Genomic DNA, 127773 nt, shown 5'->3' with positions numbered 1-127773 from the left:
CCTCGAGCCTGCCCACACGTCACATTTGTGTATTGACTGCTATCAGATTCTGAGATTGTCTGTATATTTGTTGTGCACATTCACAACATTAAATTGTTACCTTTTGGCTCATCTATTGACCGTTCATTTGCGCCCCCTGTTGTGGGTCCGTGTCACTACACTTTCCCCAACAAATGCTAGAAGTAGGATCAGTCTAAAAATGCCTTAACTCCAAATTTATCCGCCTGCTCATCAGACACTAAAAAACAGGCACAAAGATGCCTCACATTCACACCAACGTCAGGGTGCCGCCATGCAAGGCGCTCAACTGCACGCCGGACGCAGCATTGGGATTAAGGACCTCGCCGAGGGACCTCAGTGATTTATTTTTTTGGTACGACGAGGAATCAAACAAAGGACCCTCTGGTCACAAACCCACTTCCCCACATGTACTCGGATCCACAGGCTGAGTCCACGTCCGATAGTGTCTTGCCGTCGTTCTCAGTTTAAACAATGTCAAAAGTTTTTAACCAGTTTTTAACCAGGTTTTATTCAAATTTTGAATCTGAACAACAGATTGATGGAAGCAGAAGCTGGACATGGATCCTGATCAGATCTTATCCAGAACTCTTATTTTTACCAAACAAAAAGGTTTTTGCCACTTTGGAAGATTCAGTGCTAAGATACTCAATGAATATGGACTACAATCTTTTTTCCTCCTTGACAAATAGGCACTCCTTCTTATCATCTTTACCTGCAACGATTTACCCCCCCGACCCGGCCCAGTTCAGTCTGCTCCGACTGGCCCACACTCATCCTCCTGATCCCATTAACTGTTACTCTGGAGATGTGAGCCACAGTCATGGTGCCCCCCCCCCCGTGACACCCACATGGTGATTTGGGGGGGGGGGGGGTAGAAGCAGGGAGGTGAAGGTCAAACAGAAGAGCAGATAACAGTTTGCTCAGGAGATAAAACCTTTTCCTCCACACAACCCGGACCTCCTCAGCAAGGTCACACCTGTTCTGACCTGAAATTATCTTCACGTTTCCATCATGTAGAACTACCAACTTCAGTCTAGTTGTTCCAGGATTAAAGTATATTACCCTTGTGGAGGAATCTGAATTTTAGGAGCTATTTATTTTTCCAAAGGTATTGCTCAAATTGTACATGACCCTCCATTGGTTTGCCCAATTTGGGCACTTTTCTTAAAACTATTGCAGCTACAGTACTCTGGCCCATTTCCAGTTTCCATTCCAGTGTACATAGTCCCTAATGGTGCAGGAACTACCATATTTTTCATAGTGCAAGTCAGACCTTGAAGTATCATGATGTTACAGATTTCACCAGAAACATGATGGTTTAGTGTGCACTAAAAAATATAGAAAGCAATGCTGAAATATTCTCGGCCGTATGAGCATGTAATCAATGAAAGAGTGTATAGAAAGAATGTGACTTTTTGACCACTTTGAATAGGTCAAGGATATCTTTGAACTTGTCCAAGGTCTGTGTCCCAAGAATGTTCCCTGTGAATTTCAAGAGTCTGCCAGTAAGAGGCTGAGCACAGACAGACACATGGATAGACAGACGGACAGACGCAAAGTCTTCGCAATACGCGATGGCCATATTTTGGCCTCAGGTAATAACAATGTGGATCAGATAATGGATGAGATGCATTTTGGGTCCATCTGGACAGAGAACACAGTCGTATGGAGACAGATGATACTCTCGGCCTAACAAACATGAAGGACTCTGGTGTGTGGAAACATGACAAGAAAATGGTGAGTGCATTGTGGATTTTTCGTCTTTTGGACTGAAGGTCCCACTCATGCTACGGAGGGTCGACTGGGACATTTTGAGCCTGACACAGAAAAAGTTCTGTGTCTTTTACATTCTGAGAAACAACATTTCTCAACATTGCACCCAGTGAGTCCAAACTTCACACATCCTTGAGAAATGCCTTTACTAGGGAAGTAACCTGCGATGGACTGGTGTCCCATCCAGGGGCAGTTGTACAATCTCATTCATTGATGCTACGGAATCTGGAGATAAACATCGGCACCAAACGGCCTCAGCACTTATTTCGGACTTACCTCTTCTAGTGAAGGTCCGAAATGAGTAATGCCATCAAGATTTGTCCCCAGTGCGCCTTGTGTGCTCCACCATTCTGGACATTTTGTTAAAAAACTTCAATGAAACTTACTAAAATTTGGCGGGGCCATTCCTTGGGGGACTGTCTGGTTGTCAAAGTTTGAATTTACGGGTTGAATCTTCCTGGGGCCCCTGGGCCTCCCAGAAGGGCAAAAACGGTTAATCTCCATATTTTAAACTGTTCAATAACTGAGGCAGATGTTTGTCCATCTATATGTGGCCCTGCGATAGACTGGCATCCTTGGCATCCTGTCTAGGGTGAACCTCTCCTCTCACCCTTTGACGACTGGGATAGGGTCCAGCACCCCACCCCCACCGATACTTGATTGGAGTAGAGGTATAGAGAATGAATGAATGTTCAATAACTATTTCTGTAATTTTGCATAAGGAATCTTTGGGAGGCTGCCAACGGCCAGAAAAAAAATCTGTCCTTGAATCATTCTAAGGGCCCCCAGGGCCCCCCAAAAGAGAGAGAGGGAGTGAGAGAGAGAGAGAGAGAGAGAGACAGTGAGAGAGAGCGAGAGAAGAAAAAGCCATTTTCACACTGTTGAATTTATTGCAGAAAATCTGTTGATAGAATTTTTCTGAAATTTGGTGCACAGATTCCAGGCTGACACTCTGGCAATGGTACACTAAATTTTCCAACTGAATTCCTGTGGGACCCCAAAAATGGTTCATAATTTCAAGCGAATGCATTGAAATTACTTAACACTTTCCCCAAAATTGGTCAACGTTCCTCTTTTGTTGTTCAAAGGAGTTTAGGGTATCTTGACCCTATTTTTCGACACATAAGATGAAGGGGACTATAAGTCGCAAGACCTCCTAAACTAGTAACCTCAACCCCAAATCAACACCTCATCCCACCCCACCCTGCTGCAAATTATCCTCTGAACAACACGCTACTGAGGCAGCTTGGCACAAGCTTCCAAGTGTGACTGGAGTTTTGTGGAAAAGATGGCTAGAAGACAACTATGTGTCCATGAAGGACAAGAAGATTGTGTCGAAGTCCAAGACAGAGTACCAGTGTGACAGGGTGCGTATCTATGACAACCAAAAAGATCTGCAATGCCTTCTGGTCATTAATAAACATGATCATGAATGTTTAATCTCCCTCAGTGGAGCAGCAGGAGAACCCTTGTGGGTGATATTGACAAAATTACACACACACACATGCGCGCACACACACACGCACACTCGACAGATTGGAGGGCTGGCGGGGGGACGTTTGAAGACCTGGACACGGGGGGTTAAGTACTCATGAGCAGGACATTTTGTTTCTTCTTCCCCAGAAAATATTTCACATGTTAATAACGTGACCTCTAAAAAAAAACAGCACTGGAATTTTTTTTTTAACCGAGCAGCAGTGCGACTGTTTCAATCCATCAGAGTTGTGCAAATCAAATGCTGTCAATTCCTCTCATCGATGCCGGCGTGTTTTTCTGACAGTTCCATGTTGTGAAAACTCTACGTCTGATGTCACGTCTGATGCCATAATGTCAAACTCTGCACGGAGCAACGAGGAAACAGCTGCAATGATCCTGAAAACCCACGTCAGCCCCCGCTGTTCCAAACAGAAAACTGACCAGGAATGAACAAAGAACCAGACCTATCAGCGGAATTACAACCCCTGGCAATAATTATGGAATCACCGGCCTCGGAGGATGTTCATTCAGTTGTTTAATTTTGTAGAAAAAAAGCAGATCACAGACATGACACAAAACTAAAGTCATTTCAAATGGCAACTTTCTGGCTTTAAGAAACACTATAAGAAATCAGGAAAAAAAAATTGTGGCAGTCAGTAACGGTTACTTTTGTAGACCAAGCAGAGGGAAAAAAAATATGGACTCACTCAATTCTGAGGAATAAATTATGGAATCACCCTGTAAATTTTCATCCCCAAAACTAACACCTGCATCAAATCAGATCTGCTCGTTAGTCTGCATCTAAAAAGGAGTGATCACACCTTGGACAGCTGTTGCACCAAGTGGACTGACATGAATCATGGCTCCAACACGAGAGATGTCAATTGAAACAAAGGAGAGGATTATCAAACTCTTAAAAGAGGGTAAATCATCACGCAATGTTGCAAAAGATGTTGGTTGTTCACAGTCAGCTGTGTCTAAACTCTGGACCAAATACAAACAACATGGGAAGGTTGTTAAAGGAAAACATACTGGTAGACCAAGGAAGACATCAAAGCGTCAAGACAGAAAACTTAAAGCAATATGTCTCAAAAATCGAAAATGCACAACAAAACAAATGAGGAACGAATGGGAGGAAACTGGAGACAACGTCTGTGACCGAACTGTAAGAAACCGCCTAAAGGAAATGGGATTTACATACAGAAAAGCTAAACGAAAGCCATCATTAAAACCTAAACAGAAAAAAACAAGGTTACAATGGGCTAAGGAAAAGCAATCGTGGACTGTGGATGACTGGATGAAAGTCATATTCAGCGATGAATCTCGAATCTGCATTGGGCAAGGTGATGATGCTGGAACTTTTGTTTGGTGGCGTTCCAATGAGATTTATAAAGATGACTGCCTGAAGAGAACATGTAAATTTCCACAGTCATTGATGATATGGGGCTGCATGTCAGGTAAAGGCACTGGGGAGATGGCTGTCATTACATCATCAATAAATGCACAAGTTTACGTTGATATTTTGGACACTTTTCTTATCCCATCAGTTGAAAGGATGTTTGGGGATGATGAAATCATTTTTCAAGATGATAATGCATCTTGCCATAGAGCAAAAACTGAAAACATTCCTTGCAAAAAGACACATAGGGTCAATGTCATGGCCTGCAAATAGTCCGGATCTTAATCCAATTGAAAATCTTTGGTGGAAGTTGAAAAAAATGGTCCATGACAAGGCTCCAACCTGCAAAGCTGATCTGGCAACAGCAATCAGAGAAAGTTGGAGCCAGATTGATGAAGAGTACTGTTTGTCACTCATTAATTCCATGCCTCAGAGACTGCAAGCTGTTATAAAAGCCAGAGGTGGTGCAACAAAATACTAGTGATGTGTTGGAGCGTTCTTTTGTTTTTCATGATTCCATAATTTTTTCCTCAGAATTGAGTGATTCCATATTTTTTCTGCTTGGTCTAAAAACGTAACCGTTACTGACTGCCACAATTTTTTTTCCTGATTTCTTATAGTGTTTCTTAAAGCCAGAAAGTTGCCATTTGAAATGACTTTAGTTTTGTGTCATGTCTGTGATCTGCTTTTTTCTACAAAATTAAACAACTGAATGAACATCCTCCGAGGCCGGTGATTCCATAATTTTTGCCAGGGGTTGTAATAAGGGCATTGGTTGTGCTCCTCTGGACCTTTACAAATAGGCACCCCAATATTTTGGAGATCTGATTTATATCAAATGTAGGACAGGGAACACCCAATTATTAAGTTGGGGATCAAATCATATAAAACTGAAGTTGAATCATTTCCAGATTCCATTTGATGACAACAAGGTCTGATGATCACAGTATCTTTTCTATCCCCAGATTTCTGTATCATCTCACCCCTCTGCTCCTGCAGGATTCCAGAGAGCCAGGGAATTCCCAGTCCGTTTAATTTGGCACTACCTGCTTCTTCTCTTATGCACCTCTGCGAGTGGTGGCTGCATTCTCAGGAGGCGGAATCTGCTGCTACCACCGTAAACAAATAGACAGACTGCCACAAAACCTTCAGGGTTAATTAGCAACTAGCTGCTGCGCTGTGCTAATGAACAGCAGGAGGCGGGGCAAAGAGAGCTCGGGGCAAACAAATGAAGCTGCGTATGTGGGCAGGTAGACAAACAGACATACTGTAGTCCTTCATGGAAACCATGAGGCCGCTTTGGCAGGTGAGGAACCAGGTGTCATCTGCTGAAAGAAGCTGAGTCAGGCCTTAATAACCAGCTTTTACGAGTCCTGCTTTAAAACAATGACAGGCGGTTGAGAGTGTCTGCAGGAGAACAAAATGGCACATTAATGCTAGTCGACAATCACGTCTCAGGAACAGGCCGGGGAAAACCATCACACTGACGTGACTGAAGCTCCGTACTGAAGATATTCGTCTGAGACACATTTTATTCCACTGGCCAAGCAGGTTTTCGGTACCACTTAAAGGGGACTAAACGGCACTTACAATCCAGCCTCAGTGTACTGTGGCCTACAAAAAAAAATGTATGGTGCACAGAAAAATGCACTCTACAGGGACTACATTTGGTCTTACTCCAACAAGTTACATAAACTCTATTATAGTGTGAAATCAGCTCTATCGTCTTGTCAAATGAAGTTTTTCAATACGAGTCATTCACAGCATTATAGAGTTGATTTAACACTGTGATAGAGTTTATTTAACTGTATTTGGAGTGGGACCAAATGTAGTCCCAGCAGAGTTTATTTTGCTCTGCAAAATTTACTGTGTGGTCATCCCAGGGTGGTACAGTGCATCCAGAAAGTACACATTTTGTTATGTCACAACCTTATTCCAAAATGGAGTAAATTCATTTTTCCCCTCAAAATTCTACTCACAACACCCCATAATGACCCCGTAATGTTTTTTTTTTATTTTTGCAAATTTGTTAAAAATATAAAACTAACAAATCACGTGTCCATAAGTATTCACAGCTTTTGTTCAATATTTTGTTGATGCACCTTTGGCAGCAATTCCAGCCTCAAGTCTTCTTAAATATGATATCACAATCTTGGTGCACCTATCTTTGGGCAGTTTTGTCCATTCCTCTTTGCAGCACTTCTCAAGCTCCATCAGGTTGGATGGGGAGCGTCAGTGCACAGCCATTTTCAGATCTTTCCAGAGATGTTCAATCAGATTCAGGTCTGGGCTCTGGCTGGACCACTCGAGGACATTCACAGAGCTGTTCTGTAGTCACTCCTTTGATATCTTGGCTGTGTGTTTAGGGTCATTGTCCTGCTGAAAGATGAACCGTTGCCCCAGTCTGAGGTCAAGAGCGCTCTGGAGCAGGTTTTCATCCAGGATGTCTCTGTATGTTGCTGCATTCATCTTTCCCTCAATCCTGACTAGTCTCCCAGTTCCTGCTGCTGAAAAACATCCCCACAGCATGATGCTGCCACCACCATGCTTCACTGAAGGGATGGTGCCTGGTTTCCTCCAAACATAACGCTTGGCATTCACACCAAAGAGTTCAATCTTTGTCTCATCAGACCAGAGAATTCTGTTTCTCCTGGTCTGAGAATCCTTCAGGTGCCTTTTGGCAAACTCCAGGTGGGCTGCCATGTGCCTTTTACTAAGGAGCGGCTTCTGTCTGGCCATTCGACCATACAGGCCTGATTGGTGGATTGCTGCAGAGATGGTTGTCCTTCTGGAAGGTTCTCCTCTCTCCACAGAAGAATACTGGAGCTCTCACAGAGTGACCATCAGGTTCTTGGTCACCTCCCTGACTAAGGCTCTTCTCCCCCAATCGCTCAGTTTAGACCGGCAGCCAGCTCTAGGAAAAGTCCTGGTGGATCCAACCTTCTTCCATTTACAGATGATGGAGGCCACTGTGCTCATTGGGACCTTCAAAGCAGCAGAAATGTTTCTATCCCCTCCAGACAATCCTGTCTCTGATGTCTACAGACAATTCCTTTGACTTCATGCTTGGTTTGTGCTCTGACTGTCAACTGTGGGACCTTATATGTAGACAGGTGTGTGTCTTTCCAAATCATGTCCAATCAACTGAATTTACCCCAGGTGGACTCCGATTCAGCTGTAGAAACATCTCAAGGACGATCAGTGGAAACAGGAGGCACCTGAGCCCAATTTTGAGCTTGATGGCAAAGACTGTGAATACTTATGGACATGTGATTTCTTAGGGTTTTTTTTTTTAAATTTTATTTCATTTTTAATAAATTTGCAAAAAATATCAAAACATTGTCATTACGGGGTATTGTGTGCATAATTTTGAGAAAAAAGAGTTTTTCTTGACCACTGTTGCCTGTGTGTTTGCTCTAGGGGTTGGTAAAGTTAGATCTTACTCGTGTGAAGCGCTTTGAGGCAGCTTTGTTGTGATTTGGTGCTATATAAATAAAATAATGAATTGGCCTTGTTTGACCTTTACTTTGGAGACTAAACATTCAACATGGTCAAGTCTTTTCCATGTATTAATCCTGTTAGCTCAAACAATTTTCATCACTTTTTTTTTTAAACCAAAATTGTAACAACTTTAAGTTTTCACCACTGTGCAAAATTATCTATGACAGATGGGCTACAGCAGCCACCCTGAGATGGCCCCCACACATTTTTGTGTCAGTCATGGTCCACTGAGGGTGGATTTTGAGTGTTGTTTTGTCCCCTTCAGTGGTACTTTTTAGGGCAAATTTGACTCCTGACTAATGGACCATTTATGGAAATACGACCTGAATGAAAAAAGTCACCAAGCTTCTAGAAAACTCCACCTATTTACCAAGGATCAAAGAACATGTAACTCATCCCGTCGTGATGGATTTCCTGTAGTTGGGAAACCTAGCAGATGATCAAGGCTTTGCATTAATTGCAAATAAAAGCCACACATTCCATTACAACCGAAGCTGTTCACAATCTTCATCTGGCAGCATCTTCATCGGAGTCTAAAAACAGCAAAAAGCATTGAGGGGGTCAAATGCCCGACCGATCAGGTAACTGACTCCAGCTCACCTGCACAACCAGTCTTGGGTATTGCAGATATACTTGCAAAGTTGATTTTCATCCATCAACTTTTTATTAATCATATTTCTTTGCAAAATAATTACAAAAACTGTAGGTATGTGCTTTATGATTCTGCTAGCATCCTCATGTAACCTTTACTGTGAAGACAGACTGCTTCAGTCACCCCAACAAAAGGAGGTAAATGTGATTTTCTGACTTGGTTCAACAGTTGTTCAGGTACTCATATTATGCTACCACTTTCAGTCTGGTTTTTACATCACGCAGATATGGCAGAGTGCACAGGGGCAATTTGGTCACTTTCTCGCTTGGTTGCATCTGTGACGTTTCTCAGACAATGTAAATCCTTGTTGGAGTGACACAAATGTACCCACATCAGTAACTGGTCAAATGAAGATGAGGATGTCTCACTTCCTCCTCCTCCCTCCAGCAGATTGCTGCTTCATTGAGTCTGGTTCTGCTGCAGGTTTCTTCCTGTTAAAAGGGAGCTTGTCCTTGCCACTGTTGCTTTGTGTTTGCTCTTTGGGGAATGTCAGGTTTCTGTAAATTATATAATACAGACTTAAATCTGGACCCACTCTAATATCTTGTGGGACTTGGTACAATACAAAAATAATAAGCAACGCCTCGTTGGAAGGCAATGACAATTTCTTTCCCTCTCTCTCTTATAATAAGGTCCCAAGGTTATGTACAGAGTTTGGTTTTGATACAGAAAAGCGTTGTTGAGATATGAGCTCACATTCTACTCACTCACTGCCAAGTAGAATTCAATTGGCTGTAATGGATGAATGCTTTGAAAAATTAAACAGCCATAAAAGATACAATTTTAAGGTTTAGTCTGAATATCAACTATACTAATTTTCATGAATATCTGACAAACTTGTGGCCTGTGATATATATATATATATATATATATATATATATATAATTTTTCATAAAATCCAGCAAGGTGTAAATTTCCATCATAGGGTACGATGATCTCAGCTTAATCCAAGGAACCCAACAATACCTGATTTTTGGAGATCAGGCATGTTTGAAAAGTTGCATGCATAAATCTCCAAATTGGACTAAATGAAGCAAACTGACCAGAACTATCATCTAAAACCTTCATCACACTATTAGAAATAAATACAGCGAGTCAGCTGCATTTCTTCAAACATTTTGTCCAACTAACAACTTGAGGATTAACACAAGAGCAACGCAAAGCGTGGCATATGCACCCTCTCTCGTTCAGTTGGTGCAGGATTGCTTTTTTATTGGGAAAGACTGCAGCGTCTCCCAAGGCCAAGGCGGAGTCCAAGATCAAGGACAAGACAGAGTTACAACTACTCCAGGCCACAACATCCAAGGCCAAAGATTATACAAAGTCTATCATAGTTGTCATATCTCGGCCTCATATCATCTTTAGTGTACTTTTGTGATGCAAAGTGTTGGGATAAGAGACATTTATGTGACCCAGGCGCAGGAATATAATAATGATTGGGCAGTGAAAAGGATTTGGAAGATTTTTACACATTAGTACTTATACGTAGATGTAGCATAGCATGTGTCTATGAGTATGCGCAGTACAGTGGTGACTAGAAAAAAATTCCAGCATTATGCATATAGACCATCGCATGCGTAAAGTTACTGTGACGGGTGCGTTTTTATTTGGTGTGAAGTACACAATGTGAAAAATACATAAAAGCGATTCACACACACACACACACACATATATATTAATCACACATCTTCAACCGTTTAGTCCAATTAAGGGTTACGGGGGGTGGAGCCTATCCCAGCAGTCATAGAACACCAGGCAGGGTTCACCCTGGACAGGACGCCAGTCTGTCACAGAGCCACATATAGACAACACATTCACACCCACATGCACACCTAGGGACAATTTTAAAGTTTCCAGTCCACCTAACCTGCGTGTCTTTGGATGTGGGAGGAAGCCGGAGCACCCTCTGACACTGTTATTGACCCCCATTTCCAAAAGAAAACATCCTCTATCCTCTCTCAATACACCCTCAAGAAATGTGTTCAGTCAGACGACTTGTTTTTTATTCATTGTACAGAAAAGAACATCAATATGGTGCCATGGCAACCATATTGAATGATGGATGACCCACATTTTGAAAAGAACTCTTCCTCTATCCTCCTCCAACACACCACCACGAAACGGTTTCACTCAGACAAGGTGTTCTTTAGTTATTGTGCGGAAAAAAAAAAATCATTTAGATGGACAAGCTGAAAGTATAAGGCTGCCCGACTTCGCTGAGCGGGTGCATAAAAAAACAGGTATTTGACAATATGGTGGATATAATATTTGCCCTGTCGACTGTTACACATCACTTCCTAAACTTGTTTTGAAAAGAGTTTTCGCACACACAAACCAATCATCAAATGTGAGTAAAGCTTCAGAAGTTCAACGACTAATTCAGAACTCGGGTTGTAAATAAGTGAACGCATCCTTTGAAGGTTTTAGGATGAAAGAAAAAATTTATGATAAAAGATGAGACAGAATTCATTTACTGCCGAAGTGTCTTCTTGGACCCAGCGAGTATTTTAAACACATTAAAGAAGCAGTACATCATAAAAATACTGTAGTTTACATGCACGTACATGCACATCTCATCAGAGTGGATCAGCGGTAAGACTGACAGCTGGAGGCTCCGCCCAGCACAAACCGTCTGTACTCGTTTGCTTCTACGATTCCATGTGTGACTGCTGCTCGTCTCACCTGCTGGCTCAGCATCCCCCCGCCCCCACACACACACACTGCTCCTGCCTCACTCCCTCCCACAAACACACACATTCTGTGTGAATTTAACAAGCTCCCATGTCACCTAGAAAATCCACAAACACTCCGTCTGAACCGTGAATCATAAACGGATCCTGTCCAAAAATCGTGAAAGGCGTCTCAGAGGACGAGACGAGGCAACGGAACACTTGTATATATGTGTGTGTGTGTGGGTGGGTGTGTGTGTGTCTGCTTGTGGAAAACAAATTATGTTGCTTGAATTGACTTCAAAATTCTGTACAAAACAAGTTAACTCAGTTCTCCTCCAAGATGATCCCAATGTAAGTCAGGTCTGGTTTCTAGAACTTTAAAGGACTACGTAATGTTTAGAGACGGGGACATTTTTGACATTTTGCTCTCCCTCTCTGGTGAAGGGACTTCAGAATTTTACATAAAGTGGAATATGACCATAGCTAAATCATCCACCTGGATGAGTCAGATCCTGGTCTCAAGAACCTGTACTTGATCCTGATCTTTAATTAAAAAAATTTATTACAACTGACAAATATAAGCTTTGTTTTTGTTTTTCCTGTTTGTCTATACTCGCCTCATGTATAGGGATCAAGTTCAGTTCCTAAATTCTGGCAATGTAGGACTTCACTGTCGTTCAGTTCTCAGTCAAGATCAGCAGGATCCAGGACTAGACCCAGACTGTTGAACTTTAAAGGGTATTTCACTGTCAAAAAATTTTTGAGTTGACCAGTCTTCAAATTACTTGAATACTTGATACACGGTACAGTTTCACTTTGGCTTCTAACCAGCCTTGCAGATTAGTTAGATTAGTTAGTTGGTTCAGTCCTCCTCAAAGATGGACTGGATCCAGATCCAGATCCAGACACTGATTGTAGAATTCTTAAACGACAGGGCTTTTTCTCTCTAGCTCCAGTTATTTACTTATGATAAACTTTTTAAAAACATAAGATAGGATGCTGCTATTGCGCAGTTCTGAGAAAACCTGCATCCAGACATGGCCGTAGAATCTGGAGTATTTTTTTTAAGGGGATTCCTGACCACTGAGAGAAAGAAGCCATAAATATCAAATCCTGAAAATAAAATAAAGAAATATCCCTTCATTAATTTCCAGTACTGCATGAAATGACCCATTCTCTGCTCCCCGTGTTGCATCTGTAACGCTGTATTGATCTAGAATAACCTTTATCTTCCCCTAGCCCCCCCATGACCCCACAACCACCCTGCAATAAGCACCGACATGTTTGAGACAAAAAGCAGAAGCACTAAGAGCTTGTCTAATAAGACAGTCGGTGTCTGAAAACAAGCTTTTTTTTTGTTTTGTTTCATCAAATGTAAACAAATAACCTGTGTTGACTAACGGGGAGGTTTAGCGCCGAATAACATTAACAGACACATCAGTTGTGTAACGTGTACACACGGCGGAGTCTCTGCCTCTGTAAACACTTGACACAATGGGTTTAATACTGGCTGTGAGCTGTTCTGCTTCTGGCATGGTGTGAGGTTTGAGAGATTAATATGATTAATAGCTCAGCAGAAATGTTACATTATTATTTTTGTCTTCATAATCCCAGGGTTTCAATGAGCACATGAACCTAATTTGGACCAACGCTTAAGGTTTTATCTTGACCGAGTACAAAATGACTGTGTCCTTTATGACATTACATCTGGGATACTACAAGGTTCTGTTCTAGGTCCACTGTTATCCTCCCTTCATGTTGCACCACGTGCTCAGATTATTACTGACTTTCATCAAAGTGCTGATGTACATGTCTGTCCGGTCCGTAACGTCGTTCATTGGCTATAGCAAAAAAGTAATTGTTTAATGCTCTATTTTTGAATTCAGAGAAGATTGTTTTGGTTTTTATTGGTCATGCTAGATAGAGGCACCTTTATAACTGTGTAATATGCAGTGGTGGGCACAGATAACCAAAAAATTAACTTCGATAACAGATAATAAGATAACTGAAAAGTTATCTTTGATAAAGATAAACCGATAAACCACCCAAAAATGTATTGGAAGTTACAGATAATCGATAACCGATAAATTCCAGTGTTGTCTATGGGACATTTGCAGTTACTAAAGAGCTGAAATTGATTTTTAACACGAGGTAAAAGACCTAAAGAATAACCAAGAATGTTTGACCATGCTGCTCCCTGCAGGAAACAGCACAGACAAATCCTTAGAGCACCCACGAAATCAACTCTTTACTAATCATAATTATTTTTCTTTCAACATTCTGCCCCTGCTGGAAGCTCTTGTTTACAACAGCGCTCCCACCACAGAGGCACACCGAGAGCAGCCAAGGCCAGCTCCCTATCAATTTCAACACTCCGGTCAGGCGGAGGTCTTGAAAAATAAAGTCGTGGTTTTTTGAAAATACTGATAGAATAACTCCATTAATGTCAATTCTGTCATTTGTATAAAGTTAAAATATAACACATATCTTTTAATGTTGAATAAGGCACTAATTCTGAGGTTTTGTAACAAACACAGACCGCAAAGCATTCTGGGTAAAAGTGCTAAACAGTGATTGGTTCAGTAATCCATTATGTAAACCAACACGTTAATGTGACGTGTGTCGTGTGTTGGTTTAAAGATAAATGTGCTTTTGTAAAATATTCCATTTTTATTTGTAAAAACAGGCATTTTTACGGAGCCCTGGAAGTGTCATCGCAATTGCATGTTTTAAAACTTTTATGATGTTGTAAAACGTGCACTCAATATTAGTAAGTAAGTAAATTTATTTATATAGTGCCTTTCACAGACATAAGGCCATGTACACACGTTGTCGGGTATTTGTAAAACCGAATATCTTACCCTTTCAGTTTGGGGAAAAAACTTCATCCACACTACGTCGTTTAAAAAAAAAATCCATCCACATTGAACCGTATAAATGTGTTGTAATTAGTCTGCCAAACCTTTGGGTGGCGGTACTGATTAAAATTCTATCCAATCAGGAGCATTATTCTCTTGTCGTCACTTCCACAAAAACTAAAAACATGGCGCCAACCTCGTTCGTGTGGACCGATAAGGAGTCGGAATTACTTCTAACCGTAGTTTTAGAATACAAAGTTAACAAATATATGCACACAAAAAGCGCCTGGACAATGGACAATACCAACACTTTGAGAGCAGCCAGGTACCCAGACGTTTAATATTGCCATGAACACTCCTGGCTAGTAGATGGCAGTAGCGGCCTTGAAAAAATGTCAAACAAAATTCCAGATAATCCGTGTCTGCTACATTTAAGATGCGTGGAATTTAACAAAGGCAAATACACTAACGTCTACAAACCCAGAAAATATATTCACAAGAGTTTTAGGAACTAGAGTTTAATGCTGTTATCTGTGGACCCTGAACAGTGTCTGAAATGCATTTGTCCTGTCGTGAACATCTGAGATTACCTTATGCTACCCATAATGCATTGCTGCCTGGCACAGCATGTACTCACAAAACCTTAAAAATTAGCACATTACTTTAAAACGAAAACATATATCTGATATTTTCACGTTATAAACTTCAGACATGACAATAATTTTAACTAACTTGTCTAAAATGAGTGGTTAAAATTTGAACCATAAGTTAAACATGTATGCCTCTGGATGACTTGGTGACATTGCGATTATACTAGTATGGTGTTAAAGGAAATGACTTTTTTTTTGTGGTCAAGGAAATTACTTTTTTTGTGGTCACCAGTTCTCCTTTGCTTACAGACAATAGAGTGGTTTTTGTTTGCAGAGGGTAGAACAACATGCCTGTTAGGAAACTTTTAACAGGTAGGTCTCAACAGCTTTAACAGTTTTGAAAATGTTTTTCACTGTTCAGCTTAGTTTAGTATGTTATCGGTCTAAAAGTTATCGGACGGTAATTCATCGGAAGATAATTAGTCCGATGATGGTTTTTAAATTTATCTAAAAAGATAAACCGATAATGAAAACATTATCTTCGATAATTATGTTATCGGATTATCGGAAGTGTGCCCACCACTGGTAATATGTTATCATGAAAGAGTTAAAAACCTTACGTGTGATTTTGTTTGACCTGACACTGACCTTTGACCAGTATATTCCAGAGATGTCTGAAGGACTATCCTATCTATGGTGGATCCTGACAGTGATCTACGCATGTGGTTTTAACTACAACTAGGAGAGCTGATCACACGTCATTGGCCTCCCTTCAGTAGCTTCCTGTGAATATCATTTGATTTTTAGGTTCTGTTGTTGACTTATAAAATTCAGAATGGTTTGTGTTGCTTAATTTTATGGAATTTGTGGAGCCTTATGTCCCGCCAAATCCTCTGTGTTCCTCCGTGTTCCCAACATTCTGAGAAATCTGCCAGTCAATATTAGAAAGACACTTACTACTGAATCCTATGAAAATAATCTTAAAACAGGTTTTGAGGCAGACCTGAAAGTCCAGCAGACACATCAACTGCACACACGTGGGAACAGATAAAGGATAAAGTCACCTGGTAAATTCCAGATGTTCCTGTCTAAAAGGTAATGAAAATAACGGCTGTTTTTAGTTGACTGTTGTAAGTCAGCCAATTTGTTGGAGATGAAATCTTGGCCCGGCCTTAAATAGTCTGCTGAACCTGATGTCAGAGAACCAGTGAGGCAAACAAGCCGACACACCCACAGTACTGAGTTATGACTCCGGCTGCCGGGTGGGAAGGCGAGATAGGGGATTCCTCTTCCAATAAGACAAAAGATAGATGGCACTGTCTTTGCTCGAATATGCTCCGTCACTCATGGCGTGGACCCCAGACGCCATCCTGTGCAAAGACAATATGTTTGTGGGTATCCTGCAAGCCATGGCAGAGTGAGACCGATTTCAGCCGGGAGGACTAATCAATAGATTTAATCAATTAAGACAGCTGTGAAGGAGAAGCTGCTGAAAGTGGCCAAATCTCACACTCGAGGGGCCTCGTTTGTCACACGGCTCCCTTATTCATCTTAAACAGGTATGGAAAGAGGCATCAGCGCACCACTGCCAAGGCCACAAAAACACACAAAATCACTGTGCTCTGATCTTCACCCTGAACCACTATTAATTTCCAAAATTGTTATGTCATGTGTTACTCAGCCACGGAATCAGAGCTCGGCAAAGAACGTCAGCGAGAAGTGAAGAGAGGTGAACACTGCAGTTTTTTTTTAAAGAAAACAGTCTGCAAGAGCTCCAAAAAGTATATCAGAAAGAGCAGTACAACAGTGACCCCACTTGGTCAAAGGCAGTACTGCTGCTCCTGCAGCTGAGGAGGTTTTCATTTAGTGTTTCTCTGCAGGAAAAAAAAAACACCAGGATTTGATGATGAGTAGATTAACATGTTTTCTGTCATTCATTGGCCACAAACTCAAAATATCCTCTCAGACCTGCGTGTTGCACCAAAACACGGTCTGATTCAGCTCCAGGAGAGTCAGTCCTACACATTCTGACAAACGTGGCTGCAGCTCATCTAGAAAAGCAGCACCGGACCAAAAGACAAAAACACATGACGAGTACAATGAAACTCTTCAGTGGTGACAAGACGCAGTTTAACCACAGTTATGTAGCCGGTTAACCCATAATGGTGTTTGCAATGTAAATCAATAATGCAGCTGTTAAAATAGATTTTGTCCAAAGTGAAAACGTGAACCTCAAAACATCAAAAATTGTCAAAAAAATGGAGTTCTCGTTTAAGACACAGTTTTTCAATGCAACTAGTTTAAACTTGGTTAAAAAGTGACAGAGAGGAGAAGGAGGAGATGGAGAGAGCCAGATGTGTGGTACGTGGCTCTCGTCTCACGCGTTTTCCCAAACATCAGGCACATGCAGCAGGTGGAACAGCTGCAGGAGCGCGCTGATTAGCATTGGAACAAACTTTTAGCTGACTTAGCATCACTGTCCTTCTTCAGCATACTGCAGCAATGAAACTGAATGCATTGCAGCAGGATTTAATTGTGCGCATGTCAGAGAAGAACGCTGTCACGCTCTATTAAGGATCACCACTAATCAAGACTGATCAATACGTTGAGTTGCGACCTCCATGACATGAGGCGAAATGAGGGTGGTGTGAGACATTCATGGAAGATTTTTTTGACAGCCAAAAACATGTTCCACGAAAATCACGAATATTACGCATCACAACCCCAATTCCAGTGAAGTTGGGACGTTGTGTAAAATCAAATCCACTTCAACCTATATTCAATTTAATACACCACAAAGAAAAGATATTTAATGTTCAAACTAATAAACTTTATTGTTTTTGTGCAAATATTTGCTCATTTTGAAATGGATGCCTGCAACACGTTTCAAAAAAGCTGGGACAGTGGTATGTTTCCCACTGTGTTACATTACCTTTCCTTCTAACAACACTCAATAAGCGTTTGGGAACTGAGGACACTAATTGTTGAAGCTTTGTAGGTGGAATTCTTTCCCATTCTTGCTTGATGTACAGTTGTTCAACAGTCTCCGTTGTCGTATTTTGCACTTCATAATGCGCCACATATTTTCAGCGGGCGACAGGTCTGGACTGCAGGCAGGCCAGTCTAGTACCCGCACTCTTTTACTACGAAGCCACGCTGTTGTAACACGTGCAGAATGCGGCTTGGCATTGTGTTGCTGAAATAAGCAGGGACATCCCTGAAAAAGACGTTGCTTGGATGGCAGCATGTGTTGCTCCAAAACCTAGATGTACCTTTCAGCATTGATGGTGCCATCACAGATGTGTAAGTTGTTCATGCCATGGGCACTAACACACCCCCATACCATCACAGATGCTGGCTTTTGAACTTTGTGCTGGTAACAATCTGGATGGTCTTTTTCCTTTTGTGTCTGGAGGATACAATGTCCATGATTTCCAAAAACAATTTGAAATGTGGACTCAACAGACCACAGCACACTTTTCCACTTTGCGTCTGTCCATTTCAAATGAGCTCGAGCCCAGAGAAGGCAGCAGCGTTTCTGGATGTTGTTGATGTATGGCTTTCTCTTTGCATGGTAGAGTTTTAAGTTGCACTTGTAGATGTAGCAACGAACTGTGTTAACTGACAATGGTTTTTTGAAGGGTTCCTGAGCTCTCGCGGTAAGCTCCTTTACACAATGATGTCGGTTTTTAATGCAGTGCCACCTGAGGAATCGAAGGTCAGGGACATTCAATGTTGGTTTTTAGTCTTGCCGTTTACGTGTAGAAAGTTCTCCAGATTCTCTGAATTTTCTGATTATATTATGGACTGTAGATGATGGAATCCCTAAATTCCTTGCAATTGAACGTTGAGAAACATTGTTCTTAAACTGTTGGACTATTTTTTCATGCAGTTGTTCCTCGGCCCATCTTTGCTTGTGAACAGCTGAGACTTTTTGGGATGCAACTTTTATACCCAATTATGAGTGTCCTCAGTTCCCAAACACTTATTGAGTGTTGTTAGAAGGAAAGGTGATGTAACACAGTGGTAAACATACCACTGTCCCAACTTTTTTGAAAAGTGATCCATTTCAAAATGAGCAAATATTTACACAAAAACAATAAAGTTTATCAGTTTGAACATTAAATATCTTGTCTTTGTGGTGTGTTCAATTGAATATGGGTTGAAGAGGATTTGCAAATCATTGTATTGTTTTATTTACGTTTTACACAAAATCCCAACTTCATCGGAATTGGGGTTGCATTAAGAAACCTATTCAGATGTGTTAAGTCACGTTAAGAATGTCAGGAATGTGCGAAGAATGCCACAAATCTGACATTCATAATGCGTCCTGCCTATGTGTAAACGCAGCATTAAGGGGCATTTTCTGCCTTCGTTGTACGTGATGTATTACTGCAGTGGCATCACAATCCAATGCATTGTTGGAATCAAAATGAGAGAATTTTATCTCAAAAATCATTTTCTTCAGATGAAGATGTGTGGCGTCATCAGTTTGTTTTAGGCTGCCAAAGCCATGGGCAGGCTTATTGCTTTCATCTGTCATTGTATCCTTTAAAAATATCTCAAAAACTAATAGAGGTATTTTATCAAATTTTGTGCATTACTCATATTCCACCCAAGGATGAACCCCTTAATGTTTCAGGTTAATGGATCAAAGGTCAAGGTTACTGTGCAAGGTCAAATCTTTTTGCCCATTGCAAATAGAGATGGGGAAAATTTTCCTTAGGTTTATAACATGAATTAGAGGTGACAGACCCGTGGTTACTAGTGGGCATGGATAAGAACCCGTGTGTCGTCTTTCAAAATACACCTCACATTTCACCTCGAATGTCACAAAGTCCCTCAAGCTTTGATCATAGTGCACCAGATAAACAATCCTTCAAATGGTGATGCAAACACCAAATTTGGCACAAACACTCCTTAGACATTACACCTTTTAAGAAACCAATTGGCCACTTCATGTCTCAATAGGCAGCCAGGTAGTGGTCAATTGAAGAATTATACAGGGGTCAAAATTAAAAGATGCTTCAATCATACTGAAAACTATACCACATTATTTGTTTGATCATACTGATTTCAAAAAGGTATAGTGTGGACTATTTAGGACTGAATGATATGGGGTATAAACATTAATAACAGTGACAAAGGTCAGTTTCAGTTTGTATAGGAGTCAAAGGTAGTCACACATAGTACGAGTTTGGTTGAATTGCACATTAAGTGCGCATAAAGCAGGAATCATATGCAAAACGTGTAAAATCGTAGCTGCCTCTAACATAACCTGTAACGTACACCTGTTGCTATAACTATCTGCGCACACCAGCGGCTGAAAGACAGTGTGCGCTGTGAGAGCCCATCGAACCCTCTCGTGGCAGGTGTCGGCCAAATTTCAGCTGACACACACAAACATCTAACACCGCTCATTTGGCACTTAGAAATGTGTGGCCATAAACACTATCATCACGAAAACAGTCAACAGATGATCACTGTTAAGCTGGATGCGAAATTTGTCTAAGTGCCCCATGACTAAGGAGTTGCAAAAAACCACACACATGGTGCATATGTCTCGCACATGCATGCATGTGTCACATGCATGGGGGGGGGGCACACTTGCATAAAATGCTTTTATGTATGTACAGATCTGATCACATGGGGGCCGGACAGCGAGGTCTGATCACATAGCACGGGGAGGGGCCTGTCAAGTGATCAGAGCACACTGACAGCTGGATGGCAGCTCAGTGCACACATTACAAACACAGAAACCACCACCAGGGCAGTTATATAAATAATTATGACAATACCTACATACGCAATTACAAACAAATAACGAAAATGAACGCACTGATTACAGGCCAGCAATGGTAGCACAGTGGTAATGTTTCCGTCTGGTAATCAGAACTTATGGGTTTGAATCCTGTGAGTGACTTTTTTTTAACCAGGGTTATTTAATGGCAGGGTTCTATATTGCATCCCCTATTCTGTATTATTTATATCAAGTAGTGAGTGACATTCACTAATTATACACTGGTTTTTATTTTTTGTCCTCCATATCAGTGCTCACACTGTGTTCCTGCTCGAAAGACACCATCGCGTGCATGAACCGTCGCACTGGGATCGTACATGCCTGGCCGTCGGCGTGATGTTTTCGTGGTTTGCTCATACGAGCTGTTTCGCCGTGAGTCGCCCTAAGTTGTACTTATTCATACTATGTGTGAAGAGGCCCTTAAAGTTGCTCCAATTTTGGTAAAAAAGTGATGCAAGCTGTCTGCCAAGTAAAGGTCAAACAATGTCGACGACCATTAGATTCAGTGACATCTGACATATGTTACCCCGGAACGTGATAACTAAGCATGACAGATGCTGTGAACTATTCCTTTTTAAAACCCTATTAGCTCAAACATTAATTTGCATCACTTTTTACCAAAATTAGGGCAACGCTGACTTTTGACCCCTGTACAAACTGAAATTGACCTTTGTCACAATTCTTGCTGTTTTTGCCCCATAACTGCAGAAGATTCAGTCATAGATAGTCCAAACTATACCTTTTTGGAATCTTTATGAACAGACAAATAATGTGGTGTCATTTTCAATATGATTGGAACATTTTTACATTTTGACCTCTGTGTAATTCTTCAATTGGCCCCTAGCTGGCCACCTATAGAAAATTCAAGTTGCGAGTCTGTTTTTTATCAACAGAGTTAATGTCTGAGGAGTATTTGTGCGGAATTTGGTGAATGCATCACCATTTGAAGGATTCCTCTATAAATATTATATCTGCTGCACTATCATTCAAAGTATGCAAATAGGCTCATGGCCAGACAGGAAGTCCTATGTGGACTTATTCAACCTTGAGTTCAAGGTCAAACCCAGGTTACTGTCATGAAGATGTTCCATTCTCCTTTAAAAAAAATAAAGTCAGACTACAGACAGTCTTCTATTTTCTGCTCAGCTTTAATCTTGCTCTGGTTCAGGTGCAGTTTCTCTCATTTCCATGTACAAGCCACCTTAGTCGGTTTGGCATCGGCCCCTGAGCCAATCAATCATATACATCTCATGTTTCCTGACTCTAACAGCGCAGAGTCTTTGCTGAGTAAGCACCTCCTCCAGCTGCAGGAGCTGCTCCCTCGCAGGAGGAGGGAAGAGCCATCGTCTTCTACTGCCTCCTCAGCATCAGTTTATTTAATCACTTTGTGTGTTGAGGTTATTGCCACATAGCTGCCATCTATTAGTGACCTCCATCGAGAAGTAAATATGCGTCAGTTAAAATAAATAAATAAATGAATGAATAAATAAAGGAAATTTGTGGAACTATGTAGTGGTTGTTATATTCTGGATGCAGTTAAACACTTTCACACAACGACAAATGGATGAATGTGTTCAGTAATTGAATGAGTCCACGAGTGCAATTTGGTCAAAACTGAGCGAGAGGTCTAGAGGTTTATTGGTCCCACGAGTCCTGCTCAAGTTTTTATTGCTGTCATAAAAAGAGATGGCCTGGCAGCAAAATTACTTCAAGTAATGGACTGATTTTTAGTACTGCATAATGTAGTACAGGACACCAAAACGCTCAGGTTTGGGCCGTGGTGATATTGGTTTGGGAATGTTTTGTCTCAAGTGTTTCACTATTCGTGAGAGGAAACAGTTTCTTTCAGATACATGAACTTACCAAGGCCCACTGAACCAATAAGAAAAATAAAAACATCCCAAATATCTGTTAATAATAAAAATATTACATATATGCTACCATCAGACTTTTTATCATTTCTTAGTCAACAATTTGAGAAACACTTCACTTTGATTATATTAATTTAAAATGCGATATTTTACCAATATACTCACAGACCACTAGGGGTCACTCACAGATGACTTGCAACCTATGAATACATCCATGTTGGTCACTTGGGTCCAGTAATGAGTGGAGGATGATTCTACTTAATTGAATTTTTGGTGTTTGTTAATTGATTTAAAGTGAATTACAGTTAAGTTTAGTTATTTTTAATGTTTTGAATTCAGTGTAGTTATTTATTTTCTTAATTGTAAAAGCTCTTTGGAAATTATAATCTGCACCAGAAAAAGCTAAATAAATTGTATTACTGTCCATGTATGGAGGTGATACAATTTGACATACAGCATGCACTTCTGTGGTACACGGTTACTAGGGATGGGTATTGATAAGATTTATCGATATTGATACCATTGTTGATTCCGCTTATCGATCCGATTCCTTATCGACTCCCTTATCGATACCTGTTGTGAATTTTCTGTGTACTAAAAGTAGGCCTTAAAGGTTTTCTATGTCTACAACATTTTATTGAGTCTTAAAGTAAATACATGTGAAATTGGACACTGGATCCTTAAACTCTGGACATAATAAACTGTACATGGTGGATTCTTGATCTCTGGACATAAATAGAAATAAACAAAATCTGTAGGTTTTGACAAAAGCATTTCCTTTCAGACATTATTGGCATGAATGTCTTTCCATACATCTGAGCTGAGCTCTTGCAGCTGGCTGTGCCGCACGTCAGGATTTAATTCATAAAAAAACGCAGGATGTCTCATTTTGGGAGGAAAAAACGTTTTAGTCGATTGTAGCTTCTTGTCTGTATTACAGCGTTTGGAAAGAGGTGTCATTTTATTTAAAGCAGCAATTCGTTTTGAAGTTATTAATTCCGACCGGACTCTGTCTCGGCAGAGAGCCGCGCAGCGTTTGGAGCTGTGCCAACGGAACGGAGGACGATTCTCATTTCTTGACTACAAGAGTCCCAGTTAGAGACTTTAATCCACACAAAACTGACTCACAATTAACATATTTTAATGGCTTTGAGAGGGGTTAAGAAGTGGACTTGTTGGTTCTGAAGAGCAGCGAATAAAAGAACCAACGAGCCAGCGGATCGAATCATTGCTTCATTGGTTCACACTTCAAAGTGGAGTCGCACTGCAGAAGCGGTTGATTACAGAGCCGCTGCAGGGTCTGCAATCAATGCAAAGAAATGATCATTTTCCCAACAAACACCCTCAAAAACAACGGCTGCCCTGAAGGACCGATAAGGGAATCGTTAAGCAAAAAGACTATTGGTATCGGTGGATCGAATCATTTCTTAACGATACCCGAAAAGAACCGGTTCTCGATACCCAACCCTAACAGTTACCCACCACAGAACTACACCCATTAACATGGTTATCTTGTAAATGACAGTAATTAGAATAATGTGACTTAAGTTGTGCTTTTTAATTCTTTCTACTGTGAATAAAATCAAATTTAAAGATCATTAAATCTCTGGTTCTGTCGTAGAAAAGTATCATGTTCTGGTGATTATACTTATCTGTTGTCAGTGTTATTGTTAGTTATAAAAACATCATGATTTGGTTGATTTGAAATTTTTATTCATTCAAAATAAGACAATTCGGCTAGACATCTGAGAAAATTTGATTTTAAGGTAAATTTTTCTCTATTTAAAAAAAGTTCTATTTCAAACAGGACTAAAATGACGGAACCATCAACAGGAAGCTGGACATCACACTGTGAATATGAAAAGAAAATATTCACACAATATGAGTGAGATGAGTGAGGTTCAAATATGAAAAATTGTCTTGTTACAGGTTCAGGCTGTTTTTTTTTTTGTTTTTAGAGTGTGTCCAGTTGTGTATAGAAGTATTTGTTGATGTGTATTATTTTGTTACCGATTGTTTATTTGTGCAAAGGACAAGTTTTTAAGAATCTCTTCTTCCTGCTCCTTTTCTTCACTAAGACGTGAATGAAATAATTTAAAAAAAGTTTTATACGTTTTTGCTAAAATAAATTCACGCTCAAATCTAGTATTAGTATAAAAAAATATATATAAATTCTTAAATATTAAGATTTTGTCAACAACTCAATTACTTTGACATTTTGATGGAAATAGAAAAATGTTGCACTGAGGGAAAAATTTAACTCAATCTGGATTTAGATCCATTTTATGGTGGATGAGAATATATTTTTAGAATGACTGCATATGAGAGCCAACATCCTCATCTGAGGGGTTTGTTTGTTTTTTGGTCACGACTCTGGCTGAAGAAATTGTTTGTGCTGCAACTGCTGCAGTATTATTATGCTACAAAGGGGATTCTGGGACAAATGTCCAGTATGTTTGGATTCAGCATTTCATTCGAAGAAATTGTAAAATGCAGAGTTTTCACAGTGCGGTTTGTACCTTTATGAAGAATCAAACAGACCTTCCATACAGATTTCAGCTATTATTACTGTTAGTGAGTGTATCTTAATTATTCAGGATTTGGAAACTGGGAGACTTTTTGGTCCGTTTTTAACAGAACCTACAGTTTTATTTATGTTTTACACTGTAATTAGACGACATATTGCAGGTGCTCTCAGTGGTACTTTACTCTCAATCTTATTTTTATTGTTCAGTTGAATCAGAGATGTTAAAATGTTCCAGCAGCCCCAAATCTAAACCATATCTAAACTTTGTGACACTTTTATGTGAACTAAATCTGAAGAATAACATCTCCTTAAGAATTTGCTGAGATAAAAGCTACAACAGTGTAATTATCTCAGTTTTCTCAAAGTCTTTTAAGTTTAAAATAAGGTCAGGGATTTCCCAAAGATTAAACCATGCGCTGAATACATAGTATAGTGAGAGCCAAAGTGCACCAATTAAGGAGGGCAGTGAGTCTTCATTGGTACTCGAAATAGCTGAGACGAGGTTGGCAGTTCCAGCGCCCTCCAGCAGTGTGTCCTGCTGCTTGACTTGCAAATCGCCATACAATCGTAACTGTGCATGGGGGGTAAACAAACAAACAAAACAGAAAAAGAAGAGTTTGCCCTGCATGGAGCTACAGAGGTGTACTGGACCGTCACGAATCATGCATAGGCTAAAACGAGGTAGGAAAAACGACGCAGAATACCCTTGGCAGTGATACTGTACAGCCCAGTCAAGCTAGTGGCGCACAATTTGACACGGAATTTTAACACTGCGCAAAGAAAACATAAATCTGAGATATCAAGAAGAGTTATGCTGCCTGGAGATACACCTGAGCTCCGACTCAGACTTTTGCCAAATGTTGAAGAGAATCTGCAGCTCTGTACATGACCAGGTGGCAGCTGCTTGGGAAAACCAGCTGAGGTACGCTGTTAAAGTAAATTAGTAATAGTGAAGAGCAATTCACCTATTATTATTATTATTATTGATGAGTGAACATTTTAAAGAAAGCAAAATAAAGTACAGACGTGGTGATTTTTCCAATGAAGTACACATTGCCTCACCAAAATTAACAAACATTGAACTCACACTCATGCCTAATTAATGTTTATATAAATTGGAGACATTGTAATGTTGTTGGTGTACAAAGAAAAACATGGCTTGAAAAAACAGTTACACCTCAATAAAATATTTTATTGATAATTGACTAACAGATCCTGTAAAACCTCATCATCCAAGGAGAAATCTTTAAGCCAAATATTTTAATCCCAAACTCAACAATATTTGATTTACAGCAACATGAAAAGAGAAAAACCAGCGCTTCAGAAACCACAATAGAAAATTATATTTCTCTTTGATGCACTACCCAGATAATGAAGGAATGATTCAAATATGTAACTTCTGGTGATTAATGAATTACTCCCATTTAGTTAAAGTGGGAAACTCAAAATCTAGTTTAATTTTTTTCTCTCTACACAGAAGCACTCGATTACAAATAAAATATAAATTGTATATTTTATGACACCAGTCATCTTGCATTATTTATATTTTGACAAAAATCCTGTTACAGGTACAAGAATTCCCCGTGCAGTCACAGATACCAGACTTTGCTTCCAGACTGGTCTCCTGCAGAATTACAGTGAATTTAGACAATGGAACTCTGGAGAATTTTACAATTCTGAACAAGATGCACATTTAGATTTTGGCCAAACAGCAAAACTGTGTGGCTTCATCTAGTCTAGAGCTGAAACAACTAATCAAGTTAATCGATTAAAATTGATTGTTAAAATAGTTGTCAACTAATTTAGTCATTGATTAGTTGCTAAATAACTTTGTTTTACCGCAAATGTTTCATTTCTTCCATATAATCAACTGAGCTTTGCTTTGAATCTTGAACCAATGCTTCAAGCTGCTGCTTCGTTGGTTTCGTTTATTTCACTTTATCTTAATTTTTCCTCACTAAAACCCTAAAGAGCATATGTCTGTGAGGAATATTTACCTTTTTTATGTTAAACTGGTCTTCTGAAACAGTTGATAGATGTATTTTATACTAACGCCGATGCTAACGCGTTAGCATGTCTATGGCATTTTCAATGTTAAAGTTAGCATTAAGCTGCTGGCATTTCAGCATGTTTATGCATTTGTTTTCTGTATAATAATTAATGGCTCAGCGTTTGTTGTCGTAAAGAGTCAAATGTATTATAAATTATAATATTAATATTTTTAATTTATTTTTATTTATAAATTAATAATAGCAACAATAATAATAGTAATAATTAATAATGCTACAATACCATTTTAGAGAAAGAGACATGAGTCACATGTGTCATTGTGAAATGACCACATAGTTTACAAGTTATACAGAGAATGTTGCACATATAATGAGTCAGGCTACAGTTTTTGATTTAGGTTTTATGGTTAACTGGTTATGCTAATTGCTCATTTGCAGCAACAAAAATACCTCTTTTTTCACCATATATTTTATAACATTTATATGTCTCAATGTTGTTTTATGGCAACTCAGCACTTTGATAAATGACATTTGAAATAATTATTTTTGTTCTTTATTATAAACTGTTTTATTCTTTATTATTTTATATTTCAACAGCCAAGGGACAGTTGACGATTTGTTGATTTTCAAGTACTTTAAGTTTTCAAATAATGGTCTGTTAAATAAAGTGATGGAAGGAGAGAAAAATTGTTTCCCTGGCACATTTTTAAAAAATTCCCCGCTAATCAGATTAATCGTGTCGAAATCCCATCAGATTCATCGATGATCCAAATAATCGTTTGTTGCAGCCCTAATCTAGTCAAGTGATTTGATGAAATCTTTAAAAATGGGACTCTTGTCCAGAACTGGAAAATGCAACACGAGTTTCCAGACACCAGCCTCGGCACTAACCCGGGTACAAGTGGATCTGCAGGGAATTCCGTTACCAGGAAAACTTCACGGCGGGCACTGTGCGTTCTTCCACCCCTGCTACTGATGACTCGTTTCTGAACTTGTGGCAAAACTGCAGTGTGTTGATGTGTGCAATTTTTTTTACCTGATCATCCTCAATTTGCAAATGCATGACAACAAAAGTGGGAAAAAAAACTGATGCACCTTCAGCTTTTATTCAATATCACAACTCCTGAAGTGAACATTTGATCCGACAAAACAGCAGACTGCAGTCATCTAGTTGTAATCTCAACAGAAATGCACCATAAGTGTGAAATGAGCAGGAAAGACAAGGAGGTTAAATCACGGCTACAGGCCTGCATGCACAGAACTATGGAGGATATATAGAGGCGTGTTCTCACGGGGAGTGCTGTACCAACCACCCAGCTAGCATTCAAAAGGTAGGCCAGCCAATTCTGTACACGTAGAATTCTGTTCATATTGCCGTCTGGTGTGGATCACACAGTCTGGACATCAAATCCATTCAAAGAAGGCACAATCCCATCCTCAACAGTCACTCAGCAAAATGGAAACACACAGGCTGAGGTCATCAGAAACTAAAAAAAAGCTACAATTCCCACGGTTGCATCCAACAAAGCGCTCTGTGGATGGATGGAATAGCAGCAACTTGAGTCACGAGAACGTCAAAGTGACTGCAGGCACAGCTCAAAATGCGTCTGTGAGTCTGTGTAAAGCAGTCTGTCCACTGGTCCTGGTTCAGAAAACAGTCCTAAAGCATGTGTTTAAACAGACAAAGCATGTTTATTTCAAACTAAAACAATATGCACCCGACATCCAGAACATCCATCTGTTCTTGTTCTTTTTCTTCCTCCTGGTGTGATTCTTTTTCTTTCTTTTTTTTGTATTGAGTGCATAATTAGAAACAAATTACAGACATTTATTTTGGGGATACAACATTCTCAAGTTTAAAATGTTCATATTTGTTTTTCCCTTTCCAATTTTAAGCAGCTGGACTGGTCTCGCTGCGCGCGTGGGTATTAGTTCTGCTTGGAAACAGAAAAGAATTAAGAACTCCACAAAAGCATTGACTCACTCCAAAGTCTTTTCAGCAGCATTATAAAAGAAGAAAAGACAGAAACGGGCCAGAAAACTGCTATTTTCACAAAGTGTGTGTGATTGTTCAATGGATCGCTCAGCCAGGACTTCTAACGCTCTTCCATAGGAAGGTAAAAGATCATTTTCCCCATGTACAACTGAAATTTTTTGGGGTTTTTTTTTTTTTTTTTTGTTTGTTTTTTTGGAAAGCATTTTCATAAAATTCACCAATCTGAGATGAATTAAAATGAATAGAGGGGGGAGGGAGGGGTGAAATTACAACTTAAAAAAGGATAAAGTAAATAAAATACAAAGGTAACTTCCTATTGATCAACAGATGCACTAACTCGCCTCATGATTACGTACATGGGTATTTGTCAGAGTTTAAAATCGGTGAGGTGTTGTAGTGAGACAGTGTTCATCATGTCCCGTGTGGTGACGGTGATTTGCTGACATGAGTACAGAGAAGAAGAAACAAACTTTACAAAATGATCTTTTACCTACTGAGTGATGATTATGTCCCCTCAGTGTCTGTGACAGTGTCTACCACTGGCTGACTCGCAGCGTCCTCCTCAGGCTGTTCATTGTTTGCATCCTCAGGAGAGCCAAACTGCTCTTGCTGCGGCTCCCGCTGGCTTTCGGGGGCCGTGGGAGTGGAGGAGGCGGGGTCTGGAGCAGGCTGTGGGGAGAACTGGGCCGTGACGTTACTGTCCACCTCGGATCTGCTGACCCACGGGGGCTGCGGTGAAGAGGATGTCTTTTGCAGCTCCTCTTGTGATCTTTCCTGTTCCTCTAGAGAGGGAGTGGTCTCTTCAGAGAAACTGGCAGCTTGTGTAAAGGCCACAAGGGAGTCCAGGAATGAGGCAGAGGCCTGAGGTGAAGCTTGACTTGGGTTGTCAGTGTTTGGAGAAGTGGCGATCTTGAAAGGGGTCTGGGATTGGGTGTCTGGAGGGATCTCTGGCTGTGGGGACAGCTGGGCTTTGGTCTGAACTCCGATCAGTGAACTATGACCGTTGTTGTCAGGTGGTGACTGCGAGGTGGGTGACGTCTGAGAATGCGCCGGAGCTGACTGGGACTCAGGCACGGCTCCTTGGCTCTGTGATGGAGGTGGAGCCTTGACTGAAACCTGAGGTAGGGGCTGACTCAAGCCGAAAAGCGGAGGTCTGACCTGAGATTGAGGCAGAAGTGGGGACTGGAACCTTGGGTGCATCTGGGGGTTCAGTTTGAGTGGTGTAAGCAGTCTACCTTGGTTCAGGGTTAGGTTGGGATTGAGAGGTGGAGTTGGAAGTAAAGGAGTAGGCAGAGGGAGAAGAGGTGTCCAGCTCCCACGCTCACGATCCTTGTCACGGTCTCGCTCACGCTCCTGCTCTCTGTTGCGGTCTCGGCCCCGCTCTCTGTCCCTCTCTCGATCGCGTTCTCTGTCACGGCTGTGACGGTTACCATTCATCTGGTTTGTGAAATCAAAGTCTCTTTCATCCCTGTCTCTTTGCCTGTCCCACGTGCGCCTCCGGTCATCAAGGTCTTTGTCAAACGGTGTAGCGCCACTACGGTTCCAGGACTGTGGCCCTCCACCAGCTCCAGAGGATCCAGGTGGTGGTCCTCCTCCTGACCGGTTGTCAAAGCGGTTGGGAAAGTTCTGACCAGAAGGAGGGCGCTCATCCTGGAAACCTTTTGGACCAGCAGGAAGTTGCGGTGTCCCTCGCGCACCATCTCGTTCATCAAAGTCCCCTCGGGTTTGACCCCAGCGATTATCGGGAGTGAAGCCTGCCAGAGCCTGCAAGCGTCCAGCTAGGCTGGTTCTAGCTGGCTGAGTCACTGGAGTCTGAAGCAAAGGAGGTCTTCCTCCTCCAGCACCAACACCGCCTACTGCTCCACCCCCACTTCCTCCAAGGGGCTCCCTATGCTCTGGCGGGGGGGTCCTCAGCAGGCCGGTGCTTTGCTTTTCCATTGGGGGAAAGCGGTAATCCTGGTCTTTGCCCTCGTCTGCTCCAGAAGAAGGTTCACTTTCCACCTTGGGTAAGCTTTCTTTGGGAAGCATGAGGGACCTGTTGAAGGGGTCCATCGGAGGGAAGGGAGCCCTGATGCGGGCTTGGCCCTGGAGTGAATTGTCGAGGAGCCCGGTGGCCTGCTGAGCAGGATTCTGCTGCATTATCAGCTGGAAGCGATTTGCAGGTCCTGGCTGAAGGAGGTTTGGTCTCACATCTAGAGGCAACAAGCCAGGCATTCTCTGAGGAGTCAGACCAGAGTGATGGAGGTGGTGGGCGAGGGAAGCAGTGGGGTGCATGCCAAGCAGGCCCATCCCACTGCGGACTGCATTCTGCATGCCTGGGAACAAAACACAACCAAAGTGTTAAAAGGTTTCTGGAACACAAGGCCAATGACTAACTTTAAGCTCTACTGGTCTCCTTTGCTTGGGGGCATGGACTCACCTTGTAGTGTAAGCTCTGCAGCAGCATTCATGCCCTCAGCAGACTGCTGCACTTTCTCACTGGTGCCTTGTTGAGTTTGGACTCCCGCTGGGTTGAAGACAGCTGCTCCAGGAACGGTGGAGGCCATAAAGTTGCTGGGAATAGAGCTGGTTGGTGGAAGCATTGCACTGAATGGAGAATCCTTAATAGACTCTTGGCTGTGGGCCACTGAAGGTTGAACCAAAGCTGTAGGTGGATTAAATAAAATAAAAAATAAAAAATCGCATGAATGGGACAGGTGAGAAATCCAATTAGCAGAAAAACACAGATTTTCCTGGTAATATGAAATAACATTCCATTAATGTGCATCCACGCCATTAGTGCAGGAATACTCACAAGTAGCTCCAGCAGTCATACCTGCAGTCTGTGCTGCCTGAATGAAACCTGCACAAACAAGTTCTGGTCTTAGTCTGTGAATTTATGTTGCCAGATCTCTTCCTGATATGGTTTTATGGATTTTACCTGGAGGAGGCTGTGAGGTATTGAAGCCAGGCCTTATGAAAGGTGGTGGCGGGCCAAAACCAGGTGGCGGTATGCCCATGGAGACAGAGAAGGAAGGTGGAACCAAACCCACTGCACTAGGAACAGCCTGTGGCACTGGGAGCTGGTAGGTAAGAGATTAAGGCAAAAAAAAAAATACATATATCCTTTCAGCGCACAGAATCGAGAAGATCTGCCATTTTTTGAGGATATTCCAGTGTTAAATACTGTAAAGAGAGTGAAATCCTTGAGGTGTACTGTCGCAATACCTGCACAGGCAGCATGGTGACCTGCTGGTTATAGGTCTGGGAGCTGGGTGCCGCTGCAGGCTCCGTGTTCACCGGCTGGCTCGGAACTTCCTTTGCTATCTCAACAGTCTTGACTGCCTCCCACTCTGCAGATGCATTCAACGTAAAGTTAGAGCCAACACCCTGTGCCACGTGACTATATATTTCAGATGTGTATTTCAAATTGCTTTCAGTAGTTAGGGCTGCAATTTGCAGCAACATGTGCAAGTTCTCACTGAGACCAGTACAAACTTGAGAAATCTGGTCCATTTTACATAATTCTGTTCAGTATTTTATTATCTTACGCTGCAGTTCATGTTGCATGAGTTGCATGAACAGGACTAATTTCAATGTCCAACTTTTCCAGTCCATGGACAACACAAAGTCTAAATATGTACATGTGTCTGTATTTTACAGTTTAAGCTGTATTTTTTTTGTACATCTGGAGTTTCTACAGCAAGGACGTCTGGTGTGAAATGTGTACCAAATCAACAAGCAGACCCACACTGAAACATGACATCATAACTGGCCGACAGTTACTGTGTACAGAAAATGATTTTGTTGCAGTACTCAAAGATTCCAAAAATAACCAGAGAAGCTTCAATAATTAATTTCTCACTTTGATTTAAATGATACGTGATATGTTCAAATATGAATCCACTAAACCTGTATGTTGCCAAATAACTTTAGGATAAGTGTTGATGTTGAGCTTCACCATCGTTGACGGTCTCCTGGTCAATGATCCCTCCCTCAGCAAAGTCACCCAGGTCATCAAGCTTCACCTTCTCCCAGGGGATGTAAGTGACACCCAGGTCTACGTCCCAAAACTGCTTATACTCCTGTTTCACCCCCTTGTTCAGGGCCCACGCAATCTGGATCAAACATACAAAGGAAAACATCACATGAACTCTCCCTTAAACTGGTGGACTAGAGCACACCCTCACAGCTCCAGTATGGTCCTGCCCCCAAGCAGGACCTTCATTATCGTACAAACGCTTCTTGAGCGCCATAACTACAATCAACAAGGAGAACAAGGCAAAGTGCACCTTTATAACCTTGGAACCAATCTTAAAGTTGCCGGTGCTGAGTTTCTGGCGGGCGCGGTACGCATCCTGTCTGTGGACCATGCAGATATAGGCACAGCCACGAGGAGGGATCATCTGAGGGATCATTACAGGAGTTATTTTGCATTGGAGAAACTACAGGAACAGTAAAAGTGGCATTAGCATCAGTAGACATCTGCTTACATTGATGGATTCTATTTGTCCAAACTCTTCAAACAGGTTGGTGAGGTCTTGCTGAGTGGCCTTTTTGTCCACCTGACCCACCCACAGGGTTGTGCTGCAAACTAGGCGTGACAGAAAAAAGATTCTTACCAAACAACAGCCTTACACAAGTATTATGACTAATAATAATAACAAATATTGCGACCAGTAAACTGAAGTTTAACACCCACTTACCACTGAGAGTCTTGGACCGTATAGGGGGCAGCCCTTTCTTCTGCCGTTCTTTCTCTCTTTCTCTGGCTCGTCTTTCGCTCGAGTAAGATCGTGATGCCTTCCTTTTGCGGTCTCTGGAGCGTGACCGCGACCGTTTACGATGCTTACGCTTCCGAGAACCAGAGCGCGACCTTGACCTTCTCCTCTTGGGAGACCTACAAAAAAGAATGAAATTTATTTTGGAAATTCTTCTCAGGCACTGTAGTAATAATGTATTTATTTTACTGCAGTAATTTAAAAAACAAAACATTTACAGTATGTTCTCATTCGCTCCAAAATTTTACATCCATATCTTGAAGAAATGTGACATTTGGAAGATAAAGGCCGAACACCAGGATGTAGCTTTTTTGTTTTTGTTATTGTAAAAGTTCTTATTAAACTACTCAGTGGTGTTTACTTTAAGAAGAAGAAGAAAAAAAAAAAGAGCACCGTGCACATAGAGCCCAAACCTCCGCCAACACTACGAGTAGTTTCCAATTTCACAAATTTTTACCTTGGAAACATTTTCAAGATTAAAGTCCTGTTAGAAGTGACTTTTCTTAAACTAAATTAAATGTGACCAAATGTCAGTATTATATATTTAGTTCATGCACTTGAATCAAAGTTGGGTTTTTTTTTTGTTTTTTTTGTGGTGGTGTCAGGTTTGTTTTTTATTGTTACTATTTCGGTTTTTGAATTCTATTTTGGTTTTTGAATTTTTTTTTTTTTATACTTTTTACAGAACATTGGTTTTCTCTGCTATGCGCAATTTGTCGTTGCTTTTTGCCACTTGGATTCTGACTGAAGATAAACAAGCATAAAATTGGAACCTCCATCCAATTTAGGTGGGGTAGGCAAATTCATAACAGAAAAATGAGAGTGATTGAGGCACTTTTGATTGAGATATAATGCAAAATTTACACCAAAAGGGCTTTTCAATATTAAATTAAAATGTCCACAAAATGTGTAATCCGGATTAAAGTTTGTCAGTCGATAAAAGATACCATCCAAGTCAGGTGATGGTGAGTGCCAGTCTGGACCTCACTTTCAAATATTAGAGTTATTGGGGCACGTTTGATTAATATATAACATAAAATATACATCAAATGGGGTTTTCAGTGTTAAATTTAAATGGCCACAAAATGTGTAATCCGGATTAAAGTTTGTCAGTCAATAAAAGATACCATCCTTCATAATGCTCTCAAATAGAAACAAAATTCGATCTTTTTTGTCAGAGTTCTGAATTTTTAGAAAATCGGTCAATGTTAAAGGACAGGGATTTTTCCAATTTCTCACAATTTTTCCTGACTTTGACCTTGAAAACTGAATCAGCTCTTGCTTATCAGGATATTAATCCTCTGTAAAAAAAATTCATAAAGAAATATAAAAAATTGTGGGTTCCAGACTGTTCCCAAACAGACGGGGGTGAAAACATAACCATAGAAAAACCATCAGACCTCCAGCAACCTGGTTGCATTTATGAAAATAAAACTGAAATATTAAAGAGCCGCACACAGAATCCAAAACTGTGCCTCCTTCAGATTTTACAAATAAGCAGAACTGACCTGGAGCGTGATCTGGAGCGAGTCCTGGAGTGGGCGCTAACCGTCTTCTGCTCCTCTGCCTCAAAGATATCCTCCTCCTCTTCCTCTTCTTCCTCCTCCTCTTCCTGCATACCATCAGGACCATCATCCAGTTCCATGTCCTCAAAAAAAAAAAAAAAAAAAAAAAAAAAAAAAAAGGGGGGGGGGGGGGGGGGTGATTTGACTTTTTTCTAGATAATGGTGGTAACTGCACTAATTGCCAGCAGATCTGGACTTCAGCAGTAGCACAACATGGTCATAAATGAAACAAAAGGTCTTTCTGATGTTCACTAAGCAGCACTACCTGTTGTTGGTTATCGATGGAGTCATCCATCTTGCTCTCAGGTTCAGGGACTTGCGGCTGACTGCCACTCTGAGCAGCTGTGACAGAGTTCTCTGGACCAAATATTGACTCCTGCCCTTCTATGGTCAAAGCCTGGTAGAAGATAAAGACCATTTCATTAAAAAAAGGCTCTACCAAAGAAAAAGAAAAAACCTTGTCAGGATACCAGTCAAGGCTAAAAACTGCCACGATGTTAGCATCTCCTCGGACTCCCGGAGCTAGTGGAATTGGAAAAACCCCAAAGATAACCAATCCTACTGAATCCTGAACTTTCTTGCTGAGAGTGATTAATTTTATTGATATCTAGGCCGTTATGGATTCTGATTGTTGGTTCGAATCTTTACTGATTTCTGATCAATTTTCTGTGTGAAATCTAAACAGGTTTTCAGTGACAATGCAGCTGTTCTCCTTGTTGATAGAAATTCTTGAGTTTTTGCAACACCAAACTGTCATAAAAATATGGTAGCCCTGGCAACATCTGAGACACGTGATTCTAATGGACCGAAAAATTTGGAACCAATTCTCGATTCCCATCCCAAGCACCAACTGCAGGGTGACTGTGTGAGGAAGCTATCACCAACTTACCTTCTGCTGGTGCTGCTGGTGCTCCAACAACTGCTTTTGAAACTGCTCCAGGTTCTGTTGTTGTAGCTGCTCAGCCAGTTGGTGGAACAGAGAGCTGTTGATGGGCTCGGGCACTATGGGCCTGAAGGGTGATTAGCACCATCAGATACACAACCACAGGCTATAAAACGGCATTGTGCATTGTAGGGAGTGGGGGTGGGGTCCACAGATCTCATCTATTTCATGACAATTTCACAAACGATTGTTGCTCAAAATAACAGACATCTTTCAGCACTGGCAACATTCTGAACGTGACTATTTGAGATGCCTTTTATATAATCACTTTCAGAAAATGTAACCGTACACAAAGAAGCGTGCTCTGAGACCACAATATCCCCTGCTGGCAAATGCTGCTTTGGTACAAGTGCTCGTTACATTCCGAATTAGGTGATAGCTGATTTCAGAATGCAGACACCAACTCATGAAACTTGCAATGTCCAGGTTTGTTAATCAAAGGCCATAACTCTGCCAAAATGTGTCAATCTTATACAATATTACAATATGCGTATTACCAACCTATAACAAGGACTTGTACCAGGTTTCACGAAATTCTGACTAAAAGTGCGAGAGGAGTTGATTTCAGAATGCTTATACTCTTGGGACGGACAGGTAGATGGAAATTGCTACAACATAATGCCCCTTCAGGCCTTTGTCCAGTAGGGGATGAAAAAAGGAAAGGCGGAGGGTGCGAACAGCCTACTCATAGCAATGTTCATCATAGGAAAGTTTAAAATGCCATTTCACAGAGGGACCTTGAACATCACAAACTGAATTGACGAAAGTCAAAAAGTAATCAATCAATGTAGCTGAAAAATCTCCAATTGCAATTCAGTCATTTAAACAATTCTCAAAATCCAATTATGTGATTTCAGCCATACTCCTGCTTCCAATACCAATTCTGCACAGCAACAACTTTATACCAGTTTGACAAAATGAAAGGATTCTAGTTTTGGCACCAAAAACTAATCAGTAAGCTGATGATAAAAGACTGAACTCACAGCTGTGATGATGAGGTGTCCTTTTTAGCATCATCATTACGTTCAGAGTCATTCCCAAAATCAAACTGACCCAAAGGTTTCTGCAACAAATGAAAAAAATAATTATGACATTAGAATATCATAAAGCCAAATCAGCAGAACGCACCAATTTAAATTTTACACTGCAGTAAAAATGCTGCTGCAGAGTAGTACCTTGTTAAAAGAGGAGACTCTCTGCTCGAGGGGGTTGAGGCTGTTTGCAGTAGCAGCTGCAGTAAGTTGGGCTGTCAGAGCTTGTAACTGCACCACCAGGCCGGCATCCAGCGCCTGAAGCAGGGAAGGCTGGGGCTTCTGCTGCTGCATCTGCAGGCTCTGCACCAGCTGCTGCAGCTACAGACAATACCAGGTCATTAAACACGATTACTACTTACATATGATGGCACATCTTCAGCCAACGAGCTAACCTGCTGTCCCTGTGGACTCTGTAGGATCTGGGCCACAGCAGCCATAGTGTCTGTGTTGGTAATCTGAGAAGCCCAGTCAGGTAGACCCTGGACAATGTTGGCTGGAGTGGCTGGAGTGGCAGGGGTGCCTGGATACACAGAGAGGGGGTGTGTCAATGTGAGCCACCATGAAATATCAAACTGTTACATTCTCCTTCAACACCAAACAATCCATCAAGTCTGTGAGTATTCCACAACCTGGTGTGGTGTTATTGAGGGGTGCAGCACTGCTGGACATCACGGGCGTGGCACTAGGAGGAGGGATCCCTGCTGCCATGTCCAACAGAGGCTGGATGATGTCACTCTTGAAGACAGCATTCTTTTGCCACAGGTTGAGAACGCGTACAATCTTACTCTGCAAACATAAACATACAGGACCCCTTTTTAAAATTCAAATTCCTTTGTTCCCTATTAATTCAATTCCTTTGTGTACTTTTTCATACAGTAGACTATGATGACAAGGACACCAACATAATAGCAGTAAAACAACACATCTGATGTGCTCCCACTGAAATGAATAAATAACTAAACACACCAACTCAACTTATTCAGACACCTGAAACGTGTCCGAGTCGCCACCATGTCATCGTCCCAATGAAAAAACAATATTAATTAAATGCCATGAAGTCAAAGTGTTTCTTGCACTGCTTGTCCTGCGGAGCAACACTTCCAGGTTGAGACACTTTTATCTGCTGCCAATAAATCACACAGAGGAACACATTAAATTGTTCTGACCTTGTCGTCCGAGGGGCAGCGGTAGAGATGCTGAAAGGTTGTAATAATGTTTTTGCTGAAGCGTGGCGCAAACACGTCCTTCTCTGTGCCAAACTGGTGCCTCGACTGCCTGACAATAGAGTCGATGACATACAGCCCCGGCACCTTGTATTCTGGTTTGCACTATCACAACAAACATACACAAGCCTGGTGTTAGTATCAATTTATTTTCTGAACAACAGTCTTTGATTAAGTGATGCATGCACAAACCTGCAATGTTAACATTTCTGTTCACTCATAACTAATTTTTGGAGGTGAATTTCAGAAAACATTACTGATGTGCACTGACCATATAAAACTACTTCTGTTATTTCTTCCTTTTAAAATCATTTTAAAATCAATAAAGGATAACATATGAAGTGAATCAGCATCATTACTGTACTGGATTTACACAGTGGCTGCTGCGCAAGTTGTAGCATTTGCTGACATGTAAAAATTCAAATCACCTTTTGGATGAACTTCTCCACACTCTGGACAACATGCTTGTAGAACTGAAAGAGAAGCACAGTTTGGGGACAGTTTTAATATATATGGCTTAGTAACATAATACAGTGATACAGCAGCCACCACGGCACACCAGCTTGTAGTTTTTTTTAATTGGAGCAAGACGGAGCGCGCAGCGTGTTGTCAGTCTGAACCAGACAGTGAGGATTCTGATGATGAAGAAGATGATCCCTCTGTTGTTCTGGGCAAGCAACCACAGCAGGTGGATCCACCAACGTGTGCACAGATCTCCACAGTGGGTCGGATCACGCGCTTCTGTTTGCAGCTTCTCCAGGACTCAGGAGCTGCAGAGCTCTGTCTCAGCATCAAGTCCTGGAGCGCAGAGCAGGATGCAGACACACAATGCTCCAGCAGTGGCTCCAGGGGCGTTTCATGATGGGAAAAGTCAAAAGCTCATTCGTCCACCTTTTCTCGATGATTTGTGACTTCTTTTTTTTACTTTTGTCCCTTCATTCAGGAATTGTTGCATGCCATGTGACTGGGCCATAAGGAGGTAATTCAGCCATTTGATTCAGGTGTGTTGGATGAGGGACACATCTAAAAGCTGCAGGACACCAGCCCCCGATGACTGAAGTGGAATACTCCTGACCTAAAAGTTCAACGACAATTTGCCAGATACATCGGACATGCAAGGCTAGACTTGATGTTTTGGTAAAAGAAAATCTCCCTCTATATCACTTCATCATGAAGCTGCATAACTGCTGATACAAAATGCAAAACATGCACTGCGCACAATTTCTCCAATCACAACCACAGAAGCCTATAATTTCTTCTGGGTTGTCTGGGTATCTTTCCTCACTCTTCACCTTCTTGCACAGTCAGTTTCTGAGAACTGTCTACTCCCCACAGATTTACCATAGAGTGCCATACGCTTTGTATTTCTTCGTAATTGATGGAAATAAACTCCAAGACATATTCAGTGACTTGGAAATGTTCATGTAACCATCCCGAGGGGGGGGGGGGGGGGGGGGGGGGGGGGGGAGAACTGGCAGTAAAACTGACTATTTACAGGTATTACACCAAAGCACTATGCAACCCATCATCTTGGCTTTCATATTTTTAATTAATTTATATCGAGTTGTAGAGATTTACTTTGAGTTTGAGGAAAATAATTTTACAAATTTCTGTAATGAGAAGCCAAATTTACTTTTTTATCTGAAATGGCATAAACAAATTAAAATGTGTATGTGTAAAATGTGTACCAATGGGCTCAATACCATTGGAGGGCACTGCATGCACAGTTAAAATGTGTCCTGCAGCTCTACAGTATATGAAAAAAGTGAGGAAATGTGCAGATACAATGAATCACATATAATTTATCCAATAACAATCAAAGGCTTTGATTGGATGTGCACATCACTACCCAAGATATTACAGACCAAGCGAGTGCCAAACACATTCAGTTGTCCCCTTGGATCACCGGTTTGGCTCTACATCTGATATCTACAGTGTATCGGTTTCAGTGCAACATTTTTTTTCCTTTAAAATTATACACACAATACCTGATGACAACATAAAAAAAGGTTTGTTTGGTTTTTTGATTTTTGCAAGTTTATATTTAAAAAAATTAACTAAGAACTCACATGTCCATAACTATTCACAGTCTTTGCCATGAAGCTCAAAATTGAGCTCAGGTGCCTCCTGTTTCCACTGATCATCCTTGAGATGTTTCTACAGCTTAATTAGCGTCCACCTGGGGTAAATTCAGTTGATTGGACACAATTTGGAAAGACACACACCTGCCTACATATAAGGTCCCACAATTACAGCCAGAGCACAAACCAAGCATGAAGTCAAAGGAATTGTCTGTAGACCTCTGAGACAGGATTGTCTGGAGGCACAAATCTGGGGAAGGGAACAGAAACATTTATGCTGCTTTGATGGTCCCAATGAGCACAGTGGCCTCCATCATCTGTAAATGGAAGAAGTTCAGATCCACCAAGACGCTTCCTAGAGCTGGCCGCTCATCTAAACTGAGCGACTGGAGGGGAAGGGCCTTAGTCAGGGAGGTGACCAAGGTCACTCTGACAGAGCTTCAGTATTCCTCTGTGGAGAGAGGAGAACTTTCCAGAAGGACAACCATCTCTGCAGCAATCCACCAATCAGGTCTGTATGGTTGAGTGGCCAGACGGAAGCCACTCCTTCGTAAAAGGCACATGGCAGCCCACCTGGAGTTTGCCAAAAGGCACTTGAAGGACTCTCAGACCAGGAGAAACAAAATTCTCTGGTCTGATGAAACAAAGATTGAACTCTTTGGCATCATGTTTTGAGGAAACCAGGCACCATCCCTACAGTGAAGCATGGTGGTGGTAGCATCATGCTGTGGGGATGTTTTTCAGCAGCAGGAACTGGGAGACTAGTCAGGATTGAGGGAAAGATGAATGCAGCAATTGTCTTTGAGTGGCCCAGCCAGAGCCCAGACCTGAATCCAACTGAACATCTCTGGAGAGATCTGAAAATGTCTTTGTACCGATGCTCCCCATCCAACCTGATGGAGCTTGAGAGATGCTGGAAAGAAGAATGGGCCAAACTGCCCAAAGATAGGCGCACCAAGCTTGTGGCATCATATTCAAGAAGACCTGAGACTGAAATTGCTCCCAAAGATGTTGAGCAAAGGCTGTGAATACTTATGTACATGTGATTTCTTAGTTTTTCCATTGTTAATACATTTGTAAAGGTTTCCAAAAAAACTTTTTCCATGTTGTCATTATGGGGTGTTGTGAGTAGAAGTTTGAGGAAAAAAACGAATTTACTCCATTTTGGAATAAAGCTGTAACATAACAAAATGTGGAAAAAGTAAAGTGCTGTGAATACTTTCTGGAACCATTGTATATAAGGGTTACTACATAAACTACAGTTCTCAGACCTCATAATCTGAGCTTGCAGAGACACGAATGCTACTGAAGAGAAAAAGACAAAGTCAACAATCTCGTCAAAAATGGATAGACTTCTGATTGGTGAGTTCAGGAAATCATCTTAAGCCCCTTTCACACCGGGGGTGCTCCCGGTTGCGGCGTGCGTCATTATGACGACGACGCGTGGAAGCAACTCAGTGCCGAGACGATGCAGCTCGGCGCCACAACAGCGCGAGGGGAGCAAAGGAGGAAGCAAGTCGGGCGCCGAAAAATTAAACCTGTTTAATTAAACCTGTTTTTGGCGTCCTGTGCTCGACGCAGAAAATAAGTGGTTCCAGCGCAAGTCGGGGCAAAGAGGCGTTACCCAGCATGACTCGAAGCCAATTTATGGATTCCTGCTGTGTTCCATTGTTCCCGCAGTATAAATCACGCAGGATTGTTGTTATACCGTGTTCTTAATGCAGTAAAAGAATGCTGAAGAAAAAAATGCAGAATGATTGCCAGAAATATCCAGTAAAAAGTCCGGACATCTCTAGTCCACTCATGGACGTTCGTTCACGCGCGCACGTGAACAATTAAAAGGAAAAAAAAGTCTGGCTGCAGGCATTAGTTCCTTGTTCTCTGCTCAAACTCTCACATCACAGTTAAAAAAGGACAAAAAAGGACATAAGTCCTGAGACAGGACATGTCAACATCAAGTAGAACTCCAGACATCTCCACATTTGCTTGACGGTTCGCTTGCGCGTGTCAAAGGAGGAAAGAAAAGAAAAAAAATTGTCTGCAGCAGTTAGTTACGTTCTCTCCTCAGACTCTCTTATCACAGTTAAAAAAGGACATAAGTCCAGGACATGTCAACATCAAGTAGAACTCCAGACATCTCCACATTTGCTTAGGTTTGTGCGTGCGGGCGTACACGCATCTTGCGGTCAAGGAAGGAAAGATAAACTATAACAGAACTCAGAGCGCAGCCCTGCAGCTCAGCACAGGAACAAGTAGAAGAGAAGTCAGAGTGCACAGTCTGTCTGCAGCCAAACTGTGCGCACTGACTTCTCTGTGCAGAGAACCTGCAGGCTGTGTTCTCACCTCCTCTCTGCCCCCTGCTGCGCGCACCTGACGCAGAAATTCCTGCATCATCATGACACCACAGGGAGCAACTGGGAGCAGCCCCGGTGTGAAAGGGGCTTTAGAGTCGTCTGGGGCCTGGTTTCATAAAGCAACCTAATCTTTCAGTCTACTAAACTTTCTTAGTGGACTACAGTTAGTCACCCAACATTATCTGTCTAATCACCATTTCACATCGATAGCTAAACTTGCAGATTAGCCGTCTTACCATAGTTGACTGTTTTCATGGGCATAATGGCCTTGTGCGTGCCGTTGCCGAAAGATGGCTCCATGCGCAACAGTTTTGTTAGTTTTGTCAGCGGGTTGGTCAATGTCATGAACTATCCAGCCTTTGTTTTGTTAACTGGCTTTATTAACATTTACAGACCCATACGAACTGCAGAATGATGTGTTCAGCACTTAGCCTAGCAGTTTCACGCTTCAATTTCTTCTTCTACACTTCCGTCAACCTTTTTGCGCACACAACGCTGTTCAAGCTAACAACTGGCGCCCGGTGGCTTGTGTGAGAACTGTCACAAACACATCATGAAATCATGGCCAAAAACACCAAAAGAGGAAGCACCTCTTTTGAAGGAATACCAGCGACGTAGGGGTCCTTTTGAGTGTTCCATCAAGTGGTGATACATGGTAGCTGGCATTTTTTGAGGTATGATATTCAAGTTTTATCGACTAAAATAAGATTAGCCTCCTCTGTACCAGGCTAAAAAGTTTAGTCAGGTACCGTGAAACTTCAGCGGACTAAATGCTTTGTGCAACAACTAACGTCAAAAAACTAGTCAACTAGGTGAGTTTAGTTGACTAAACAAGATTAGAATGCTTCATGAAAACAGACCGAGGACAGCTGTAAACCCGGACACTCACTCAGCTTCTCGATTGTTGCAAACAGAACATTTGAGTCAACCAGGTTCACAGTGTCTTCTGCAAATCAAAGCCAGTGACTTTCCTCACTGACAAAGATTCCCAAGTCATTAGACCCCAAGACTGTACAAACAACCAGTCCGTGATGACATCATCACTAAAATGGTAAATGGACTGCATTTATATAGCGCTTTTCCAACTGCATCAGACGCTTAAAGCGCTCTACAATAATGCCTCACATTCACCCATTCACAGACACACTCACACACCGATGTTAGAGTGCTGCCATGTAAGGTGCTCACTACACACCATGAGCAACTAGGGGATTAAGGACCTTGCCCAAGGGCCCTTGGTGATTTTCTGGTCTGGGTAAGGTTTGAACCGAGGATCCTCTGGTCTGAAGCCCAACGCTTAACCACTAAATCACTACCTGCACTCCTGTTTAAACTGGGCATTACACAGGATTACTGTTTCTGTGTGAATTTCAGATGTACACACCATGGTTAACAGTACCTTTCAGCATCATAAAAAGTCAGCACTATGCCACGCCTGTCACAATAATTACGATCTTGATTTATTGTGCCAATAAGGTGGAGTTCAAAGCAGGAGAGGAAAAAAATTGAAGTCAGCCATAAACTAAACAATGATACAATGTGAGAGTGCCACATCATAAAGGCATCAACATGATGAAGAACGACAGAATAAATGTGTGTTGGTGTGCGCTCATATATTGTCTGTGCAGTGGAGGATGGCGGAGGGAGTGCACACTGACAGCAGATTGGTTCAGTCTGTGCCCAATGCAGAGTTAGGGAGGGAGGGAACTCTGCCCCGCTTATATTTTATATACATTTTCCAATAATTGCAAAATTCATGCTGAAGGTCTACACTACAAGCACAACTTGTTTCATTACAGGTTTTCACTGCTGAATTTATTTCTTGCTGGAGGATCTATTATATTCAATGAATTATATCTACTGATCCACTGACTTCTGTGAAATGTTATGAAATGACTGAAGATGATGATGGATCCACAATGGGCATGCAAATGAGTGTCAGCTTTGACAAAAAAGTTAGGATCTCTCAGAGGTATGGGATGAACTCATGCTGATACCAGTGCTCTATATCGCTTCTGAAAACTTTACGTATATTGGACCTCTAATACCCCAATATATTTCATGATATCAGAACCTACATGTTTGATAAGTTGACAAACCCCAAGACCCTTAATTTTCTTATTTATGGCTTCCCTAACTCAAACTAACATGATTTGTTATACCATAGGTTAGACATTGCTTCAAAAGATATTGTTTCACATCCCACTTTAGTTATCCAGCAAAGTTAAATTCCGTAAACATAATTTTATATGGGTCATCAATTGCACTTAGTGAAATATTACTGTAATACTGATTAAACATTTTTGTTATAAAATATATTTTTAGATTGTTATTACTATTATCAGTAGTAGTAGTAATAGTAGGACTAGTAATTGTTGGACATGCAAAAAACATTTTAAAATATCTTCAAAAGTGGACTTTTACTCAAAGAGTGTTGGAGCAGTCATATGGTCCTCATTCCCCTCTGGCTACACCGCTGGCCTGCACAGTAGGTGAGCATGAAGAATGGAGAACTCATGTATTTATGTGGAAAAGCTATCTGACTGAGAGGTAAAAATTTCAATTTCGAATTATTTTCATTAAAAGGTTTTATCTGTGCTTTTATCATGTGTGCCAGCCTCAGAAACAGAATATTTGGGGGTGGAGGGTGGGGGGGGCAGTTAACCTCACCACAGGTGTGCTGCTGTTCCGTTTTTCACAGCTGTGTCGGCTTTGCAAGAACACAGCCAGGGATCACACAGACTTTGTGCATATTTGAAAGAAAGCAAAGCATGAATACTTTTCTAAAACTCATCACAGATGCACTGCTCTTATTTGGTATGTTTATGAAACACAGCTAGTTGATGGCAAGTGTTCTCCAACACTGTGCACTGCTGTACAAAGCAGCAGAATAAATGCTCACCACATCCTGACATATCAAAAATATGGGGATGGGTTTGCCAGTATGCGTACTGAACGTCTTATATCGGTGTTTCGATAATATGGTGACCCACTACATGTCTGAATTGGAATGTACAACCCCTGGCAAAAATTATGGAATCACCGGCCTCGGAGGATGTTCATTCAGTTGTTTAATTTTGTAAAAAAAAAGCAGATCACAGACATGACACAAAACTAAAGTCATTTCAAATGGCAACTTTCTTGCTTTAAGAAACACTATAAGAAATCAAGAAAAAAAGATTGTGGCAGTCAGTAACGGTTACTTTTGTAGACCAAGCAGAGGAAAAAAATATGGAATCACTCAATTCTGAGGAAAAAATTATGGAATCACCCTGTAAATTGTCATCCCCAAAACTAACACCTGCATCATATCAGATCTGCTCGTTAGTCTGCGTCTAAAAAGGAGTGAACACACCTTGGAGAGCTGTTGCACCAAGTGGACTGACATGAATCATGGCTCCAACACGAGAGATGTCAATTGAAACAAAGGAGAGGATTATCAAACTCTTAAAAGAGAGTAAATCATCATGCAATGTTGCAAAAGATGTTGGTTGTTCACAGTCAGCTGTGTCTAAACTCTGGACCAAATACAAACAACATGGGAAGGTTGTTAAAGGTAAACATACTGGTAGACCAAGGAAGACATCAAAGCGTCAAGACAGAAAACTTAAAGCAATATGTCTCAAAAATCGAAAAATGTACAACAAAACAAATGAGGAACGAATGGGAGGAAACTGGAGTCAACGTCTGTGACCGAACTGTAAGAAACCGCCTAAAGGAAATGGGATTTACATACAGAAAAGCTAAACGAAAGGCATCATTAACACCTAAACAGAAAAAAACAAGGTTACAATGGGCTAAGGAAAAGCAATTGTGGACTGTGGATGACTGGATGAAAGTCATATTCAGTGATGAATCTCGAATCTGCATTGGGCAAGGTGATGATATTGGAACTTTTGTTTGGTGCCTTTCCAATGAGATTTATAAAGATGACTGCCTGAAGAGAACATGTAAATTTCCACAGTCATTGATGATATGGGGCTGCATGTCAGGTAAAGGCACTGGGGAGATGGCTGTCATTACATCATCAATAAATGCACAAGTTTATGTTGATATTTTGGACAATTGAAAGGATGTTTGGAGATGATGAAATCATTTTTCAAGATGATAATGCATCTTGCCATAGAGCAAAAACTGCAAAAACATTCCTTGCAAAAAGACACATAGGATCAATGTCATGGCATAGGGTCAATGTCAATGAGCAGATCTGATTTGATGCAGGTGTTAATTTGGGGGATGAAAATTTACAGGGTGATTCCATAATTTTTTCCTCAGAATTGAGTGATTCCATATTTTTTTCCTCTGCTTGGTCTAAAAAAGTAACCGTTACTGACTGCCACAATCTTTTTTTCTTGATTTCTTATAGTGTTTCTTAAAGCCAGAAAGTTGCCATTTGAAATGACTTTAGTTTTGTGTCATGTCTGTGATCTGCTTTTTTTCTACAAAATTAAACAACTGAATGAACATCCTCTGAGGCCGGTGATTCCATAATTTTTGCCAGGGGTTGTACTTGCAACAGTGTGTGCAGTCTATACTGAGTGTTTTGGTTGGCAGTGCACTGGGATCGGTGTGAGCTTTGGGATATGTTCTACTTCAATGACTGGTCGGGTATCAATACAATCACTGACATTAATGCAATCTGTTTCAAAGGGACTAATCTTCACCCCCTTGTCAGCCCTCTACACCACCTTTGAAATCCTCCTGTCTATACACAGGTAACACTGGGAATTTATCCATCCTATTCTGTAACAACTTTCAATTTTTGATGTAAAGGTTAACCATTAGTGTAGTGTCCATATCTACTTTAAAAATGCAAATACATATTCAGTTGATTCTCAACATGTTATATGCCGATTTTTTTAATTGATATTTTGTGATTTATATATTCAGGGGGACTGAAAAGAGTATTCAAACAGTGCCACAATTACAAAAGAACTACATCTGCAAGTCATGATTTTGACTAACATTCCTGAAAAATGATGTTAGAGGGTAAAAAAACAACAACAAAAACATGAGTAAAAGTAAGGTTCTCACCAAGAAATTCTAAAGGCCCTCCATTTTTCTGAATCATTGGGATGCCGGAGGCCAACCTGAGCCTGCAGGGCTTGGTGAGGAGTGTTGCCACGGTTACTTTGAAAGACTAATCTAATTACTGATTACTCCTTGAAAAAGTAAATTGGTTACTTTACTGGTTACTCAGTTTTAAAAATAACTAAGCTAGATTACTAATTACTTTATTAGTTACTTTCAACAGCTGCCAAAAACACTCCCCTGCACCTCAACATGAAAATTATAACCAGTTTTGCCAATACTGACTTTATAGTCACCCTTTCTTGACTTCAATGAACATAAATATTTGTTTTATAAAAAAATAAAATAAAGACATCTTTCTTGACCTCATATTTAACAGCTGATAGCACTGTAACGGTAAAACTTACAATTTCTACCCTACATTTTTTTGTAAATGTAACTATTAAATTCTTTCTAACATTTTTCTAACATTTCAATTCTTTCTAAACATTTCAGTTGTTGAAATTATATTATTAGTATTATCATTATTATTATAAGTAGTAGTAAAAAAATGTCTTCAAAAGTGGACCTTTAATCAAGGGATGTTGTGTGGGGCCATGTCCCTCCCCTGCCCCCTTACCACCTGGATTTCCCCCTGCTTTGGCAGCTGAGCACAAAGAATGGATAACGTTTATTTATGCAGAAAGACTGACAGGTAAGAAAGTTTTAACAGCATTTGTTACGTTGTGTTGTCCTCAGAAAGAGACTTTAGGTGGATTTGGGTGGGGAAAAAAGCGCTAGGATTTGTTGTTAACACATCGCGACGACTATTTTTTCAACTCAGAGCTGCTGCACAAAACAGCACCCACTTTCAGGGAGCTCGCAGCTCACTGAAAGTGAGAGAAGTGGGCAGTTCAACCACATGCCGACCTCCCCCTGCCCACAGGAGTTTCAATGCTGCGACAGACCAGCAATACAAAAATAATACTAATGCATAGTGTCTTGGAGGAGTAAATTTAATCTGATTACTGTAAGATTAACGCATTACATTACTCATTACTGAGAAAGTGGTCAGATTAGAGTAATTATTTACCGGCGTCACTGTTGGTCAGACATAGTCATGTAAAGGTTGGAAGCTCCTGGATTTCCTAGTAACTCTGGTGCATTCTCTTGCATTTTCTGGAGGTTCAACTACCTGTTTTGCCGACCGGTATCAGTATAAATTCATAGTGCAAACATCATACACGGGTGATTCTTAGACTACGGACACTTATTATGTCCTTTGATCATATTGTATGAAAAACAGAAAAAAGGGGAAATTTCACACTTTTATAGTTATCTTTACAATGAAAGTGTGTTAAGGAATTTGTTCTAGTAGTCTATGATGACTTGTTCACCTTTTTTCAGCATCATTATATGCAAATATTGCCATTTTGTGCTTGTCCCACACCCAGCCTTTTGATCTTCAATGATAAAAATGAATGGTAAAGAAACATTTTTTCTAATGTTTTAAAATATCTCTAAATAAAATATCAGTAAAATAATTAAAACATAACTGGGGTATTCAATGTCATACAACTGTTGTGATTTTTTTTAACAAAATGTAGTTGTCCCACACTATTGCCATAATTTCCACCACAACACTGTATTGTCCCTTTAAACAGTTTGTATGAAAGATTTTTTGGGTAGTTTCTATGGAGATAAACAGTGACATCCGAGCACATGTATATAGCGCCAAATCACAACAAACAGTTGCCCCAAGGCGCTTTATATTGTAAGGCAATGTGGTGGAAATTACATTTAGGCCAATAGTGCCCGTAGTTAAAGAATCACCCACACACTGATATCTGTGAAGCCCATTTCCCTAATTTGAATTACCGTATTTTCCGCACTATAAGTCGCACCGGAGTATAAGTCGCACCAGCCACTTTATCCATTATAAAGAAAAATAAACCATAAATAAGTCGCACCGGAGTATAAGTCGCACCAGCCACTTTATCCATTATAAAGAAAAATAAACCATAAATAAGTTGCACTGGACTATAAGTCCCATGGACATACAGGTATGTTAACATGAAAAGTTCAGATAATAATATTGTGACGGCTACCGTTTTCGGATGCATATTTAACCAGTCTTAACTTGTAATCTGCAGAGTATGATTTTCTTTTTGGTGGCATTTTTTCGGGCCTTCTCCGTTGTCTTGTTAAGTTATCAGTAACGTTGAAATTTTTATTTTTCTATGGTAGTCAGAAGTCGCAGGAACAGTCACATAAGCCTCGAGTGCCCTCTCGTGAGCTGCATTTTACCTACAGATATGTTTGTATTTTGCGGACCACATTGCGAGCCAAACCATGCAGCGCCTACCTGCGCAGCTCATGACCGCCCAGCGGTGTCGATACAGCTCCTTCCAAGTGCAGACGCTAATCCTCTGCCGTCGCTCAGTGCTCCCATGCAGATCTCGGCGTCAACTCTGCTCACACTGATATCCAAGGGTTGAAGCTGTTTTGTTAGCTGTCCCGGAATAAACACCATGTTCGTCTGCTTCAAACGCTTTTCACAATCATCAACGCCAGCTCCTTCCAAGTGCACACGCTAATCCTCCACCGTCGCTCACCCAGTGCTCCCACGCAGCTCTCAGCGTCAACTTAAACACTCTGCTCACACTGATATCCAAGGGTTGAAGCTGTTTTGTTCACCATGCTGGAATAACAGCAAGCACCGTGTTCGTCAGCTTCTCACGCTGTGGGTGAGGTGAGGAATACGCGTCCAACGTTCTGTTCTCTGATTGGTTATCGCGACCAGCATAACCTATAGGACGGCCGCCATACTACAGTGCCCATGATGCATTGCATTTCCTTTTCTGGTGGCCATTTTAAAACATAGATTGACTCTGTCACGTAAAATTGTTTTGTTACAGTAAATTAATTGAGATCCTACCGGTATATTTTTCATTTATAAGTCGCACCGGAGTATAGGTCGCACCCCAGGCCAAAACATGTAAAAAAGTGCGACTTATAGTCCGGAAAATACGGTACCTTTGAAAATTAGATTAAATTAGATGGGAAATACTGGTGGGTAAATATGTCTTAACTGAAGAACAAATAGAATCTCTTAAATGTCTTAAATACCATTAATTTTTCATTTAACTCAAAGTGGATATTGTTATCCTTATGTGTCCAAACAACACTGAATATAATTATTTAGATCATAGATTTACTAACAATCTTCACAGTAACGTAATGTGTTGACTACACAATTCTGCTAATAATTTAATACATTAATATAATGTGTTGACTACAACATTGTCCAAAATAAAGTTATCAAATCTGGCATCCACAGCCTCACCCGACACCCAGTCCATGCAAGCACTGAACAGTGTAAGAGAAAGAAAAGATCCCTGAAGAACACCAGCTTTTACTGGGAAAACTCTGAATGTATGTACATAAAAAAAAAGGGGAAAAAAAATGTTAACAGTGATTTTACCTTCTTAGAAAGTACCAAAATGCACCAAAATGTATATATATTTCACATTTTCCCAGGGAATTTCCTGTTACACTATGTAAGTGGCATTAAAACTTGTGACACTGAAGCAGGCCCACGGGCAGGGGTGAAGGCCAAGTGGTTAATGCTGTGGTTAACGGTTTCAGTGTGGAAGGTTCCCGGTTCAAACCCCACAATTCTCCATGTAATGTGGAGTTGCATCATGAAAAGCATCTGGTGTAAAATGTGTGCCAAATCAACATGAGGGTACACCTTGCATCTGCTGTGGCGACCCCGAATGAAAACAAAGAAGCATTCGAAGGGACTTACAACATGAAAGCAGGCCCAAATCCTAATCTGGCTCCTAATCAAAAATTTTCTGAAAGGACCAATATTCTAGTTGTTGCAAAGAGAAATTTGAAATAAAAATACATAAACCCCTAAAAACATCTTAGTCAGCATTTAGTCAAAACCTGTCAGATTATCACTGTGCGATGTAAAACTGCCATAATCTTAAACCAGGGGTGGGCAACCTTTGAGACATTGAGTGCCAATTTCAAATTTTCTACTCAATGAGTGTGCCACTATCAACAATAATGGTAAAAATGACACAAACTACAGGAATGCGTTCAACAAATTCAAAGCAAACAGCAACGTATTTAACTAATCAGTGTGGGCTGAGACTAAAATGAATCATAGGCTATGTCTCAATTAATATATCTTGCCTACCAGTCAGTGTGATCCCTGTCCTTGCTTTTCTTGGCTTAGCTTTTTTATCTGGGGTTCGTAGTTTGTCACTTTTAATTGTAAACATGCCTCAGAATGGTCCGTCGTCAAACGGCTGCGGATGGGGCTGAGCACACTTTTCATGTGCGAAAATACCTGCTCACACAGGTATGTTGAGTGGAACACTGACAAGAGGGCCAATGCAATGTTCTTGAGACAGCTGAACTGCTCTGGTGCAGACGTCCAGCATGCAGGCTCTGTGCTGTTGCACAGGGGTGGATTCCAACTGCTTTCGGAGCTCTGCAAACTTCGTCACCCACAGTGATGAGCTCTCCAGCTCTATAAGCTGCATCTCCACGTCCTGTACATCCATCCAGTCGATCAGAGCTGCGTCCAGGTCATGTCCATCAAAGCTGTCAGGCTTGATCAAGAAGGAGAACATGGGACCGTACCGTTTAAAATCCACAACGCGGGTCGTGAACTCCGCCTCCAGCTCACGCATGTATTCGGCTATTTCAGCGGTGCTGATGTTGCGTTGTGAGGACAACTCCCTCAAGTGTCGGAAGTAGAGGAAGGTGGAGGACGCAATGTCACCTGAGAATACTGCAAGCTTGGCGACAAAAGCAGCCCATAGGTGTTCACAGGAAACATTTATTTCTGTATGTATGTATTTATTTATTTATGTTCATTGTTAGTTGCTTTTATATTTTCTGTTGTATTTCTATTCAGGTTCTTTTTGTCTCTTTCTCTAAAATTGTATATAATAAGCATATATTGTATATAATAATCATTAGATTATTCATATATAAACAAAAATACATTTAAAATATTACAATTTGAAAACAAATGCACCTGAACTTGATGACACCTGCAACTGCTTAATGCTAACTTTTAACATTGAAAATGTCATAGACATACTAACACATTAGCATCGCTCCCGTTTTTAAGTTATAAAATACATCAATCAACTGTTTCAGAAGACCATAACAGGTCGGTTTAACATAAAAAAGGTAAATAATACTCACAGACGTATGCTCTTTAGGGTTTTAGCGGGGGAAAATTAAGCGAAAGAAAGAAAGAATAAACGAAGCAATAGTTAGAAGCACTGCTTCAATCTGCGAACCACTGCTTCGATTGGTTCAAAGCAAAGCCGCGCTGCAGAAAAGTTGATTACGGACCCACTGCAGGGTCCATAATCAATGTAGAGAAATGATCATTTTCCTGACAAACACCCGCCAAAACAACGGCCACTCTGAAGGACCGATAACAGAATCGTTAAGCAAAAAGCTTATTGATGTCGGTGGATCGAATCATTTGTTAACAATACCCAAAAGGAACCGGTTCTCGATACCCATCCCTACTTGTAACGATATCAGGTAACTTTGATTTTGATGCACGCTAGGCTAATTTTACACATGGGTCTCTGGGAAAGTGGGCTGGAGCTGGGTACAGAGCGTTGGGGAGCAAATGTGGTTGGAAGAACGTGCTGTCACTCAGAGATTTTTTTTTTTTTTTTTTTGCTGATGCTGGTCCAGTGTTGTGCGTGCCAGTGATTATGCCGCCGCGTGCCATAGGTTGCCGACCCCTGTCTTAAACCATTATCCCTCTTGTATGGGAAACAGCAGGAAGTTGCAAAAGAGGCCATACATTATATACACAAAAAAGACGTAATCTCCAAATACCAACTTCAGCAAAACAAAAACAAGATATCAACCAAAACATACAAATATGCAAGTGCATATGCAACATTATTGGACCACAACACATGTACACCCACTTAAATGTGTGAGTGTACCTTTGGTCGCGTTTCAACAAAAGCTATCATGTAAAACCAATAAAACTAATTTATTCAAGCCCGCAGGGTTAGTTTAATGAGTGCTGCCATTTTCATTTAAATACTATAACAAAATATTATAAACTAGCTGAGTTACCCATTCTGGATGCGGGTAATAAAGAAGAATTTTAGCCATGTCATTGTATATGTCATGTCACTTTACTGAAGGTGTAGTAAGTTGCACTGCATTGTGTGTATGTTGTCATAATTTTCAATAGAGCAATTTGTTACATTCATGAGATTCAAGTGAATGATGATTAAAAAAAAAGGTGGTACATTGTAATTGGAAAAAATGCACGCTGTAACTGGCACACGGCGTGTGCTGGACGTTTAGACTGTAATTAAAGTGCACCGCTAGCCAGCCACTACTACGTAGTAAGTAAAGTGTGATGCTGCCACGACCTGAGGACCACGTGAACTACGAAAATAAGGGCTCCAGTGAGTGGGTCGTAATTTAATATATAAGGCTGACCGTGTGTGTGTGTGTGTGCGCACACGTGTGTATGTGTGTTCGTGCACATACGCTTTCAACCTAAGGGCCCCAGTTACCTCCCCTTGGTGCCCCCAGTCACCATAACAAGTTTGGTGTGCATTGCTTAATTACTGTGGCTGTGCATAGCGAACACAACCCCCCCCCACACACACACGGTCAGCTTTATATATTAGATGATTGCCATATAAGATGAGATGAGAAAGCGTCCCGTGTACATCAAACATGGATCTGATATTGAATGAAGAAATGTAGCATTGGCCAGTGGAAAACCACACATTCAAGTTTGGAAAAATCTAAACTGTTAAGTATTGTGACAGTGGAAAAGGACACAAAAATTAAACTAGAGAGTTTTGAGTGGCTACTTGGCTGACTTTGTTAGAGACTTGGCAACCATGTGTGGGGAAACATGTTTTGATCTGACATGGACCATCTGTCCTGATGGGCTTCTGCAGATAAAACGTTTCTTTGTTTTGTGATTTTTGTTGGCGTTTGCACTCTGCTTGGAGTTGCTAGTTTGTTGGCGTTAGCTTAAGCCATTTTATCTGTATAATGTGGTCAGGAGCACAGGGCGCACATACGTACAGTAGTGTTCAGAATAATAGTAGTGCTATGTGACTATAAAGATTAATCCAGGTTTTGAGTATACTCGTATTTCTTATTGTTACATGGGAAACAAGGTACCAGTAGATTCAGTAGATTCTCACAAATCCAACAAGACCAAGTATTCAGGATATGCACACTCTTAAGGCTATGAAATTGGGCTATTAGTTAAAAAAAAAAAAAAGTAGAAAAGGGGGTGTTCACAATAATAGTAGCATCTGCTGTTGATGCTACAAACTCAAAACTATTATGTTCAAACTGCTTTTTTAGCAATCGTGAATCACTAAACTAGTATTTAGTTGTATAACCACAGTTTTTCATGATTTCTTCACATCTGCGAGGTATTAATTTTGTTGGCTTGGAACCAAGATTTTGCTGGTTTACTAGTGTGCTTGGGGTCATTGTCGTGTTGAAACACCCAGTTCAAGGGCATGTCCTCTTCAGCATAAGGCAACATGACCTCTTCAAGTATTTTGACATATCCAAACTGATCCATGATACCTGGTATGCGATATATAGGCCCAACACCATAGTAGGAGAAACATGCCCATATCATGATGCTTACACCACCATGCTTCACTGTCTTCACTGTGAACTGTGGCCTGAATTCAGAGTTTGGGGGTCGTCTCACAAACTGTCTGCGGCCCTTGGACCCAAAAAGAACAATTTTACTCTTATCAGTCCACAAAATATTCCTCCATTTCTCTTTAGGCCAGTTGATGTGTTCTTTGGGAAATTGTAACCTCTTCTGCACGTCTTTTATTTAACAGAGGGACTTTGCAGGGGATTCTTGTAAATAAATTAGCTTCACACAGGTGTCTTCTAACTGTCACAGCACTTACAGGTAACTCCAGACTGTCTTTGATCATCCTGGAGTTGATCAATGGGTGAGCCTTTGCCATTCTGGTTATTCTTCTATCCATTTTGATGGTTGTTTTCCGTTTTCTTCCACACGTCTCTGTTTTTTATTTTTTCCATTTTAAAGCATTGGAGATCATTGTAGATGAACTGCCAATAATTTTTTGCACCTGCGTATAAGTTTTCCCCTCTCCAGTCAACTTTTATTCAAACTACGCTGTTCTTCTGAACAATGTCTTGAACGTCCCATTTTCCTCAGGCTTTCAAAGAGAAAAGCATGTTCAATAGGAGCTGGCTTCATCCTTAAATAGGGGACACCTGATTCACACCTGTTTGTTCCACAAAATTGACGAACCCACTGACTGAATGCCACACTACTATTATTGTGAACACCCCTTTTCTACTTTTTCTTTTACTAATACCCCAATTTCATAGCCTTAAGAGTGTGCATATCATGAATGCTTGGTCTTGTTAGATTTGTGAGAATCTACTGAATCTACTGGTACCTTGTTTCCCATGCAACAATAAGAAATATACTCAAAACCTGGATTAATCTTTTTAGTCACATAGCACTACTATTATTCTGAACACTACAACCTGAGTCCATGGACGAAGCAGGTTTTCAGTACTACGTAAAGTGGCAAAACAACACTTACAATACAGCCTCTGTATATCATGGCCAACACAAAAAATGTGTAACGGCCACCCCAGGGTGGCAGCTATAGCTAGGTAGGTGTAAATGAAGGATTACACAAGGGTTGAAATTTAATTATCCTCCAATCATATTGAAAAACATACCACATTATTTATCTGATCACAAAGATTCTAAAAAGGTATAGTTTGGGCTATCTATGATGGAATGTTATGGGTTAAAAACAGCAAAAATAGTGACAAAGGTGGGCCTCCACCCAGACGGATTGATGGCTAAAGGAAATAATTTGGGCATCTCCATTTTTAAAGGGGAGGGGAAGATAAATAAAGAACAGATGGTGTACAGATGCAAAATAAAAGTAATGTCACTGACCAAATGCTGATGGACCTGGCAGTATCTGTGTTTGAAGGAGCACACTGGTAACATTTGGATAATCACTCACATAAAATGAACATATGTAGAAAGGTAGATATATCTGCTTCTATATTAGGGTATATAAGGTAAAGGGGGTTCATCTATGAAAAATTACAATCACATATCGTCTGCAGATGTATGCCATGTTGAGGGTAAGAGTAAACATATGAGGATAATTTAGGTCAGCTGGGGATACATGACCTGCATAGGTTCCCATCTAGCATGTTCAATAATACTTGGCATTTGTCTTTGCAAGTGGCCATCACAAAAAGTAAGCCCGGGTGTTTATTTTTTCAAACCATGCTCAGACATGGAACCTAAACGAGGCAGAGCATAATTCAAGACCAGTGATTATTAATAAAATGCTGCTTGCTGCCTGCACTGTAATATGGTGTTAAGTTTCACACATATCCCTGGGTGTGATGAACCAAACCACTTTAGATCCGAGCTCTGCATGGCTGTGAACCAACGCACCAGTTAAATAAAGGACACCACAAAGGGTGTGAGGTCACTTTTACATTTTTACTCCTCCCTCTCCCGCCATATTTTAAAAGGTTTTGCAGTGCGCTCACAGATTACATTTCGATCATGGGTCAAACACGTTTGTCAGAAGGTCCGCAAATATGACCACCTTCACAACATGCTTGCTTTAGGATTTTAAGGTTCCACTCCGCAGCGAAAATAGAAAAAGGAGTGATTCGACCAAATGTAATCTTTTTAACGCACATAATGTCCGTTGCTTATTTAAGGCAGGCGTTTATTTTTTCAGGCAAAGTTTTGACCCGGTCATTAAATGAGGCAGTTGTTAAATTCAAGGTCAGGCTTTTGATCAAGGAAATACACAAGCCTAATTGTTGCTGGGGACTCCCTGCAGATCGCTCAGCGCCTCCTGACTGAAACTCATCTGTTACATACATATGATGGATTTTGTCCATTTTATACATATAACGGATTTTTCCAATTATATACAAATTCAAATTTCCTTAATTTGTACAGTGCCAACTCACAACGTGGTTGCCTCAAGGCACTTTACACAACACACAGACAAAAAAAAAAAACAGAGCAACATGAAACAAAAGATGAAAAAAACACAATAAAAGAATAACACTTGGTCAGACATTTTTTAACTAGGTTTTATGTAGAATTTCTTTAGGGTTATTTATTTATTTTAATTGTGCTTTTAGGAGATTGTTTTTAATTTCACTGTCATGCACAGTATTTTTTTCTGGTGTCATGTACAGTGATAATAATAAATTATATTCTAGTCTAAAAACATGAAAGATAGAAAGAATAAAAGAAAACACGCAATCACGAAATACTAACGATAAATCAGGGTAAAAAATGAGTCTTCAATCTGAACTTAAAAATCTCCATAGAGTCTGACTGCCATATCCGTGCAGGGAGATCTTTCCACAGAGCCGGAGCACAATAGGAAAAGGCTCTGTGACCCTCAGACGTTTTTTTTCTTAATTATATACATGTAACGGATTTCGATTATAACGGAGAAAATTCATTGGTCCACCTGAATCCATTATATGTGACTTTTAATGTATATAATTGAATAATGCCAATGAAAAATAACAGATCAAAGAACAAATAACGGTATATATCCATCAATCAACAATCATTTTGAATTATCCGCAGCAGTTTGATCATCAAATATTGATGTATTTCATTTTATTTTTGGTGCTATATCCCCAGAGAAATTAAATAATAAACATGGACAAATTAGCATAATTTCATCTGTCTCTGATAAATGCTGAGAAACCTCAAGCTGTGAGGAATATGAATTTTGGTGACATCATATCAGGTGGCCCAGTCACACGGCACTTAACGAAGGGCAAGGAAGCCCTGATGAAACAAGAAATCTGGACTTTCGTTGATTTTCGTTGGCATTGTTTAACCTTCGCGCAGCTTCGTTCCTGCAGCTGGCACTTCGTCAGGATTTTGAAACTGTTGAAAAATTTGAACGAAGGGCAACGAAAACCTCAATTCGTCCGTGTTTCATTTTGCTCTCGTTCTTGACGTTTTTTAATCGTTTGTTAGTTTTTGTAACGTTATTGTTTAATTTGACTTCGTTTGACCAGCTGAATGTTTTCACACAGTGCAGAAGCCGGTTTGGGGGCACTGAGACTGCTGCTGCTTCATGTACCGTCGGAAATTACAGGGCAAACTCATCCTGTTTGCTTGGATTTTTTTATCTGGGTGGAGAGTCAGGTTCAATGCACTCAGGCACCTTATATAGGGAAGAATTAATCTTTTTTGTGGATACAATTATTTTGCCACAAGCAATTGCTGAATTTGAAACAACAAAAAATTTCTGCTGGTACTTGAATGCAGCATTAGCAGCAGCTGCTGCATGCGCTTATTATTTTTTATTAAATATAACAATATGCGTAGGAATGACAATACAGCCCTTCTGTACATGTGGCAACGGGTAGATAATTCAAATGATTATATAAAGAGCTATTCTGGAAGACAGAATTCGTGTTGTGGATCAGCTGCAGCTGGTTGAAATAACCGCACATGGGGAGTCAATGCACAGCGTTCACACTCACTGATCAATTTACTGCTCTGATATATTCAGTCATCTTTACACATATATTTATTCACCTTTTGACAGTTTTCTGTTATAAATCAATATATATGGCTTAGACTATAATACAGTCATACAGCAGTGACCAAAGCATACCATTTTTTTTTTAATTGGAGCAAGCTGGAGCACGCAGCGTGTCCTCAGACAGTGTGGATTCTGATGATGAAGGAGATGATCCCTCTTTTGTTCTAGATGAAACCAAAGTAGGTGGTCCACAGACGTGCACACAGATCTCCACAGCTTCTGTTTGCAGTTTCTCCAGGACTCACGTGCTATGAGCGCCATTCCAGCGCTGAGTCCTGGAACTGAGAGATGCAGACACACACTGCTCCAGCTGTGGCTCCAGGCATGTTTTGTTTAAAGCGTCGAGATCGCTAGCTTCGGTTTTGTTAATTTCCTCTTTCGTCCCTTTTGCGCTCTTGCTTCACAGGCTGTTCGGTGATAAAGCTCTTTCGTCCACCTTTTCTCAACGAAGAGTGACTTTTTTTAATTTGTCCCTTCGTTCAGGAATCGTCATGTCCCATGTGACTGGGCCATTAAAATGAATGGGGGAAAACAATTTTTTACAGTGTGTGTTTTTTGTGGACTTTGACGGTGAATATGTCAAAATGGTTAAAATGTGTATGTTGCAAGGATGTAGACTAGTGCTGCTTATTAGGTGGACAGTTTTTACAAAGATATTTTGAAGAGGAAAGTGTGAGTTTTTTTACAGTGCGTCTCATACAAACAGTACAAGTGGAGCCTTGCGTAGTGTGAGAATGGTTTTCAAAACATGATGAATCTAACCATCAATTTTATCCTTTCCTTTTGTGTGGTCAGGAGAAAATTCTTAAAACGTTTCCTCTCCCAAATGCATGGAACGGGCAGTGTTGGTGGTTTGCGCTGTCACGCTAACAAGCCAGTCTAGTTGAGGAAGCCGCTTCTGTGATCACAGAGTATGACAGAAAGGTGATGACGAGTGGTCGCTTTTAGCAGGACAGACAAGACGTGGATCAGCCTCAGCGTTTGTGTTATTGGCCAAGCTGAGCTAAACCGATGGCTAAGCTAAGCACTACCAAGAGCCCTGGTGTCAGTGCAAGTCTGGAGAAAGAGGCTGACGCAGACACCTGTTTCTCTGTGGACTGAAGACAACGCCTCACAGTGGAACAATAATTGTACACAGCTCTGTGTGTGAACACAGCAAGAATGAAATTAGACTTTGCGGCACACTGCACCTTTACAGCACCTGACTTTTTCCACATTTCTTTATGCAGTGATGAAGGTGAGTCATGGGGGAAAAAAAAGAAAAATCTTAGGCAAGGGCCTAGGCCGGATGTCTCCACCAGGGGGTTCTCCCCCAGAAAAATCTGAAATGTCAGAAGCATTCTGGTGCATTTTCTGGTCTATTTACCCACCAATAAAATCTTCCAAAAATTTTTGTTGAGTCAGGTCAATTTTTCCACCCCAGTCTTTTCACACAACTTGTATTGTGTTACCAGCCTTTAATCCAAAAAATATACATTGTGGTGCAGAAAACTACACTTTAAAAGAAATGACAATTAAAAGAACTCAAAAATAATAATGACTCTCAGTATCAATTCAAATGGAACAATAGGAGTATTTAAGAACAAACTTGTTCAATTTTCACTCACTTCTGAGTTTTCCTAGTTTTGGCAGGAGCTTTCAAATTCTTGGCCACCTTAAAATCCTTACAAATGTGTTTTTACTTAAGATTATTTTCTGATTACTGTACATTCTGAAGTTAATAAACTTTTCTTACATAAGAAAACTATTTTTAGACAAATGAAATAGTATGAAAATGGTGGATTCATTCATTCAGCAAATGTTAAAATGTTAAAATATTTTTCTTAAAATATAAAGAAATATGAAACAGCACTGTGCTATTTTCTTTGATTACTTGATAGTTTAAAAAAAAAAAAAATCTAAGTTATTTAAAGTTGAGACTTTTCCTGTAGTTCCGGCAGTAACAATTAAAAAAACCTGTGTAGCTTTATTTGCTCAGCTCAACAGTGAGTGATTCAACATCAGCTGCAGCTAAAAAGCTAATTTAGCTGATAAACTTTAGGAGAGCATCAACATCACATATTATTTTCACTCACTCATCTCAGACAAATTTTTGTCTGTTGCTCAAACTCATTAATCTTGTGGCTATGACATGTAGACAGAGTTAAACTCTCGTTTGTATGCTAACAGCATTAGCATTTTTAGCAGCTCTGAGTGTCACCCGTTATCTCTACTTAATGCATGATTACTGGAGGAAAAAACCGCAGCTCATAATTTTCATGTCCACAACAAAGTAAACCGTTAAGAGAACCACCGCGCAGTCCCACAAAATATAATTTAATATGCTTTCAAAACCAAAACAAAATAATCCTCCTTCTTTGGAAATTATTGACGGCTTGCAAACCAACACAGTATATTACCGCCACCAACTGTTTGGGTGTGGAACTGAAATGAACTTAATGAATGGATTCTGGCGTGTTTCAAAAATATCCCAGAAATGTTCACCGCGCAAGTAAAAACACGGATTTCCAGTAATTTACAGAAAACTTTCATCACTGTTTATGTGACAGTCTTAATACAAAATGTATGAAATTGTCAGGTTTTAGCCCTGGACCTGCCCAGAATCTGGTTTTGTCCCCCAGTCTCCGTCCATTTCCCTGTCTTGGTCCTTCTGTTTAGCTCTGAGTGTTTATTTTTCTGTTTCTTACACTTGAGTCTTGGTTTTATGATTTGTTACACTTCACCCACGTTAGGTTTGGTTCTAGTTTAGTCTGTTTCTTATTTAGTCATTCTGTGTTATCAAGGTAGGATTTGAGAATTATCACACGTCAGCCACTTATTGAGTTCCGTTCTAGTTTAGTCTTTGTCCCATTTTCTGGTTATTCAGTCACTCTGTTTTGAGCACATTAGTCCCTCAGGTTTTTCTGTACACTCCTGCCACATGTTGAGTTCTTCTCTAGTTTTGATCCAGCCTTTAATTTTCTGTTCTGTTTCTTCCTTTTCATTTGTTTATTCTGTTTCTCACATTTTGATTCTAGGTATCATTATTTCCTAATTGTTTAACATTTGTTCTGTCACTGTCACATTCCTCCTTTTGCTGCTTTTGTCTGACACGCCCACCTGTCACTCCACTCTTGTCTCACTCAGCCACGCCTTCTTTCCTGCACCTGCATCTCATCACACCCTGACTATCCTCTGCTTTTAAACCCCTTGTCTTCCACCACTCACTGGTAGTTCGTTGTGCATATTGCCTCATTCCAAGCCTCTCATGTTTTCTGCCATAGCCTGTTTTTCTTGCCATGTATGACCTTCGCCTGTTTTGACCTTGCCTTTTGCCTGAGCCAGTTAACCTGCTTCTCTGTGCCTGAACCCTGCTTGTTTTTTGACTCCGCTTTTGCCTCCTCCGATACACCTGTTTACCCATGCTGGAACTCTGCTCGTTACTGACCACGCCGCCGCCTCACGACTGTCTGTACCTCCGTCTGCCTGCTTGTGACCCTGTGTATGGACCAGAGCCTGTTTTTTGAATTAAACCTTTTTCTAAATCCGTCCTCTGAGTCATGAGTCTGCATTTGTGTCCACCTGCATGTCGTGCCAAGTCCTCACAGTTCCTGACAGAAATTCATTTATTTCCTCAAAATTGTACACACAATACTTCATAAGGACTGATTTTTTTTTTTTTTTTTTTGCAAATTGATGAAAAAAAAAAAACAACGAAGAAATCACTGTTTCTAAGTATTTACAGCCTTTGCCATGAAGCTCAAAATTGAGCTCAGGTGCCTCCTGTTTCCACAGATCATGCTTGATATTTTTACAGCTTAACTGGAGTCCACCTGGGGTAAATTCAGTTGATTGGACATGATTTGGAAAGGCACACACCTGTCTACATATAAGGTCCCACAGTTGAGAGTCAGAGCACAAACCAAGCATTAAGTCAAAGGAATTGAACAGGATTGTCTCAAGGCACAAATCTGGGGAAGGGTACAGAAACTCTTTCTGCTGCTTTGAAGGTCCCAATAAGCATAGTGGTCTCCATCATCCGTAAATGGAAGAAGTTCAAATCCCCCAGGACTCTTCCTAGAGCTGGCCATCCGTCGAAACTGTGCGATCGGAGGAGAAGGGCCTTAGTCAGGGATAGAGATGGGTATCGGGAGCGGGTTCTTTTCAGATACTGTTAAGAGATTATTCGATCCATCGTCATCAATAGCCTTTCTGCTTAACAGTTCGCTTATTGGTCCTTCAGAGTGGCTGTTGTTTTTGGGGGTGTTTGTCAGGAACATGATCATTTCTCTACATTACAGACCCTGCAGAGGATCTGTAATCAACCGTTTCTGCAGCGCAGCTTTGCTCTGAACCTTGAACCAATGAAGCAGTGCTTCGATCTGCTGCTTCATTGATTCTTTGTTTTATTTCGCTTTATCTTAATTTTTCCCTGCTAAAACCCTAAAGAGTAATGTAAAGAGTCTGTGAGTAATATTTACCTTTGTTATGTTAAACTGACCTGTTATGGTCTTCTCAAACAGTTGATAGATGTATTGTATAGCTTAAAAACGGGACCGATAGCAACGCGTTAGCATGTCTATGCGTTTTCAATGTTAAAGTTAGTTAACCTGTTCGCATCTCAGCACGTTTGTGTGCATTTGTTTTCTGTATAATAATCAATGGCTCAGCGTTTGTTGTTATAAAAGAGTCAAATGTATCACAAATTGTAATATTTTTTATTTTTATTTATATACAGTGGTCCCTCGCTATATCACGGTGCAATTTTGCATGCTTCTTCTTCTTTTTTAACTGTCTGCTGTGTTTAGTTGCAGCCAAAATCTGGCAACAGGTGCAGAGACTACACTCGCTGTTTTGATGCAGAGCGCTCCAGCAGCAAAGAAAAAGCACGCACATTGTGTTCTGCGTGTGTCTGTTTATAAGAATCTTCTCGCTCAGAAGAAAAAAAGAGCGCCAACAACTACCCATATCACTCGGAAAAAGACACCTTCCCTGAGGTGGAAAAACACGCTGCGGAGCAGCGCCACGACGAAGAGGCGCGATCAGAGGAACTGTTAAATACTAGTCAGTTACTATTAATAATTTCTTATGTGTCCAACCTCGTAGGTTGATCGTTAAAATTAAATTTGTTAGTTCTAAAAGCCATCATAATTATTTATAGGAAAACGTTCTATTTTTATTTCTCAAACAAATGTTTGGGCCTGAAAACAGGTTTTGATCTTTGGTTTCATTCTAGAATACTGGACTTATTTTTCTATTAAGGTTTGAACTTTGAGAGTGTTTACACAGGAGAGAAAAGTGAGAAAATGTGTGTAGTGAGGGGTTTTACAGCCTTAAAACATCTATAATAATTGTAAAAAAAATAATGCTGCTACTTCGCGGAATTCACCTATCGCAGGCTATTTTTAGAAGGTAACTCCCGCGATAAACGAGGGACCACTGTACTTCATTTTTATCAGGTACATCAGGACATGCACAACTTAAAAGAGTTGGAAGTAATAATTCATAATCTGGTATATAATTTTTTAAAAGGTAGTGTTAACTAGAGAACGATATGACCTTTAAGGTTTAACAACTCTAAGCAAAGACACCACGGGCAGGGTCCCGTTAAACATGTAAAACTGTGCAGAAATTTAAATACAGACAAACAGCGACTCCTGCAGGTAAGCTAAATGTCCAAAATGACAGAAAAACAGCATGTCATGTGACATGGTCAAGTAGGAGAAATGCCTCTATGCTAATGCTTGCATTGAGAGCATCCTATTAATACAATAACGTGCTTTTGGAGGGCGGTATGCATTTTCAGAGGCCCGACGTCCATGCCCAGTCTCCCAAAAATGACCAGTATTCGCCCGAGTTAGACGAAAATGCATACCGCACGACAACTGCATGTTATTTGGATTATTATCACTTACTGAGATACACAACACGTGGAATCACATCAAAATTTAATGTCATTTCAAAACGCATGACACCCAGCAAACGCGTACATAAAAAGTTGGCTCACTTTAACTTTTGTCGTGTTGGCTGGTACCGTGCTACTCTCCAAATTCACCAGGGCATCCTGATCAAGCTGGGTGCTTTAGCTGCTGTTCATTGTCAGACTAGCCATGATAAAATCATACTGGGACCAACACACACTTCTCGCCGTTTCATGTTATCGTCTGCGGACAGTTCTTGGGTTGTGCATGCTATGACGTCATCCCTTTATGTCAGAGGACAAGTTGGGACATGCCCAGCTCTCCACAATTTCTCTTATACTCACTCGACTGGTAAGCCACTGAAAGCCGAGATAGGCAGGTCCCAACTTGTCCTCTGACACTCCAAAACGGGGGTGTTCTTTGTCTCGCTCCATCAGCAAATCCGTCGTGACGCGCGAAGCCTCCGCGCGGCTTTCCATGACAAAATCTCTTGTTAAAAGTGATATCTGCCAGAAAATGGCTGATGTCCAGCTCTTGTGATAACCAGAGAAATTGCACACGATGGTCCCGGATCCATACAGCCACCAGTTTAGAAATGATCTGGTGGTTTCTGCCTGTCGATCGCGGCTCGGAGCGTGGCGCGCCGTGCACCATTGTGGGCCGTCCTTAAAGCTGTAGTAACACTCCATAATCTCTGTGAAGCCCATAAAATTTTCACCGAAAGCCATAGGAATTTTCCGAATGGTTTCCAGCTGCCTGTCTCTAACAGTTTCTGAAAAAATTCTGATGGAACAAAGCCCAAATCATTCCGCCATTTCCTCGCAATGAAAAAACGACGAGAGGGGTGGACCAGTGCTCACTCAAAGCCTGCCCACAGGCGAATGACGCAACCGACAGGCGTGAAAAAACTCACGCATGTGCACGAAGGTTCAAGCTTGGCTGACGTAAAAACATATGAATCAAATCCATATATTTTTTGCATAAAATAAAAAGGTCGGATACTTTTCTCACAGACCTCATATGTTAAAGATAGGAATTTTTCCAATTTTCCAAGATCTTTCCTGACTTTCTCCTTTAACCTGACCTTGAAAATTGAACCACTTCTGCCTAAGAGGATTTGAATCTTCAGTATCAATGTGATTTGAAAAATTGCAGGCTCCAGGCTGTTCACAAACAGAAAAACAGACAAACAAACAAACGGGCGATAACATAACTTCCTCCAACTTCGTTGGCACAGATAATAATAATACTAAGGATATATTGGTACAGGTGAACCTCATTAACTCATGCAACTTGGCGTCCACAAAATCAAACTGCGAGTTATACGAAACCATGAGATAATGAGGATGACCAAAAACGTACAGTAGTCTTTATACAGTAGTCTACATTTTTTGGGGTCCACAAATCAACCGTGAGCAAAGCCAAAATATGAGTTATGCTTGAGGGAGTTTTTTTCCTTGCCACTGTTGCCAATATGCTTGTAAGATTAGAACTTGCTTTTGTGAAGTACCTTAGAGTGACTTATTGTTAATATTTGGTGCTGTATAAATAAACTGAACTGGTTGATATTGATGGTAAGCTTTGAACATTTATCCTCTACAGATAGACCTTATGGCCCATAAGAAACAAATGTGTGAACAAGGGTTGGGCAGGTGGGCAATTACATCATCCATTGCCAATAGCTGACAGACATCATGATGCGTAGTCACCATCATGATGTCAAGCCCACTGATTTTCACACTCACACACACACATATTTATTTGTTCATGCAGGGGATTTCCCAGGAGATCACACTGAGTACTGATAAATATCTGCATTAAGGAGTGTCAACCAGACAGTGCAAAAATTATACACTGTGGCTCTTCTATTTGTATGCAAAATGCATGGGGTTGTGTTGAGCACTGTGTACTCAGGGGAAGAATTTTGCTGCTTGGCACAGAGTGAATAGGCCATGCTCGCCTGTGGCGTGCAACTCGGTGTACAATTTTCCTGGCAAGAAGAGAAAAAGTTCATCCAAGATATCAATAAGAGTTCACCTGCCTGGGGTTATGTGGAGATAAGCTGGGCACTCAGACATCGCAAAAACAAATTTTCCTGACTTTGGCAATGGCAATAATGATTTTCCTGATTATAACACGGCCATGTCATAGACGCTTGTGAAAAATCATCAGAATTCCACAGTTACTTGGCCTATTATTGTTAAGTTAGAAAATTAGCAAAACAAATAAATAAATAGCAATTATTTTGTTATTTAATATATGGTTAGACATTTTAAAGAGTTTAAAATAAGGTATGAACAAACTACAACCTCCTCTTTCATCCTCCATCGTAATGTTTTACTGTAGACCAGGGGTGGGAAACCTGTTCCAGAAAGAGCCAAGAGGGTGCAGGTTTTCTTTGCAGCCACTGATTCCACCAGGTGATTTTATTGATTAATATCACTTTGAGCAGATGGAATCAGTTAATCAGTGAAATCACCTGGTGGAGTCAGTGGCTGCAAAGAAAACCTGCACCCTCTTGGCTCTTTCTGGAACAGGTTGCCCACCCCTGCTGTAGACATTGTGATTTTCCAGTTAAGTAGACACCATCCAATCCTAGAGAGAATGATGTCTGCAGTCTTTAACTTGCATATCAAACAGCACATCCATTTCTGACTGTAGGGTTCTTTGAGCAGCGACAGTCATGAAGAAAGAGCTGGAAATGGGGACAAAAAAATGGAGAGAGACAGACAGAGATTGCTCCCCAAAAATCAAATCAAAGGTTTAACTAATGAAAACTCTAGTTTCCATCATTATGAAGATGCTCTTCAAACTGGCAGTATTATTAAATTATATGCTGTGATAAATATCAATCAACATGGAAAAAAAAAAAATCGTAATTTTTCTGGCCATACTGCCCAGCCCTAATGGGAATATTTGAAAATTATTCACCAATTACTCAGACAGTGACATTCAAAAGTGGCGTTTCAATTATTGATACCATTATGTCTGAGCTTGTCATGATGAGAACTGACCCTGTGAATCTGTTTAGTATCACAGGATAAATGATATTTCAAAACCTTTATTAAAGTAATCCTCATACTTAACATTCGGCAGACAAGAAGCTTCAGCCTGTGCAGACCGTTGAAATGTCTGTCATTTACATTCAACTTGGTCCAAAGTAACCAAGTGTCATATCACAAAGTTCAATGCAGAGAGACCACTCCACTGTTTTTAAAGAAAAATCCCCTGCATGCACCGTCTTCCCAATGACCCAAAGTGAGCCAGGGTGGCACCTGTCTAACGTTCTCTGTCTCAGTAGGAAAACCACACAACAGACATGTAAAATGTTACGGCCCACCATGGCAGAAGGACATCATGTCTACAATTAACACTGGCTTGCTCACAAGACACATGAATCCAATCATTTCTGGAAAACTTTCACCAAATTCATTGAACTCTTACAGTTCAATGAATTACAGTTGCCCATCAACGTAGTACCTGTTTTTTCTCTAGTACCATAGTTCTCAAACTGTGGTATGTGTCCCACTGGCAGTATGTGAGCTCCCTCTGGTGGTAGGCCAAGTAGTCTACACACCCACACGCCAGAAAACAACCACAAAATTTGTAAGCACTGCATGTAAACTAAGTTTTTATCTTTTAAAAACAAAAACCTATGTTCATTTTTAAGCAACTTAACAACTTGGGATCCCATTCAAACCACCAGTGAAATCTGTATAAGAGTACAGACAATGGATTGTGAACTTTAAAGCATTTTCAGTGCTAAAGGCATTAAATATAACAACAAATATAAGCTAAAATACTGGCAGAAAAAAAAAACCTCATGATTATCTGGAAAAAACAAGACAAAATGTGGATTAAATCTTGGTTTGTTTTGATTCCATTTCCTACAGAGAAGATGTAAATGGACATAAAACATGGATTAAAGCAAAGTAAGTTTCTTGCAGATTTAGTTTATCAGTACGTCTGAAACTGTGATGAATTATTCTGTAGTTATTATGCAGAATAGAGCGTAGACACCCAAATCAAGACCTGACAGGACCTGATGGGTCGAACCGAGCTCAGACAAACAACATATTGAAATGATAATCGGGTTTGGGTCCAGTACATCAGCACAAAGATACCGAATTGGTATGACTATACACCAGGAGATGCCGGGAGGTACAGAAAGGCTCCATAAAAAGGGTCACTGCATGTTCAGTATATGTATGTAGATCCGTACTGAACAAACTTATTTTTATTTTTTGGTGTAATTAAGTCAGAGGCTTTATTTCAAATAAGGTTAAGGTTAACTCAACAACTTTTCATTGAATCAATATAACCAAATGGAGCAGATGATTGATAATAAAGGATTTAACAGTTTTACGGCTTCAAGACTTAAACAAATCCAATCTGACACTGCTCTCAGCAATAAGTGAACCAAAATGAAGCAATGCTCCATAAGAGTCGGACTCTGCTCTGTAAGAAAAGCGAAATGAAACAATGCTTCATGAGTCTAACTTGGCTCTGCAAGAGAAGCAAAATGAGGCAACGCTTCATAAGAGTCAGACTCGGCTAATACATGCTTCAGATACAAAGCTGCAAATCAGTTTCTGCTGCAACAGACAGACATTGATGGAGAGCAATTCGAAATTGATGGAAATCTCCCATATGCATGTAAACCTATTATGTTAGATGTACAAGAGCTGCCACTGTCAATACATGTAAGCTTGTGTCAATTATTTATCTTTCCCAAGCTTCAAACACGGACACTGCACTAAGCCACATACAGCATATACAGACAGCTTTTTGGTGCCCTCCGGTGCCTCCCGGTGCCTTCTGGCGTATAGTCATACCCCACTGAATTTACAGTTTTTTTCTGAAAGAATGATGATGTCGTAGGCCTGCCTGTCTAACCTCAGCTGCTTGTAATGAATGACATGCTGTTGTTAACAGTATAATTTAACATACTTTTGTAGTCTTGGGGGATCACTAATAGAATTTATTTTAGTCATGAGCAGAATGCTGAAGAGATGACGGACGACTGTGGGGAACACTGATTGTGAATAAATGGAAAACTGTGATGCTTTTATTACCAGTTGTAACGGTGGTACTTGGAAAGCCAAATATTTTCTAAGGTGGTAATTATTGTAAAAAGATTGAGAACCACTGCTCTAGTACAAGTAAAAATGGTCCCATCAAAATGCTTAATGCTAAAGCATGAAAATGCATCAATTGACTAAAAATGGGGTCAACGATGTAAAAGCCACAGATGAATTTCCAACAAAGATGTCAACTCCTAAATTTCCACACAACAACAAAGAAATTCTCAAGTTCCCGAATAAAGCAGTCCAACATTCACAAAGAAAATAGTCTTAAGTTTCAAGAAATGTCAACAGGTGGCTGCAATAAGAAGACCAAAATGATTATCAAACAAAATATTAATGAGCTGTCACCCTAAAAAGTACAATCACAAACATCCACCAAGGTCCAATGCCAGACAACCAGAAGTATGGCTCACAGAAGCAACAGAAAACTCCACTTCACTGGGAGAAATCAGCTTAAATTGTTTCAGCCTTCTTCCACCTTCCTTGTGAAACAACCCATACTCCTACCTAAGCTGGTTAGGGACTCTCTTATCTCTGTGTAACTCTCTCCACCCCATCCTCCTGCTTCACTTTCAGTGCTTTGGGGATGCTGGGAGAGCTGCTGAGGGAAGGGGAAACAGGTGTTATTCACAGGCAACACCAAAATAAAGCAGTTTATTCAGAAACAATATTCAGAAGCAGTAATACAAGTCACTGTCTGAAGGCTAATATGTTTTGGTCTCGGCACCTCAGAAAAAGAGAAAAGGAAAAGCTGAGCAGTTTTTTTTTTATTTCAAGTGAATCATGCTGCACCTATAGAGGGTCATGGGGAAGTTGGTCATTGATTAGTGATCACTTCTTTCCCCAGAAAAGTCATTATAATGTTCTGAAAACAAAAGGTTACAGAATAGAGAATGGACATTTGTCAGCAAACAGTTAAATGGTAACCCACAGGCAAAATGTGCACCGCTTCCTCAATCACACATTCATTAGTCTATCTGAATGCACCATTAGCAGGGTTCGCAGAGAACGCACACCCAACAGTTGGGGGCAGATTAACTCTTATCCAGTTGAGTGGATGGTTAATGCGCTTGGTTTCAGTTCAGAAGGTTCTGGCTTCAAATCCCACCCCTGCCACATTTCTCCATGTAATGTGGAGTTGCGCCAGGAAGGGCGTCCGGCGTAAGTGGCGACCCCGAGTGCAAACAAGGGAGCAGCCGAAGGGACTTACTTACAGTTGGGTGGAGGTTGTTTTCGCCCCTGTGTTTGTGAACAGCCTGGAACCCACAATTTTTCATATATCGTTACGAAATTTTTACAGAGGATTCATATCCTGATAGGCAAGAAGTGATTAAATTTTCAAGTTCATAGGTCAAAATCAGGAAAAATTAGGGATGAGTACTAAATTCTGTACTTTTTTGGTACCGACCGAATTCTATCGGTACTACCGGGTATCTGTTCACGTAAAATCAAACGGTACCATGTTTTGGTACTTAAATGCACCATTATGCTTGAGGGAGTGGGAGAGTGAACAATTTTACATGCTGAACACAAACGCAGCACACACAGCATAATGACGTCAGAAGCGGCAGCTGCTGGTTCATAAACAAAGCAGCATGGCTGACAGAAAGCACTCAAAATTATGGCTCAACTTTTGTAAATGTGATGCAGATTACGCTCCCTGTGATATTTGTGACGCAAAATGCAAGGCCAGCGGCGGAAATACATCTAATCTGAGGAAGGACCTGGTTAAGCTCAAGATATTTCTCAACGCTGAAGAGAGCACAATTTTTGACCACCTGTGAGTCAGATCAGCTCCTGAATTCGGCACCGCTAGCGACTCGTCATCTGCAGCCAGCATCGCTGGAGAAGATACGCTTGTTGAAACATTTGGTGATGGCAACAGTGACAACGACTATTCATCGTCTGCTGCAGGTAAAACAACGCTAAAGCGTAGTGTTTAGATGACATTAGCACGTGTGGAGCGGACTCGGCTCTTGCCCGAAAAAGTTGATATGCATGGGGTTCTTGAAAAAAACTGCACAAGTAACGACAAAACGCTACAGTGAATGTAGCTCATTGCAAAAACGTTTGCCTCACTTTTATTTTTAGTTTGTTGCACTTTAATTTATAAAAAGTACACTTTTATTTATTTTTAGTCTATCCCCTTTTGGTTTTAATTTGTGCATTTTAAAGAAAAACACTGCTAGGTGTAGTTAAGAGTTTTCTATGTTCAAGAAATATGTGAAACAATTGCCTTGTTACAAGACAAAAAAATTCATGTTGTTTTGACATATTTGTTAAAGTTTATACTTTTCAGAAATAAATCTGCTAAAATGTAATTTTCTTTTACTTCAAACACAACACAAAAGTACCGAAAATTGGTACCGTTGCATACCGTAGAGATTCCCAGGTACCGGGTAATCGGTTAAAATGTGAAAGTACCCATCCCTAGGAAAAATTTTGGAAAATTTGAAAAATCCCCATCCTTTAACATTGAATGAATGTTCAAAAAAATCATAACTCTGTCAAAAAAGATTGAATTTCTTTCATGTTTGACAGCGTTATGTAGGATGGCTAACTGACAAAGTTCGATCTGGATCTGATCCAGATTACATATTTTGCGGCCATTTAAATTTAACATAGAAAACCCTATTTAATGTATATTTTACATTATACCTTAATCAAACATGCCCCAATCACTCTCATATTTGAAAGTGAGGCAAAGACTGGCACTCTCTATTGCCTGACAAAGTTTGATCCAGATCTGATCCAGATTGTGGATTTTGTGGACATTTGAATTTAATATTGAAAAGCCCTTTTGGTGTACAGTTTGCATTATATCGCAATCAGAAATGCCTCAATCACTCTTTCATTTTTCTGTTATGGATTTACCTACACAACCAAAATTGGATGAGGTTCCAATTTTGTCTACCAGTTATCAATTGGAAACCAAGTGCCAAAAAGCAATGACAAATTGTGCATAGCAGAAATAACCAACGTTCTGTGAAAATTATCCGAAAAAGAATTCAGAAACCAAAAAAGTTGAGGAAAAAAACCTGCCAACACCACAAAAAAACTCTGATTCAAATACATGAACTAAATATATCCTGCTGACATTTGATCACATCTAATTTAGCTTATGAAAAGCCACTTCTGACAGGACTTTAACCATGAAATTTTTTTCCAAGGTAAAAATTTGTGGATTTGGAAATTAGCGTTGGCGGAGGTTTGTGCTCTGCAAACATGGTGCTCTAGTTATGTAACTGTCACCTTTAAAGTTGTCTTCAATTTCACTTCTTTTGAACATATTTGATTAAAATACTGTGAATTCCATAATAATTTTTCTTATGAGGTCTGTTTGGACCCCAGTTTGATATAATGGTATCTAGTAGGACTCTATAGCAAGATTTTGAGTTTTGTGCCAATTGTTCATACCTACTGTACTACCAGAGCAGTTTCCCTTCAGGAAACACAGGTTCAGTCTTGAATTTTATTTTGAAAAGTTGTGTTAGAAAAATACAGAGAAAGTTCTATCAAAATTAAATTTGGTTTATTAGTCAAATTACTCAATAGTTTCTTCAAAACGGTTGAAAACTGATCCTATGGTATAGACATGTACGAATGGGCTATAAAAAAATCTTTGCAGTACTAAAAAATAAGAAACTGTGGGGGTGTCCACATTGACCCCAGGTGTACAGACTGTTAAATTTCATGTGTTCTGATGAGGGTCAAGTCCCCCCCGGCCAGCTTAGGCCTGAATGAGAGTTTTACAATAACTTAACCAATAAACTTTGATTTTTATGATAAATCACATTAAAGCACATTTCCAAGCTATTCTAAGTACAAAATGAAACGTCTTCTGTCAGCTATGCATCATATTTCTTGACACCATTGTTTGCGTTGCCTAGCTGCATGACGCACCAATCGTGATTGTGAACATGAGGATACAATTTGTTTTGGACAAAAATATAAACTAAAAAGTTAAAAAAAGGTTTTCTATGACACAGGGAGTGTCTCTCGTGCCGCTATTGAGTGGTCATATTTACAAGAAGGAGACACGCAGACAAGCATGCAGTGTGGTAACATAATGTCCTGCAAACTATTACCATTGTGGTAACAGTATGCAACACATTAAACTGACTAACTTTTACACTATATTAGTGTAAGTGCAGTTTAGAACGTCTGTAGACTCCAAACAAGCCAGGAGAGGCACTGACTCCAAAGAACACTACTTTTATTGCCCAGTTTATTTATTTATTTATTTATTTGATAATTACAAACCAACTTTAGAATTATTATTCTTTACATTACTCTTTTAAGGACCCCTAGACATGTGACACCTTGGAGATTGAGCATTAATTAATGTATCACTGTGAATTGTGCCACTCTGAATACATGCAGTTGTCAGTTTCAGGAGTTTTAATAATGTGGCTCAGTGCAAGTATATGAAAACTGTTGCAATATCAAAAAACACATCAACAAATACAAGCATACGCACACAAAAACAAATAGCGCTGTTGACTTGATTTATGAGCCTACCAAACAAAAGATGGTGTTTGATGACTTTTATCATGAAGGCTATCTACAACCCCTGGCAAAAAATATGGAATCACCGGCCTCGGAGGATGTTCATTCAGTTGTTTAATGTTGTAGAAAAAAAGCAGATCACAGACATGACACAAAACTAAAGTCATTTCAAATGGCAACTTTCTGGCTTTAAGAAACACTATAAGAAATCAGGAAAAAAAATTGTGGCAGTCAGTAACGGTTACTTTTTTAGACCAAGCAGAAGGAAAAAAATATGGAATCACTCAATTCTGAGGAAAAAATTATGGAATCATGAAAAACAAAAGAACGCTCCAACACATCACTAGTATTTTGTTGCACCACCTCTGGCTTTTATAACAGCTTGCAGTCTCTGAGGCATGGACTTAATGAGTGACAAACAGTACTCTTCATCAATCTGGCTCCAACTTTCTCTGATTGCTGTTGCCAGATCAGCTTTGCAGATTGGAGCCTTGTCATGGACCATTTTCTTCAACTTCCACCAAAGATTTTCAATTGGATTAAGATCCGGACTATCTGCAGGCCATGACATTGACCCTATGTGTCTTTTTGCAAGGAATGTTTTCACAGTTTTTGCTCTATGGCAAGATGCATTATCATCATTCTGTTTAGGTGTTAATGATGGCTTTCGTTTAGCTTTTCTGTATGTAAATCCCATTTCCTTTAGGCGGTTTCTTACAGTTCGGTCACAGGCGTTGGCTCCAGTTTCCTCCCATTCGTTCCTCGTTTGTTTTGTTGTGCATTTTCAATTTTTGAGACATATTGCTTTAAAGCTTTCTGTCTTGACACTTTGATGTCTTCCTTGGTATGTCTACCAGTATGTTTGCCTTTAACAACCTTCCCATGTTTATATTTGGTCCAGAGTTTAGACACAGCTGACTGCGTGATGATTTACCCTCTTTTAAGAGTTTGATAATCCTCTCCTTTGTTTCAATTGACATCTCTCGTGTTGGAGCCATGATTCATGTCAGTCCACTTGGTGCAACAGCTCGCCAAGGTGTGATCACTCCTTTTTAGATGCAGACTAATGAGCAGATCTGATTTGATGCAGGTGTTAGTTTTGGGGATGAAAATTTACACGGTGATTCCATAATTTATTCCTCAGAATTGAGTGAGTCCATATTTTTTCCCTCTGCTTGGTCTAAAAAAGTAACCGTTACTGACTGCCACAATTTTTTTCTTGATTTCTTATAGTGTTTCTTAAAGCCAGAAAGTTGCCATTTGAAATGACTTTAGTTTTGTGTCATGTCTGTGATCTGCTTTTTTCTACAAAATTAAACAACTGAATGAACATCCTCCGAGGCCGGTGATTCCATAATTTTTGCCAGGGGTTGTAGAACCTCAGACCGACTGACAGAACAAATGCCTTTTCTCAGTGATAATGATTAAAACCACTTTCAACTTACTATGCTGTATGTATATTTTGATATTTATATCAGTTTTACCTCATTTTTTAGGTGTCATATCCACTTTAAATAAAATCCTTGTCATTTGATTGGTGGATTCTGTCACATGGCATTCGTTATTTGTCCCACTGTATGTACAGTGCATAAGAAATTTTCACAGCGCTTCACGTTTTCCTAGGGTTGGGATGACTCATGAAAATCATTAGTAGACTAGTTGGGTACCATTAGTCATCAACTAGTTGGTGATAAATTTGACATTGAATGAATTAAGCCAATTTCAAATCTTCATGGTGAAACTCAAATATGACATGTATTTTAACAAATATAAGCACAAACTCACAAATACAAAAAACAGCATTAGCATGAAGACAATACCTGAATTCATTTACTAGGCTTAGATGACCTGTTTGAGCTGACTAGTTCACCTGCCAAGGTTCACACACTTTCTTCACTGAGTGAAGGGAGTGGTGGTAGCTCCAGCAGGTCTATTCCTTTAAGGGTTAAAAGAACTTAATAAATGGTTTACAACTAGTCGACTAATTAAAAAAACTAGTCAGATCTTAGCTAGTCAGAGTCGACTATTATGACTAGTCATCCCATCCCTATGTTCTGGATGCACTGTATTTGCCATGCATTTTTGACCCATAACGCTTTGCACTATTGAATGACTCCACAACTTGTTTGTAAAAATTCATCCACCATACGAGGAACGGTCAGCGCTAATTAACAGCTCTGTAAGTCTGATGCGGAAATTCTGCAAACTTTCATGGGCTTTTTTTCCCTCAAATATCAGAGACAGTTTTTTTTACTTGCCCCCCCAGCCCCGAAAATCCCCTGAATGAAAATACTTTTAATATATAATGGGAATGTGTTGGGACGTCATCAGTTTCCATGCATCAGACTTGGAGTGGTTAAATAGCGCCGACCACAAGGAAGCTAAATTCAGTACGCCATAAGCTGCAGTGCTCGCAGGAGATCTTTAGCAGTCATGGAAGCGCTATCAGATGAAAAATTGGACAAGTCAAATTACAACTTAGTGCAATACAATGAAGCTGTCACATAAATTTTGCTTAACAGAGATACACAGTGCACCTGGAAAGTATTCAAAGCACTTCACTTTTTCCACATTTTTTTTGTTGAAGCCTTATTCCAAAGAGGCTGAAACAATTTTTTTTCCCTCAAATTCTACACACAATACCCTATAATGGCAATGTGAAAAAGTTTCACATATATGTATTCACAGTCTTTGCCATGAAGCACAAAATTGAGCTCAGGTGCATCCTGTTTCCACTGATGATCCTTGAGATGTTTCTACAGCTTAATTGGAGTCCACCTGGGGTAAATTCAGTTGACTGGATATAATTTGGAAAGACACACACCTGTCTACATATAAGGTCCCACAGTTGACAGTTAGAGCACAAACCAAGCACGAAATCAAAGGAGTTGTCTGTAGACCTCAGAGATAGGCTTGTCTCGAGGCACAAATCTAATGAAGGGAACAGAAACATTTCTGCTGCCTTGAAGGTCCTAATGAGCACAGTGACCTCAATCATCTGTAAATGAAAGAAGTTCAGATCCACCAGGACTCTTCCTAGAGCTGGCCGCCTGTCTAAACTGAGCAATCGAGGGAGAAGAAGGACCTTAGTCAGGGAGGTGACCAAGAACACGATGGTCACTCTGTCAGAGCTCCAGCATTCCTCTGTGGCGAGAGGAGAACCTTCCAGAAGGACAAGCATCTATGCAGCAATCCACCAATCAGGCCTCTATGGTAAAGTGGCCAGATGGAAGCCACTCCTTAGTAAAAGGCATATGGCAGCCCACCTGGAGTTTGACAAAAGGCACCCGAAGGACTCTCAGACCAGGAGAAACAAAATTCTCTGGTCTGATGAGACAAAGACCGAACTCTTTGGCGTGAATGCCAGGCATCATGGGCAGAAACCAGGCACCATCCCAACAATGAAGCATGGTGGTGGCAGCATCATGCTGTGGGGATGTTTTTTAGCAGCAGGAACTGGGAGACTAGTCAGGATTGAGGGAAAGACGAATGCAGCAATGTACAGAGACATCCTGGATGAAAACCTACTCCAGAGAACTGGGAACTCGGAATTTCCTACTTATAACAAAGAAACATACAGCTGAAGGAGCTAAGATAAAACTTTTGTCTCCCTTCTTACTCACTCTAGCCAACCAGGTAAAAATACAACTGCCGCTAATGTTAGTACTGACAACTGACACAGCAGAGCTGTGTGTTGTCTTACCTGTTCACTAGTTATCCAGTAAAATGAGATTATCTGGGGTTTTTCCTAATGATCTCTGGTCAGCTGTGGTTGTTCAATAACTTAAAGTCCTAAAGTGTCTTCAGAAAAGGCAAATTTTGAGCATACTGGCGATATAGTTTGGGAATCCTTTGAATAATGAAGAACACACTTGTACTGGTGCTACACAAAATCTTTTTTATAACTCAAAATTGTTAAAAAAAAAAAGTGATCACCACAGCTAATGTCAATTTATAGCACCTTCAAATTTGTTTCATGTGTACTTTACATGTTTCATATTTTAAGTTTGCAGCTGCTCAGTTTTGTATATTGTCTATTTTTAAAAATGCCTGTTTCCCCCTATAATATTATACTCCTGGCAAGCAGGCAGTCAAACAAGAAACCACGCAAGACCTGATGTTTATTTTTTATAATATGAAGTATTAATTAATTTGGATGTCAAGCATTTGACTATGACATTCTCTCAAGCATAACCTGCGACGTAACAGTTTTTCTGCAAGTGATTTACCACTGTTGCCTGCATGCTTGCTCAGGAGGTGGGTATGGTTAGACTTCTCCCTTGTGGAGCACATTTGGGTGACTTATCTTGTGATTTAGTACTACATAAATATATAGATTTGACACAGCAAAAATCTACTCATTATATTTATTATATTATCTAGCTGGAGGTGGCATCACACTAACAGAAGGCAGCAGACATCAGAATCTCATATGTGTTGGACAGATTTTGACTCCTATTGAAATGAAAAGTCTAAAATGACCCTCCACCTAATGCTACCTCAAATAATTTTCGCACTATACATAATTTTATATTCATGTAACACTTCCCCACCCATTATGTGATGTGTTAGTGATTTTACAGCTATATATATATATATATATGAGGTCTGTTAGAAAAGTAACTGACCTTGTATATTTTTTCAAAAACTACATGGATTTGATTCCTATGTTTTTACGTCAGCCAAGCTTGAACCTTCGTGTGCATGCGTGAGATTTTCCACGCCTGTCGATTGCGTCATTCGCCTGTGGGCAGGCTTTGAGTGAGCACTGCTCCACCCCTCTCGTCGTTGTTTCATTGCGAGGAAATGGCGGAATGATTTGGGCTTTTTTTTCCATCAGAATTTTTTCAGAAACTGTTAGAGACAGGCAGCTGGAAACCATTCGAAAAATTTATCTGGCTTTCGGTGAAAATTTTACAGGCTTCACAGAGAATAAGGAGTGTTACTACAGCTTTACGGACGGCCCACAATGGCGCACAGCGCGCCGCGCTCCGAGCCGCCATCGAGAGGCAGAAACCACTACATAATTTCTAAACGGATGGCTGTGTGGAGCCGGGACCGTCGTGTGCAATTTCTCTGGTTATCACAAGAGCTGGACATCAGCCATTTTCCGGCAGATTTCACTTTTAACAAGAGATTTTGTCATGGAAAGCAGCGCGGAGGCTTCACGCGTCACGTGCAGGCCATGACATTGACCCTATGTGTCTTTTTGCAAGGAATGTTTTCACAGTTTTTGCTCTATGGCAAGATGCATTATCATCATTCTGTTTAGGTGTTAATGATGGCTTTCGTTTAGCTTTTCTGTATGTAAATCCCATTTCTTTTAGGCGGTTTCTTACAGTTCGGTCACAGGCGTTGGCTCCAGTTTCCTCCCATTCGTTCCTCGTTTGTTTTGTTGTGCATTTTCAATTTTTGAGACATATTGCTTTAAAGCTTTCTGTCTTGACACTTTGATGTCTTCCTTGGTATGTCTACCAGTATGTTTGCCTTTAACAACCTTCCCATGTTTATATTTGGTCCAGAGTTTAGACACAGCTGACTGCGTGATGATTTACCCTCTTTTAAGAGTTTGATAATCCTCTCCTTTGTTTCAATTGACATCTCTCGTGTTGGAGCCATGATTCATGTCAGTCCACTTGGTGCAACAGCTCGCCAAGGTGTGATCACTCCTTTTTAGATGCAGACTAATGAGCAGATCTGATTTGATGCAGGTGTTAGTTTTGGGGATGAAAATTTACACGGTGATTCCATAATTTATTCCTCAGAATTGAGTGAGTCCATATTTTTTCCCTCTGCTTGGTCTAAAAAAGTAACCGTTACTGACTGCCACAATTTTTTTCTTGATTTCTTATAGTGTTTCTTAAAGCCAGAAAGTTGCCATTTGAAATGACTTTAGTTTTGTGTCATGTCTGTGATCTGCTTTTTTCTACAAAATTAAACAACTGAATGAACATCCTCCGAGGCCGGTGATTCCATAATTTTTGCCAGGGGTTGTAGAACCTCAGACCGACTGACAGAACAAATGCCTTTTCTCAGTGATAATGATTAAAACCACTTTCAACTTACTATGCTGTATGTATATTTTGATATTTATATCAGTTTTACCTCATTTTTTAGGTGTCATATCCACTTTAATAAAATCCTTGTCATTTGATTGGTGGATTCTGTCACATGGCATTCGTTATTTGTCCCACTGTATGTACAGTGCATAAGAAATTTTCACAGCGCTTCACGTTTTCCTAGGGTTGGGATGACTCATGAAAATCATTAGTAGACTAGTTGGGTACCATTAGTCATCAACTAGTTGGTGATAAATTTGACATTGAATGAATTAAGCCAATTTCAAATCTTCATGGTGAAACTCAAATATGACATGTATTTTAACAAATATAAGCACAAACTCACAAATACAAAAAACAGCATTAGCATGAAGACAATACCTGAATTCATTTACTAGGCTTAGATGACCTGTTTGAGCTGACTAGTTCACCTGCCAAGGTTCACACACTTTCTTCACTCAGTGAAGGGAGTGGTGGTAGCTCCAGCAGGTCTATTCCTTTAAGGGTTAAAAGAACTTAATAAATGGTTTACAACTAGTCGACTAATTAAAAAAACTAGTCAGATCTTAGCTAGTCAGAGTCGACTATTATGACTAGTCATCCCATCCCTATGTTCTGGATGCACTGTATTTGCCATGCATTTTTGACCCATAACGCTTTGCACTATTGAATGACTCCACAACTTGTTTGTAAAAATTCATCCACCATACGAGGAACGGTCAGCGCTAATTAACAGCTCTGTAAGTCTGATGCGGAAATTCTGCAAACTTTCATGGGCTTTTTTTCCCTCAAATATCAGAGACAGTTTTTTTTACTTGCCCCCCCAGCCCCGAAAATCCCCTGAATGAAAATACTTTTAATATATAATGGGAATGTGTTGGGACGTCATCAGTTTCCATGCATCAGACTTGGAGTGGTTAAATAGCGCCGACCACAAGGAAGCTAAATTCAGTACGCCATAAGCTGCAGTGCTCGCAGGAGATCTTTAGCAGTCATGGAAGCGCTATCAGATGAAAAATTGGACAAGTCAAATTACAACTTAGTGCAATACAATGAAGCTGTCACATAAATTTTGCTTAACAGAGATACACAGTGCACCTGGAAAGTATTCAAAGCACTTCACTTTTTCCACATTTTTTTTGTTGAAGCCTTATTCCAAAGAGGCTGAAACAATTTTTTTTCCCTCAAAATTCTACACACAATACCCTATAATGGCAATGTGAAAAAGTTTTTTTTTTTTTTTTTTTAGATTCATGTTAATTTATTCAAAAAAAAAAAAAAAAAAAAAAAAAAAAAACCTAAGAAATCACATATATGTATTCACAGTCTTTGCCATGAAGCACAAAATTGAGCTCAGGTGCATCCTGTTTCCACTGATGATCCTTGAGATGTTTCTACAGCTTAATTGGAGTCCACCTGGGGTAAATTCAGTTGACTGGATATAATTTGGAAAGACACACACCTGTCTACATATAAGGTCCCACAGTTGACAGTTAGAGCACAAACCAAGCACGAAATCAAAGGAGTTGTCTGTAGACCTCAGAGATAGGCTTGTCTCAAGGCACAAATCTAATGAAGGGAACAGAAACATTTCTGCTGCCTTGAAGGTCCTAATGAGCACAGTGACCTCAATCATCTGTAAATGAAAGAAGTTCAGATCCACCAGGACTCTTCCTAGAGCTGGCCGCCTGTCTAAACTGAGCAATCGAGGGAGAAGAAGGACCTTAGTCAGGGAGGTGACCAAGAACACGATGGTCACTCTGTCAGAGCTCCAGCATTCCTCTGTGGCGAGAGGAGAACCTTCCAGAAGGACAAGCATCTATGCAGCAATCCACCAATCAGGCCTCTATGGTAAAGTGGCCAGATGGAAGCCACTCCTTAGTAAAAGGCATATGGCAGCCCACCTGGAGTTTGACAAAAGGCACCCGAAGGACTCTCAGACCAGGAGAAACAAAATTCTCTGGTCTGATGAGACAAAGACCGAACTCTTTGGCGTGAATGCCAGGCATCATGGGCAGAAACCAGGCACCATCCCAACAATGAAGCATGGTGGTGGCAGCATCATGCTGTGGGGATGTTTTTTAGCAGCAGGAACTGGGAGACTAGTCAGGATTGAGGGAAAGACGAATGCAGCAATGTACAGAGACATCCTGGATGAAAACCTACTCCAGAGAACTGGGAACTCGGAATTTCCTACTTATAACAAAGAAACATACAGCTGAAGGAGCTAAGATAAAACTTTTGTCTCCCTTCTTACTCACTCTAGCCAACCAGGTAAAAATACAACTGCCGCTAATGTTAGTACTGACAACTGACACAGCAGAGCTGTGTGTTGTCTTACCTGTTCACTAGTTATCCAGTAAAATGAGATTATCTGGGGTTTTTCCTAATGATCTCTGGTCAGCTGTGGTTGTTCAATAACTTAAAGTCCTAAAGTGTCTTCAGAAAAGGCAAATTTTGAGCATACTGGCGATATAGTTTGGGAATCCTTTGAATAATGAAGAACACACTTGTACTGGTGCTACACAAAATCTTTTTTATAACTCAAAATTGTTAAAAAAAAAAAAGTGATCACCACAGCTAATGTCAATTTATAGCACCTTCAAATTTGTTTCATGTGTACTTTACATGTTTCATATTTTAAGTTTGCAGCTGCTCAGTTTTGTATATTGTCTATTTTTAAAAATGCCTGTTTCCCCCTATAATATTATACTCCTGGCAAGCAGGCAGTCAAACAAGAAACCACGCAAGACCTGATGTTTATTTTTTATAATATGAAGTATTAATTAATTTGGATGTCAAGCATTTGACTATGACATTCTCTCAAGCATAACCTGCGACGTAACAGTTTTTCTGCAAGTGATTTACCACTGTTGCCTGCATGCTTGCTCAGGAGGTGGGTATGGTTAGACTTCTCCCTTGTGGAGCACATTTGGGTGACTTATCTTGTGATTTAGTACTACATAAATATATAGATTTGACACAGCAAAAATCTACTCATTATATTTATTATATTATCTAGCTGGAGGTGGCATCACACTAACAGAAGGCAGCAGACATCAGAATCTCATATGTGTTGGACAGATTTTGACTCCTATTGAAATGAAAAGTCTAAAATGACCCTCCACCTAATGCTACCTCAAATAATTTTCGCACTATACATAATTTTATATTCATGTAACACTTCCCCACCCATTATGTGATGTGTTAGTGATTTTACAGCGATATATATATATATATATATATGAGGTCTGTTAGAAAAGTAACTGACCTTTTTATTTTTTCAAAAACTACATGGATTTGATTCCTATGTTTTTACGTCAGCCAAGCTTGAACCTTCGTGTGCATGCGTGAGATTTTCCACGCCTGTCGATTGCGTCATTCGCCTGTGGGCAGGCTTTGAGTGAGCACTGCTCCACCCCTCTCGTCGTTGTTTCATTGCGAGGAAATGGCGGAATGATTTGGGCTTTTTTTTCCATCAGAATTTTTTCAGAAACTGTTAGAGACAGGCAGCTGGAAACCATTCGAAAAATTTATCTGGCTTTCGGTGAAAATTTTACAGGCTTCACAGAGAATAAGGAGTGTTACTACAGCTTTACGGACGGCCCACAATGGCGCACAGCGCGCCGCGCTCCGAGCCGCCATCGAGAGGCAGAAACCACTACATAATTTCTAAACGGATGGCTGTGTGGAGCCGGGACCGTCGTGTGCAATTTCTCTGGTTATCACAAGAGCTGGACATCAGCCATTTTCCGGCAGATTTCACTTTTAACAAGAGATTTTGTCATGGAAAGCAGCGCGGAGGCTTCACGCGTCACGACCGATTCGCTGATGAAGCGAGACAAAGGAACACCTCCGTTTCGGAGTGCCAGAGGACAAGTTGGGACATGCCCAGCTCTCCACAATTTCTCTTATACTCACTCGACCGGTAAGCACTGAAAGCCAAGATAGGCATGTCCCAAAGGTTCAAGCTTGGCTGATGTAATCACACGTGATTCAAATCCATATAGTTTTTGAAAAAAATAAAAAGGTACGATACTTTTCTAATAGACCTCATATATATATATATAAAAAACTAATTCACGCCAGACACGTGTTGTTGAAGACAAAGAATCATTTTTAAAAAGTATGAACTCTGATGACCCGTGTGATGGTTTGTCAGACAGCAGCTTGTGAAGTCAGCTGCTGTGCAGCTGCTGAATCAGAGACGCTAATTTGTAGCCTGTGGACCACACATGGCCAGGCCACTGTTTTGAAATGCTTCAAAGGGGGTCTGGAGTCAAACTTTGAAGAAGGTAGTAGGTGCATATGCACCCTGAGATGGGCCAGTGATGACTGAGGTGATTCTGACAATAAATATGCCCATTAAAATTTGCTTATACTCAAACACACCAATTAGCTAAACTGCAGGATTGTCTTACAGACATAAAGACATGGATGACCTCTAATTTCCTGCTTTTAAACTCAGATAAAACTGAAGTTATTGTACTTGGCCCCACAAATCTTAGAAACATGGTGTCTAACCAGATCCTTACTGTGGATGGCATTACCCTGACCTCTAGTAATACTGTGAGAACTCTTGGAGTCATTTTTGATCAGGATATGTCATTCAAAGCGCATATTAAACAAATATGTAGGACTGCTTTTTTGCATTTACGCAATATCTCTAAAATCAGAAAGGTCTTGTCTCAGAGTGATGCTGAAAAACTAATTCATGCATTTATTTCCTCTAGGCTGGACTATTGTAATTCATTATTATCAGGTTGTCCTAAAGTTCCCTAAAAAGCCTTCAGTTAATTCAAAATGCTGCAGCTAGAGTACTGACGGGGACTAGAAGGAGAGAGCATATCTCACCCATATTGGCCTCTCTTCATTGGCTTCCTGTTAATTCTAGAATAGAATTTAAAATTCTTCTTCTTACTTATAAGGTTTTGAATAATCAGGTCCCATCTTATCTTAGGGACCTCGTAGTACCATATCACCCCAATAGAGCGCTTCGCTCTCAGACTGCAGGCTTACTTGTAGTTCGTAGGGTTTGTAAGAGTAGAATGGGAGGCAGAGCCTTCAGCTTTCAGGCTCCTCTCCTGTGGAACCAGCTCCCAATTCAGATCAGGGAGACAGACACCCTCTCTACTTTTAAGATTAGGCTTAAAACTTTCCTTTTTGCTAAAGCTTATAGTTAGGGCTGGATCAGGTGACCCTGAACCATCCCTTAGTTATGCTGCTATAGACGTAGACTGCTGGGGGGTTCCCATGATGCACTGTTTCTTTCTCTTTTTGCTCTGTATGCACCACTCTGCATTTAATCATTAGTGATCGATCTCTGCTCCCCTCCACAGCATGTCTTTTTCCTGGTTCTCTCCCTCAGCCCCAACCAGTCCCAGCAGAAGACTGCCCCTCCCTGAGCCTGGTTCTGCTGGAGGTTTCTTCCTGTTAAAAGGGAGTTTTTCCTTCCCACTGTAGCCAAGTGCTTGCTCACAGGGGGTCGTTTTGACCGTTGGGGTTTTACATAATTATTGTATGGCCTTGCCTTACAATATAAAGCGCTTTGGGGCAACTGTTTGTTGTGATTTGGCGCTATATAAAAAAATTGATTGATTGATTGATTGATTGAAATGTGTTGTTTTGCACCCATGCAGTTGGGAGCAGGGAGGTTAGTGATACTAAAACTTAGTGATCCACTGAGGGCAAACTGGGTGTCAAATTCACTCTATATTAAAGCTCATCAGAACTGGACCGGTGCAATAATGTAATTTCAGGCGAATGGTGTAGTGGTCTCCCTTAAAGAAAGAACTGGAGGAGAGGAATTCCCTTTTAGACCCAATGTCCGATCCTACAACTCTACATGCTTACTTTAATAGCCTTGATCCCAGACTTGGTGATCTGTGTCATCTTGGCCTTGGATATGGGAGGCTTGTACTCATTCAACGAGTACAGCTGAAACACAAAAAAGGAACATTTGTCAAACATTTCTGCTACTAAAAACACAACTGAAAATGTTAATATTTTAAAGATCAATATATCAATGATGTGAAATCCAAAGAAATTCCCAGCAAACACCAAGAGAAGCAACAGCATAATGGAATTAGCAAGTGAGTTCGCAAATTATCCATCAGTAACTCTGTCTTGTTTGCAAAATACCATTTTAGTAGTTTCTACTTTTACTGTATGTTTGGTTGCTCATGTCAGTGGGCCAACAAGGCAATTCTAGGGAGAACACTGTACAAAAAACAAACAAAAAAAAAAACCAGAAACCTCATGGAAACATTGGCAGGTTAACCTATTCAAAATTTTGATAAACATTTAGATGAACCAGGAATTAAAGATTGCCCCTCTTCAATTTTGCAAGACTGGGAACAAGGGTTGTCACAATAATTACAATATTTACAATGTACTTACTGGACATTATATAAACATACTCAGTCATTTTTTTCTGATGTACTGCCTGTTGTGATTGTTGTTTTAATCATGTGTAATCTGACATTATTGAGTATATTTTCCAGAGTATAAGTCACACTCATAAAAAAAAAGCCTCTTCAAGAGACTAACCCTAACCCTTGTAAGTCACATCAGAGTATAGCAGTTGCACTATTTTCTATATATATATTTATTGTGTATGCACAATAAAAGTTATAAAATGGGCAATTCTATGGAAATGGCATTACAATGACAGCCAAAAGTGGCTATGATTTAGCTCCCCATTACAAAGTTGCTAATTGTAATTTATTACCAAAGGATTCCCTAAATATTTCTAAATTATATAAAATATGCCCTCGTAATACAGTGGATTACGGTAAAAGCTGCAATGCAGTTGCCATAGCAACATTTTACCTTTCATAGGAATTTATTTTAAAATTAAGAAAAATTAATATACCGGTCCATGATACATATCTTTACTTTCTGTATTTCAATACTATAGAATAATGTAAATTTCAGGCCATACCACCAAGGCCTACCAAAGTGTTTATATAACATAAAAAATCCTTGCCATTTAGTTTGTGGATGTCATGTAGCATTGACTATTTGTCCCATTGCACAGAAAAACAGTAAATTATATGATTTATTCATCTTCGTGCAACTGTGTTCCATTTACCATTCATTTTGCCTCAATGTCTTGCTCTACTGAACAACCATGCTACCATTTTGTAAAAATGTGTCCAATACGAGGACGCTAGTTGTAAAAGAAAAGAAGAAAAAGTTGCAAAAGAATTGTAAGGTGTTTTTCACCTGACTTATTTTGAGCAAAATGTCAAATGACAAGGATCTATTTAGGTGTCATATAAAACAAATAGTTTTCAATTCTTGCAATGTTAAAATTATTTTCACGCACTGAAAGGATGCTTGCAAATAACCTTACCGTTGCACTCAAACATTCCTTACATGTATATTGACTGCAGTATCGTTACTAATGCAATTGGATTTAGTTGGAATTAAATGGAAAAGGGGTTGGAAATGGGCCTGACCATGTCACATCATGTTGTGCATTAAGAATGGAAATGACCCCCATCCTGATTGTTGAAGGTGATTACTCTAAGAAGTGCAGGTTGTAACTTCTGATAAACAAAAGTGCACCATAACATACTTCTAATTTGCTGCATTAGATCGTGCAGACTGTCAGAAGTTAGGCTAGCATTTTCCACTGATGTATCAAGGCACATAAAGGAGGATTATTTAGCATCATAACAAGAGACAGTTTTATCTGAAATTTCCAGAATCTGGTTATACTCTCATATATCTGCTTTGTGTATTTAGTAACAATAACAGGGAATTTTTCCGACGTCGATATATGAGCTACCTCATGAGTCTCGTACAAGCTAACATGTAGCCGGCTAAGTAGCATTCGCGCTAACCTGCGAGCTAATGAAGTGTACAGATGTTGTTGTCTGGGGGGTATTTTCGGGGCCGTTACTAAGAGCCACTTCGTATTTTATCATGGTATCCAGAAGTGTTTAATTACTTCGTTACTACATACTGCGGCCTTGTATATGACACGGGCCCGCTAACATTTTCCGATAGCTAATGCTAACATTAGCCAAATAGCAACAATGAATTAGCTGGACATCGTTTGTGTCATTAATTCACTGTCCGAAACAAACCTCGTTGTTGAAGGCTTTCACGGCCTCCATAGTGCCTCGTTTTTCGGCTCACAGGCGACTATAAACCTTTATAAATATCTCCTCAGAAACCGGCTTGGGACGTGCACGCGCGCCGCTGGCTGAGATGGAGGAGACTAATGGCCAATATGGCGCACAGACAGAGGATCTCTGCAGACACAGCAGCGACCCAAAGCGTCCAGTGGGGACCATTACACGCATGATTGCGCCCAAATCACAATAAGATTTCATTTTAATTTAACCTTTATTTAACCAGGTTAGTCTCATTGAAATCGTGACCTCTTTTGTAAGGGATACCTGGACAATCAGAACGTTTCCAGTTCACGTAACCTGCATGTCTTTAGATTTGGGATACAAACATAGACGATACAGGACGCGATATTTTCACAATACGATGTTCACAGTTTGTATTTTGTCATGCATTTTTATATTCTATTAAATCCATCACTGTAGCTTTCAATACAATGCAATAAAAATATAAATATAATAATAACATAATATAAAAATAAAATCGTTATATTTTTCTTTGCCAATATTGCTTTAAATGTGAAACTACGTGTGCACTTTAATTTTTTTACAGTAATAAATACTTAAATTTAACATTAACATATGAGATTATGTCATGCACTAAAAAATTATTTTGTTATAACTGTGGAACGAACAAATTCAACAATAAAAACAGCGCTGTCCTTGAATCACTAAATCTGGAGTCTGAGGCAAGTCTGAAGTTTCCAGTGTTCAAGTCAGAATCCAAGATACCAAATAAAATTTAGAGGACAGTCCCAATGACAGTATTAAAATTAATACAGCAATCAATATTTTATGACAGATTACTACCAAGAAATAAAATAAAAAATGCCATGAATGGCCCAAGCAGAGGGTCACCCCTTTGAGTCTGGTCTGCTTGAGATTTCTTCATCAAATCATCAGAGGGAGTTTTTCCTTACCACTGTTGCCTGTATGCTTGCTCTAGGGGTTGTTAAGGTTTGACCTCACTTCTGTGAAGCTCCTCGAGGGAGCTTTGTTGTGATTTGGCACTACATAAATGAAATAAATTGAAAGCTGAATTAAACTGAATTGAATTCATGTCCTCTTCTCCATTGTTTGAGTTTTGACTCCTGAATCCTTCAACTCCGAGTCATCAGCGTTAAAGTCAAGTGACAAATCATGCTTTTCATGATTTCAGTTGGACTCAAATCCAAGTCCTAGACATTAGTACTACAAGTGTAAAAAAATAAATGGCAATTTCTTTATGTCTTGCTTTGTGTTTATTTGACTTTTTACCAAAATGCATCAACTACACTAATAAATACTGCAACTGAATATCAATAACACAATTTCTCATCAATACCTTAGAGAAAGATTATAGGCATTGTGCCAGTAATTTTAGATTTTTTTAACATTACTTTGTGTGTGTATATATATATATATATATATATATATGTATATATATATATATATAGTTTAGTCTTTTTTTCTGTTAGGTTTTAAGCCTTGCCACAAATGATCTCAATGCGAAAATTTGCTGCTGCTTCTCAGCTTGCGATGTAAATTGACGAAAGGACAAGTTTGCAATAATTTGCAGAGTACAGTGCTGCCCCCTTCTGGATACAACATAGCACCACTAAATAATGTTTCCACATTGTAAATACATGCTTAAAATTGTGCAGTATGTTGAGTTTTTATTATTATAATGTTAAAACAAGCCTGTATTCTCTGTATTCTCAATGAAGTTGTGCACAATTGTACAACCAAAAATCAAATGGCAGCCCCTGGGGGAAAATATTCAGTGTTGCTGTAATACTTTATTTCACTGTATACAAATAAGCACAGTGACTTTGACATTAGAATCTCTAACACAGTTAACATCATGTAACCACGTAACAAATGACAGTTAATGCTGAACATACACAACAGACAAAACACATTTCACAGTGTAAAACTCATCTGCTTGGTCTGAGCTTGATGACCCTCTGTCTCTGGAGGTGGAACTGCTAGTTTTGTGGCCAGACCGTGTGCACGCGAACATTTCAATCTGCCTCGCACCATGACCTGAATTTATGAGTCTGCTAAAGTTCTTGTTTTTCAGGGGTTTGTCTCCAGAACCATGAAGTGTCTGCAGCATGCACATGGCTAAATGCTCAATTGCTGTTGTCCAGAAAAATCTAATGTTTTCAGTGCATTTGTACCTTTACTTTAGCTGTTGTAGAGTTGATTGACTGGCAGCTAAATTAATGGTCAAGTATTTTGAAAATAAATTAAAGTAAAATTGTTGAACAATCTGTGGTTCTTAAATGCAAAACAATGAGCTGGTTTCTCTGTTTTATATTAGTGTAAATGAAATATATTTATGGTTTGTACTGTTAAAGCACACCTTAGTGAACCAATAATAATAATAATAATAATGACGAGCTAACCTGAAACCACTATTGCCAAACGAGAAAAAGTAAAAAAAATAAAAATGGAATAGAAATGGTGACCAACAATTATTTTCATCATCATAGGCCCTGTTATCCAAAATTACAAAAATATTAAAATTTCAGCAGCCCAAAAGTAAAACGTGAACAGGCAGCAATCGTCCACAACACCAATAAGAGACTTAAAAACATACTACTGATCAAATCGTAATCAATAAACATACTGAAAAAAAATGCGGAGAATGATGTAGTCCATCATTCTGAATATTAACACTAATTATTCACAGAAATACAACATAAAACATTACTTGCAAAAAATCTCAGATCAAACCACAAAAGTAATACTTAATAATTAAAAAATTTTATGTGACCGTCTGCTTCCTCATCATGTTTACTCGTCAAAGTACATGACGTCCATTTACGTGACGTAGCAGTTTTTGTTAATTGCAGTTTGAACGTGAAGTGCAGGTGCACAGTCTTCACAAACTGGTCTCCACCGCAGCAGAAACGACGGACGATGATGACGAAGGAGCTTTCGTTGTCTCTGTCGCCTCCTGCTGCTCAGTTTTTGGACAGATCTCCTGCACAAGGACTGCATGAGCCTCCTTCCACTGTCTGAATTTGTCTGATGTGAGCTCTGGATCGGACAGCACCTGCTCGATTGCCTGTAAGTCCGCCTCTTTTGACTGCATCCATGGGGGAAAAAAGAAAATATGAAATATCTGCACAGCTTTAGGGTTTTCTTTTGGATGTGTGTGTTGTTAAATACATACCTTTAATGTACTGTTGAGTGTCCTGATGAGGTGCAGTTTGTTGTTGACAGTCTGGTTTTTACAGCGTTTTATAAAGGAGGCCCTGAAGTCCCTTTTGGTGGATGGTTTTCGGTCTCCTATTGGCGAGAGACTCGCCTCTTTCAGATGAATGTACAACTTCTCCATTTCGTCTGAGCTGGTCTCCCCATGCCCTGAAACAAGACAAAGTTCAGCTGGAATGCCATCAAATCCATGTTTTGCAATTACTAAACCTACATTCTGCAGTGACATCTCCCCAGATTACAAAGGGACATTTATGCATGAAATATTAAAACCATATCAGAACAATACGACATTAAGCAGCAAATATAAAAGACAAAAAGAGACCAACGAGCATGTTATCAAAACATCTCTGCAGGCGGATTAATTTCTATGTTGTGAGCAACGCTTTTGACTAAATATTTTTATTGCCAGATGTTCTTGAGGCAGCACGGTGGATTAGTGGTTAGCACTGTTGCATCACAGCGAGAAGGTCATGGGCTCGATTCCCACCTGTGGAGTTTGCGTGGGTTCTCTCCGGGTGGTCTGGCTTCCTCCCACATCCAAAGACACGCAGGTTAGGTGGACTGGAAACTTTAAATTGTACGTAGGTGTGGGTGTTTCTGTCTATATGTGACCCTGTGACAGACTGGCGTTCTGTCCAGGGTGAACCCTGCCTCACGCTCTATGACTGCTGGGATAGGCTCCAGCCCCCCACAACCTTTAATTGGACTGAGCATTTGAAGATGAGTGTGTGTGTTGTTCTTGACACCAAAACAAACCCCACACACACACCTCATGATGCTGCGTACATGAAGTAATTGAATTATGACACAGTTAATGTTGGCGAGACAAACTGCACTTCAAGCATGTGAAAAAAAAAAAATCCTACAATGTGACTGGTACACGTTTTCTACATTACATCATGTGTTTTGTGTGGTGTTTTATATTTATATGTTATTGCGTGGCAGAAGGGAACACAGACAGGTTCACACAGGCATGCACACACAAAGATACCTCTGTATGCATAGTTTACTCAGCACAAACAAAATCTATTCCATACTCAGATGTATTTCCGTGTTTGTGACTATCCATCCGAACACCCAAAAATAAACTTTATTTACACAGGGTGGGTTTTTTTTTTTATCTCAGTTTTTTTGTGCATGCATACCTTGATACAGTGCAGATGGTTATGATGTTCACAAGAACTAATCAAATGTTGGAACTATCGTATTTTCCAGAATATGTCACTTATTTTTTTCTGTATGTGGAACTCACTTTTTAACATAGCATTTCACTGGGGTTGACTTGAACCACAGACAGGAACACAGTGCAGCACATGTTCACACCACAGCATGTGCTATTAGTTAAGATCAGAATTTATAAATTCCAAAAATAAGCAAGATGGACAATGAACCAGGTACTGGACAACACACTTGATGTTAATTGATGCCGTCTGGACAAAAGAACAGTGGATTTATGCAGAAAGCCTTCAGCTTGTGGTGTGTACCATAAGGACTGTTAAATTCCAAAAACAACTACGATGGTCAAAATAAACATGAAATGGACAACATATTAGATGTTATTTGATGCAGGTGACCACGGTGTACTTTTAGTATTGGTGTTTATTCTTTTATTATTGGAATTTACTTTGATGAGTGCACTGATTTCTGTGAAAACCCTATATAAATTATTGTTGTTGTTAATTAACAAATGCATGTTTTTTTGTTATACAAGTTACACTGGAGCATAAGTCACAGGATGCACCAAAATAGGAAACAAACAAAACCAAAACAAAAACTTATACTCCAGAAAATGTTAAATGCACGTTGTGCGATACGTTGATGCAGCACTAGTATATCATATCATCATGGTATTTATGGGCAGCACTGAATGCAATGTGTTCTTTGAAGAACTGCAAGTAGTTTAACACACAGGTCAGGAGCAGTCAGGTGACAAACCACCAAAGCATTAGTTTAGTGGACAAAACCCGCGGACCCGTCCCCTGGTGCAATCATTTTATGCAGTTTGATAAACAGTTAGGTGATGCCACTTTTTCAGAGCGAGTTTTATCACCAGAAATAGGACCATTTTCAATGTTTTTGTCTTCTGTCTCTCAGTAGGAGTATTTTTGTGTTCTCTAGATTGACAAAAACCTTCATGATGTCCTCGTATCTCATAAAACCTACTGATTTTCTTGATTCAGGAGACTTTAATTTTGTGACAAAGAAACCCTACAATAAGGAAATTAATGTTTGTTTTGCAAAAGATTTGCATTTGCAATAAGCTGTACCAAGTTATCCAAGAAAATCATGCTTGTAAAGATAAAATCAGGTCTGCGTAATCCGGGTTTAGAATGGGATCAGATCCTGCAGGACAACAGAGACGCCTACCTTGTCCCAAGTTATCAGGAGGCATATCGTCCTCAGCAGAGACTTCTTCATTGGATGCCATGTCTGAAGAGTCCTGTGGGTGGGCGTCGCCCTCCTCTAACATCTCCTCGTGTGGCAGCTGGTGGGAGTGCACCTGGACTGAGCAAACCACTGCCGTTTCCACAGCGGCAGGAGACGCCTGAGAGACAAGGTCCAGCCAGGACTGCCGTTGCTTTGCGAGCGAGGAGGCCGAGCTCTGTGATGTCATCGTACTGATAGGCGTGGATAGCGAGCCGTTGGTGTCACTGGAGACCGCGACTGAGTAAGGCGGTGGAAGTGTGCCCTGAAAACCGTAAAACACCAACAAAGGGTCATTAACAAAAAAGCCGCCAAAATATGAGCTTTAAATGTCTCTAAACCAAAGATAAAATGTGTTAAAATGGCTTTAAGACATTTTAAAAATCACTTTAATAACAATTAAAAACCAGATATTTGCTGGTTTTAAACCACGACAAACTGGTTTTGACCCACTGACAGAAATCAACTCTCTGCATCTTTCAGTGTGATTTATTTATTTCTTAATCATTTCTTACCATTTTCTGAAACATTATGAATTAAATGAATAACAATTAAAGCTTGCTCTGGGGGTTGATAAGGTTAGACCTTACTTGTGTGAAGCGCCTTGAGGGAACTTTTTTGTGATTTGGGACTATATAAATGAAAATAAATTGAAAATTGAAATTAATCCCACTGACCTGATATGTGCTACCAGGCGGGCCGGCCTGGTCCACAGTGTCCTGCAGGCTCTGTTCAGAGTACGGCGGAGGAGGGATCTCCGTGCTTTCGGCTTCTTCATGGTCGCTGGCTTCACTGTAACACTCTGAACACAAAACGAGCAACAACACAAAGTCAAAACCCACAAAACAGATTCACAATCGACAATGCGCAGTGCAAAGGCCTAGCTCCGCCCCTTTACTCCAGATGTACCACCAAATTATACAGTATTGGCTCATGGCAAGACTCAACATTTTCACCAGGGTCCTTTAGAATCAAAAACTGCTTCATAATCCACACACACATATACACACATATATATATATATATATATATATATATATATATATATACATATATATATATATATATATACACACACATATATATATACACACATATATACATACACACACATATATCTATATATAATTAAGTTTATCTGACCACACCCTCCAAAATGGGTAATTTATTCTCAAAGCCTCCATGAAATGACAATATTGAGACTGAATAACACCAAAAATTCAATGCTGTTAAACCAAAAACAGTTATTTTTATCTAAAAAGGTCTTTTAAATCAAAGAGTAGAAATTAAATCCTGATTGCTCACCAGCTGCTGTGTTTCTCTGTGCCGCTTCATATTGAATGGACGCTAAACCAAGTTTGTTCAACCATCTGAAAAAAAAAAAAAAAAAAAAAAAAAAAATCAGACTCTGGAGTTTCTGACAACACAACAGCAAGGAGAAAATTCTACAGGACGCATTTCTCTGATTTGACTCACAGGTTCATCTCCTCGTGGCTCTCAGCAGCAAAATAAAACATCATGACCTGTGGGTGGCAGACTTTGAAGGCGCTGCAGAAGACAGAAAACACAGATGAAGGTCAGATTAGAAGCAACGGAAACATTGAGATAAGATCACCACACCGCACATACGGCAGCTTGAATTTCATCAGATTCACATCCAAACTGACTGAATCATGTCAAAATGTCAATCATGAACAAATACAACCAGTATGGTACTGTATGGTAGGCCTGTCTGAAGTCAGCTGAAGGAGACTAGTGAGGGAAGCCACCAAGACATCTCTGAAGGAGTTACAGGCTTCTGTGGTTGTTACTGGAGAAACTGTGCATCGTGCAACATTTGTCTGTTGTATCAGCAGCTAGGCTGGAGTGGAACAGAAAGATATTAGGACAAGAAAACATACTCTAGGACCAAGTCCTCCCTGTGACCGTCGCTGAAATTTCAAATCAAATTTTAAGAAAGTCCTTCTCTGCTCCAGTCCACCATGAAGCTGTATAACTGGTTATACAACAGACAAACGTTGCATGAAAGCACGAAACCCTGTAAGTTCTTCAGAGTTGTCTGGGTGACTTGGTGGCTTCCCTCACTTGTATCCTTCTTGCACAGTCACTCAGTTTTCTTAATGATTGATGTACAACAAGTCCAAGATGAATGCAGTGAAAATATTCATAAAAGTGATGATTTAATGTAAATTTAATCAGGTGGTGTCAGTAATTATTTTTTTAATTTCACTTGAAAGATTTTGTTGTTTGGACATTTTATTAAATATTATGAAGATGCTAAATTGGCTCATTTGTGTTTAAACTGATGGTGGTGAATAACGGCGATCAGGGCGGTGCAGCTGTAAAACGTACTGTTTCTTCTTGCACTCGATGGCTCTGTCAATAATGAAGTTGGCGAGGTCGATGTAGCCCTCAGCCTTTTCCGCCTGCAACACACAGATTGAACACGAGTGTGAACATTAAAGCAGCAACAGTTTCAAACCACTTCCTGTCTGCTGTTACACGGCGGAAAGCTGCTTCTTCTATTCTCTCACTGTCTGCCAAGCAGAGCCAAACTTACCGCCATTATGTCAGTTACGTATGCAGCAGTGGCTGATTCAAGAAACGTGGCAGCAGCAAGAATGACACACTGGTAGCAACTAGGGGATAAAGGACCTTGCCCAAGGGCCCCTAGTGATTTTCCGGTCAGGCTGGGATTAGAACCAAGGACCCTCTGGTCTCAAGCCCAACACCTTAACCACTAGACCATCACCTCCCTATGACTATATTTGATGTGAAATATGTGAACAACCCATATTATGCCCTTCACAAATGAGAAAAAAAGTTAGACAGTTTGAGAAAATCCCCTTTTTGTGCTCAAAATGGCCTTTTCTAGAGCCCGACCGATATATATCGGCCAGCCAATATTATCGGCCGATATAAGCCCTTTTCAAAGTATTCTCTATCGGCCGAAATTTTGCCGATAAAACGCTGATAATTTCTCATAAACAGAACAGTTACTGAAATAATGTTTGTGTCGGCTATGTAAAATGTCCTTGCACCATTTGTCCAGTAGACGGAGCTCTGACTCCATTCAACTGAGAGCTGCTTACACCCCTGCTTAAATGTGTTCATCACTGGCCCCTGTAGTTCGCCGTCACACTGCACTGATCGGCTGACAAAAGCATACAAGTAAGTTTATAAGGACGTTGTTTGTAATAACTTTGCGATTACATTCACCTCACATTTCTCCCATTTCAGTTCAACTCAGTTTGATTAACTCAGTTTATGTAGTAATGTGTCAAATGTGCTTTACTGTGTCAGTCACGCTTTTTATTAAGAACACGTTGAGTAGACCTTATTTCAAGCATGAAAAACTTTCGTTTACTGCTAAGAGGTTGAAACATTCAGATTCACTGGTCGTCCGGAGCGGTTCTGGGAATTACTGCCGTTTGCCATTAACCCTCTGGGGCCGACGCCATCGTATACGATGGCTGGGACCAAGCTTTACTAAATTGTAAATAACTTTTTAATGATATGGCATAGAAACTTACTTTTTTTTTGCTGAAAAGGTAACTCCGCGGACTTTCGATCCACCGTCGGCCACCTTGGTACTCCTCATAGAAGATGTGTGATGAAGTGCGCAATGTGAGTGTCCAATCGGAATTGGTTCTCTGTCACATGGTTTTCCAAAATCCAATCATAGGGCAGATTTACCTGACGTGATATGGCAAAGATTGTTTTCAGGCGTGATATCTTACTAGTTGGCCCGTTTGAATAGCCCTCTAACTGCTCCAATTGCATTTTTGCATTTTTTTGAACTTGAAAATTCTTCTCTGTTATAAAGTTAATCAATATGAGGACAAAGCTTCAGCTTTTAGCTCATACCTTTTTTGTTAATGGTCCAAAAAAGAACATTTTATTCATTTAAAAAATAATAATAACACTATGTAACAAATTTTTATTTTTGTTTTGTTCCTGGGTACACAGTGTGTTTTCTTAACCTGGTATGCCTTAAATAAATAGAAAATAGCTGTTATTCCACAGAAACTTTGCTTCTGTGATCAGGACAATGATATTTTGAAATTTGTCTGTTTTCAAGAATATTCTTGATTCGCCTTCATTACTACTGAGTAGTCTTCTAGAATATTCTTTAACTGCTAGAACTGTCCAGAATTTTCTAGAAGTTTCCAGAATTATCTAGAAATTTCAAGAAACTTTTAGAACTTTCTAGAACGTAAAAAAATAAAAAAAAAAATAAAAAATAAAAGTTTGTGCTGAATGTAGTCATTTTTCCATAGACTTTAGACATAAGCAGTTGAAATATAACACTTAGAAGCCAGGAACAAAAATTGTGTTACATAGTGTAATGATATCGGCTGATTTATCGATTGTCATTTTTTTCATCCAAATATCGTTATCGGCATCGGCCTCAAAAAATCCATATCGGTCGGGCTCTAGCCTTTTCTGCTTAAAAATGGCCGACATTTCCAAACGAACGAATCTACAAATATGATTTTTAGATGGGAACAATTTCAATGACCCATATTAATCCCTTGCCAAATTAGATTTTTGAAATATCACAATTAACAGATGCTGACGACGACGACGGCCACCACGCCATGACATAGGGTTAGTGGCCTATCGGCCGGTAACCCAACAACAGATCCAAATTTTCTGTCGCTGGACAGGTCTCCTGCAGCCCGCTGACCCTGCCTGCTGCCAGACTTGCTTGGCTGCTTCCAGAAGTGCTGTTCCTCTCCAATTACATAAAAGAACAAGTGTGTCATCAACCCTTGACAAGTTGTCACACATTTGCACACTTTCTGACTCTCAGAAACTACATTCAGAAGTGTTCGAGACGCTCGTGAGGACTCTGTGACTATTTAGAGACAAAATGTATCGTGTTGAATTCTCTGAGCTGTTCAAAATTCATTTAACACCAGAGAGACGCCCTGTGACTCGCACAAGGAGAATGCAAACCCCTGCGCAAGTTTGCAAAATTTTGCGACTTCCCTCACAAATGCCATTTATTGTCGTAGCCCAGTAACCTATTACCTTCAGCATGACAGATGATACAAACTGTTCCTTTTTAAAACCCTATGAGCTCAAACAATTTGTATCACTTTTTATCAAAATTAGAACAACTTCAACTTTTGACTACTGTTCAAACCAAAATGGACTTTTGTCACCATTTTTGCTGTTTTTACCCCAGAACATTCAGTCATAGAAAGTCCAAATGATACCTTTTAGGAATTGCTATGATCAGACAAATACTCTGATTTACTTTTCAATATGACTGGAGCATTTTTTGACCCCTCTGTAACCCTTCGTTGACCCCTACCTGGTTTTAGTTGCCACCATACCTTTTTGTGTAGGCCATGGTCTACGGAGGCTGGAATATAAGTGTTGTTGGTACCGAAAACCTGCTTGGCCCAGAGTTAAAGTCTCAACTTGAACATTTCAAATGAATAGCAGGTAGAATATTCCATAAAGCCGGAGCCGATGGGCAACACACAGTAAACCAGCGTCCTGAGAACTAAGGGCATACGCACATAAAGCTCCACGAGTTCAGTCAGGTAAGCCGGTGTAAGTCAACGGCAAAACTGCTAAATCTGTTCTTGTACAAAAAGTGAGCCAATGAAGGGAGGCCAATCTGAATTTCCTGAATGTGGTCAAAACTCTGGCCACCAAACTCTGAATATGTGTTGCCGAGTGCAGTTCATCTGTACGGTCATAACTTTGAGAATATGACTCACCAGCTGGTTGCTGTACCAGTAGAGCGCCGTCTTCTTCAGCACGAACCAGTACTTCTTCCATTTCATCCCCAGGAAGCCTTTGCTCTCTTTCTTCCTGTAAAGCCAGCCCTGGTGGTCCGGCTGACCCAGCTCCTTGACCGAGATCCGTCTTCTGCTCATTGTGCCATTGCCTGTTCACACAAAACGTAAATGCACGTGAATGCACAGAGTCCAACTGCCCTTTGATAAGCACCGACCACCACGAAGACCCAACGAAAGCAAAGCTGCACTCTACAAAAGAACCTGAGTGTTCACACTAAAATGTGACACCGCTGCAGATGGCAAAAACAGAAGAAGAAGTGAAGTGAAAGTAGCAGAGAACTGCTTCTCTACACCCCAATTGTAATGTCACTTCACGCACGCCCACAGAGGGTCCAAATTACAGCTGAGGGCACAAAGTGGTGACAGCTTACCTCCTCGAGTCTTCTTCTTGGATCTGTGCCGGAGGGAGACCTTCACAGAGAGGACAGAGTGTAAGAAGATAAAAAAATAAATAAATTCACAAAACCTACAACTGAGATGAAAAGTCCGTCTGGAACATCCTGTTTCTGACACCAAATGTCACATGCTGTGTCACACATATATATATATATATATATATATATATATATATATATATATATATATATATATATATATATATATATATATATATATATATATATATATATATATATATATATATATATATATATATATATATAAAAACACGCTACCACACACACGCAGGCACCCACGTGCACACGTAGTCCCTCTGACACACTCATACGTGACTTCATTTTCAATCTTTACTCACCACTGTTTCTTTGTCTCTTTGTAAACAGCCTGGAGCCCACAATTTTTCATTTATCATTATGACAATTTTAAGGAGGATTCATATCCTCATAGGGAACAACTGATTAAATTTTCAAGGTCATAGGTCAAAGTTAAAGAAAATTGGAAAAATCCCTCTTTAACATTGAATGAATTTTTAAAAAATCATATCTCTGTCAAAAAAGATAACATTTCTTTCATATCTGACAGCATTATGTAGGATGGTATCCTTTATCAACTGACAAAGTTTGATCCGGATCTGATCCAGATTACAGATTTTGTGGCCATTTAAATTTGACATTGAAAACCCCATTTAATGTATATTTTACATTATATCTTAATCAAACGTGCCCCAATCACTCTCATATTTGAAAGTGATGTGCAGACTAGCACTCACTATCACCTGATAAAGTTTGATCTGGATCTGATCCAGAATGTGGATTTGTGGATATTTGAATTTTATGTTGAAAAGCCTATTTGGTGCACATTTTGCATTATATCTCAATCAAAAGTGCCTCAATACTCTCAGTTTTCTGTTATGGGTTTACCTACAGCACCAAAATTGGATGGAGGTTCCAGTTTCATGCCTGTTTGTCTTCCAGTTATCAGTCGGAAGTGCCAAAAAGCAATGACAAATTATGCACAACAGAAAAAAACAATGTTCTGTGAAAATGACCTGAAAAAGAATTCAGAAACTGAAAAAGTTGAAAAAACCTGACAACACCACAACAAAACTTCGATTCAAGTACATCAACTAAATACATACTACTAACAAAAGTCACTTCTAACAGGACTTTGACCTTGAAACTTTTTTCCAAGTGTTGGCAGAAGTTTGCGCTCTAGTAGCGCAATGCTCTAGTTTCCTCTCTGCTTTTCTCCTCTGTACTTTTGCTGCAATACACACAAAAATAAAACGACATTCGGCCCTTCACCAGTTCCTCGTGTCACATGACACCAACAATCCCAGAGGAATCACTCAATCTGGATTACACCACACAGACTAGGCATAATTTATTTTAAATTTAAGATTAGGAATATCAATAGGAGATTATTCTGTTTGTCAGGAGTATACATCACCAGAGACATAAACCGGAGTTATACAATCTGGGTGTTGATCTAGATCAGCCTGACGTGATACTAGAACTGAACTTTGTGGAATCCTACCTTGTGTAAATTCAGATCTTCAAGTCAAATCCAGGAAATGTCAAAAAGATAAATACCACTGAGTTGAAAATAGTCTTTACAGTTACACCTTGTTGGAGAGATAAATATGAAAAATTATAGGATCCACATTGAGATCGTCCCCCAAATCCACTTGTTTGTAGACCTGAAACCAGGTGGAAAACCTGAAGCAGACAGGGATCCATATCTCTTCCTCTGCATGCTAAATATTTACCTTTGTCATCATAAACCATTAGAAGCAGAAGTGAGTCAGTCATTAAAATGTGAGCATAGGGCAGCAGATAACTGAAACAATCGTGCAAATGGTGATTCAAGCACCAAAGTTGGCACATATACTCCTTAGACATTACTCTTTTGAGAAGAAGAAGAAAAAAAAAAAAAGACTGGCCACTTGTGTTTTCAATAGGCAGCCAGGTAGGGGTCAATTGAAGAATTACACAGGGGTCAAAATTAAAAATGCTCAAATCATTTTGAAAACACCACCACATTATTTGTCTGATCATAAAGATTGCAAAAAGGTATAGTTTGGACTATCTATGACTGAATAATCAGGGGTGGGGTAAAAACAACAAAAATGGTGACAAAGGTCAGTGTCAGTTTGTACAGGGGTCAAAAGTTAAAGTTCCTTCAATTTTGGTAAAAAGTTATGCAAATTATTGGTTGAGCTAATAGGATTAATAAATGGAATAGTTTTCATTGTGCTGAATGTTTGGTCTCCAAAGTAAAGGTCAAACAAGGTCAACGTCAATTGGATTCTATGACATGTGACATATGTTACTCCGTAACATGATAACTAAGCATGATACATGGTCCAAACTATTCCTTTTTAAAACCCTGTTAACTCAACTAATAATTTGCATCATTTTTTTTTTTTTTACCAAAATTGGAACAACATTAACTTTTGACCCCTGTACAAACTGAAACTGATCTTTGTCACCATTTTTGCTGTTTTTACCCCATAACTCCTGATCATTCGGTCATAGATAGTCCAAACTATACCTTTTTGGAATCTTTACGATAGACAAAAAATGTGGTGTAGTTTTCAAAATGATTTGAGCATTTTTCCATTTTTACCCCTGTGTAATTCTTCAATTGACCCCTACCTTTCCACCTACTGAAAATTCAAGTGGCCAGTCGTTTTTTCAAAAGAGTAATGTCTAAGAAGTATTTCTGCCAAATTTGGTGCTTGTATCACCATTTGCACGATTTTGCTCTAAATATTCTCTTAGCTGCTGCACTAGCAGTTTGAGTTTGGACTTAATCTAAGGAAAACCCCTGGGTTTGGCTGTGAACGTAGAAGCTTTACTTACAGGATTGTAGTCATCAGCAGCCATCGAGGGGGGCACAGATATCGGAAAGGCAGCCTGCAGACACAAACCGAGAAACACAATTTACCCAACAGCATGCCCACATAAAGCCAAAACAGCAGGTTTCTGTTCCGGAATACTAAAAATAGACGTGATGTCACAGACGGGCAGCAAAAAAAAAAAATTTCTCCAGCTGCTGGAGTCCTGAGCACTGAGGCACCCGCCTGCTGGATCACTTCCAGAGAAACACACCACACAGCCAACATGTCCTCGCTGATGTTTCCTCAGAATGCAAGTGATACTCGTCATCTGATTCTCCTCAAGTAACACTTTAAGTGATACAAAGTCATTCCCGTGGTACCCAAGGACCTAGTGCCAGAGACATCCAGTCGTCACCGTCAGGACCTCAGATTAAGTCTCACAACCATACACTCTGCTCAGGAATCACCTGGAGCCAAAAGACTTGGAATTTCTTTCTCCTGCAAAGTTGTCCAGTGACTTCATGAGTCCATAAGCTCTTCCCAGGCAACTCTTGTTCTCAAAGGTTGAGAGCCCAGAAACATGAATATCACTGCCGTCACGATAACTGTGGATAGCAACCCCATATTTCCATATGATCTGGCCAAGAGGTACCACATATACCGAAAAGTACAGTACAATGACCCCAAGACAAATCCCAAATGGAGAATAAACAAACAAACAAAAAAACGAACTATGTGCTCAATATGATCATAGGATCTCAGCCACAAAGACCAGATCAAATGCCAAATGCTGAATTAAGTGCCAGTAATGGTAACACCCAAGGACAGCTAGTGAACGCTTGGTATTTTATAGCCAATATCCTCAGTTCTACATTAAGGGGTGGTGGCCAAGTGGTTGAGTGTGGAAGGTTCCCGGTTCAAACCCCGCCCCTGCCTCATTTCTCCATGTCATGTGTAGTTGCATCAGGAAGGGCATCTGCCATAAAACATGTGCCAATTCATCATGCAGATCCACCTCGGATTTGCTGTGGCGACCTCAAGTGAAAACGAGGGAGCAGCCGAAGGGACTTACTTTAACCTCAGTACTCCATTAGAACTGAAGATACCTACAACTTTAAGCAATGGGTTTGTCATTGTATCCCACAGCAGCCTGTACTCAATGTTCTTGATCTGGAGCAATATCTCCACCTGGTGGACATCTACCACAAATGCAGGTACAATAGAATTTCACCAAGAGCTCTAGTCAGATATATATTTTTCAGTATTTTAAACCTAATATCTCAGCAATCTGCCCTCCCAGACTGAAATGTTCGAGCATCTTAACAACCACTGTTGTTGAAAGTGTTGGTTTCCCCGCCTCCAAGCACAGGACTAATGGAGGCAGTCAGTGAGTCTGGAAATTTCCATAAATAACTTTGCAAAAACAAATGCATGTCCACTGCTAAAATTATGGGCTCTGGTAGATACAAGTGAAGACTAATGAACCTGGTATTTTGGACCATGCTGGCAACTTTTAATAAGCACAGCAACTATAAAATAAAATCAGACAGGCCTATCAAGTTACTTGTAAAGTCTGTAAAGTCATCCTGGTGGTCAGTAAGGTCACTGTTACCTGTATGAACTAAACGACAATAATAAGATGACTTTGCAGACCACAAAGCATGTTTATTATGTGCCAAACAATCATGGCTTTGAAGATGGGCGACCTCGAGGTTTGAGCAATAGCATTTGCACTCCAGAGTTCTATATTTATGTATTAAAGCCAGCAGGTGAATCCACGTGACGTTGTTCGATAACCTTTCCAGCACCGCAAGTTAAACTTATCAGGAAGACAGATAAACATCAAAACTTTTGATACTTTGTAATGTATCACCAAAACGAAGTGACACAAGTAATGTTGAGAAATCCACTCTGCCATTATTGACCAACTTCCTCTGCACGCTTGAGTTCCTTTTTTTTTAGAAAGTAACAAAGCTGCCAGAACACATCAGACAACCTGGTTTAATCAGATCTCACACCTAAAAAGGGAATAGTTTTGCAATTATTTAGTCTTTAAAACACTAGAAAATTAGTCACACATAAAATTTCCATAACAGTTTTGCACGACCAAAAGAAACAAATGGTGTTTTATCAACTTACATTTGTCAAGTTTACACCATTTTAAAATCTCTGTTTTAAACCAGATTACACCCAGTTTAAGTTTAAAAAAGTAGAAAAATAAAAATATCTATCATTTACAAAGGCATTTTAGCAATGGTTTACATTTTTTAAACAGGTTGAAAGCTGATTGTCTCACATTTATACAGCTTGTGCCAGTTAGCATCATTTAAAGGGGTAGAAAATAGATCATTTGTAGTTTAAATAATTTAAAACTAAATTTCCTCTGGTTTAAACTACCAGTGCAAACACATCTACTAAGGAAGGAAGAACAATCTGTATTTTATCCACATTAAAATCACTTTTTCTTGGTTGCAGACATTGGAAATCAGTTCAAAATGTGAGATGTACCAGTTTGAAACACTTTTGAAACAGCAGTGTAGAGAATCTCTGCTTGGATTATAACAAATAAAAGCAGGTTTTTATTTCTTGAATTACCTAAAAAACAGTTTAATCCTTTTTGAATTAATCAATGCGGTATGAGAACTATTGAGGGTCTGTAAAAAGTATGAACACAATTTAAACCTGTTAAGACAAGTTTTAAGATACTTAAAAAGCAGTGTAAATAATCTGAAATTTTTGAAAGCATATTATCCACCATAAAGTCAGTCTGTCAGTATATAATTATTTACATCCAGTCAACAGAAATAAAATCTGTTTTAAAACAGCATGATACATGTTTGAAGCAGTTTAACAACACTATAAATTAATCTCTCTTGGATTATGACAAATTAAATGAGATTTTTAGAATGTAACCACATTTAAGATAGTTTAAGACATTCTTTAATTTATCATTGGAGTTTGAGAAAAGCTTAAATGCAGACTACAAAGTCAGTTTAAGATATTTGCCAATTTATAGCTATTTAAATCCAGTTAAAGGGGATAAAATCTGACTTAAACCAGTTTGAAACAGTTTAAAGTGGTTTAGACCTCTCCATCCTTGTTATACAAGTTTTAAATGCAGGTTACTCAAACCTGGGCAAACTTTGACAATTTATCTTCATTTTAAGAGACTGTTTTTAAGATAGACTGAGGATTTTAAAAAAGTTTTCCCATTAACAGTTCTCCTCGGTGTTTATCGTGTAATCCAGCTCTGCCGTCTGTTCGTGCAAACGCAGGTCGAGCTTGAGGTGCGTAAACATAAAAGTACAGATGTGGCTGAGGATCAGGGTCCCTGAAACCCCCCACACTCACCGCGCGCGACCAACAAACACAGAGACGACCAATCATACCTGTTCTCCCAAATGTTTACAAACAGCCGCGATACGCGTCGTCTGGAGCTTACACGATGTCACCAAAACTGCTGCAAACAGTTTTGATCAACCTCGCTGCCTTTGTACTGCACAAACGCTCAATTTCTCGTTTTCTGTGTGTGTGAGAGAGAACCTGATGATCAGCAGAACACAAACCACAGTAGGAGGCAGACGCTATGACAAACAACTGTGACAAGCCGAGACCTGAAACTGTGATTTACATTCAGCGCTGAAAAACCAACAGGAACAAAAAACCCATTCGGTGGTTATTAATAATCACTCAAACCATTAAAGAAAGAAAAAGGACAAAGTTTGCCAGTAAAAGGTTTTTGTTGTTGCTTTGTTTGTTCATCCACCATGACATCATAAAACCCATAAACTACATCCAAAAAGAACCGCCAGCACACGGTAACATGGGTTCCTGGAATCAATTCAATCAATCAATTTTTTTTTTTTATATAGCGCCAAATCACAACAAACAGTTGCCCCAAGGCGCTTTATATTGTAAGGCAAGGCCATACAATAATTATGTAAAACCACAACGGTCAAAACGACCCCCTGTGAGCAAGCACTTGGCTACAGTGGGAAGGAAAAACTGCCTTTTAACAGGAAGAAACCTCCAGCAGAACCAGGCTCAGGGAGGGGCAGTCTTCTGCTGGGACTGGTTGGGGCTGAGGGAGAGAACCAGGAAAAAGACATGCTGTGGAGGGGAGCAGAGATCAATCACTAATGATTAAATGCAGAGTGGTGCATACAGAGCAAAAAGAGAAAGAAACAGTGCATCATGGGAACCCCCCAGCAGTCTACGTCTATAGCAGCATAACTAAGGGATGGTTCAGGGTCACCTGATCCAGCCCTAACTATAAGCTTTAGCAAAAAGGAAAGTTTTAAGCCTAATCTTAAAAGTAGAGAGGGTGTCTGTCTCCCTGATCTGAATTGGGAGCTGGTTCCACAGGAGAGGAGCCTGAAAGCTGAAGGCTCTGCCTCCCATTCTACTCTTACAAACCCTAGGAACTACAAGTAAGCCTGCAGTCTGAGAGCGAAGCGCTCAATTGGGGTGATATGGTACTACGAGGTCCCTAAGATAAGATGGGACCTGATTATTCAAAACCTTATAAGTAAGAAGAAGAATTTTAAATTCTATTCTAGAATTAACAGGAAGCCAATGAAGAGAGGCCAATATGGGTGAGATATGCTCTCTCCTTCTAGTCCCCGTAGTACTCTAGCTGCAGCATTTTGAATTAACTGAAGGCTTTTCAGGGAACTTTTAGGACAACCTGATAATAATGAATTACAATAGTCCAGCCTAGAGGAAATAAATGCATGAATTAGTTTTTCAGCATCACTGAAAATTGATTTCATTCCAGTTTGAAAAAAACTGGAATGAAAAAACAAACAAAAAACACACTTGACTTTCATCCTTCACCTTTTAAAACTTTTATAAATTTAAAGCGGTTGGGCCATCAGCGCTTTAACAGTCCTGGACGCCACTTATCTGTTTCTGGAGGAAGGAGGGAATCAAAAGAAGACAAGAAGAATTCTCCATCTTATCAAAAAGTCTTCAGTCTACAACCCCTGGCAAAAAATTATGGAATCACCAGCCTCGGAGGATGTTCATTCAGTTGTTTAATTTTGTAGAAAAAAAAAGCAGATCACAGACATGACACAAAACTAAAGTCATTTCAAATGGCAACTTTCTGGCTTTAAGAAACACTATAAGAAATCAGGGAAAAAAATTGTCCAGACAGGGGCTTTGGAACAGGAGGCTGCTTCCTGACTATCAAAACCCATCACATTCTAAGTGGGTGTCAGGTTTGTAGCCACAACAGCAGACTCAGATGATGTGTGTCTGTGCTGGACGGCGGTGACCCGACACACACACGCATTCCTGAAGGTCCATTTAATTTCTGTTTAAACACATCCAGGCCATTTTCTCGCTTCAACCTGATGTTTTAGTGTCGCCAACAGGCCACATGGCAGCGGTGCAACCAAGGTCACAGAACACGAGTTATGACTGGAGGCTCAACAAATGATCATGTTCATTACTGTTCTGAAAAATTCATCATTTTGGAGAAAACATTAACTGGAAGAAAAGTGGGAGAAGAATTATTTCTGTAAATACACGTTTGCGTGGGGAAGTGACGCAGACGGTGACACCAGCGCCGAGCTCGACGTGCCATCACGAGTCACGCTGCTCAAAGAGACTCTGTGAAACCCGGCAGGCTGCAAACAGAGAAGCTTTTCTTCAGCGTGTTGGCCGACGGGAGGCGAGGCTGCACTGTTGCAAATGAGATCAAGCCTGACACCAGCTCCGCCCGCTGCCCGCTCGCCGTCCTCATACCGTGCACGTCAGCTCATCTTCAGTCTGTGTGTGTCTGCACTGATGGCTGCTGATGCCGTGCCTAAAACTGTAGCTCGGCTCATTATGGTGAAATACAGAACCACGAGATATCAGCGAGATATAAGATATAAGATGGACTGTTCACCTATGGTGTAAGTGTCAAGTGTCTACCATGTGTTTTTACTTAGTTATCATGTTCACAAACATGATGACATCAAGCCCTGCACAAGAAACATATCACAGCAGCAAATCAGAAACAAATGTCCACCTGCTGCTGATTCAGGACAATCCTGCTTTGAAGGACCATCTGTCCCGTTTTCATCGCTGAGGTGGATGTTTTCATTTCAGAAAAAGTTCTTACCGCTTGAGAGAAGGACCAGGATCGTATGTGTGGCTGATTGTATCTGTAAAAGAAAAGCAGAGAAGAAAGATCAGAACTTTATTGCTTTATTTTTTTTTAGTGTTGAGAGTTTCTGTCACTATCATTCCAAAGCGGCCCACAGGAACATTTTCCAGCACATACTTATTACTTGCCGAGCTTCTTCCTAACCACTTATTATCCTGAACTTTGGTCCTGTGCAGCTTCAGACCTCAGCAGGTCCCACAGAGGCTCCTTCAGGGGTTCCTGCTTCTTCATCTCAATGCTTCTGATCATTTATTTGGCAACCACTCGTCAGCGGTGCAGGAGACGCCGGGCTTATTCCCGGGACTCTGAATATTCCAGCCGGGCCTCAACCTGCAATTTCAGCCCATGACGGGTTTTTTTTCCCCTCTCTCTCTCTTCTTGTCACCCGTAAATTTTCACTTCTTAGTCTCCTGCTGCTGAAATGACCAGTTTGCAGAAGATCATGTCCTTGTTGTCGTGGCAGCCACAGAAATTAAAAGCCAGATTTATTTTTATAGATTATTCTCTAATTTTAATCTGCGCTTTCCATGTTTTGACATTTTTTACACTGAGCCTACAAAAACGGGATGTGATGCGTTTGTGTGCACGTTTCAGAATAGATCTCCTGTGAGGGTGAAGATGGTTGTGAGATGTTTAGTCATCCGTCACAGCGTTAGCTGTGGGAGTCACACCTCCGCTCGTCTCCAGAGGAAACGCACAGTGACATCCTGTGACGTCAGCGCCTTCCAGTGTGGGAGGGGCTCATTTTAAAACCAGGACTCGTCATCAGGGTGGATGGGGAAGATTCTGAGGGACGTATCAGGGCATCTGTGATCCACAGAGAAAAATAAGACTGTTTGGGCAGGTCACAGGTGATGGCTTTGAGGTTGAAGAGGTGATCAGAGAATCGTCAGTTTGATTCCCCATCAGAAAACTCACTAAAGTGCTTCAAGCAAGAGCCTTCATCCCCACGTTACTCCCAGTGTGTGTGTGTGTGTGTGTGTGTGAGTGTGTGTGTGTGTGTGTCATAGCATAAAGTGCCAAATCAACTGTTCTTGTGTTTCTATTGGCAGCTTTTTATCTGTAGGCAGCACAGTGGCTTAGTGGTTAGCACAGTTACCTCATAGTGAGAAAGTCGTGGGTTTGAGCCCTGTCTCTTCTGTGTGGAGTTCACATGTTCTTTCCATGTTTGTATGGGTTCCTCTCACTTCCAAAGACAAGGTTTGGAGAACTGGTGACTCTAAATTGTCTAGGGGGAACCCCGCCTCTAACGGAGTGACTGCTGGGATAGGCTCCACCCCCCGGTGACCCTTAATCGGAATAAGCAATTATAGAAAATGAATGAATCTCATTCTCTATGTTTTATTACCCTCTGCAATTGTACTCTATTAACATATTTGTTGTATTATATATATATATATATATATATATATATATATATATATATATACATACAGCATTGAGAACCATCCCTGGTTCTCAAGACCAGGCACCTAACTGGCTCTACTCTTCTTTTTTAGATATACTTTAGTATACACTAGTAGAGTTCTACCTTATATACGAGTATATATATATATATATATATATATATATATATATATATATATATATATATATATACATACATACAGCATTGAGAACCATCCCTGGTTTTCAAGACCAGGCACCTAAGTGGCTCTGCTCTTCTTTTTTAGATATACTTTAGTATACACTAGTAGAGTTCTACCTTATATACGAGTATATACATATACATATAATACATATATATATATATATATATATATACATACATATACATACATACATACATACACATACAGCATTGAGAACCATCCCTGGTTTTCAAGACCAGGCACCTAAGTGGCTCTACTCTTCTTTTTTACATATACTTTAGAATACACTAGTAGAGTTCTACCTTAGAATTGGTATGTATAATAGAAGATATACCTTACTGAATTTTCATATATATGCCAATATAATTGAATACAATTTTTTTATTTAAAAAAGTGAACATGTCACTCACCGGTTGAGGAAGTCTCTGCTAGAGTGCCATTCAGATTCCTGTGATACATAAAGATTAATGTGTTAAAACACGTATCAGAGACAAAACAACACGAAGTGGATTGATTCTATGGATTAACCTCAGTTTGATTTTAATTTCACCACGTTTTGTTGTTATTGTTGATGTTTTTGTTTTGGTTTGTTTGGGGGGTTTTTTTCCCCAAAAGTTGTTCCCTGAAGTTGTTTTAGTTAAATGACACTTTCCTGAACTCCCCAGTTTCATACTAGAGCAGATTAGCTCAACTTGCTTCATCACAAATTCAACAGACCAATCACAGCCAAGTCTGTATTTGAACAGGCCAATCACAGAGACAGAAGGTGGAGCTTGCGGACTGGTTCATTTTGTGCTGCATTTTTTGATTTCAGAACCTGATTAAATATTTAATACCAGAAAAGAAGTATATTGAAGCAAATTAAAGAAATACTTCAGAAAATGATTCACCACTTTGAAACAACTGAAATAATAAAAATTGCTTTAGAACATTCTTCAATGTTCGGAAATGCTTGAAACACTACATGAAACATGCTTCAGAAATTCTCATAGACAGTGAGGACTGCTTGGTTCAGCAAGTGGTTCACTTTTTTTGAAACATTTAAAAAAGTTAAGTGAAACTATTAGTTCAAAAAACTTTCATTTTGAAACACTCAGCAAAACAACTGCTTTAAACATGATTCAGTTTCCAAATACTAGAAATACTGTCACGTCATTGACGCTGAGGATTCATTGCTTCAGAAACTGTTTCACCTTTTTTGAAACACTTAAGCAATAATTGGAAATTGCTTCAGAAAATGATTCGCTGCTTCAAAATGCTTGAAATCCCTCACTTCAGTAATGATTCAATGTTTTTGAAAGTCACATTTTTACTTCAGAAAACAGTCTTTGTTTCAAAGCAATAAATATAAGAAGTGCTTTAAAAATATGTTCATTGCTTCCAAATACTGAAGAAACCATTTATGTCAAACATCAGTTTGGTGCTTCAAATTCTCAAAACTCAAAATAGTATCAAGAACAGAGTGAGGATTCCTTTGTCCAGAAAGCATTCTGCTTTTTTGGAAACACTTAAAATGAGTGAAATCATGACTTCAGAAAATATTCTTTATTTTTTTGCACAAAATGTAAAAAAAAAAAATATATAAAAAAAAATTCAAAATACCCCAAACAAACCAAGTATGTTTCAAAATGCTTGAAACATGATGATGTGAGGCATGTTGTGGACAACAGGGACCCCCCCCCCGCCATGTATTCATGGTAGTGGTGGAACAATGTATCACGTGTCATGATCAAGGATCACAATTTATACTTCAGAATAAACTGTCTCTTTAAACATTCCCCAGTGATTACTTTCTATGTAATTAGCATATACATTCATGAAATTATGTTTATTTCCGGAGTATAAATTGCATCTTATTTCTGTATTATTGGCTCTTTAATTTCAGATTGTTGTGCATTCTTGTTGTGTACGTATTATTGACATTTATTATTTTATTATTGAAGTTTATTTTATTTAGTGCTTTGATTTCTGGGAGAGTCCGATATAAATAGTGATTATTATTTTGCATCAAAATATTTTACTGAACAATATAAACACTATGAACAAATGAGCAAGCTAAAAAATAAAAAATAAAAAAAACAAACTGACCAAACAGGAATAAAAAACAAACACACAAATAAAATACAAATCACATATACCCAGAGTACTGATCAATATTACAAAAGAAAATTATTATTATCATTAATAATGAATGCATAATTTTAGGGTACGTAAGTCACAGAACCTCCCAAACTAGTAACAAAAACCTGCGACTTATCCTTTGGATAATATGGTGATAAATACTGTGATATGTATCGAATCGTGACAGGATGTATCGCGATGCGTATCGTACCGTTTAGTGTATCGTTCCACCTGATTCGTGGCTAAGCCCTTGGTATTCATAGACCTCTGTGATTGGCAGTTAACAAGACAAATTAATTTCCATGCACAATCCTGAGCAATAATTCAGTTTATCAGATCTGGAAGGTGCAGGCAGAACATGTTAGCAGTGAGCAAAGTTAACGGGTTGCAGCGAGCGTGCAGACAAAACAAATGGTTAGAAAGTGCGGTTTAGCAAAGGGTGCAGACGAGTACAGCTCAGGAAGATGAGACGGCGACACGGGAAAGAAGAGCAGCAGAGAGAGAAGAGGCTGGATTAGGAAAACCATGCACGGGAAAATCAGAAACATGAAGAGATGGAGGAGAGAGAGGAATGGTAGCTCCATCTTCAGAAACGCTTCAGATCCAAGATGAAACATGCCATCGGACATCCCAAGTCATCCGAAGCTCACTTTTAAATATTTAAACCACAACATGTGTTCAGGAAGAAGCTGCTTCGACCATATGTCCCTCCAGCTGCTCTTTAAAGTTCATCTATGGAGGGACGTCGTTAGATAGCCATCAGAGTCAGTGGAAAGGCAACGTTAGTGATCTCGTTTCACCTCAGAAGGTGAAAGCAGGTCGGAACAACAGTTGGCTCTGCAGATTCTAATCAGCGATCCTGTTTTAAGCAGGTCATATAATACGCTTTGTTCACAGTGCGGTAAAGCACAGCACCTCAGTCTGTGCAGTTTGCCAGTAGGTAATATTCCAGAACTTGACTTGGACCATATTGGAATTCTGATTCTGCGCAAGACGTCTGGAAGTGCACAGAGAAATAGTCCAAAAGTGGAAGCATTGTTCAAATTTTCAAACTTTTTAAGCCCTAACCTTGTTGTACAGTTCACATTTACTCCACTTGCTGCATGCAAGGCACTCCCAGAAATGGCAGTCAGTTTTGGAAGTAAAAAAATTCCCCATGGTAAACCGTATGGAACACAGCCGGTGGCAGTGCCAGTGTTCTGTGCAATGTCGGAAAGTGGGCTGAAACAGATGTTTTTGTGGTTCTGAAACTAGTTGCTAAACAAAGATGTAAACTGGCATCTCGATCTACCAACTGGATATAGTAAAAGTCGGCCCAATGTGTGAACTAGGCCCAGGGCTAAACTTGTGCCTACCCCTAGTCCTATCCCAACCCTAACCCAGGCTGAGTTCTTTTGTTACCTGTTTAAGAGTTTGAATTTCTCTGAAATGCACAAAAAGTCTTGAAATTTGGACAATATCTCTGGAATCATGTAACAGCGTGGTGTAATTCAAGTTGTGCAGTCTTGAAATTCCAATATGATCCAGATCCACTTCTGGATGTGGACTCATTCTAATACGCACAGAAGACTTGTGCACACAATGCAAAAGAAGCTAAAAACGCACTCTTAAGATTTCCCCAGTTGGCCAACAACAAATGTCTTCAGATTGACATTTCAGCAATAAAAGCTTGGACGCTGAAATGTCAGCCTCCAGATAAAACCTGTTTTACAAAAATGAGCTAAAAGTCAGACCAGCTAATGCGAATGCTTAGTTTTGTAGCCACTGAAACAAAAGATGAATTTTTTTCAGGTGCCACCAACAGGTCTGGAGGACTAACAGAGCACAATAATGTGAACTCACCTCGACACAGTTGAGTGTGTGAACTTTGCACCACGTGAAAAAATGTTTTGAACATACTTCCCCATCCCCAACATAAAAATAAAAATTCTTGTAAAATTTTCAGGCCCCATTACTTTGATGATGCAGCTCAACTGGAACATTTAGTGGCATCTATAACTGCCTTTTCATGAAAACAAATTTCAATTTCTGAGTTAATAGAACTGTGAAATCCACCAAACCTTACTTTTAAACAGATGTACTTATGAGAAATACTTTTAAAACAATGGGAAAATAAAGAGACAATACAAGATTAGTGAAAAGTACTGCAATTTTTTAATAAAATGCTATTCAAAACTTAACAAAAAGCAATTAAAGCAACAACTGACACTATTTTTTTTTATTATTATTATATATATATTTTAAATAATACTGCCACTGTTTCTCTTGTGACTCGTGGCACCTCCTTTGGTCATTTGAATTGTGCCTCTTAAAGGACCTTTTTTTTTAACATAAAGACCTCTTAATTTGGAAAATGTTGACTAAAGTCAAAGAAAATATAACTTTCCACTGCACCAAACAGTGTACAACTTTGAACAAGTAAAGACATTAATAAAAACAAGGGGGGAACTTTTCAATTTTTTTCCAACCAATATAAACACTTTCTGAAAAGAACGGAAATCTCATGAAAGGCAACCGATGGCACAATGTAATGCAACCAAGTCACCACAAAAAAACAAACAAAAACAAATAAACAAAAAACAACCAAAAAAAACAACCAACCAAACAAACAAAAAAACATGGTATGAAAATGTGACAAAGCTAGCTAACAAGTAAACTATAATAGCCAGCAAGCTACCTGGCCTAGCCCAATCACTACATGGCTCACAAAAGCAGCTAGCTTAGGTAGTTAGCTTGCTAACATTACACCTCTAAGATCAAACTTGTTACAAAGTTAGACCCACAGGTAACTGGGTTGGAGCCAAAAACTATGTGATGAACATGTATTTGGTTTTGGCTGCAAACAGCAGTGCTAATTACCCATGCTAGCTGGACTAGTGAGCCATGCAGTGATTGGGCTAAGCCAGTTAGCTTGAGTAGTTAGCATCTCTCTTTGTAACCAAAACCAAATCCATGTTCATCACATAATGTTGGGCTCTGACCCAGTTAACAACTTCAGCCACAAGCTTGATTTTGAAAGTATAACGTAAGCTAGTCACATATGATTGCGTGATGTCACAAAGCTTCCAGTCCATGCCACTTCTGTCAACTTCATAGATGAAATTCACTTTGAGAATCCCTTGTGTGACTCGGTATTAACAATAAAGGTATATGCTGACGATGTATTCTTTTATTTTAGGACATATTTATGCAAAGAAAATCAAATTAAACATACAGCCAGAAGTCAGATCAGGTATTCAGACCGTTGCAGTGACTTGCATATTAAATAATGTTCCAGCACCTGATACGTTAACATGTCCACATGGGTCCAGAGACAACACACAAGCTCAAAGAGTCCTAAAGCTGAGCATACTGGATTCTCTTGATCCTGAGACTTGTAGTCAGAGACGAAGAAGATTGTTGGCAGTGTTAAAGGATGGTGTGATGTAGTGAGTACTACAAAAGCAAATCTGGTTGAGGAGTAGTAGTTGGTAGTAGTAGTAGCAACACCAGGGAAATATGGAGGTTGGGGAGAGAGGAGTGTGAGAAAGACCACCATAGCTGCCCCACAAAACAGCTGGACATTAAATTCAAAGGCACTGAGGAAGGACACAACACAGGACCAGGAAGCCCCCAACATGAAGCGCATCATCACTGAGTCAAGAGCTTAAGCCGCGTGATCCAACTGACCAGTAGTGAACGTTCTGCCGATGTACGTTTGGTCACGTGGGCTACGGAGGCATTTTTCGGGTCCTCCTGGTAGGGGATGGTGGCGCTGTTGTGGAGTTCTGAGTTGGAGTAGTAGCGAGTGCCGCGGACATGGTCCACTCTGATGAGGTGTCGCTCCCCTGTGGGCCTGTAGGGCGGAGACACTGAGGTGGCTTCTTCAGCAATGGTGGGAATCCGCTCATTGCTCAGGTATCTGTAGATAAGATCTTCACCTGGAACGGAGAGAACACAGCGCAATCAAGGACCGCAGACCCCTGCCTCGCCACTATCAGTCACAAATAGAGACCCTGAAGTCCTTTAGACAAAGGAAGAGTCATTGTGACCACATACGGGCAAAGTGACATCAGTGATTCAAGCTCAATGAAAATCTTTGTGTAGGTCAACACTGATTCAAGGAATCTATAAGAATAGAGCGATAAATTGAGAAATGTACAAAATGTCATTTTTTGGCCTTTTCAGGGGCCCTTACAGAGACTCAATGGCAAAGAGATGTTTTTTTGTTTATAGGCAGCTTTCAAAGAAATCTTTACATGAAATTACAGAAAGTTACTGAACGGGTTCTTTTGCAATAAATGGAGCAGTGTGAAAAATGGAACTTTTTGTCCTTCATGGGGTCCCACAGGAATTCAATCACACAGTCCATCTCACCATGACCAGACAGTCCCCCGAGGATGGCTTGTACCAAATTTCAGAATGTTTTTTTTTTTAAGTCAGTGCACTGTGTCTCACACAAATCTCAATGTCATTAGTCCTGTGGACGCTGGACCAAAGGATTAAAATGTCCCAATCTTTCAAATGCATTAGAAATGAATTCTAGACTCAAGACCCAGGTCCAGAGTCATCTGTACCTCACTAGTTCTCAAAGCGGAACTTTATGCGTGGACCGAAGGTGCCATATAGTCTCCACTAACTGTTCATACCCGCGATGACATCATTCTGCTTCCCACTTTCAGTTCTGCTATTTTCTGGTTCTGAACAGATACTTTTTAATTTCTCAACCAAATGTTCCAATGGGTCAAATGAACGCTTGTGTTTACCTTTCCTTCCCTGTGTCCAGGGTTTAGCGTAGGGGTCGACCACAGCGCCACAGGTATCCGCTGGCATGGACAGAGGCCGCGCTTTACCTGCAGACAACAACTTTAATACTCAGAAAAGTCGTTCTTCCCGGGTTAATATCCATCAGTGGACTAGTCATGAGATTCCGTGAAGGCGGTACTGACCACGGGAAGGTTTGGGCTCCCTCATTCGGGGCTGGATGACTCTGGCCTCAATTGGACAGCCAACGCTTATCTTGTCATAATCTCCGATGGTGCTGCGTTTTCTGTTCTCCTGGTCCAGGAAGGAGTTGGGTGACTCGGAGCCCTTTGGTCTTTTGCTGACGCTGGAGATGGAATCAGCTCTCACCTCCCTGCGTGGAGAAATAATAAAAGGACATCTCAGCTGAGGATTTTGCTGTCATTTGTTTGTTAGTTAGAAAAAGAAGTAAAATGTCCTACATAGGTTCTGAGGCCCGTTGGTGCTGGTGTTTATCTCCAGATACCGCTGCGTGTAGGCCATAGTTTACAGCTGTGTCTCATTTTAGGGGATGCATCCTTGGAAAGTTGCCCTCATTGACCACATACGTCATAGTGGCATGACCAGGATGTCTCATTTTAAAGGCTACTCGGAATGCGGCAGCGAATGCAGCCTCGTTTCCCGTGAAAATAAAGTATGCAACAGGTGTATCAGTCGAAGCCCAAATGATGCCAACAGTCACTGTATAATTTTTTTTTTTTGCTCCAAGACAAAATGATTGGTAAAACAAAAAAACAAAACGAAAACAAAAGGACAATTTGGATATGTACAATCACAGACAAGTAATACTTATAAATAAAGTATTAAGTATTGAAAACCAATAACTAAACTCCGGGTTATTCACACAACTGTAACTTTGCATGAGCGGCTGACAAGGCTGTCAGGAGACGGGGGTAGGGGCGGGACAATCTAATGACGCAATCCCAAAATGCTCCTTGGGTTGGACCATCTTATGTCAGAACCACTGGTTTGGCCTCTGCAGTCTTTGAAGGATGCAGCCCCTGAACTGAGACAGGACGAGAGTCCATTGCACGTTACTTCCCCAGTCACTGCTGGTCCCCATTTCCAGCTGCGTAGACTGGGACAATGCAGATGAAGTGTCTTGTCCAAAGACACAGACAGGTAGTGTGACTAGGAATCAAACTTGGGTCTACACATCGGTAGCCTTCCTCCTGACTCCCTGATCTACCTCCTCTGCATTAGTTAGCAGGCTTTGGTTAATGTTTAGTAAGATAAATATGAAGATGCACCAAGCTTCCTTTTTGAATTCAGCCCCTGTAATAGTGAGTCAGCGTGCAGGAAAAAAAAATGAAACCGCGACTCCAAAAGGATAGCCGTGACAGCAGAGATGACGGCTGATAAGAACACAGTGTGCAGTTGGAAAGTCGGGGCCGGGACAGTCACACCGGTCTGAAAGGCCAGTGTGAGGAAAGGTGGAACACGATGACTGGCTCACTCCAGTTGTTCGCAATCTGGTTTTTATTGGTGTAGTAACTTTTACATCTCAAAATGGGAATAAAAAAAGCTGAAATAAAAAAAAAGGTTGGCCCACCGTGGCGTGTACGGCTGTTGAGGAGGAGGAGGGATGTACAAGTCCAACGCGGCCGTCTTCTCCTTCTTGGTTGATCCGTTAGCTGAGCTGCAGGGGGACTGAGTTCTGACCAGTGAGGTGTTGTTCTGCAAAATACAGCACAATTATGCCTGTCAACACACTGACCACATGACACGTACATCACCTGAGTTCACAGGTCACCAGGCCTGCTCCTGGAGATGTTGCCCATCTCTCCATGCTCCTCCCACTGCTAATTAACCAAGGCAGGTGAGCTCAGCCAATCAAGAGCTTGGAAACACCAGACTTGACTAATCAGCTGTGGCAGCATCAGGCGAGCGTGCAGGGTGGGTGACCTTCAGGAGCAGCGTCTGTGACCCATACCTCAGTCGTTTCTATGCACATCTGATGGTGCAGATGCAAAATAATTAAAAAAAAAAAAAATTCACTGTCAAATACTTATGGATCTGACTGTAAATATAAACAAAGCTCCCAAAACTTTCTCAAAATCAAATCCTTTGTCCTTCAATGACCCTTAATCATTCCAGGGGTAGATCTACCGTCAAGGAAATGGGGGCTTGGTGTCCCAGGACATGTGCCCCCAGAAAACTAAAAATCTCCAGCCTACTTCCTGTATCCTAAAACAGTTTGGGAAGCTAAATACTTACAATCAAGTTGCTGTTTGTCTTCCGGCTGCTCCTGTTCGTTCAGGGTCGTGGATCCAGCAGCACAGAGCCGCATTGGGATTTGTCACAAGTTTTACGCTGGCTGCTGCTTGCAACAGCGTTCATCACTCAGCCTGTGTTCATGTAAGACCTGTCCCGTATGTCCTCACACCTTTGTCAGCGCCCACCCGCCCCTGCGTTCCACCAAGTTTGCTCCAAATGGGGTCAAAACTCTCTGAATTGTTTTGTTCTTTTTTGTAAAACATCTTCAACCTTGCTGGCGATTGGGAGTTCTTCTTCTTTGAGGTACGGAAACATTGTCAGTGAAGTCCAAAATAGTCGGAGAGACGTGTACTTAAAAGCCGCGGTCAGTTCCCACAGTTATGTTTCCAAACGCTCGACAACATCGACTCCGTGACTTGTCCAGCGGTAAGACACACAAATCCCGCTGCACACAAAGTCACATCAGCACCGTACGGAGTGTGAGATGGGGTGAATTAATTACACGCTAAATGTCTAAATGCCGCTGTGGCAAATTATTCCCCTTGTTTTTTTTCCCCCAAAATAGTTCCCATGTGCCCAAATTACAGACATTTCCCAAAGCCAGCGCCTCTCATCATTTGTCACACACACACACACACACACACACACACACACACACACACACACACACACACACACACACACACACACACACACACACACACACACACACACACTCAGATGGCTCGCTCAGATAATCCTGACGACTTGTTAAAACAGGACGCCGGGGGGACGCGCCGTCCTCATGCTCCTCTGTTGTTGTGAGAAACGCACTCTGACCCGACGTCGTCTCATCTCGTCATGAGTTCTTAAACAGGACGTGCACGTTTATAACGGGTCTGCCGTCTGAATGCCGGACGCAGGTGTGGAGACGGCGGTTAAAAGCTGAAACGTGCAGACGACAAATAGGATGAGAGCGACTCTATCAGCACAGCGTTTACGAGCTCCTCCGTCTCCAGACGCGTCCTCATAACCAAAACGTTATCTGGGGAGGGGGGGGGGGGGGGGGCATAATTAAGATCTGTCATGATTTAGTTTGAGTCTTTGTGGCTCAGTGCGGTTCAGAGGAAAGGAGACTTCGTGAAGTCTCGTCGGGTCTGGTCGAGTTTTATCACGTTGTATCGGGAACATGTTCAGCATCTGAGTGGCTCTGAGCCGCCGTCCACCCGCTCATACCAGCGCCCCCCCTCATACGACCGTAGGTGTGATCAAATATAGGAAAGGTCAAACAAAGGTAGATTGACGAACGCTGCTGCATAAAGAGTATGAAGATTTACAATGTTTCAAATAAAAATTGTATATTAAAAACATGGTGAGAGAGTCAGGGTTTATCTTCTCAGACTGCAGGAAAAAGGCTTCGGATTTTTAACATTTTCTGGGGGGAAGTGGGACCCCCGTACCTGAGGTTGACTGATGTGTGTGTGTGTGTGTGTATTTGGAGGGGAGGGGGTGGATGATAGTGCCTCATACTCTATACACACATACATTATATTATCTCTCTCCACACACACACACACACGCACGCACGCACGCACGCACGCACACACACACACACACACACGCACACACAGAGGCCACTTTATTAGGTACACCTGTTCAATTGCCTGCTAACACAAACAGCTAATCAGCCAATCACAAAGGAGCAACTCGATGCATTAAATCTTCTAGACGTGGTGAAGACGACTTGATGAAGTTCAAACAGCACCAGAATGGGGAAGAAAATGGATTTAAGTGACTTTGACAGTGGAATGGTTGTAGGTACCAGACAGGCTGCTCTGAGTATTTCAAAAACTGCTGATCTACTGAGATTTTAACACACAACCTTCTCTGGGGTTTACAGAGAATAGTCCAAAAATGCCTTGTTGACGTCAGAGGTCAGAGGAGGATGGACAGACTGGTTGAACGGGTGACTGCATGATGTCATCATGTCAATATGGACCAACATCTCTGAGGAATGTTTCCAACACCTTGTTGAATCTTTGCCACAAGGAATTAAGGCCGTTCTGAAGGCAAAAGGGGTCCAACCCAGTACTTGGTGTACCTAATAAAGTGGCTTGTGAGAGTCTGTGCGCATGTATGTATGTGTGTGTGTGTGTGTGTGTGTGTGTGTGTGTATATATATACAGTAGTGTTCAGAATTATAGTAGTGCTATGTGACTAAAAAGTTTAATCCAGGTTTTGAGTATATTTCTTATTGTTACATTGGAAACAAGGTACCAGTAGATTCAATAGATTCTCACAAATCCAAAAACACCAAGCATTCATGATATGCACACTCTTAAGGCTATGAAATTGGGCTTCTAACTGTCACAGCACTTACAGGTAACTCCAGACTGTCTTTGATCATGCTGGAGCTGATCAATGGGTGAGCCTTTGCCATTCTGGTTATACTTCTATCCATTTTGATGGTAGTTTTCTGTTTTCTTCCACGCGTCTCTGGATTTTATTTTGTCCATTTTAAAGCATTGGAGATCATTGTAGATGAACAGCCTATAATTTTTTGCACCTGTGTATACATTTTCCCCTCTCCAATCAACTTTTTAATCAAACTACGCTGTTCTTCTGAACAATGTCTTGAACGTCCCATTTTCCTCAGGCTTTCAAAGAGAAAAGCATGTTCAACAGGTGCTGGCTTCATCCTTAAATAGGGGACACCTGATTCATAACTGTTTGTTCCACAAAATTGACAAACTGACTGACTGAATGCCACACTACTATTATTGTGAACACCCCCTTTTCTACTTTTTTTTACTAATAGCCCAATTTCATAGCCTTAAGAGTGTGCATATCATGAATGCTTGGTCTTGTTGGATTTGTGAGAATCTACTGAATCTACTGGTACCTTGTTTCCCATGTAACAATAAGAAATATACTCAAAACCTGGATTAATCTTTTTAGTCACATTGCACTACTATTATTCTGAACACTACTGTAGATCAGGTCCACCACATCATGGAACCATCCCGGGTCCCAGATGACAACCACCCCGGGTAGACAACAGGTCAAAGTCACACCTTTAAAAAGGAACCATCAATCTGCTGCAGACAGGTAAAATGTAGGCATCCTCTTGACCTTCTCCAGCCATGGAGGTCTTCAATAGTGAAGTGCTGACGTGCTGGAAGATGCCTCGAGAAACGCACCACATGACCAAAATGTCATAGCTGATGTTCTTCACAAATTGGATTTGTGAGAATCTATTGAATCTACTGGTACCTTGTTTCCATGTAACAATAAGAAATATACTCAAAACCTGGATTAATCTTTTTAGTCACATAGCACTACTATTATTCTGAACACTACTGTGTGTATATATATACACACACACACACACATACACACATACATATACACACACACACACAGAGGTTCTGGGTTTATTCAGGTTGAGGAAATGTTCGGATCATTTGAACTCAGGTTAAACCTGAGAACGTGGCAAATACAGGAAATTTTTCCAGATTTGAAAAACCAATTTCACATCGTGAGGAAGAACACTCAGGTTTGCACTCTAACAAGTGCTCCTCTGGTTCTAAGTGCTCTTGTTTGGGAAGGAGGTCATGAGTCCTTCCTGCCAATCCGGGGTCGATCACGTCCAATAAAAGCAATCTAATCTAACAATCTCAGGACAGTCGGACGCTGCAGCCTGGCGGCTTTATCTCTGAGACGCAGTGACATCATGGGACCTGTGCGCCAAGACAAAAGCAGTGCTTTTGTGGAGGCTCTGCTATGCTTGTCTGAACTTGCTGCTTTGGAACCAACTCCCTAAAAAGCTGATAATTATTTGACGATAACTACACAGTGACACACGCGCACACACACACGCGCACACACAATCTTTTGCAGATCTTCAAAGATGAAAGGAGGATATGTGTGTCTGTACCTGTGTTACTGGCGGCTTCCAGCGCATGTTTTTGAGCGGGGCGGGGGTGAAGCCCGTCGTACCTGTGGGCCTCTTCTTCAGGAGCAGGACCACACCTTTGGGATCCTCCCTCAGTTTGACAACCAAGTGCTTTAGCAGCCAGCCCACCTGCAGCGCAGCACAAAGACACACAAACACAGAAGACGCTCCTTTAATCACCACAGCGTGCACTCAAACTAACGAAACAAGCAAAAAATTACCACCTTCTTAGTTTTCATGCTTAACGCACGCATCTGAAACTGCTATGATTCCAAAAGCACAGAGGATTCCTGATCCATCATATGCGGCCTACGAATGAAGCTGACATCATTCTTCAATGATCAGTTGATGAGTTTGAAGAATGAGACGAATTTTCAGTTATTTAAAAAAAAAATCCAGACAACCACAGTTTAGAGGAGGAAAGCCACCTCATGTGCAAAGGCTGTTTCTGAAGAACGACAGAAATAGGAACAAGAATAATGCATAACAGACGGCTATTTTTGTTTTGAAATTAAGGACTAGATAGGAAGCTATGAAATTCATGAAAATAAACATGCTAGCCTCACTAAAACGGCAGATAATGCTGCTAATCCGCAAGCTAATATCAGCAAGTTTTTCATAATCTTACTTCAGTCACTGTGGTCAGAATTTAAAGTCAAATACCACAGAGTCAGCAAGCTGATTAACAAAACAGTGTGCCTTAAAATAATAATAAATTCATTTATAGAGCACTTTAAATGAAGGAAAAAAGCAATATTTATAAAAACACCTACTTTTTCTCTTACTTGCTTTCAGAAAATTTGTTTTCATCAACGTATATATATAAGTCACAGGGTCAAACAACGGAAAACAATGGACATCAGCTTGGGTTGTCACGAAAATGGTTTATAGCAGCATTTCCCAATCCTGGTCATCGGGACCCAAAGTATGACGTGTTTTCCAATTGTCCCTGAACTAATCAGAGGAGATGAGCTCAGTCAGATGCGTTCAGCTAATCAGCATTTGAGTGAGCTAATTTGCTCTGACTAGTTCAGGGACAATTGGAAAACACGTCGTACTTTGGGTCCCGAGGACCAGGATTGGGAAACACTGGTATATATTAAAAAAAATCTCAGTTTGCCTAAAAAGTTTTCACCAACTTTTAAACAAATATGTTAGAAAAGCTTGCATGAGTCCACCAAAGCCAGAAACACTTTTGTGCAAAATCTGCCCCCTGGAGGACAACATTATAATTGTTCACATGCATGCAAAGCCTGCAATCAATCACTCGTAATGATAACAATTAATTAATTTTAGTGCTAAGTTGGATATACTCAACCCAAATCCTTCAAAATGTATCATTTATTTCTTTTATTAACACATACCAGACGCAGTAATATCTTTGCAACATGACATCCAAATTTACCACATCATCGCTCTTCACCTTTTGGCCTTTTAGTGACACTTTTAGTTACAAACAGAACTTAAATATTGTATAAAACTCCATTATATCATGAGCGGTTCAGTCAAACTTGTTGATTGATCAATGCTGTGATTGATTTTGTTAAAGTGCTGTGCCGCTCACCACCGTCTGCTGGTTGACCTGGATCACCTCGTCTCCAGCGTGGATCTTCCTGGTCAGGTCTGCAGGTGACTAAAAAACATGCACAGGAAAGGTCAAAGCCAGTTCAACCGCTTTTTCTGCAACGCAGACGAGCAGCTGACGACCGACAGGAACTACAAAAGACTAGAAGCTAAAATATCCAATTAACAAAACAAATGAGGAACAAAAACAAATCAAAAACAACTCCCTACTGCGTGCCAGATCAGGTGATTTGTGTTTTTGTGTCATATAGATGTCAAACAGGATGATTCAGGTCGATGAATCAGACGATGATTCAGGAATCAGGAGGCGTGACGACGGCAGCGCTGCAGCTCTGTCGGTGCGTTAATCACCATTCTGCTGATAGTCACCGATTGTCGGAGAGCTGTGACACACAGTAACCTTTACAGAGGAGCTGCTCCTGACTCCTTCACATAAATGTGTCATTAAACAGGAGAGGAGGAGGATGACGGAGAGGTGCGTCAGAAAAGTGCAAAACACTGAAACACCCACAGTTTAAGTGTGAAGCAAATATTCTGAGAACGCCTGATTATGATGCATAATAATAATAATAATAATACAGGCTGCAGCTTTAACAAACATCAAATCAAAATCAAATCAATTTATTTATATAGCGCCAAATCACAACAAACAGTTGCCCCAAGGCGCTTTATATTGTAAGGCAAGGCCCTACAATAATTACGGAAAAACCCTAACGGTCAAAACGACCCCCTGTGAGCAAGCACTTGGCGACAGTGGGAAGGAAAAACTCCCTTTTAACAGGAAGAAACCTCCAGCAGAACCAGGCTCAGGGAGGGGCAGTCTTCTGCTGGGACTGGTTGGGGCTGAGGGAGAGAACCAGGAAAAAGACATGCTGTGGAGGGGAGCAGAGATCAATCACTAATGATTAAATGCAGAGTGGTGCATACAGAGCAAAAAGAGAAAGAAACAGTGCATCATGGGAACCCCCCAGCAGTCTACGTCTATAGCAGCATAACTAAGGGATGGTTCAGGGTCACCTGATCCAGCCCTAACTATAAGCTTTAGCAAAAAGGAAAGTTTTAAGCCTAATCTTAAAAGTAGAGAGGGTGTCTGTCTCCCTGATCTGAATTGGGAGCTGGTTCCACAGGAGAGGAGCCTGAAAGCTGAAGGCTCTGCCTCCCATTCTACTCTTACAAACCCTAGGAACTACAAGTAAGCCTGCAGTC

At 40.3% G+C, this 127773-nt stretch overlaps 3 protein-coding genes and 1 long non-coding RNA gene across 7 annotated transcripts in view; all 4 read right to left on the bottom strand.

The window, feature by feature from the left end:
* Positions 1 to 28232: 28232 nt before the first annotated feature.
* Positions 28233 to 89601, bottom strand: scaf8 (SR-related CTD-associated factor 8). Of its 3 annotated transcripts, XM_034195165.1 has the most exons (21): positions 89445 to 89459; positions 87202 to 87285; positions 71288 to 71381; positions 39099 to 39143; positions 38614 to 38775; positions 38077 to 38233; positions 37840 to 37967; positions 37589 to 37765; positions 37397 to 37476; positions 36360 to 36480; positions 35736 to 35867; positions 35414 to 35553; positions 33831 to 34024; positions 33618 to 33718; positions 33417 to 33530; positions 33086 to 33242; positions 32353 to 32477; positions 32066 to 32207; positions 31940 to 31987; positions 31565 to 31789; positions 28233 to 31460 (listed from the first exon to the last, which is right to left on the bottom strand). In XM_034195165.1, exons 6-21 carry the CDS (start codon positions 38153 to 38155, stop codon positions 29650 to 29652), a joined length of 3774 nt encoding a protein of 1257 aa, XP_034051056.1. In that variant the 5' UTR covers positions 38156 to 38233; positions 38614 to 38775; positions 39099 to 39143; positions 71288 to 71381; positions 87202 to 87285; positions 89445 to 89459; the 3' UTR covers positions 28233 to 29649. The 3 variants fall into 3 exon arrangements, with proteins under 3 accessions (XP_034051056.1, XP_034051054.1, XP_034051055.1); XM_034195163.1 differs by lacking the exon at positions 71288 to 71381 and having other exon boundaries at positions 89445 to 89601; XM_034195164.1 differs by lacking the exon at positions 71288 to 71381 and having other exon boundaries at positions 31961 to 31987; positions 89445 to 89601.
* Positions 73470 to 87045, bottom strand: LOC117531974. Its single transcript, XR_004566761.1, has 4 exons — positions 87031 to 87045; positions 83654 to 83659; positions 75792 to 75797; positions 73470 to 73628 (listed from the first exon to the last, which is right to left on the bottom strand). It is a non-coding gene; the product is annotated as an uncharacterized LOC117531974 (long non-coding RNA).
* A 1635-nt stretch (positions 89602 to 91236) lies between the features above and the next one.
* ipcef1 (interaction protein for cytohesin exchange factors 1) lies at positions 91237 to 107806 on the bottom strand. Its single transcript, XM_034194793.1, has 11 exons — positions 107570 to 107806; positions 104203 to 104256; positions 101311 to 101350; positions 100859 to 101028; positions 97473 to 97546; positions 96597 to 96668; positions 96426 to 96490; positions 95798 to 95922; positions 95064 to 95385; positions 92653 to 92843; positions 91237 to 92565 (listed from the first exon to the last, which is right to left on the bottom strand). Exons 2-11 carry the CDS (start codon positions 104224 to 104226, stop codon positions 92359 to 92361), a joined length of 1290 nt encoding a protein of 429 aa, XP_034050684.1. The 5' UTR covers positions 104227 to 104256; positions 107570 to 107806; the 3' UTR covers positions 91237 to 92358.
* An 8562-nt stretch (positions 107807 to 116368) lies between these two features.
* The window catches only part of LOC117531690 (connector enhancer of kinase suppressor of ras 3-like), a 109051-nt gene continuing 97646 nt past the window's right edge, over positions 116369 to 127773 (bottom strand). Inside the window, exons 5-10 of one of the 2 annotated variants that reach the window (XM_034194795.1) lie at positions 126548 to 126616; positions 124966 to 125112; positions 120385 to 120509; positions 118979 to 119166; positions 118796 to 118882; positions 116369 to 117970 (exon numbers count right to left, since the gene is read on the bottom strand). In XM_034194795.1, coding sequence (XP_034050686.1) covers positions 117681 to 117970; positions 118796 to 118882; positions 118979 to 119166; positions 120385 to 120509; positions 124966 to 125112; positions 126548 to 126616 — 906 coding nt within the window. In that variant the 3' untranslated portion in view covers positions 116369 to 117680. The remainder of the gene's footprint in view (positions 117971 to 118795; positions 118883 to 118978; positions 119167 to 120384; positions 120510 to 124965; positions 125113 to 126547; positions 126617 to 127773) is intronic. The other variant, XM_034194796.1, reaches the window with a different exon arrangement.

Source organism: Thalassophryne amazonica, chromosome 19, assembly GCF_902500255.1.
Source record: "Thalassophryne amazonica chromosome 19, fThaAma1.1, whole genome shotgun sequence".
In the NCBI taxonomy this organism is placed as follows: Eukaryota; Metazoa; Chordata; class Actinopteri; order Batrachoidiformes; family Batrachoididae; genus Thalassophryne; species Thalassophryne amazonica.
This window is presented reverse-complemented; position numbering and strand designations above follow the sequence as displayed.

Coding starts and splice junctions, on each gene's coding strand:
- scaf8 (XM_034195163.1), bottom strand. CDS start 89,474: ATGGAGGCCGTGAAAGCCTTCAACAACGAG. Junction 37,968..38,076: donor CCTCAATAACACCACACCAG/GTTGTGGAATAC, acceptor CTGTGTATCCAG/GCACCCCTGCCACTCCAGCC. Junction 35,868..36,359: donor ACCAGCAGCACCAGCAGAAG/GTAAGTTGGTGA, acceptor ATCTTCTACCAG/GCTTTGACCATAGAAGGGCA.
- ipcef1 (XM_034194793.1), bottom strand. CDS start 104,226: ATGGCTGCTGATGACTACAATCCT. Junction 95,386..95,797: donor CGCCTGGTAGCACATATCAG/GTCAGTGGGATT, acceptor TACGGTTTTCAG/GGCACACTTCCACCGCCTTA. Junction 92,844..95,063: donor TCCTGATAACTTGGGACAAG/GTAGGCGTCTCT, acceptor GTCTTGTTTCAG/GGCATGGGGAGACCAGCTCA.